This window comes from Serinus canaria, chromosome 4A (assembly GCF_022539315.1).
Source record: "Serinus canaria isolate serCan28SL12 chromosome 4A, serCan2020, whole genome shotgun sequence".
Lineage (NCBI taxonomy): Eukaryota > Metazoa > Chordata > Aves > Passeriformes > Fringillidae > Serinus > Serinus canaria.
The window spans coordinates 6,533,010-6,659,098 of record NC_066318.1 but is presented as its reverse complement, the minus strand read 5'-3'; the positions used below and the strand labels follow the sequence as shown (position 1 = coordinate 6,659,098).

Below are 126,089 nucleotides of genomic sequence, written 5' to 3'. Positions count from 1 at the left end.
TCAGCTGAGCAACTGCCCAAGGTCCTCCTGAGATCAGGGTAAGAACTCAATCCTAAATTCTTACTTCTCTCCTTTTTTCAGAAAACTTGCATGTAAATGATCACTGACCCATAGACACAAAACAAGTCTCCAAAGCCTGGTGAGACTGAGATATTTCCATTTATAAATGTGTGCTGTGGTTCCTGTATCAATGCTGTTTGTCAGTCCAGCTCTGCTATTGTGCAATGATTTGCTGGTGAAGTGACTGGAGGGACCTCCAGCACTCCCTGATCTTGAGAACAGCTTGTGCCTCCCTTAGCAGTCATCATTTCAGAAATGTTCACTTTATGCTGTTGTATTCTTGCATATGCTGGAGTTGTAACTCATTTACTTAAAATAGAGAGCTTCAGGAGTCATAATTAAACTGTGTGAGCTCTTCCTATCCTCTTTTAAGCAACCTTTCTCATCACCAACAGGCAGATGGAGTTTAAGTTGATCCCTCTTCTCCTGGAAGCAACAAGTTAAAATATTTGTACATGCAACTGAATGTTTACAGCTACAGCACTGTAATTAAAACCTTACTGACACAGAAAGGAGTGCTTGGCAAGAATCCTTTTCAATAACTGGGTGTAAAAATTGTCACCTCGGGTTCATTTCCTAGGAGTGACTGTTTTACCAGTACAAGTGGAGCCTCCCCATTTCTGCATATCTGGTGGGAGCATCCTTGTTTGATAAACTTGAGAGCAGTTGCCATCCAGCCCAGGCCTTGCTCAGGAGATTCTTTTCCTCTGGCATGGAGCACTCGAGGCAGACACCCTACATCCCAAAGACCCAGACCCCCCACACACCTTGAGACTGCTGAGACTGCTTCCACCACTGGGGCTTTGTGGTAGAAGCACAAGAAAGGAGGTGAAAAAAATAAGCTGAAGGAGAATAACCTTGTTTGACTTCCTGTAGCTGGCTCGGGAGCAGAAATTTCAGAAGGGGGGAGGAGTTGGGTGCATTGAAACCAAAACCGAAGACAGCCTCCACACCCCTTTGTGCTGGCTGCCCTGTGTCTCTCAAGGAACTGGTGAGACATCCCCAGTGCCACAAAGATTCCTCAGACAAATCTGGCATTTAACAAATTTAAAAGTCTTCTGTTAGTTTGGTTTCTCATCCTTTATTTGCTTCTTAAGAACCTTAGAAAATGCTTGCTATTTTAAGACTTCCTTCCATGACAAATAATTGTATGTAAAATGTTCAGAATTTTGCTGGATGTCAACCCAGGTTGGAAGAGCTCCTCAAGAGGAAGCAGGTTTTGCTGCAGGGACTAATCTTTGAAAATGTGGCTCTCCTGGTTACTTTCTGTCCTTGTGTGGAGAAAAATCAAAGCCTTGATGTCAAAAATCAAAGCACAGCACACGTCAGGGTTTGTGGCACAGAAATCAGGTACCGTGTTGTCTCTCAAGCCAGTTTAAATACAGCACGCACTGAAATCGCTGCAAGAAACTTCCTGCTAAAAATACATCAGCATCCTTTCATTTAAAGTGCATTCACTTCAGCAGTTGGTTTGGATTGTGGAGATTCCTGGCACATTCCTGAGGGAGAGGCGCTATTGGCTTTGGTGGTGTTGATGGAACACGGGTTCTCTCCCTGCTGCTGTTCTGTCTCTTGATGATGGTTTTCTGTTTGATAAAGCAAATGTTCCCCTAATGCCTTCATGTTCATACCTCAAGCCGCTGAGTGCGCCGTTTTCTGGAGAACACTCTCATTTGTTACTGTAAATCATAGTTTGCTATTGAAAATTTTATGGTTAATTTTTTTTTTCTTTTTTTTTTTTTAATCTGGAAACATGGATTTAAGTTCCATTACAGGGCGCCTGTTACTCAGCTATACCTTACCAGCCTTTTTCCTCCCACTGAGGAGACACCCATAGCTGTAATCGTGTTGTGCTCGTGCTTAAATTATTTCTTTGCAGTCTCTGCTGTTTTGAAGGCCAGTGTGGTCGCTTTGCCTGCATGTAAATCCACATTACATCCTCAGCGTGGTCATACGGCTTCGCAGATTTCCTAGAGCTGATGTGCGTTAGCTACAGCTCATTATCCAAAGCAAACAGCTCGTTAGCGTTCAGTGGAGAGCTTCTAAAGAAGACAAAGATACTCCCAAAAGTGAGTGAATAAACCCCTTACTCGCCTTTACTGAGATGCTGCGAGTCTCTCCTGCCTGTGTTCATTCCTGCAGCTCCCCTCTGGAGAGGATTTGTTCTCCATGCTCTTTCCGCTGGGGTCGTTGTCTGGAAATGGCTCCTGCTGACTGCGTGGGGTTCCCGATCCTCACCTGTGGGGCAGTAACAAGTGAGTGACGGCTGCTGGCAGCAGTGAACTTCACTTTCCTTCAGTGATTTCAGCCTTAATTGAATTTCCTCAGGCAGCACATTATGCCCGCAGGAAAGAGACTCCAGTCCTGTTAACTCTGGCTGTTTCTCCTCCAGCTCTGGTGAGGGACGGTGCCTTCCCTACCCTGCAGCCAGCAGTGAGTGCCCCATTTCCCAGGGACACAGAGGGAACCTGTTCTCCAGGGCCACTGGGCCCCTCTACGGGCACACAGCTGGCAGGAGGGGCAGTGGCAGCATTGCTCAGCCCTGCCTGCTGTGTAGGACAGTGAGTTCCCTTCTCTCTGCCTGGGGGGCTCATCCAAGGTCAGAGGCCAAAGCACCTGAGCTGCTCCAGCCCAACAACTCAAAACCCACCTGGCAGAGATGATTCAAGGTCTGGGGTTTTTTAAGGCCCGATCCTTAAATTTGATGTTGCCCTGAGTGTAAGTTTGAAGGGTGAGATTCACATTCCTGACAAAGGAAAGGGGCGTTGGAACTTGGCATTTATAAGGAAAGCCAGGTATATTAAGTGTGCATTGACAAGTAAGGACCAAACTACAATGATTTATTGCCAAACCTATTCAGCATCCTCTTTCCAGTTTAGCCTTGTTGGTCATCAGATACTTGTACATATTAGCATAAGATGAAATAACATATCATTAGCTTTGACAGTTCTTAATTACCTGATTGCAGGATTTCTGTGCCTTTTTCTTTTTTTGGTTGAAGGCACAGTTGTGTTCATGGGCTCCCCTTGGAGCTACTGCAAACATCCTTGTGGAGCTGTTTCAAGAGGAGCAGTGACAGCAACATCCCATTGTCTTCCTGGGGCATGTCTGAGACATGTCAGCAGCAGCAGCAGCAGCTCAGGTTTTCCCTTTGCAGGGGCTGATTTGTTTGCAGGTGGTGGCCCTGCTCCCCGGGGCTCCTCTATCAGCTGGTGCAATGAACTGATTCCCTGGCAGCCCCTCCTGTCCCTGGAGCTCTGCAACAGTGCACAGGGTCTGAAGTTTCAAGCACTCTGTGATTCACTCCTCCAGAGAAACACGATCACCTCAGGATTTTCTGATCCAGACAAGTGCAGGCACCTAGGGAAGATCATGTACCAAGCCATGGGAGTGACGCTCCCCAAAGCGTTCCCACTTCCTCTGAGGTGCCTGTGCCATGGCAGGCGTGGGTAAACACCAGGATTGTTTCTGCAGGATGATCTCAAAGCCCTCCCAACTGTCTGCTGCAAACACTTGCCCATTGCAAGGAAATGACTGTTTGTTTGTGTTAGGAGTCAGGAATGGGAAATGACGTGAACACTTAACTGTTTTTCCTGGTGTTTCTAAGAGGTATATTCAGTGTCTCAGGTCTTATTTCCAAAGGTGTTCAGTGTTTTCTGAAACTCTAGTATGTAAGTACTAGAGGTATGTGCATGCACATAAATAATAAAATCAGGAAATATCTTCAAAGTCTGGTGTATCCACCTGGAAACATTTTACTGGTGCCCTGCTGTGACTATGATGTATCATAATTTGAAATGTTCTCCCTCCGTGCTGAACTGAAACAGTCCCCATGTCTTGTTTTCATAACTGGGATAAATCTGTGATTCTGCAGTGTGCTGCAACCTCCCTGAAGGAGAAAGAAGTCAGAATTCACACTTGTCATCCTTATTTCACCCAAGCATCAGTTTTATCTACATCTGCTGAGTTACTCTGCATTTAATATTTTTTTTTTTTTAGTGTATTGCTCCTCCATTGCCTTGACAAAGAAATGGTCCAATGTTTTTAGTCTTTTTCGTTGACAATAACTTTTTGTTCTGAATTCTTTGGTCAAGGTGTTTTTCTAAACCAATCATTTCCCTTCAGATTTCTTGAAAATGACTGCTGGCATCTGTGTCCTGTGTTCTCCCCTCCCATGCAAGCACTGTCCTGCAGGACTGAGGCAGCTGCAGGTGTCAGAGCTGGTTACAGTCACTCAGTAACTCTGGGTTCCTACAGGTGAGATTGTCACTTCTGCACTTCTTCAGCTGCCTGGCAAAACATCATTCCAGCCCATGACCAGAATTCCAGGACATAGGGGAAAAAAGGGCTTGTGTTGGGCTTTTTTGATCAGCTTGGGCACAACAAAATGTTTAGCCTGGCTGTTGGGTGCTAAGATAAGGTAGCTCGTGGCACTTTCATCTCCCCAACTTCTGTTCCACTCCCTCACCTTTCCCAGGCAGCAGCAGGTTAAACCATCTGCTGAAAATCAGAATTCACAGTGTAGGTACTGGGGAACAGTGAAGCTACAAGAACAGATCCCTGCAGGGGCAGGAAAACACTGACCCAGCCACAAGCTCAGTGTTGGAGGAAGCACTGTGCCTGCAGCAGGCTCTGGCACACAGCCTTGTAAACCAGCTGGGAACCTTTCTGGGTTTTTTTCTTTGTGAATGTTAATGTTTGACTTTATCATCTGATGCTGATCGATGGATGACACAATCCCAGTTCTTCCAAGAATCAAACTGGAGTAGCATTGTATAAGAAAAATGTAGAGGTTCACAACTTTTTTCAACTTCTCTTTCTCCTTTTTTTTTTTTTTTTTTTTTTTTTAAGAAACACTTTTTTGCATGGTTTCTTTGTATTTCCATGCATAAGCAGAAAAGTGACCCAAAACATGCAGGGGGAAAGGTTTGATTTTCAAACTTTATTATTCATTTCAGAGCATACTCTATAGACTTCTTACAAACAAAGATTTGTCTGTATGAATCCAACGCAGTAATAGCTGCCCTTTTAGAATTAACATCTCGACAATGAAATGTCAAATAAAGGGAAATACTTGTTGTATGAAACAAGATTAATGTTCACCTCAAATATGAAACTGGCATTTAAGCAGGAATTTCTGATAGAAAAGAAGTTCCTGTGGTAGCTGTGGGGGGAGGGATGTAGAGAATGTCTTTGCTATTTCACTTAGTTTGGTCTCTAAAATAGAGAAAATGATTAATTTTGTATTAGTACAGCTTCCATTAATGCCACTTCCATGCATCCCTATGAAATGAAGGATCTGATTACAGAACTTGGTTTTATTGTCTAGTAATTGTGGTACAAAATGACTGTTGCAAGAAATTATTTCCCCAGGTAAGAAAATGAGCACTCAACGATATATTGGTAATGATGAAGTCAGAAATTTGAGAATTACTTCTTCACCTAAAATTCATGGTTTATTTCATAGTTCCACTGATGGAATTTTTCATTTTCTTCAGTGATCAGTCACGACTCTCACCCCTCTGGTATGTATATACAGAAGTGTTATGTGCCAGCCTCAGCAGGTACAACCACAAACCAAATGAGCGTTTTTACAGAAGACAGTTTGCTTTTATGGTGATCACACACTGATGTGAACATAGACTAAAAATAACAAATGTTGTTTTAATAAGGATTTTTTACAGTAGGCATAGATATAAAAGTTTTTTCAAATTATTTTCACAGGTATCACTGAACATTTCATAGCTGTCTGTTACAGAAGCACCGCCAAGTGCTTTGAGTCTTTCATTTATTATACACAGTTAAAATATATTACACTTCTGAAGGTATCTTAAATCACTGAACAGTTTTGCTAGCATCTTAATGAGCCAAATGGGAGTAAAAGGCAGTCCACATTCATGATGTGAATATACAGTAAGGTGTTTGACATCCTATGAACTCATTGCTCATGTTCTCAAAATAACCATGGTGATGAGACCTGAAAGACAAGAATTAAGAACTAAACACTTCTATTTCACTCGAAGTAAAACATTTAAAATAAAGAGTTTACCCTGTCACAGGCCAGAAAATATGGCAGAAGTACACAAATGCATGCAGAATGCATTTATATACACATTTAAATATTACAAGTATCACTCCAAATTTTGACATAGTCAAAAATCAACGCTGACATGTGGTGCACCTAAAAACTGAATGTCAAAGAAGGTAGAAATACTCCAAACAATTATTGACCTCTCTACTGAAAATCTTAACATTGAACTTTTGACTGGGGTAACTGCAACACCAAACCCCACTCCTCATGGGGGCCAGTTATGGGCAGTGTAGAATTCAAATGCTGAATCATCAGTAAGGCAGATCACTTGAAGGCTCCAAGGCTTTTTTTCTGCACTGAATAATAACTGATCAAAGACCAGTTTTAACAAAGATGTTAAGCTTCCTTGTCAGTTTGCAGAGGGAGCTTTCAACAGACTCATTGTTGTGACCTTTAGAGAGGGAGGAAAAAAAGGACTGCTCTGATAGAGGTTAAAAACTATTAAAACCAGATGAAAACAGTAAATAGGGGCTAATAAACCTACCCATGACACACTGAAAAGTTCATTTTAATTATATGCTGATACAGGAAAAAGTACAAATCTGCAGTTTTTAGCCATGGGTTATTGCACAAGGTGAGGCAGGTGGAAGAACATAGGGGACTCCCTGAAGTCCAGCCTTATGTAACATCAAAATAACAATTTATCAGTTCTTGAGCCTTCTCACTTTCTTGCAGGCTCAGATGATGTCACTGTAACAGCTTTTCACTGCAGAAAGCTCAGCTAAAACCTACAGATCTCACCATGGATAAAGACATTTCTGAGACTGTTTTATCTCCTGACACTCCATACTGATGGAATTTGGCTACTTTATGGAGATGGTGAAGGCAGAAGCACTGTCCTCCATTAGATCAGCAATTTATCCCTTACAGAGGAACTACAGCTCAGCTATTTATCAAGGTCTGTACTGATTCAGACAATCAGTGCTCCCACAGCTGCTGGATCCTTAGCCTGGATCAATTCCATCACCTCAGAGGAACAGCAGAGGCTTCTGGAGAACAGCCTGCACCACTTGTACAGGGGCTTGCAGACAATAAGGGGTTTAACTCATTTCTGTAAATCAGATACTTCTCAAATATCCTACAGTGCTGTTGGTGTGGTATAACAACCCTTTCCAATTAAATGCTCCACAATCCAGTTGTACTTCCTTGTGGAACAAAGTGGTTTCAACTTCTCAAGAGCAATTGACTTTCTACACGAGCAAGAGCTGCACACAAAAGAATCTGTCCATGAACACTAAAAGCACTGCCAGAAAAGAAGCCAAAACCTCTCAAAACTTCATAAGGAATCTAGAAACAGGTTCAGCTCTTGCAAATGTATAAAGTCAAAAGGCTTAAAACTACAGCTGACACCAGCAGAACCTGGAGTAATTTTCAAAAGCAGAGATAAAAACAAAGTGAGGATTACTGCATGGTCCTGATCTGAGAATCCATCAGCATCAGCTTGGGCAAAGAGCCACAAGTGAGATTTCAAACCACTTCAGCAGATGGACCTTTGTGAGTCAGCAGAGTGTGCACGAACCATCAAGAACTTGCACCTTTCCCCATCACTACCTCACCTCTAGCTATCAGTTTGGAGCTGCCTAGCTCTTTCCTTTAAATCCTCATTTCTGCCAGGTAGTGGGAGAGGAGAACTGAGTTTAGTGTGACTGTTCTTCAAATCTGAAACAGTTATAGAGAAATAGTCACAACAAATGAAATGTGCAACTCATCTATGCTAGCTAATGCAGGAGCAAGTTACAAATCAGGAAGAAGTGCGGATGGCAGTGGTCTCAGAGTTTACAACAACTTATTGCTACATATATCAACTCCTTATTAAACAGGTACTGAGAATAAGGCCTTAAAAAGCAGCTCACAGGGGGCTGGAGAAAAACACAACAACACATTCTACATTCTGCAAAAGAGTAACTATTGCAATGCAAGAGTAAGAAACAGCACATTCCATTCAGGTGTGTTGGCAGATGACTGTTACTGGCCCATCATCAAATAAAGCTGAAATTAGCATGTAGGGGCCTGTGTGCAATAGGTATCAACTCAAATCTGGTCTAAAACACTCACAATAACTAATCTACCCTGCTATCACCATAGCTACAAGTTAAGATGTAAGCTGAGTTGCAAAACAAAACCTAATGTGGTGCTTTGTTTCCTTGCAGTTTCCCGAGGCCGCTGGCAAAGACAGGTGAAGTTTTCCGTACTCATAGAATTTGCAGGAAAATGTTTCTAAAATCCAAAGTACTTACCTAAAACATAAGCAGCTACTAACTTTTGATTCACACTTAAGTGGAGGTAGAGAGGCACCAGGGATTCCATTTCCCCCAATGTAGGTAGCATTAGTGCTGCAACACACACCACTCCAAGGAAGACTGTGAGTAAACTAGGTCCCGACGAGGCAGTTCTGTTTTCTGAAAAAGCAAGACAGCACCAATTGCAAGGAAGATCTAAATAATAGAAACATTAAATATTCTGCAAAAACACCTGCAGTACATGGGAGCTGAAATATCCTCAGATTTTCCTTTTTGCTCTGGAGTTTGCAGGGGGTGGAAGCCAAGTCTTAAACCCACCCTTCTAAACCTTCTGCATTCTGCAGCGGAGGAGGCTGCTCCCTGTTCTGATGCTGGAACTTGTTTTCACATGACTTCCCAAACCACTCCCTTCTGGAGGAACAGAGCCTGCCAGGCCCAGTTGCTATATATACACACTCAGGACAGCTGGATGTCTCAGCAATGCTTAAGGTTTCCCTGTGCATCCTGACTCCATTCCTTGATATGTTCCATCAGTGATCAGTAAAAAAGCAGTTAGAGCACCCAAAAGACCTGCATAGGCAAGAAACTGCTCACACCTCCTGAAGAAAACCTGCCTGCAGCAGGAGCACAGGTTCTTGGGCCAGATGAGCTCCCCTTCATTCTTTACAGGATTCAAGGGCTATACCTGAGCCAGTCAGTTTAGATGCCACAAATAAGTCAAATTTGAATCTTTAAAAACTGTGAGAGTGAACCACTCTGACAGTCCAGTATTATCAGAATAAGAAAATAAAGAGTCCTTCATAGTGTTTACTGTCCTGCACTTTAACAGCTGGAACCCACTCAAAGGCCCACTGTGTCATCTTTGAAAAGAGCTGTTAACATGTTAGCTGAACACCTCTGACCAAATCCTTAAGACCCATTGGAAAATAGCCAATGTTTTTATCAACTTCTCCTATCCTCAGCAACTAGCATTATGTGCTCTATTTTAATTCCATTAATCTCTTATTTCCAGGTTGCAGGTTGCAAAACTGCAGTTTCTTTGTTTACTGCTTCTTCTTTTGTTGTGACCTTTAGAGAGGGAGGAAAAAAAGGACTGCTCTGATAGAAGTTAAAAACTATTAAAACCAGATGAAAACAGGAAATAGGGGCTAATAAACCTACCCATGACACACTGAAATATACCTCAGTCAATGAGTGCTCTAAGCAGAGAAAGGCATTTGGAATAAGACCAGTATCAGATTGTTCAGGGTGGCTCAGACCCTCTGTCCTGGATCAGCTATCACAGGAACATTTTGTTCTGTGAGCCCAGAGACCTTTGTAGGTTTGCTTTAACTGTGTATCCTACTAATATCTATTATGAGGGGTTTTTTTAATAAAATGTTTCACCAGCCAACAAACTCAGTATAAATAGTGAAACATCCATTTTAACAACATGAATAATCTCAAGGAGATCCATCTATTTTCTGCAATTGGTTTTTGTTGTCCTGAACAATATAACAGTGACAAGAACATTTCAGTATGAATCAGTAAAAGTAAGAAGAATGTAGACCATCAAGAATCAGTTTAGATTCGTTTCAGGTACAACTTGACACTTTATATCCTATCCCTTCAATTTAACTGTCTGGCCCAGGTTTTCAAGACTGTTGATTCACTTCCTCACTGTGTGTATGAAACACACAGAGTTTTCAGCCACCAACTGTGCTCTTGTGGGACAGACAAAGGACAGGGCACAGAACAAGGAGCACTTTAGAAGATGTTCTGGCTTTATTTCCTGCTCATCAGGAAATGGGGGATTAAAGGTTTGGAGCAAACTCACAAGGGGCATATGTTTTGAAAGAGCCCAAGGGAAAAACTAACTAGCATCCTTTCACAGATAAATTCCCATTGTCTGTATGAGAACTCCTGCTCCAGAGGAACAGTGGATGCACTCTCCAAAGTTATGACATACAAATACAGGGCGGCAAAGGGTCTTGATTCATCAAGACAGCATAAACAGAATAGCCACAGTTTGGGCTCTTGTATAATGTCATTCTCAAGTGATAAAGACAGCAGTCTTACAGGTAAGCAAAATGAATTATTTTTAAATGTATTTCTGTTTATATTTAAAAAAATGTTTTAAGTCTAGTTACTTGAGCTATTCAAAACTGATTCAGAACATCAGAGTGGAAAAAGATTTCAGCTACCTGGTTGACACAAAGTCTGCTCAAAAAAGACACTTTCAGCCAGGTGTTCTTTTATTCGTTTTTCCTCCTCTTCCTTTTGTTGTTGTTGTTCCTTTGCAGATGGAAGCAGAGTAGCAATAATTTCCTTTTTCCCTAATGCTTTCCTCTGGCTCTGCTCAGACACTTGGAGACGGAATTTATCTATGACACCATAGTAAGAAGCCCGAACGTCTCTGTGACGAATCACACTGTAGAAAAACAACATTTTCAAACAGATGAACTACTAAGAAGCATGCCTGTTGTGGAATTACATTCTATATCACAAAGTCTGCCCTCTGTCCCCCCTCCCCCAGATAAACTAAAATAATCCAGACCTCCATTACCTCCTCCACCACTCCATGTTCTTGAAGACTTACCTTACTTCCTCTCTCCCCTCCTTATGTTTGCTTTAATTCCCAAATACAAATGCTCCTGGCAAAACAGGACAGTTAAGTCTCTATCCCAAGCCCATCTGCCCCTGCTGCCAATTGATGAAACATCAATGACCTGAAAGATGCCTCCTCCTCCTGTATCAAAGTTGCTTGATGCTGGCCAGTGATTTTAAAAGGACTGAGGGGACTGAAGTGGCCCGGGAAGGAAAGGAGTTGGACAGGTGTTTGGCAAGCAACAGTCCAGCTTCTGCAGGAAACCAGGCTCAAAGGTTTACAATTCTACTTTCTCAGAAGCAAAACCTATTCCCTCTATAGACAAGAGTCAGCCAGGGATTTTCAAAATCAGAAACCCACCACTGAGAGCATGGAACCTATAAAAAGTACAGCTTTAAAATAGCTCTGATCAACAGCTAAACAGACCTCCAAGCAGTGCTGTGCTCAACTGCCTCCTCTCTGCATTTGTGATTCATCATGAGAATACATATCTAGCATTGAAAAGCTAAAACATTTAAGTTTTGAAGCTCTTAGGGTAAATCAGCTCTTAGGGTAAATAAGGATTTCAAGTATTTTTCCCGATGTTTTTCGTTAAAGGTTATTCTAAGTTTCTAAGATAACAGCAGCTGATCTGAAGAACATACATAAAAAGAAGGTTGTCATCTCATGAGGGGGAAAAAAACGACTGTACCCTTAGAAACACAGAATAGTAGTCTTAAAATTGCTTCAAGAAACCAATCTTTGTGATACTATATACATTAAAATGCTGCAAGAAATGGATTTTTGTTTTTCAGTCCTTATTTAAAGGAACTATATCACATCAAGATATCTACAAGCATTAGCACGTAGCCAGTGCTTGCAACTGGTATCTGGTTTGAATGGACTATTCAACACAGAAACAGAGACCAAGTCATCCCCTCAGCAAGAGGCTGCAGTAATGTTTTACATCATTTCATAGGCAAAGGACAGTGCCTATGACAAGCTTCCAGCAAGTGGAGTGTTGGCTGGGCAACTGCCTTCACTAAAAACAAAAGGCTTTTTCCCCCCACAACCCTAATTCATCCAGCTCTCAGCATATCAGCACAGCAGATCAACTCTGATTTCTTCCTTTAACACCTCCTTTTAAACTGGCGCTCCTATTCCCAGTGCCGTGGAACCAACTACCAACCTAAACAGAATCTTTACATAACACTGAGCTAGGAGAACATGTATCTGCTGCCAAGCAAGGAGATATTTTCTGCAGACCCTTATAAACAGATACATTCTCCTGTTTCTTTTTAGAGACCATTGCATAATTGGAAGCTCTGTAGAATATCTGTTTATCTGGCAAATGGCCACACTTGCTTAGTACTGCTCATATCCTAGCAGTAAACATTGTCCTTAGACAGCATCCACTGGAGTGGGATGGGGGGGTTTTGCTGCACAAAAAAATCCCCTTGGAACATGTGTCTGTCTTATTTTCCTTTATTTAATAAAACACATTTGTTTAACCAAATGTAATCAAGCTTGTGTAAATGTCTTCTGAAGAATGGAATAGCTCACTGGTACACTGGTATATTCTGACCAGTTTAGTTCCATTTTTAGCATTGTTGCCCCTGCTTACTGAAACCTTCCAGTTCCATGTTCTAAACTTCCTTTCTATTTCATGAGTCCCTGGAATTTTTCAAATTGAACCTAAGGAAAACAGTCTATAGGAACAAAGAGCCATTTCCCAAGAACAGTTTTTATTTTTCTGACAAAGAGTTTCTGTATATGGCCATTTGTTAGACAGAGAGTCCAGGTGGTGTTTTACAGTTTGGAAAATGTCTATTCAAAAAGTTCAGCCTGCGCTTTTAGGTACTTCAGATTTTCTTCAGCTGTATCTGTACATCAGCACAGAAATAATGTGGCAAATAGAAGTTAAAAAGAGTTGGTCTATTTTAGCTTATACACCTACTCTCTTTCAGCCTTCAGCAGCCTACAGACCCTGCACATTACTGTGGTCACTTAGGCAGCCTCCTTCTGTTCTGAGTTACTGGGCTGAGACCTGACAGGAGAGATAAAGGACAGGCACAGAGATCTGAGAATGAGATGGGTGGTCAGGATGAAAGGTAGGCAAAACTACCTTTATTTACATGGCCCAGGAAAATGTGCTCTGTAGAACTGCAGACATTTCCATTTTGCCAATCTGCAAACAAATATTTCTCACAAACAAATCTCAATCCTGGGGGTTTTGCTTTTCTTGTTATTTCTAACAAAAAGGTGCTCAGAGAAGGCTCATATTACTCTCACTCCTGGTTTACAAACTACATTACAAGATGAATTACTGGCATTTTATTTATGCCCAAAGGCAAAACTAAGGCTATATCTCCAGTACAGGAGATTAGGGAAACACATCTTTATGTATTATAACATGCATGCTGCCATTTACAACCTCTTAAATAATAAAAGAAATTAAGATAATAAAATGTTGTATATTAGGAAAAAACCCAACCAACTTCTACTTACATATCAACACAGCACTGAGGCTTCACTGCACCAGTAGCATCCACCACCGCATATTTATTTGGAGTTGTACAAAGAACTGCAAGGAAAAGGACAGGAGTGGTAACAAATCATGAACTAATACATCACCAGGTCATCAACAGATACATGTAGAGAGACGAGTTTGGTTTTGTCATAGATATGATTTTTACATGAATTATAATTGGACTGTTCAAGATCATCAACTAGCCCTTAAATAGAACTTAACCTAAGAAACCCACCTTTGAATTTTAAGGCAAACTCATAGGGGTTATATAGAGTCAACACCTGCTTGTGTGTTGACTGGTCATCTGCATAAAATATAAGTTCTGTAGGAAAAACAAAAACAGGAAGATTTCCTTCCACTAACTCTGGCTGTCTTTTTTGTTGCTGCATTGGCACTGAATCCTCCTTGCTGCTTCTTGTGTTCTTATGCTTTTGTATCCTCAGAGACTTCAGCTTTTGAATCGTTTAAGAATTCCAAAGCATTTTGGCAATTCTAAAGGAAAAAAAAGGGGAAAAAAAGAGAAAAGGCAAGAAGATTATTTCCATAAGTCTATACTAAACTGAGGCAGTCAACAAAGGTGCAAAAATATAAAACACGATGCTTGATTATGAATCTACCTCTACTTATGTTCCTTCAAAAATACTGAAATAGAAAAAAATATTTGCACTGGGCTTCCATCTATTTAGCAAACTGTTACAAAATAAATGGATAAGCACCTCTCCAGTATATCATGGCAGCATTTGGGGGCCCAGCCCATGACTAGGGCTGCTTATGCCGGGTCTTTACAACACAAACCAAACCATGACAGCAGAAAGAAATCCCATCCTTGCCTCAGGACAGCAACACATCAGAAACACGAGGGCAGAAATGAGGAAACGCAAGGACACTGAGGCAGCAGGAGTCACTGTTTGGGCAGGAACCTTTCCGTGGGGATGACCTCCCTGGATGAGGTATAACAAGTTAGGAATCTCCTCACCTAGGCACCCAGGTATGTCAAAGCCCAGGGATTCAGAACAAAGGAATGGGGAACACCTACATGCCTTGTTTAAACCAAACTCCCTGTTCCAACTGCGTAGTTACAGGTAATGAATGGAAAAATGACTGGGATGAGTAACAGCAAACAGATTTGGGATTCACTATTTTATTAAGAGATGACAGATTTTCTACCACCACTACCTCTAACCAAAGTACAATCATCACAATTCTCCCTCTGCCACCCACCCCCCGCACAGTTCTGTTTTATTTTGAGTGACATTCCAGAACGAAAACCAGAACCAATGACCCAACCAAGAAACAATCCCAAATGTAATTCATAAAATAAAATTAAGGCCAGACTCCTCAGCACATATACCACTGACTCAACACACGACAGAGAGAACAAAGTCTTTCTCCTCCCCCGAAGAAGGTCATATTTTACTGCAGCTTCTATAGATTAATTATCAAACTGAAGGTGTCCTTTGAGGTCTAACTTTATAGCAAAAAGTATTGAAACGACAAAAAGTTCCTACTGACTCATTAGATGTCATTTCCACTTCCCACAGAGCTTCTTAAAATAAGGTACATTCTACCTCTTCTCCAGCTCAATACACTGGATAGTTGCACCTTTAAAAATTTAGCTTCTGAAATTTCTAGCAGCAAATAGCCCAAACATTATGAACAATCAAAAACAAATGTTTGTTTCTGCATTCTAAACACCACAACGATCACATGTCCAAGCACCAGATACATATTCCACACTTGAAACACGACACACATTCATGGGTTTACAAAAGTATATCTGTCATACCATCAGGTTTACAGGTTCTGATTCTTATTCACAAACTAAGCCTTTAATTTTATTTATTTAGTTATTAAAAGAGCAAATTATTCCTGTAGAATTCAAGTTCATGGATCTCACTGGAATGTCTTTCCCCATGATCCAGTTCCTTTTCAGAGCGCAGGTTTGTTTCCACTTCACTGAAATGCTACTAATAATATTCTGAAAACAAATCTCCAGTGACAGTGTTCCAAGCTGATGTTCTGTTACCTTATTAAGAAGGGTCTAGAAAAAGAAATGGCTCTCTAAGTGGCAATTTGGGTTCTGAGTGCTTCTTGGAATTACGGTGAATCCCTTTCGTTTCAGTAGAATCAACAAACTCTGGAATGACTTTGTGCAGCAAGTGTAAGTATTATTTCTTGAACAACTTCATGCACTATTGCAAAGTGAGCTTCATTGTTCCAGTCAAACATATTAAGACTATATGAAAATCTAATGTGGAAAAACTGCCAGCACGCAGGAATACAAAATACCTTTCATGCTTGTCATAGGCAGAAGATGAAGAATTATTTATTTAAATTTCTTATACCAAAGTTAGCTCAATGCAGTATGCAATAAGAGTATGTTGGAATCTTTGGTTCTCATACCTATCCACACTTTGCACACCATGTGTAACAGAAAGACAGGCAAATTTTGACATTAACAAAAGGGATTTTTTTCAAATAAATGTTTTCAGCTACCATTAAACCAACAGCAAGCCACTGCTTCACAATATGACTGTGCTTAATAAAATGTTCAAGTAGTATTTATAATAATCAGTATGATTTTGATGCTTTCATTTTTTATTTAAACACTGAACATCTTTCATTCCAATTCCTGGCTTCATCCCACATCTTCAGTTTCTTCAGCTCAGTCCATGGCAAGTGTTCAGTGTCCAAAACCCCACAATTCTCAGTATGAGAGGAGGTATGGATCACTATGCCTACCAACAGGCTCATTTTTGTTACACATCTGAGGAAAACAGTGTGCAAACCTCCCAGGATTCCACAACCTGCATGTAGAAAGCCACCAATCTTAAAAAAGAACATCCCATTATTGCTTCCTTTTCCTATTTAACTTGGCTGGATGAGGAGCTACCACCCCAACCTGTAAAAGTAACGTCTGGCAGGCCTATAGCAGACATGTTTGCTGACACAGCAGTGTCATTCAGGTATAAATTTCTGTATTCCTGAGCAAACTAACCAGCACCCTTTTTGAGACAACAGTTTTAGCTTAGAAGTCACTTTGCTGGGACATCTCACCAAATGACAGCAGTAAAAGCACTTTTCCCAAAGACTGATGGATAAGCCACACATATGGTAGGGAGATGTGATGGTTTAGTACTGATACTCTTGATAACAGCACACATTTCCCATCAACGAGAAGCTGCCAACACTTTTACAGAGGAAGTGTGTATCACCACAACTTCTTTGCCCAGATTAACCCCACAGCAGCTCTAAAGGTGAGAATAAGGTCACGTACCCCAGACAGTTCATGAACAGAAACTCAGCTCCTGCTCTTCTGCATCTTCACTGCACCACAACCACTAAATCTTGTGGTCAACAGTCACCATGAATACTTGCAGCACATAATGGTAAGCACAAGCAAATCTGTCCCAATCCAGGATCTGTGGTGTCATGTCTGTGATCTGCACTGCACAGATGGGCTTCTCCCAGGATGGAATTCCCACAGGAGCAGGGATCTGTCACAGGTAACATTTGCCAGGGCCAGCATGCAACACCTGAACAATGCCAGCTCACTTCCCAGCTCCTTTTGAAGTCCTGACAAACAATTGTCACTGGTATTTTTTCAGCACAATAGGGATCTTTCCTCCATGAAGTTACTAAATATATACTGCTGGTGTCACAATAGCACAGATCTGCCAGTGTTTCCTTTGAATTCCCTTTCTTCATAAATTTAACTTGACAGAGAAAAACATGAAGCGAAACGTAACTTCTCTCCAGGGTCAGAAATAACATCCATTGTGATTTGTTTTTACTTAACAAGTATCTGTTGAATAAATAAATCAACTAAGGAACTTTTTTGTTCCCATTTTAACTTCCAACAGTCTCCTCACCATGGCTTCCCAGGGCATTTGTTGGTTGTTTTTCTTCAAAACAACTGCAAATAACTCTACAGAATGTCATCGGGTAAACACTTCATTCAGGAGAAAACCTCTTGACAGTCATGCCTCCACACTGCTGCTTTAAAAGTTGCCTAATTACAGTGTAATCTACTTTTGTTACATCTCATGATCTACCTCCTAAATCTACACAAGTCTTTCTACACTTTATGCTCAGTAAAACTGATGCTTTCTGGGCACATATTTACCAAATAAACCACAAAGTCTTCTTCAAAATTCCCTCCTATGCTAAGCTGAGCAATCACTTTAAGCTACATACAAATATAGCATGGGATCTGAAGCACACCATAAACATTTTGTTTCTTCAAAATGTTTTGAAGGCCTCACCGTGCACTTACGCAAACCAATGTTTAAACTACCTGCAATTATTTGGGAGCGTCACCCAATGATGAGAGCACAGAGCCAGCAGCCAGGATGGCTGGATTCCATTGTTGCTAACTCTGTCACTGACACTCCATGACCTTGAGCAAGTTGGTTAACCTCACCTCAATTTGCTGATCTATGAAGGTGCACACACTCTACAAAGTATTTCAGTAGGCGGAAGGTCCCCTTTGAACCCGCAGAACTGCTCTGATACTTTGCAAAACTGCTACTGTTTACCCCTTCACGGGATGATGAGAAATGTCACCAGTAACTGTGTCCAGGATGCTGTAAAATGAAATAGTCTCAGAGCATTAACTATTAGCATGGATGACCACACACATAAATCATGCTGACACTGACAGCAAAATTTATTAGGACCACATTATTGTTTTAAATGCTGAAAAGGTGACTAACAAAAGGAAATCTTCAAATACAACTAAGAGGCACGAAAAGCAGTGAAAAATTAAGTAACTGCTGTGCATCGCTTCTGATCCATTCTGCTACAGGCTCACAAGGATCCTAGAGAAGACATTCAAGGGCACATGTGCTTCAGTCTCTATTTCCCCACTTTAAATTTGTGTTTAATGCACTAAACTGGCTGGTTTTTAAACGTGTGTTGCGCTGATTAGCGCTGCGGGGTCCCAAACCGCCTCGGCTTAACAGAGGGGAGCACTCTTCCCCGGGAGAGCGACGGGAGCAAAGGCGTTCCGAGCCGTGCCTACTGCCGGCAGGGCACGGCGGTAATTGCACACTCTTAATTGATCCTCTTTGTTCTCCAGCGAGGAGCAGCAGCGATACGGGCAGAGGCAGCTGCGCGATAACGGCGCCTCCCGCAGCCGGCCCGGCCCCACCGCACCGCCCCCGGCCCGGCCCCGGCTCTGCACCGCCGCCCCTCGGAGCGACCCCCGGCCCCGCGGCCGGCCCCGCACCGCCCGCAGTGAGCCCCGGCCCCGCGGGGAAGCGGCGCCGTGCCGGGGCCTCGGAGCGCGGCCACCGCCCCGCTCCCCGTCCCGGCCCGGCCCCGCCGCGCTCCCGCAGGGCCTGCGGAGGGCAGGGGCGGCAGGCCCGGCCCGCGGGGCCGCGCGGCCCAGGACGGGCCAGGCCGGGCCGCGGGTGTCGCTCCGCTCTTCCGCCCCGTGCCCGCTGTCGCCCCCCGCCCCGACTCACCCGCCCGGGGCCGCTGGTGCGGGCTGGCGCGGCGCCCCTTTGTCCGCCCGTCACTGCGGGCAGCGCTGGGGCTGCTGGGACCGACCGGCCGCCGCCGCCGCGTCACCGCCCCGCCCGCCGCCCGCCCCCGCCGCCATGTCGGGGCTCCCCGGGCACGCCGGGCTCCGGCGGGCTCGGTACCGCGGCGTTCGGCGCTGCTTCCCTCGCCCGGCAGCCCCGCCGGCTCCCTGGGCAGCGGCCGGCCAGGCGCTTCGCACCTGCGGGGAGGTGTTTTTAATAATACTGCACCTCACGGCACGGTTCCCGAGGTCCGGCCCCGTCCCGGAGGGGTTCCTGCCCCGCTCCCGGCTCCCGCTGCGCTCGGAGCCGCCGTGTGCTCTGCCCTGCGGGTCGCAGAGCAGCTCGGGCTCACCTCGATGCCGTCCCCGCTGGAACGGTCGGCGAGTGTCACCCCCGGGCTGAGCCAGAACAGAAGGGTTAGCGAGCGAACATCCAGGCGTGACCGCCCGCTCACCCAGCAGCACGGCTTAAATGGGACACGCCGTCCCTGTAAACACTTCCATGCTCGTAGCTTTGTTCTTTTTCTTCTTATTTACTTAATGTGCTTTCATTCAGTTAGGCTGTTTGTGGACTTCTGCTTGTACTATGCATTATCCACTATATCATCCTCCCTTGTTTTTTCCCCCCAACTTCCCCTCTGTATAATACAAACAAATCCAAGTGTGATCACCACCCAGTATCATCCCAAACTTCAAGATCTTTAGTACAGCCAAATGTTTTTGTTGCAAGTCAAGTGGATAATTAAGGTTTACATTGAGCCACCCAGTACAGGATTGCAAAATCTTTTACCCATTACCAAGCTTTATCCTTCAGTGAAATGAACACACGTCCGTGGTGAAATAAACACAGCAGCCATGTGTGTTTCACAATAACAATGAAACAATCCAGAACAGGAAGTAATATATTTAAAATCATGGAAGACATTAAATAAAGAAATTCTAAAAAATATATTTTGCAACTTTGGCAAGGTGTGTGTATTAGCACTCGCCTTTTTCTGCAGATCTAATGGTTCATTAAGAAGTTCAGTCTTTCAGCCCCAAATTACATAATATTGTTAAGTGATTATATAGAGAAACATAATCTTGTCAGAATTTCTAAAAATGTATGTAGTGAAAACTGGCAAAATATTTTGTTTCTTGATGAGTGTAAATCAGTTCAGATTTTTACATGTTTAAAAATAAACTGGAATTCTTGTTTTTAAAAAGATTAACGACTTCAGCCTTTCAGGATTTCAGAAAATTATTATGATTTCACTGAGTATTAATCCAATAGAGGGTGTTTCTCATTTTGGCAACCTGTCTCAGAAGAAGCAGCAGACATAAACATGCTTCAGAGATATTCAAATTAATAACAAACAGAATGATCAAATAAAAACATAATCTCAAATGGCTAGACTTAAAAGCACATTAATTAGACAAATTGGTATTTTCCAGTTCATCCAGTTCATTTACAAAGAAAGTTCAGATTCTCTAAAAGCACGTGTTATGTCTGCCTCTGTAAGCTTCCCAGGATCCAACTTTTGTCTGTCACATTTGATAAGGTTTGCATCCACCTGTTGAAAATCAGGTCTCCTTCCTTTCCTGCCCATGGGTCACAGTGTCCAGGTTGTTTTGTGATTTCCAAAAGCCCTATTCTAAGTGCAATTAAAGGAGAAAGCTTGTAGGGGTGTGAGCAGGACCCGGCAGTGTTCTGTCCTGGCTGCTGGTGCCTCCGAGAGCCCAAAGCCGCGTCCCTGACCATTGTGCAGTGACGCTCCCTTGGGAGGGACTCCGCCACCCCAGACATTCCCAAAGGTACGGGCGTGCCATGGCTGCTGAACCAGCACAGAAACATCCCAGAGCTGTTTGGTTGCACTCACCGAGCCTGGCTCGGCCCCGTCCCGCTGCTCCTGCCGTGCCCCGCTGCCCCCGGGGTGCGAAACCACGGAGAGGGCGAGAGAGGGTGCTCAGCGCCGGCTACTCCGGGAAGGCTGCTCGGGGACATGGAGACTGCTGCCTGGTGCGGCAGTAACCCAGAGAGTCTCACATCTGCGCCAAGTTCTCTCCTTTATCGTTAGGTCATTGGTTCTTTTGCCTTCTCCTTTTTGGGTTGCTTTATTCTGCCCGAATAACCAATTATTTCTGCAATTAGAGGGAGGCTGAGGTTACATTCCTTGTTTTGATGCCGGTAGAGCAGAGAAAAGATGAGAGGAGAAAATGGACGAAGACAACACAAGTACAAATGCAAAGGAGCAGAGTCATCTGATGCAGTGAAGTATCTGCAACAAGTTTGTCAGGTCACCTTAAGTGTGAACCAAGGTGTAAAAAAATGCTGTTCCTGCAGCTTATAATTGGTCCTCTGATTTTTTACCTACCTTAGGAACTGCTGTGAGTTACTTAGAAGCATTGGCTGGTGTTCTGTTACATAAAATATTGCCTCCTTATAGCATGAAACCTGACAGTGGAGTGTGCAGAGATGAAATGCTCCTGAATGACTCTGTGGTGGTTTTGGTTGCTGTGGTGATTTTCCATCTGTTTAAATACTTCATATGGAAGATTCACAACTCATTTATCAGGGAAAAGATTTACCTAAGTTGTGAGAAACACAGCATTATGCCTGACTCCTGTCACTTTGCACACTTGATTAGCAAAATATTCCACTTTATCTGTCGTGGCACAAGGCCATGGTGTAGCATTTATAACAGAGGGTACCATGCTTGGGTGCTGTATTCAGCACTAGCCCGGTGGGCCTGGGACACTGGCACTGTGCAGTTGCAGAGGCTGACTACAAACATGAGGGGCCTCCTTTTAAGAATCCTCAGTTTGAAGAAGTCACATGGATTAAATTGTATGTTTACAAAATCTGATGTGAAAACAACAAGCAAGCAGATAGGAGAGAGCTAAACTCTTTATATATCTGAATCTTACCTATAGCTTGTAATGCATTTAATTCTTACTAATCAGTATTCTTAATGTCATGTTTTGGTTTTTTTGACAGTTCCCCTCTCCATGGCACAATGTGGCAGATCCTCTTTGGCTTTGAATTAACTGACAAAAGGGAGTGGCATGTCTGCCTTTCCATTTGCACTCATGCTGTCTTTCTGTAGAAAATGATTGGAGTTTTCTTTCTAATTGCTACCAATTTATTAAAAAGTCTCCATAACAAATATTTTTTCACTTTTAAAGACTAGCAGAAGAAACAATACTGCATTTAAACTACCACCCTAAAGAACCTAAATTGTCCAAGCTGTTTCTTGTAACTTTAATTCACTGGCAAAAGTGTTTGTTTTTTTTTTTTTTGACTTGCTTATGTGGCAGGTTTTCAAATTTTCCCCCTCCAGTGGCAGCAAGCTGTATTCCCATTCCCTGTCACTGGGGACTTAGACGAACTCATGTGTATTTTTTGTTTCAGAGGTTAGACTGTTTGTTTTTATGACTAATGACGTGGACCTTGGGAGCCACATATCACAGCACCGTTGAGGAAATATCTAGACTTCTGTTAAAGTGTAATCCTTTCCAGGGCATGCCTCTACAGGAGAGTTAAAGACAGCTCGAAGCTCTCTCTGCCCATGCTCTCCACTGGCTGGAGCCAAGCCAGTTCCATCTTAGGAATCTTTTAGCTCAGCTCTCTGCCTGTGCTGCTGGGTCCCTGAGGTGTGCCTATGGACACAGTGAGCACAGCATGCCAGAGAGCCACATTTGCTGCAGAACAGATAAAATTATTTGAGGAAAATACATCCTAAAATATTGCTGGCTTTAAAATACTCAGTATAAACAAGGGCAGGTTTCATGCACGCTCAGTGAAAAAGGCTAAGTGTAAGATCTAAGGAATCAAGTCCCTTTCAGGTCTCATACTGAGTGAATTTTGCCCAAAATGTGTTTGCATTATGCTTCAGACAGGCATGAGGGTTCACTTCCTTGTACTTGGTGTCTTATGGTTCTTCATGTGGGAGCTCCGGACGTGCTGTGCTCCTAAACTGTATGAAAGAAGCCATAATTGAGTCTTAGACACTGTGGTATTTATAATCATTTTGAAACCTCAGAGAGAACAAACATTTAGAGGTTTATAGACAGTCATCATCTTTATGAAGTGTAGGATCTATTTCTGCATTGTCTGCAGGACCCTGCTGAGAATCTCCATGTCCTGCTCATCAGAAAGCTGCAAACCCAGCATGGGCTCTACTTTTTTCCAAGGATGTGCACATACATCTCTTATAAATAAGCAGTTATGGTTGTTTCATTAGACCTCTAATAACAACTCCATTTTATTTTCCTTTCAAAGATGTTTATTCAGTGTTGACACATATTTATAATATCATCTCAACAGTAAGAGTCTATCCTGTCAGATTTACAGCTATTATAAAATATGATGCTATCTGCATACAAATGGATGGTGGGAGCCCTACAGATATTTCTCCTATTATTACTGCCTAAGGAAGCAATAAAAATTTAACATTTACCATCGGGAAACACCTGCAGAGATTAAATTAAAACTAGATTATATGCTTATCAGTTATATGTTACAAAAGCAAACTCTTTAGAGATTAACATAAAAATCATTGTTATCAAAATCTTATTAAAAGCTTCAGTTAATACGCTCCATTTTGCACCTCCACTGCTCAAGCATTCTCTGCGTGTGACTTACTGAGTCTTTGTGCAGCTGCAGGGAGGGGAGGCAGGGCAGCCTCACCAGCAGCTTTGCTATCGCCTCAGCAAACGCCTGCCCTGATATTTGGATTTGCTGCTAAAAGCTGCTGCAGGTACCGTTTGTCCTTCCCCCTCTGGTCCTGGCTGCTCTCTGAAGGGCTCTCCACACTGCACACTCTGTTTCTTGAGCATGGCGCCAAGGCAGGCTCCAGGCTTCCTCGTGGAGTTCTGCTGGGAATTACTCTGGAGAGCACTTGTCCTTCCTGCTGAACTCGTTCTTTAGTGTGGTCAGCAGGACCAAGACAAGGGATTTTCTAAGGCTAGTAGTCGAGGACAAGGAGCTGCTGTTGCTGCTAAGCAGATGGTCTTGTGTTTAGTTTGTGCAGCTTTTGACATGTTCCAAACATGCTGCAGAAAAGAGAGACCAGGAGGCAACTGGGCTGGAGTTGATCTCTGACCTGGAATTCAAAATGCTTCTGGATTTGGGCTTTGCTGCCACCAACGACTGAGAAGCTTAGAGTGCAGATAATCTACCTGCTCTGGCTCAAGGAGGACATGCAGATCCTACCTGTGCCTGATTTGCACACACACTGGTTAGGGTTTATTTCTCCATCTGGTATTACAGTGACCCCTTTGCCTCCAGGCATTAGAAGAAACCTGCCTTGGGCATATTCCAAACTGTGCATGGGAGGGTTTCCCTCGTGAACAGCCTGAACTGCTTGTGTGAAGGCCCAGGCCAAAACCCCCTTTGTGTAGATTCTGCCAGGTTTGGTGGATCTTGAGGAAGTCACACTAAGAAGAGGTTAAGATCATGGTTTCTGTGATTGTAAAATAACCAGGGTCATGTAAATTACCAAAGGCCAAACCCAAAAGAGGATTAGGGAGTGTTAGACCATGGTTTCCTCAAGACATTTATTCTGAAGACAAAGATGATGTAGGGAACCTTCTGGTGATTTTTTCCAACCCCTCTGATGTGTTGGCACAGACTGTAACATTTAATTAAGAGAATGAAGAGTGTTGGGGGAATCAAACTTAGGAAAAAACCCCAACAACAACTTAGGTTTATAGAAATAGACAAAATAGTGCATAGACCTGTGGGGTGGGAAATGCAGAGCCAAAACAGACCCAAAGAAAGGGAGTAGAAATGGATGGAGGTTGCTTTGTAGGGGGGAAAAAATGTCTGTGCAACCATGGCCTGACATTTTAAGTAAGAAGAGTTTGCTGGCCCAGCAGATTTTTTTTCTGAAATAGGTTAAGGAGTGTTCAAACAAGTATATCCAGATCAGAGGGGTGGTAACTTATTGCTGGGCAATGCTCACCAGCCTCTGGGCAGACTGGGGGAGGACTGTGCTGTCAACAGAGCTGCATTTGGGAGGAGACACGTGTCCACAGCCTGACTCTCAGCACTGTCACAGCCTCACCCAGGCCTGCTGTGTGTGTGCCTCCCTCTCAGAACAGCTGGAGTGTACACACTGCCTTCCCTCCTGCCTGCAGGGACAGGCTGCACATTTGCATTTTTATAACAAGCTCTCCTTTGAGGGGAGGTAGTGGCCAGAACCCATCGCTTCAGCCCAGCCACGGGTGCATCCCAACCCTGTGTGGAAGCCTCAGTTCTGTCATTTTACTTGGGCAAATCACCATATTTAACTTGGAAAGGCTTGCTCATCTTCTCTTGTTCCACTTTCAGGCTCTGAGCAATGTCAATTATTGACAGGGGGATTTAAGGTTTCATTTTTCAAAACCGACACACATTTTTGTATGTACGCACCTATAGCCAAGATGTAGAAACTCCTTAACTGTAGTCTGAATTTTCCATCGTCATTATGCTAAATAATTCACTTCTGCTGCCACTAGAGGTATAACATTCACTTGAACAAATACCAAAGGAAACATTTAGTTGGAAATCTTGCCCATATTAATATTTCATTTTTCAAATAATGTTTTTGATCTTGGTTCTTTTGGAGGCCTCAGCCTACTTTGCCTATTCCTGTTGGGCAGCCTTTCTTTTATTGAACTATAGCTGGCTACTCCTGAGATGAAATGCCACTTTGTGATTAAAGGGTACAGAATTGAGTGCTCATTTAAACTGCATAAAAAGCTAAATTATAGTATCAGTCATTGTATCAATCATCTGTGACTACCTCATGTGCAGCCTTGTACCAACACATTTGTAAGTCTCATTCCACATCAATTCTGGTGCAAATTTACATTTATTCTGAAATGAAAACATAACAAAATTTATTTTAAATGACTTTGCTTTTTTTCCCCACCATGTAATAACCAGTTCTCAGCTACAATCTCCCTCTTGGAAGTCACGAAAATGTCAGTGGGGACAAGGGTAGCAATGAAGTTCCCAGATTTCCTTTGGCACTGGTAGGAGAATTGCTGCATAACCTGGGTTTTCATGGCAGACCTGCAGCGCCCACATGGTCTGAGTGCAGCCCAAGGGATGGCTCAGCTCAGGGGTGATGGCTTCTTGTAAGGGGTCTAAACTACATCTGGCCCCAACCTGGTGAGAACCTAACCTTTGTCTGTTTGAAGTGTGTAACCTTTCTTTCAAAATGCTCTGCCACGCTCAGAGCAGAGTGGGTGGGTTGCTCAGTGGGTGCTGGGAGCCTCAGGGATATTTCTGTGGGCATTGCCCGCTGTGCCGCCACCAGCAGCTCTCCTGCTGCCTTCCACATGGCCCCCTTCGCCTTCCCACTGCAGTTCCACGTGCTGCTTCCCACCTCCCCCTCAGCTGTGCCCGAGCAGCCCAGCCAGACGCCAGCACCAGCTCGGGAAGGAGTGTGGGGACAGCGAGTGATGCCAGCTGGAGCTGCAAACCTGTGCAGAGAGCAAGCCCCAAAACAGCCTCCCTGCCATGTTCTCCCTGCTGGGCTGCACCCACCTCACCCCAGAGACAAGTGGGAGAAAGCTGAAACAGCATCAGCAATGCTGGAGGGAGAGATCTCTTGCGCCTGTTTGTGAAGTTTAATTTGTTATTTGGGTAAAATTGCAGCGTTCAGAAAATGAAGGTGTGATGGTTAGACTGAAACGTGGGCTTTAATTTAGAATCCCCTGCACTGCAGCATGGTGCACCCCCTGTCTATAGGCACTGTGCTACTTGCCACAGGAAAATTATTTTGGAGAGAAAATATAGAAACAAGACACCAGATGATCTCAGAAGTTTTCCTCTAAAATGAAATTTTGAGAAAATTATTGATTGTTTGTAGCATTTCATTCCAGTAAAAGTGGCTTTAGCTGGGAAAGGTGTTCCCAGCATAAAACTCCTGGCCTAGTGCAGTCTTTCCCCAATATAACACTAATAGCATAGTTCAGTATAGAGCACATACATATTGCAGTTGGTATCTTATTTTTAGTTTCTTTGTATTTTTTGTAGTAATACTGATAAATTCACCAAAGTCTTCCTACACTCACAAGAAATATTTACTAAGAGAAACAATGAACAGTTGGGATACTTTGGATTATATTAGGATAAAAGTCGATAAAGTAATACCACTGAAATTCTAGCAATGGGAGATAAAAATTAGATCCACTGAATTCAGTGAAAACAACAGCACTGCTGTCTGACCTTATTTCTGCCCTCTACACAGTCATTATGAAGACTGTGCCATTTATTTACAGTTTCCTCCCATTGCAGGCCCAATCTTAGGCAGTAAATTCAATTGCAGAAGTATTTTCACTGAAGCAGATGCATTTAGAATAAAGTTACCAATATACTTTCTCCCAAAATTCAAGAAAACGTGTGGAAACCTTGTACGCTTTGTCTGCAATTTTGATAACTCTTCCCAGTGATACAGTTTAGAGTCAAGTTGACCTTTATGGGTTTCACAGCTAAGGCAACAGTTACATAAAAAGGATGAACGAGCAACAACAAAACAGGAAGGCTGGGATCGTGTAATCTGAACACCAGAACTGCCTGCACTTCTACTTGACTATTTCAGTGAGGGAGGCAGCACTGGAGAGTGGTAAAGCTCATAATTTAAAGTAAGGAAACGGAGATTCTGCTTTAATTTCTACCTTTTATTCCCTACATTGCCCTAAGTAATTTAAACCGCAAATGTTACCTGATTTATATTAAAAAGGCAGAAAGTGTACAATTAAAAAGAACAGATACCCAAACCAAACCTGTTACCAATAGTCAAAGAAAAGGGGGCATGCAGCAGTCAAAGTGATTTTCAATGGCAAAAGTGCCTTTGGCTCCTACAAATTAGACACTGATTTCTTCCTCAGTGAATGGAAATAAAACACTGACACCACGTGAAACATGTTGGATGTGAATTAGTTTATACAACTGTTAACAGTTGGGACTAATATCTGTCACTAAACTAAAATATTGGCAACTACGCCAGTAACAGGAGTGTCTCTGTTGCTCAGTCTTACTCGTTGGTTATGCTCCCTGCTTTTTTGCTAGTTTTTTGCTGAGATGCAAAAATTTTCAAGCCGATGAATCATTTAATTATCACAAGAAATGTATGACATGCCCATAGCCATGGTTGGTAGAAGCGTTTCCATTTGTTGTGATCCTAGACCAGATCTGGGCTCATCTGGAGAGCTTCTTCCAGCATGGTGATTCTTGGTTTTTATGGGACTTGCTTTCATTTCTCTGCAAGATTCTGGGGCAGACAGCTGGGATGGCTTAAGGAAGTGGGTAAAGTTTGGGTCCCCTTGGAGAAGCAGCAGAGAGTCCCTCACCTTTGAGGCCAGAAATTCATACTTTCTTCACTGAGTTTACAAAAATTGACCTGTTTGTCCCTCTCTCCCAAGATTCAGAAAGGAAAGGACTCTTGGAGAGGCAGCAGATTGGCCTCAGGCCAACAGAGTTTTTGTTCAGCTGCTGTATTTGAGGCCTGCCTTCTTCTGATTTTAACTGTTCTTAAAATATTTCTGCACTAACAATGCAGAATATTAGCACACATAAGTCTGCTGGGCTTGTTGAAACAGTTTGCCTATAGTTTCATTGACCCTGACAGCAATAACAATAGTGTTTCCAGAGGGAGAACTGACTTTTTCTGTATGTTTGTTGTACTAGTTCTTGGTTCAGGATTTTTTTCCACTATTGTCCGTTAAAATTTGTTTAATGGCCTGTGTGACACAGTGACTGATGCTGAAATCCTCTGATGTCTTTTGGAAATGCAGTAGAAGCAATTTCCAGCCCATGTCACAGGAAATTTACATATTCCAATGAATAAAAATTAAGATGAAAGCAGGATGTGTGGGAAGACCTGGTAGTGACAGAATCATTCCCAGCTGCTTTCTTGGTTGCAGAGTAATCACAAAATGAGGTTTTTTACCAAGCTTGTTTAATCCTCATCACTGGATTTTGGAGGGATGTGGCCACTGCCAGATGCCTTGCTGAGTTATGTGTATGTTCTGTACCACTGGAAAACTAATGATTAGGCTCTGGCCAGAAAACAAACCTCAGTGAGAAAGAACTGTCACCAAACCCCTAAAGTCCGCTGTCTACAGAGTTCTATTTCTTAGATGAGCTTAGATTTCTTGTTTTAATGGTGTTAAGGAAAAGCTCTGTTTGGAGGCTGAAGGCAGAGTGTAGCCCTGGCCTCTGAAATCAGATCACACTCTTTTGCCTATCTACTGGGAAAGAAGCAGCTGAGGATAAAGCTTGCACACAGGCAGCTCTGTATAGTGTTTCAAGGAAAGCTTGGAGAAGATAAGATTCTCATTTTGTACTTTGACAAAGAGCTGCACTGACTGCAGGAGTCTCCATGTTACACTCACAGCAAGTACAGCAGTTTTCCAGGGTGCTGCTGCAGCACTGGCCCGCCTCATTTTATTGCCCTCCCTGTTTGCCACATCACCAGCTCCAGGGAGCTGGGGGTGCTGTGGATGTGCCAGTTCCAGAGCCTGGAAGCAAAGGGTTCATGAGAGAGTTCTGAGTCACTGCAAGCAAAGGGAAGTTAAGAGTCCAGACAGCCTTTACTACCTTTGCTTGAAAATAGTAAACAAGTAAGAAAAATATTATGGTTGTATCTGATATGCAGTAAGGCTTTAAATTTGAGTTTACTTACCTTTCAAGTGTTCCACATATCCCATATTTGACCAGAGGTTTGCAAACGTGGCCCTGGGAGGGTTGCAGGGGTAATTGGCTGGCAGCCTAGGACTGCATTTAATTAGCAAGGAATGCACCGGCCCTAACTGCATTCCCTGCAGGAGCCACAACCCACATGGCTACAGGTGCTGTCCTGCTTGCTCCTTAGGCCCAGGGACTATTCCTCAGGCAGGAGTGCTGCATGTTGCAGCTTGTGCTGCAATTGGAAAAAAATATGTTTGGATATCACTATCAGGACACAAGTCTTTCTATTCGCTGTTTTTAGCTCTGCTATGATGTCAGGCAGGATCATCAGATTTAGAGTCTTACTGCCCCTTTAGTACATGAACCCTTGGTTGCCATAGCCTTGCTGGATTGACATTTTTTAATGCTTCTTTGATTAACCATTTTGGGACAGCTGGGCCCGACTCTGACTATCATCAGCTGCTGATCTTCCTGAGTTCATCTGGAGTTTCAAGTGATTGATACCTCAGAGAATTAAGCTCAAAGTGCACCAGGCGAGACTGCCTAGAGCTAAAATACCCACAGTCAAAGCCCATTAACTGAAACGTCTGTGTTTCACTGAAAGTGTGTTTGGAAAGCTGAGGCTAATTTTTCCTTTGTTGCCACCATTCTGAAGCGTTCTGCCTTGATACACTAAGATATAATGTAATTCTGGTTTTTAAGCAGTCTGATGGCTACTTTCTTTACTGCTATTTTCTGAATAAATAAAAAAAGGTGAACTTCTATTTTTATGGTGATTTTAGCTTTATCAGGTGATTGTTTTCCTGAGACATGATTCAGATAAGCTCCTGTTATGTATCAAAGGGTAATTTATGGTTTTAATGCATTGTTATGTATTTTGCATCATGGTGGTTCCTCCTCAAAACAGCAGGAACTTAGTAGAACTATGCTTCTCTCTGCCTGTTTTCCTTCTGATCTATGCTTGTTTCTTCATAACTACTTTTCAAAGGTTTATTCCTTTATTTTGTCTCTATCCATCCATTGTCCTGCATTTTATTTTCTGTGTTCCTTAACGTGTGAGCACTGAGGAGACTTGAGCAAGTGGAGAAGGGAAAAGGCTTTGTGAGCACTTAGCTGGAAACCCCAAAGCATTGTGCTGAGGTATAAACCCCTGAGAGGCACAGTCCAGTCTCAGTGACTCCCTTCCCACAGACCCACACCAGCAGGGGTGCTGAGCAATTCAGGATCCCCTTGCCTTAGTGCAAGTGTAACCACTTGCCTCTATTTTTCATTTTAACCTGTTCCTAAGCTGAGAATACAAGTGCTGTGGAAACCTTGATTCACCAGTAGCTCATCACAACTTTCCACTCTGCCAGACTGTCACTAGGCTATTGTGGTCTTCCCCCTTGAATTTTTAATTTCCTTTCTTGTAAATATTCATATACAAGGCCTGTACACTGCATTGATTACCCACTATGTCCTTTCCCTTCCTCCTTGTCTGCTGCTTTCTTCTCTCCTCTGCCCTTCTGCTGGATGGTAAAATGAGGGAACAGGATGTGTGTGCTGGGAGGAAAGGGGAGATTGCACAGGGGGTGGCAGGAAGATGGGGCTGCTGGGGATAAGGGACAAGCTGCCTGTCCCTGGCTCAGTGGTGGTGCAGAGTGTGTGTTGTGACATGGGAAAGGGCTGGCACAAACTCCCAGTTCAGTTGGATTTTCCTTGCAAACACAGTGGGTTTAGCTGAATAGGGAATAATTGAAGTTTGAAAATGATTGGATGAGAATTGGCATTATTACAGTTGGTTTTTAATAAAAAGGTGAGCATATTCATAATTGGAAATTTTTGTCCTTTGTATGAATGTTGAATATAAAATCTTTTATAGCAGATACTATTTTTTAAAAATTAAACTGAGTGACTTCAGGGTGGAGTTTCTGGTTTTTCTGTTTGGTTGGTTGGTTTTTCTTGCCGTCTGAGGTAAATCATTACTTCCACTTGGCTATGGAGACCAGTTGTTTGGTTGTCTTTCTTTATTTTTTTTTTTAGAAAGCACTGAATTATTATTGGGAGCTGACAAGCACTTTGACAAATAATGAGGACAGCTACATTTTCTTCCCTTTAAATATGAGACAAATGCTACAATTAAATGCCCAAACATAGGATTGAAACTTTCCTTGGTTTAACCTGAGCTAACACAATATTCTCTCTCTGCTCAATTATAAGTGTGGTTGCTCTAGGGAAAATGGGGGGAGGGTTGGATTGCAAAGCTCTGTAAGCAGCATCTCCTGCCCTCTGAGGGAGTCTGCTGGAAGATCAGAGTCAGGCAGGAGAATGCAGAGAACGTTTGCTGCTCCCCAGTGATGTTCAACTCCCGGGCTCACAGAACAACAGGAACTGCCACGCTGTTTCCAGGAACAGCCAGCAGTGCTCAGGGAGGGAGGAAAAGGCCACACACCAATCATCATGACTTGGTGCCTCCTCCCAGCTCCGGGGAAGGGTTTGAAAGCACAAAAGTTTCACCAAAGTTACAGTGTTTATTTGCTGTTGATCACAGTGTCCCATATGAATTTCTTTAATGCCTTTTAAAATCCATTTTCAGTCTACACAACCTCCTGAGGCACTGACTGCCACAATGCAATTATGGATAGTAGGAAAGAGTATTTCCTTTTGGGTGTGTCTGTTTTAAACCTTCTGCTAAATGCCTTTGTTGGATGCCCCCTCAGCTTTTGCACTGCAAGAGAAAGTGAACAATTACTCTGCATTTACCTTCTCCATTCCGTTTTACAGACTGCAATCATTTCCCTCTGTGTTCATCATTTTTTTTCTCCAACCTGAAGAGCCTTTGTCTATTTCATTTCATCTTGCAGTGAAACTTCAGTACCTCAAAAAGGATAAATGTGAGCTTTTTATTACTCCTCTCTTTTTTTCTCCATTCAGACAAAAGTGTCAAGGAAACCCTATACAGGAATGCCATGGTTAAAGGTTTCTTTGATGCTTCTTTGTGCCAAAATAATTAGCTTTTGGCTCTTAGAAATTACCAAAAGCTTCTGAAAGGAAGAGAAAATGTTGTTCTTGTAATCCTCTCCAGTCTAAGATTGTGTTCATATACAAAACTAGGTAAGAGAATGCAGCAAATAAACAGAAGTGTCTGGGTTCAAAGTTCTCCTTTGTTGCTAACAAACCTTCCAACTTAATATACAAAAATTGAGTAAGTGTAAGGAAGTGACAAAACTGGGACCTGAGAGTTCAGGAAGTTCAGTAATTCAGTCTGTACTGAGCAAGGTCGGCAGCACTAACAGGACACAGCATCTCCAGAGAGAGTGGGGCTGTTTGATTCTACTTAGTCCAGAATAAGCACAGTGTCTTCTATTATGTCTAAATCTGAAGGGACAGAGGAGTAAAAGAGAACACATTTTTGTTTGAAGTTTCTGTGCTCCTATCTGGCACAAATACTCCATCTGAGAGAGACAAATGCAAATGTCTCCAGATCTGAGCACACCCATCTGCAGGGAGCACCTTGCTGTCCTTTCAGTCTGGCAAAGTCACAAAGCTCTTCCACCTTGTGCCCTTTTTTCCTACATTCTCGCATTCGAGCTGACTCTTCAAGACTCTGTACACCTACTTCTTGCTTCCTGCTGTGTCTCAGTTCTTTGGATTTCCCATCTGCTGTGTGCTGCTGGCAGTGCTGCTGCCCTGCACTGTCTCCTCCTGCCATCTCCCCTTTACATGTCCCTACACAGAGAGCTGCTCTCAAAAGATGAGGTTGTGTCCCTGCCTAAGATCTTCCTGGAAATTTGTTTCTTACAAACAAGATACCAGATATCTCAGGAGAAGAGCTTGCACTTCTTCATCATTGTCTATCATATATATATATATATATATATATAATGTCGAAGAATGAAAAGATCTTTGTTCCATTTTCCCATGCAATTGCTTTTTGCTGAGTTTCCTGCTAAACCTCCACTGCTGCTTGGGCCTTTCCCTCCTGTCTCACCTCGTTGTCTTGTTACCACCCACTCATTAGATCATGGCTGAAATTAGCTGGTGAGTACTACAGGGCAGGGCTTATAAGATTTTAAGGTTTTTTTTTTTATAAAAATAGTGAAACAAACAAAATTAGCACTTCTGCAACTGGGGCAACCAAGATAGGAATGCCGGGTACCTATGGAAAGTGCTGGTGAACGTCTATAGCAGAACCAGTGAGAGCTCACATGGCACCTTGTGTTCCAAGTAGATCATTCTGTCTGCTTTTGTAATTCTCTGTAATGATAAGTAGTCTTTAGGATTAAATATGGGATTCCTTTGGGAGAAAAAAATATTTTGTGAAAATTGCTTATAGTAAAATGCAAGATAATTAAACAACTAAATAATGATAAACATACTCCTGTCATGGAAGTGTTTGTTTTTAGTAAGATGATGATGATCTGTTAAGGATATGTTGGAAATGTTAATATTTATCCCTAAATGATAATATTTCCTATTTGGGACTAGTAAGTTACTTTAGGTGCCTTGAGCAGAGTTAACATCCCATAGAGTGATGTCCCATCAATATTTTGGAGACTGTGCCCAATTTTTTTTCTAAGACACAAGGTGCCATGCCAGTGAGGGACAGTGGCTGTTCCCAGTGCAGTGAAATGATGGTGAGGGGTGAAAGATGACTTGCTGAGCTGAAATCAGAGGGCTGAAGCTTCCAGCAGGGTCTGATCTGCTTTGGATCAGGCACAAGCAGCATGTGGAGTGCAGTCAGGTTAGCTAAACTTTCTCTGTGGGAGACACTTTGAACTCTGCAAGGGAGAATTTCTGTTGCAGGCAGGCCGTATATATAGTAAAAAATCATAACTGTGTCCAGAAATGAAACAGCCAAGTATGGCTTTTGCTTTATGATAAATCCTGTCAATTCAGAGCAGGTCCCCAGCCATGAGTATTCTTTGCCATAAAATAAATTCTGATAGGTAATAGATGAAACAGTGTGAACTTCTCACATGTTGGCACAAATCTGTGTAGCATAGCCTGGGAAAAACGACTCTCCTAACCAGTCCCTGTTGGCTCCAGTCTATTTAAACATATGTATTTCCAGGCTTCAGTTCTGGTAACGATATGCTACTTTTATGACTCTTCCTCACACGAACCCAGGCAGAAGCATGTAGTTTTCCTCAGAAGTGGCAATTTTTTAGTCTGTCTTTATATTTTACATTGTAGAATGTAATAAAATCCAAATCCTGCCCAACTGAACTTGTGCATTCACTTAATTCATATTGTTGCTTTCCACATTGATAATATTCTGGATTTTTTTTTCTGCTTTTTTTTTTTTTTTTTTTTATAATGCATTTCATCCAAAGATCCCAAGCTGATTTGGCCTGATTCCCAGGTACAGCTTAGCAACACTTAGCATAAGACCAGTAAAAGGAAGTAATGGGGAATTTCACGCAGTTCTTGGCTGGCTGTCAATTCAAATGCACCTACAGTTGGAGCATCCCCTGCCCGTGAGCCCCTGCTTCCCGTGGCCGTGACTGCCTGATGCAAGGCTCCTGTCTCAGCCACAATCCTCCCCCTTTCTCTTACCCCCCAGAACAAGCTCTGTTGTCTCCCAGTGTTTATCAGCAAGAGATGATAAATCTTTCCTAGGGGAGATCTTGGCAGGACATATGGGGGCTTGGGGCTGGGGCCATTAATCTGATATTATTTGCTCTCGGATCACAAACATGCACTAGGCTGAAGCACCCACTTTTGGTTTTGTATTTCCCTGCATAGGTCTGTGCACAATTTTAATTTATTTTTTCTTATCTTCTGAGGTTTGGAGTAACACAGTTCTCCAGTTTGCTAAACAGGAGAAGGTTTCAGTTTCTTTTTCAGCAGCCAGAATATTTTTCAAACTTTTATTCTGCATGTTGTTTCTTCTTTGGAGAGACTCTTGGACTTTGAAACCTGTTCTCATACGGAAAGCCTTGCCTATCTGGAAATCTGTTCTGGCTTGCTTTGCTGTTCAAAGTGCTGTTTCGTGGGTTCATTTTATGTCTCCTCAGAGACATTTTGTCAGAATTTTGCTTATCTACCAGTATTGCAAAACGATCCCCCATCTTAGGCAACCAATCACTTCCTCATCCCCTCCTCATTGGTCATTTAAGCAAAATGGAAATTAAACTGTCTGCTGTTACGCAGGCTGTGGATCTGGCTTTCACCTTTGGACTCTGGGCAGCATTAACTGTGCTTGCATAAAAACTTTGCAGGAAGAGGAAACCTTGCTGAACTGTGCACAGCAAAGGGTTAACACATTTGAGGGAGAAGGGGAGAAAATCAGAATGGCTGGACTCTGCTCCTTTGCTAAGTGGCTGCATTTTCTGAAGTACATGAAAGACAGATGAAAAACCTCAGAGCTGCCCTGAATTATCTTCCTGAGCATACAGCTCTCTCTTTTTGTAGTTAAATATGACAGTTATAGTGCAGTATTTATGCACAGTCAATAAATCAGCAGAAAACGTGCTGCAGTCAGGGCATGTATCCATAGTCTGTTCTTTGTATTTTAGGTGAAAATGGAATTCCTGAATTTGCAGAAGCCTGTGAAAAGAAATTCAGGTGCACATCTCCACTGGAGCCTTACACAAAGTCTGATGGCTCACAGTACCAGGGTTTGCTCCTCATCTTCCATTACTGTCCTCCCATCTGCAAACCCACATTCCTGAAAAACAGTGAAAAGGCAAATTTTGAATCAGGCTCCCAAACTCTTGAGTAGAATCGTTGTAGAAAGGAGACAGAGCTAGCGAAAGGGGGAGAAATATTTAAGGATAAGTTATAATTTTGTGGAAGTTTGCAGTGTAGTTACAGAAATGAAAGAAGAAAAAAGATCCTGCTGAGCAATATCCTGGAAAATACTGGTTTGGGGGTTTTGTTTGTGTTTGTTCGTTTGGGGTTTTTTTTCTGTTTTGTTTTTCCAGAAGGGGCTGTGTGACACACTGGCAGAAGCAGCCTGGCCTTTTCTAGTGTCTGGCTTAAGAGCAGCTAACTGCTGACAGGGGAGAATGTTTTGCCCTGATACAGCACACAATATCACAGGACTTGAATTTGCTCAGCTTCTGCCATCTTGAATATTATTAATGTTATTTAGAACAATTTCTTACCTTCCACACCCGAGTCCAGTTGCACACAAATTCTTTAAGTTAACAGGGGATTTCACCTTTCTGAAAGGGACAGCACAGATCTATGGTTGCCTAAGAGCTAAACTCTTCTAAATTCTCACTGTGGTACTGAAAAATGCCCCTTGTGTGGTGCCAAGTAAGTCCCTTAGATCTGATGACAGACTCTTATTTTGTGTGATAGGGATCATACCTCCCAGCTCACAGCATGGATTAATCTGTATTTTTGTAGTGATTTAGCAGTGACCATTTCTGTTCTGGCTGGAAGTGTTTTAAATTAAGCAAAAGTCATCAGGGCAGCTGTATTACATGAGCAAGATAGGGACCCACAGCAGCAGAGGGAGGTTTGAAGGGTTTAGCTGTTGATCCAGATTTTAAGTAGATAATTTCTGACTAATGTATCCAGTGTGCACAAATTCAGGTGGCTAATCAGTGCCAAAGCTGAGCACCTTCAGTGTCTAAAGCAGCACCTGTCTGTCTCACAGGTGTATTACTTGTTCAGGGCAGAAGGCAGCTAGGTGAGAAAAAAGTAAGATGAAGCAATATAAAAGTGTTAAGAAACGAACTGTTAGTGCTAAAATCCCATTAGAGGCAACAGCTTAGATGTTAAGCTGTGTTAGAACAAGAAACAGAAAAATAATACTTTATCAGCACAACAGGGAAAAATACTACTGATCTGTTTGGTTCAAAACTTGACTAGAATTAGCAATCTAGAATTCTGTTCCTTTTTACTATGGAATAGAACATCTACACCAATATAATTTCAAAATATTTAATTATAGGAGAGCTTAACCTGCTGTACCGGTTGTGATTAATTTCCTCATAAAGACAATTTCTTTAACTATTGCAGCTGAAGAAATGTAGTAGATGAGTGTATTTTCAATTAAAAACCAAGAAAAGTTTAAACTTTATAGAGATTATAAATGTCCACTACCACAGCTGCCAGAAAGTCAGCACTGCAAAAACAAACTGTATGGAGGAGTAAAAGCCACTCTAGCTGTATTCATGCATGTTAGCAACCATGGTGTCTGTAATTTCAGGAATAAAATGTGTCTCATTAAACTAAATAAATGTCTTGCATTGTGTCTAGAAGATTGCTAGACTTCAACTCTTGCGGGGTCTGGCTGGAGCAGGATCTGAAAAATAAGATCCTCAAGAGAGAAAGAGGGAGAGTATGTGAACCTTGTCTGCTGCTGCCCTTGGAAAGGTCAGCCTGTGAAATGGGAAACAAGAGTTTCATTCTGACCTTTAAATACTATGTTTGGATAGGAAAGAAGTAGCTTTTAGGTATCTGATGGTCTGGAATTAAAAAAAAAAAGGGTGAGGATATGAACTTGTAATTGTTTAGCATTTCATACAGCCAGTCAGGGAGGCTGCAGGACAGGGGGCGTTGGGTTGCCAGCTGGAATGGGCTGAGGTCAGCTGGAGGCAGAAGGAGTCTCTGACCTCATCTGGTTGACATGAGAGCAATGCATAGGTGGCCTCATCGAGTTCCCGGTGCCAGGACCTGGCGGTGTTAGGTGGCATCTTCTACCAATCCTTCAGTTTCCATCCAGGCCTTTGCAAATCCATTCCTGTCCAGGAGTTATCTTTCCAGGCTAACATGCAGCGGTACAAAAATACAGTATCTGCATTTCTATCTTATCTATAGAGATTCAAATCCCATTTGTTTCAGTCTGGCTCCATTCATATGCACTAATGACTTGTGTAAAAATATTTATCTGTTTATCCCTCCTGGCTTTTCTGCTATGATTGTTAAAATTCAGAAACCTTAATTGCAGATACACATGCACAACTTACGGAGGGCCTGGATAATGGAATGGAGTCTCCAAGTTTGACAGGATTCTTTTTCAACTATTTAACTTGCCTACTTTCAATAGAATTAATTAATGAGATAATGTTATTTGAAAAATATCTGTAGAGGTTTTTTTAAAAGACAAACGTCTTTCTAAAGCCAATATAAAGACGTGGCAGGTCCTGTGTGCAGGTGTTGGGCTTTTTCTGGTGACAAAAGGGATGAGTACATGCCTGAATCAAATTAGCTTACATCTCTTGATTATTCAGATCAAAATGGGCAATGGTGTTTTTACCAACATTTGTATTTTGTAATGCTTTGTAATGGGGCATTAGAATTCACCTGTGATGTTATGCAACAACAGTATTGTCCAAGTGCTTTGCAAAAATGGAGTGAGAACTGAATCTGATTCTGCCTGCTGTTGAAGCGAATGGCAAAAAAAAAAAAGTGGAAAAAGCCTTTGAATTTAAAAGCACTGGAAAATATTATCAGTTTCTATATTGTTTTAAAGTAAGATTCATGTTGGCAGTGCTTCTTTTGTGTGTTTTGGATTTACTCCTAGAAGAAAACAAGCATTCATGAGTGGACATAGTGCTAAATACTTCCTCAGCCTCCTTCCCCTTATCTGGTTGCGGTTGGTGGTGGCTGCCAGGCCTGTTGGAGCAGGACACCTTGAAGAGGAGGCTCAGTGAGGACCTTATTTCTCTCCAAAATTACCTGAAAGGAGGTTGTAACCAGGTGCAAGTTGGGCTCTTCCAGGCAACCAGCAGTAGGACAAGGGGACATGGCCTTGAGCTGTATGGGGAGGTTTAGGTTGGACATTAGGAAGAATTTCTTCACAGAAAGGGTGATTAGGCATTGGAACAGGCAGCCCAGGTAGATGGTGGAGTCACGGTCACTGGAGGTGTTTAAGGGAAAACTGAATGTGGCACTCGGTGCCATGGTCTGGATGACAAAGTGGTGTTGGGCCATCGGTTGGACTCGATGACCTCAGAGAGACTTTCCAGGCTACTTGAGTCTGTGAACCCTCCTTTCAGACAATACTTTTGTTTTTTAATTTTTCTGAGTGGTAGGAAATATTGTAGGGTTTGTGTATTTTCAGTTTTGCCACTATTAGTTGGTTGCCATCCTGCCTTCATCAAGGTACACTGAGGTGCCCTGTCAGCATGTGATGGCCAGATCCAGGCACTGCCTGTGGGAGATGGCTGTTACCTGACCCGGGAAAGGATCGCACGTGGGGGACTGGGATTCAGTGCTTAAGTGAAACCTCTGGAGACCAGGAACGGGGTCAATTATGTCACCGGGCGAATTCTGAGAGGCTTCGCTCGGCTCCCCGGGACCAGCACGCAGCTCCTGCATACTCCCCAGGAATGGAGGTCTTCGCGGGCCGAGGTGAGGCGGCGGCGGGGAGGTGCGAGGTGGCGGCGCGGTGACTCAGAAACGGGTACCGGGAGGTACCGGGGACACACAGGGGGATCGGAAGCAGCACCGACCGTGAACGGCCGGTCCGTGAGGGACCGGGCGGGGCGGCCCCTGGAGCGCGGGGCGGGGGACCCCGCAGAGGGGCGGAGCGAGCGCTGTGTGTGTGACAGGTGCGGCGCGCGCGCGCCCGCCGTCACCCCTCTCCTCCCCTTTCCTCCCCCCCGCCCCGCGCGCGCGCGCGCCGCCATGAATATGCAAATGTCGGTATAATTGCCAGCCAATGGCGTGCGCGCTGGTCACATGGTGCTGGTGGAGGCTCAGGGAAGAGAAGTTGAGTCCGGGCGAGCTCGGGCAGCGCCGCCAGAGCCGAGCGAGCCGCGGGCGAGCGCCGCGCCTCCTCCGCAGGGAGCCCGCCGGCCGGGGCTCTGCCTGGACCATGCCGATCCTCCTCTTCCTTATAGACACGTCCGCCTCCATGAACCAGCGGGCGTACCTGGGCACCAGCTACCTGGACATCGCCAAGGGCGCCGTGGAGATCTTCATGAAGGTGAGTGCGCGGCGCTGGGGGAGCCGCCGCCCCCCTCGCCCCCTTCGCCCCGCTCACGCCGCTTCTCTCCGCTCTCTCCGCAGCTGCGGGCCCGGGACCCCGCCAGCCGCGGCGACAGGTACATGCTGGTTACGTTCGACGAGCCGCCCTACTGCATTAAGGTAATGACCCCCCCGGCCGCCTCGGCCCCGCGGCGGGGCCGCCCTTGGCGCGGCGCGGCCCCGTCCGGCCCGGCGGCGGCAGCAGCAGCCTGTGAAGATGGCGGACATTTTGCTTTTGTATGGAGGAGAGAGGCTGAGGGCGCTGCTGAGATGGAGGAGGGGGGGGGGGGGGGGAGGAGACGGGCGGGCCGTGATTCACCGCCCCGGCGCAACGAGGGGCGGCCGCGCTCCGCCCCCCGCGGGGCGGTGGCTCCGGCGGGGCCATCTCTGCGCTCGGGCCCCGCGCAGCCCTGAGCCCCCCGGGACACGCGGGCAGGGTTGGGCGGGCCGTGCCCGAGCCCCGCGGGCAGGCCAGGGCGAGTTACCCCTCACAGCCGCGGGGCAGGGGTAGCGCGGAGGCCTGGCCCTGGCGCGGCTGTGGGTGTGGGACAGCACCCGCGGCTGTTTCCGCCTCTGCGATTGAAGAAGCCTCAGTGTTGGGGTTGTGTGTCCCCCCCCCCCGTCCCGCTCTTCCCGCCCCGTTCGTCCTGCTGAGCACGATAGCCTGCACCAGTTCCGTGGAAGGTGCTCGCAGGGTCGTGGTGAACTGGATGTGGAGCCATCGAATCATCAAGGTTGGAAGACACCTTTAAGATCACCAAGTCCTACCATCAACCCCGTACTGCTACTGTGATTCCTAAACCACTAAATCACATCATCCAGTGCCAGCCTCTTAAACACTGCCTGGGACAGGGACTCTGCCACCTCCCTAAACGGCCTGACCTCCTGAATCCTGAAAATTTTCTTTCTAATATTTGATCTGAATTTCCTCTGTCCCACCTTAGGGCCACTTTCTCTGGTCTTTGCTGCAGGCACAGCAGAAGAGACCGGCCCCTCTCTCACTGCGGCCTCCTGTAAAGGAGTTGTAGAGAATGATGAGGTTTGCCCTGAGCCTCCTTGAGAGTAAACAAGTCTGCCTGGCTGGCTCCTCTTGTCCCTGTTGTCTCATTCCTTGAGTTTGAGGCAAGTACAGCCATGCTGTTCTATCACATTGACTGCATCACAAGGTTTAGGCAGGAAAAAAAAAAAAATCACGGTGCTACACCCCTTATGCTGAAGGCTGCAGCTTGCTGATAGAAACGTCCTAACTGAAAACACTTAGGTAAAGTGTGTCACAGAAAGCATTGCTGTGGGAGTTTTAGAATCCTCCTGAATAGTCCTGGATTAGGACTGTATTTGCTCAGAGTAATACACTACTTATGATAACTGTTGACCCATGCTATGAGTGCCGAAGAAGCTAATGTATAAATCCATTGTTGGTCATCCTAGAGAAAAAAGGAAAATATTCTCTAGATCTCCCAACTAGAACTTCTTAAGATGTTTAAGAAGTAAGTGGGCTCACTGGTGCTGTGAGCTTATTCACTTATTCACATCTTTGATAATAAGAAAATGTAATTACCATGAGCTATGAATATTTGCTCCTTTCATCAGTAATAAATTCACACAGCTTTCTGAAGTGGCAAGTCACAGAGTGAGTAAGTATTTATTGTTTGGTATTGCACCTTTCATTTTGTCAGAAGAAGGTGTGGAAGTAATTTCTGTGAATTGAAACCATCCTTGACTTACAGAAAGTTACTGTCAAAAAACCTACATCTGCCTAGGAGAGGTGTTTTTTTAGATGCAATGCACACACCATTTTCCCCATCCGTGTTTGTGGCTGGATGCAAACCCTAAGTCTTTGTTATGCCAGTGTTAACTGGTTTTCTTTTGTCCTAGATTTTTTTTCTTCACATATTTCACAAGTGCATCTTATGTTTGAGAAATGAACTTGCTCCCTGCAGTGTCAGCAAGCATACTGGTGATTTAATAAAAAAAAGGGCTTTGCTGCTGGAGGTCTGTGTGGTAATGCTACAGGTTATTACCACGTCTGTACTCAGATTTGCTGAGGAAGATTCTTGTGTTTAATAAGCATCTGTGTGCATTCTGATGTGCTAATGAGCATCTGACTGTTGACAGTTTTAGTAAATAGTAATTGAAATAAATGGGGCTGTGATACCCATCATAGTATTCAGTCGTATTTAATATACATTAAATAGCCAAGGGAAAGGAAAAGTATTGTGGTTCTTGTAACTTGCTAATTTTTCTTCTTAGAAATTTATATTTCTGCCTTTAGCACATTGGTTTCTAAATTGGACCTTAAACAATCTTAAAATATTTTTTCAAAAATTAGTAACATTTCAAGGAACAGGCTGCAGATTCAATAAATATCTGATTATAGTAATTATGATCACAAGTGCAGCTCAACTATTGCGTAAAGACTTCATGGAATAATGAGTGTTATTGGGCTGTCATCATGTCTGTTCCTTGAGCAGCGAAAGCCTCACAGCAGTGATGACTCCCTGTTTGGAAACTTGTTCTCAAGACCTGCTCTGGTATTTATGATGTTCCCTCTGTTGTGTTTTTTAACAACCACAGTTGTGCCAGGAAAACTTCCTGGTCTAGGCCAGATTCTCTGTCTTACAGAACATGCTTGTAAAAGATACAAAATCTGGTTTCTTTGCTAATGCTGCTGCAGTTAAATACTTTATTTCTCTTGATTTAGAGAAGGTAAAAACAAACCTGGCAAGTGAATGCATTTTGCGGACTTGCTTTCTAAGTATGTGCAGCAGTGGCTGCTTTATCCTCTTGTTTTCTTGATGATTTATACTATTTAAATTATGCAGTCTCTCAGATAGTTTACCAGTGAAGCACTTGAGGGAAATATTATGGTGGTGGAGTTGAGACCACCTAGAAGGCAGAGGAATTACAGGAACTTGAGCTTTGGAGCAGGGGTAGCTGAGGTACTTGCCTTGGGTTGGTTTGTTTCACAATTTGTTTGTCTGTAGCATTAAAGTATTTAAAACCAACAGCATCAGTTCACTTTTGATGGACAAGAATATATCAAGAAAGTATTATGCATATGTATTGTATTGTGCCAATGGAAGAATCATGCTATTGCACAAATGATTTGCCAAAATCTGTGAAAGTAAGGTGGTGTTTTTGAAACTGTCTTTAGTATAGATGGTTTGAAATTATTTACAGGACCTGTTGATTCTGTTTTGCTGCTTATAGCTCTCTGTGCCATTTTTTAAACATGGAATTATTTAGTCTCTCAGTTTGCAGTGAGGTTCTGCAAAGAGCTGTGATGACAAGTGTCTAAAGAGGAGTCAGGGTGCTGTCCTGGGAGGGTGGGGACAAGAAGATGGGGATGGCAGGAATCTCAGCCCCACTCTGGCAGCAGATGCCTCTGGAACCTTGTCAGTTGTTTGGCTCCTATTTGTTATATAATGTATAGGTGGTGATTTGTGACAGTAATTATGGTGCAACCATTTATAGCTCTTGCTTTATTTCCAAAATACTCTACAGAAAGAGACAAACATTTAATATTTTAAAAGCATGTTATGAAATGTATTAACCTTGTAATTGTCGAGTGATGTGATCCTGTATAGGTCAGTGGAAAAATACCTGTATGTTCTCTTGGGTGTTGGGTCAAACTCTCATTTCGTGAACTAGAAGGTAAAATTAGTATGTTACTTCATGAAGTAAGAATGTTCAGCCTAATGTTTTTAGTGTGTTTTTTAGATTGAAATTGTGATAGGGTGCTATCAAGTGAGTCTGTCTTAGTGGCATGTTAACATGGAAGTGAGCCAGTCTGTTCTGGTATTTGGGTATCTGATTTTGGGTATTTGGCGTGCATGGGAAGGTAATAAGATATACAGTAAAGCACCTTTGTAAAAGGTGTCTATTATTATTAAAACACTAGTGCTTAAATTTAGTTATGGAAGGAATTTATTTCCGGTGTGTATCCATTTGGGCAAGAAAAATGAATTCAAGAACAGCCTTGCTGCCTGGCAGAGTATTTGATGTTTCTGGCCTTCTGGCTAAGAGAAGTGCATTGTCCTATTCAGGGAATACAGTTCCTGATGTGTCCTTGTTTTGAGGACTTTGTGTCCATGGATTGCTAGAGCCCGGATCTTGCTCCATTCCAGCTGTGTTGTGTCCTGGTGCTGCAGCACCTCCAAGCCTTGTGTGCCAGCCCCACCCTTCTCACCCTTCCTGCACAACGTGGCTGATCCGGAATGCCTGGGCAGGAGGGTGGCAGCATGCCAGGCGTGGCACTGACAGCTCTGCACAGCACTTCCCCAGCTCCCATGGCTTGTGGGGGCCTATCCTGAGTTCTTGGGCTGGCCCTCGTGATCTTCTGTGGTTTTTTTCACATATTTACCCAGTTGATTTTTTTTTTTTTTTATGAAATCACATAAATTTTAGCATCCTCTGTCAAATATAGATGTTTTTCTGTACATAAGCACATGCTGTGGTGTAAGTGGGCAGAATCTTAAACTTTTTTTTTTTTGTGAAGTAATGGTGCTAGAGTAAAAGTATGGAGAAAAGAGAACAGTCTTCTCACCTACCCTTTTCCCTGCAAGCTTTTCTTGCCATGATTTTTCAGCAACATCTATCTAGATTTGTCTGGAAATGGAGCTCATGCCAAAATCTTAGCCTAAAGAGTTTTTGAAAAGGAAAGCAAGGCTTAACTCTTTGTTTATTTTTTCCATTCTTGATTTTTGTGAAACCTCACATCCTGCAGTTTGTGGTTTGCTTGTGGATTTGGGCTGTAACTGGCGAGTTCAGGCCCAGACCAAAAACACAATGGTGGCCTTATGTGGAGTTATTGATTAACTGGACTGCCCTGTTCCCTTGTGACTGATATCTGGCTGCTGGCAGTGATATGGCCTTTCCTCAGGGCTCAAGGAATAGTATTTATTATCTGGTCACAGAAATATGACTTCTGTTTTATGTTCTTGTGAGACTCTATCGTCTGACCTTCATAAATGATCTGGTCGTAAGTCAGAGGACTGAGAGAACATAAGTTATATTCTGAAATACATATTTTCCTCCTTCTGTTGTGTTATACTGAATTCAAGAGTCAGCTGTGACTGCACTCTAGAAATAGTCTCCATGAATTTGAGTGCAGAAATATGTATGTTGCTGTCTAAGAAGTAGCTCAAATTACTTTATACAGTGTATGGGAAACACTGCACTGTTTGAGATGTGCAAACTGGGACTGATGGATAGGATGCCTTCCAGTTCCACTGCTGTTCTCTGCTAGCCTGAACATATGTTTCAGTGCTAAAGAGCTCCCTTGTGGAAACAGCTCTTTGTGATGGACTCTGAACAACCTCTTCTTTTTTCCCGTGAAATTCTGGAGTTGGATTGAGATATTTTAGAGGCTGGAACAGGAATTTGTAGGGGCTTTTTTAAACATCTGCCAGAGACTACTTGTTGTATGTAAATAACCTGCTCATTTATGATATTGAAATAGTGCTTAAAAACTGGGAGTTCATAAGGTCACACTTGAAGAGACTCACTTTGCTGTCTTCTATTTCAGTAGCCCAGAAGCTTCTGCAAGCATTTTTAAATTTTGCTTTCATGGAGAACCTGTGCTGGTGTAGAATGGAACTGATTACCACTAACTGCACAGGGCAGATGCAAATGAATAAGCTGTGCTGCTGAAAGAGAGATGTGAGATCTGTTTGTCTCTCTCTGGAAGAAATTAGATCAGAGCTCCTGACTCTGAGCTGCAGGGAGAAAGAGGAACCCAACCATGAAGCCTGTTGGGTTTGAGGCAAAGATCTTCAGGAATGCTGCCTGAGGTGGTAGGAAATGCATTGGTGTGTTTTTTCCCTTTTGTGAAGGAAGAAAACCTGATGGATACCTAGTAAGCTTAACTGTAGCAGATCCACAGAATAAGCCCAAGTTGATTAAGTTTTTACAGGGTTTTATATGTAAAAGATCTGACTTTTGGCAGGCATGAGTGCTTGGTGGCCTGTGCTGTGGAAGGGGTGGTGTGAGCAGCTGGGAATACACTTGGAGGTTTACAAGCTGGCAGTGGGGTGTGCTGGCAGAATTTTTGGTTCAAGGCAGATAGCAGCTGCAGGGGCAAGAGGGAGGCTGCTATCTGAGAGGTGAAAAAGGGAAGGAGAGCTGAGCTCAGTGGGAGAGGCCTATCTTTCTCTCCAGATATGCTGTTAATGAGGCACACACTTAGGGAACCCACTAGCCTCGCGTTGCTGGAAAGGGGGAAAAAAGCTGCTAATGTAGGACTGAGGGACTGGATGAAGTGGAAGCAGCACACACAGTGTCTGTTCTTGATAGCTAATTCAGGAGACTGTATTCTGTACTTGTTCAGTGCAGAGAGATAAGCATTCCTGTTCTACCACTATACATTTTTTGGTCAGTTACAGCAGTATTTTTATTTCTGAGCACTAACATCTTCCATTGCCTGGGAAAAACTGCACACACCTCTCCTCCACATCTTCCACTGTGCTTGTTTGAGGCTTTGTTGTGAAATTTGTGTGTTTTCAGAAGGCTGTCTTCTTGCAGAAATGACTGGCAGGTTAAAGCCAACAATTGCTTTTCCTCTGTTAAACACAATGACTTAAGGAAGAGAAACAGAAGTCAGTTGTTAAAGGAACACTCATGCAGCTAGGATTGTCTATTTTTTTTTGAGGGCAAAACAAAATCAACTTAATACTGTTTGGGAATAACCACCGAACAGCTTTTATACACTTCTTTCGTTTTAGCTGCTTTATTACTTAAATCTGACCAAAGAATGTGTAGAAAAAAGTTCCTTTTTTTTTTTTTTTAACTAGGCATCTATTCTGAAATTGGATAAATTTGGGCAGAAGGTTCTTTGTTGGTGCAGGTGGTAGGTTTGTATTTTACATACTGCAGTGTATATGTCTCAGAATCTGAAAATATCTAAAAAATGTATTTTACTAAAATCTTAGGAATCATCAGTTGGCATCCCTGCAGCAAGCAAGGAAATATTGTAGTCCCTTTTAGCTTGTAAAGGTATGAAACTGATTCTTATAGAGAGTGTCCTTTAAAAAGCACATTTCCATTCCTGAGAAACATCATACTAGGTAGTGTGAAACATGTTAAAATGCTTTTAAACATGCATAAGCATGCTGCTTTCCTTCTTTGTGTCCTGGTTGTGAGTTGTAGTAAGCAACCTCTTCCAGGAATTGGTGTAATGAGGACAGAACATTATAACGAGGAATTTTTTGAAAAGTAATGTACCTTTTGCTTTAAAAAAAAAAACAAAGCAGTAGTAATCAGGATGATTCATTCTTCTAAAAGATATAGTTTTGTGCCTTCTGAAATTGAGGTATTTTGTAAAAAATCAAATTCATGCAAGAAGTTCAAGATGATGGCTAAATTTTTGAAAGGAATCTATTTAAACGGAAGGACATTTCAGAAATTAACTTCTTGATAGATATGAGGGACTGAACTCTGCTTAGCTGTCCTTTTTATTATTATAATTTTGAAGTAGTTAAATACTGGAACTTGTGCTTTTACCTGCTGCCTGTCTTCACAGAAGGGCAGGTATGAGTTGCTGGGTTAATTCTTAATGAAAATATTTTAACTGGTTCTGCTCCTACAAGAATCTGCAGAGTAAAAGCTTGCTTTATCATGTGAGGTGGGTTACTGCTTTGTGCTGTGCAATAGATGGGATGCCAGAGGCCTTGAATGGAAACCATCATCTGTTGTTCCTAGCCACTATAGCAGTTTATATTTTCATCTTTTTATTTGGTTCTTTTTTTGGGCTTGGACATATTCAAAGATGTAAGCCCTTAAGACTACAGGATAAACTAGACAAAAGTAGATAGGTTTGCATTAAGAGGCTTTACTCATCCTCAGTGCAAAGGTCACTTTTATTTTAAAAATAGAAGCTTAAAATGCAGAATCAAACAGTTGAGTTGGATCTCCTGAGTTATATTTTTGTAGGGAGGTGTTCTTTAAGGAGGAAGGTGCTTTGTGAAGTTGGTGATTCCTGGCACGTGGAATCTTTGTGGTCTGCCTCTACCCCTTTTGTGCTGTTATTTCGGTTTCACTTAGAAGGTTTTTGAAATATGTCTTTTTTGTTAGTATATATATGCAAAAAGGCCTGGGCCTTGCACCCTGGCTGTGTGGTGTGGCTAAATATACGCAGAGCACATGTGTGATACCTTGAGAATGGGCATTCATTCTTTTTTAACTTGATGGGAGCTGATGTAGTATTTGATTGGCTCACATTTTAACAGTGGAAAAAGGTAATTAAGATTGCAGGCGCTTCTACGTTGTTCACCCTTGCATATTTTATAACAGCTTGCCAGCAGGAACTATGATTTGCAGCAGTGGTGCAACAATGATGTTTTGAGCTTGCTGTGCTCTAGAAAAGATGTATCTTAGTGATGTCTCCTACAGTGTGCTCATACCTCAGGCAGCTGGGATCACAGTGTATCGTGTGACCTGTGCTCTGGAGCTGAGTGGTTTTGGGGGGGGGGAGAAGTGCAACTCCAAGGGCCCTGTCAGAAGGTTCCAGATGGCTTCAAGCCTTAGTGATTCTCTTCGCTATCTGTATTTTGAATGCCTATATCCTTAATTTTATTTAATAACATAGGCTAACAAAAAACCCAAATCAAAAAGAAACAAAACCCAAACAAAAAAAAAAAAAACACCACCAAAAAACCCCATCAGAAAAAAACCCCAAACAACGTAAAGAGCAGCTGGTGCTGTTCTGAATTTTAAATGCAAATTGTTACTTAAATAATTCACTCTTGTAGATTGACTCTTGGGATTTCTTCTTCTTTCTTAAACTTTATTCTTACAGTGCACTTTGTAATAATGTAACTCTTATGCTTTTAAACCCCCAAAAATACAGCAGGCAATAATTGAAAGGAATTTTTTTGCTTTGTATTTTTTCTGGCTAATTTCAGAATACTTAAAAAACATGTAGCAATCAATTTCAGCTGTAAGCAGCATGTTTTAGGATTGAAGTTTTAAGAATGTACCAAGAGATTAATTCTTGTAAAGAGACTGTTATTGGGCAGATCAGAATCTGTAGTTGCCCATAGACTTGTATTGATCTGTATATTCACTCTGCAGAGCATTAAAGAAACAAACTTTATTTTGGTGTAAGAACTGAGATTGACAAGGATCTCTGAAACTTGAACTGCTTTTTGTCAGATAGGTAAACAAGTCATTTTAAAATAGCTATTATTATTAGTAGTATTAGTATTATTGTTATGATTTTCTGTCCCACCCAGATTCTTTCCTTGTGAATCTATGCAAATTTCAGCATAAGCAGCACTAGATTTATTGAATGTTATTCTAGACTAAAAAAACTAACAGTTTAGAATGCCTTAATTTTAAGGCAGTTGTTGGTTTGTCTGTGTTCTCACAGATGCTTTTAAAATCTTAAACGTGTGAAATAGTGTTTTAAAAAGTAAGGATCTTGATAAGATGGATGTTGTGGAGCAATTAATTGGACAGAAAACAAAGATCTACAGTGTGGTTAAGCTGGTGTTGCTATGCTCTGCTTCTAAGTGAGTATAATGCATTAGCACTGGTCTTCATAGCTTGTTAATGGTTCAGCCAGTGAGTTTTGATTAAAAAAAAAAAAAAGTTAAGCTCTGCTTTGTGGGAGAATGTGCATCTGTTGAGGCAGAACACTTGGTGCCTTTAGCTGCTGCCAGGGCTCCTGATGGTTCTCCGAGGCTGGGATGTGGTGGGGCTGGAGGGCTGGATCAGGACCATGTGCCCTGCCCTCAGAGGGCCTGGCCTGGGGGAGCTTTCTCTAATCAGAAGAGCTTAAGCTCAGGTGGTTACTTCTGGTCTAGATGACTCTTGTATTAAAAAGAAATCCAACCTTGCCATAATCTGAAATAAAAATCTGAGCAATAGTAATGCTCCCAAGGCTGTCGGTGTATTTTTGGCTGTATACGAGTGAAGTTATTTGCTAGGGTGGCTGATTGATATTTCCATGAGTATATGAATTTAATGGTCATCTAAAGTATTTATTTTCTTCAGCAGTGCCTTGAACAGCATTTCAGACATGAATTGAGGAAAGCTGGTGATTAGATGACTCCTAGATTCTTGAGTTTTGAAGTAAATTTGCAATATCTGTAGCACTTTGGTGTGCTGCTCTAGTTCTGTGATGTGCTTCTGGAAGGAAGGAGGAAGGAATGTGGCATTTTGTAAAATAAATATGAAACATACTGTGTTGTTTCAGCTCTGGGCTGTAAAGCTAGAGTATCATCAGTAATGCTTTTCCACTTGATTTCCAAAAATGTGCAGTGAGGGATCCCTTGTGTTGACAACAGCTACTCTGTAACCTCTTAGCTATTGCCTTTGTTCCTTGTGACTTCTCCAGCCATGCTGAGTGTAGGAAGGGACCAGAAGGATGGAACTGGGGCTGATTGGTATTGAAAGCACGTTTGATAGGCTGCAAGAGCAGCAGGCACTGTGAGTAGCTAAAAATCTTTGACTGAAACCTCCACATTTCTGCAGTTGCCCTCACTACAGTGTTTGGATAAGATGCACCCATAATGGTATTTCTGAAATGACTGCTATGCTGCTGAACAGGAGCATGGAGCCTCTTGTTATGCTTACTGTGCTAAGGCTGCAAACTGTGATTACTTCTGTGTTCCCTCTCCATTAAGCTGTTGTGTGAAATATAGCTTGTTCTGGTTCAGCTCTGAACTGAAATATCCTGGCTTCTCAAGTGTTCCTCAGAAATAGGTGCTTTTTTTAACTGAATAGTGTTTTTCTATTTAAATAAGAATGTTTTTTGGAACAGGGTGATCCCATGATATCTTTGGTATTTCTGCTTTCCTTTCTTCATGTGTCTCCTTTTTTCCTTGTACAAGAAAAAGTGCAGTGAGAGTAACTGTCAAAATTCATGAAATACTGATGACCAAAAACCTAAATCCAGAGATAGATTGAAGCAGGAGCAGCAGGTAATAAATAAAAAGGTAGTGTAGGCTTTTTTTTTTCTGCTTGGCATTGATTATTATCCCTTGGTTCCAAGCAGTTTCCATCTTTGAGTTGTTCATACAGCTTCTGCATTTGGCATTCCTATAGCAGAAGGTGCTGCTTCTCTAAACACTGATATTAACAAAGGGCCCCAGTACCTGTTTTGTAACTGGAGCTTAAGAACATCTCTGCTCATGTTTTGCAGGGGTGCTGTGCTTAAAGATTATTTGAGTTGTTTGTAACACAAACATCTTGAATTCTTCTTGAAGGAAAAGTGTTTCTATGTCTTATTTAATGGTGAAGTCATCTTGAAAGGACACGGAATTGTGTGGTGTAGTTTGAGCTTTCTTTGGGGTTTTTATTTTAAGGTTTCATGGAGAAATACTTTCTATACAAGATGAAATAGTTTTCTGTGTAGCTGACTGTCTGTAATAAGAACTGGCACTTACATACTGTGCTAGAATGCAGTTAACATTCACTAATGTGCTTTAGAAAACCAACTGGTTCTATCTGTCTCTAGAAATTATTTAGTCTGATGGGTGCAGGTATAGTAGAGTTCAGCTCAGAAATGTGCAATTGGAGGGGATCTCCTGGGCATCTCACTTCACACTGCAGCCCTTCCTTAGAGTGCAAAGCCTGGATTGCTTTGAGGGGAGTGAAACTGGAGGGTGCTCCCCAGGCATTGTGTGGTGAGTGTCCAGGAGGGGCTGTAGTGTGGCTCTTGTGTGCCAGGAGACAGCTGGAGGTGCATGACACCTTCCTTGCACTGTGTCCAGCTGTGTAGGGAAAAATAGTGTGGGTGAGAGCAGGAGAGATTCTGTGTTACCAAGGTCCATAGTGTGGCTCAGAGAAAAAGGAAGAATTGTGGTGCCTGGAGCTGGATGGAGCTAGAAGGGTCTGCAAACTAACACCTTTGTGGTAAAAATCTGGTGTCAGACTGTATCAGCTGTGGGGGATGAAAGGAATCATCTACTTCAGGGTCCTCTTTTTTTAGGATTTGTTTTTTCCTAAGTATGTTTTAAAGCAGTTTGTGCTTCTCTGGTCTCTGAGACATTTTATGTATATTAAACTTTTGTGATGTTTGACTGGAATTTAGATGCTTTTTAGAAAAATAAATTTTCAAAAAGTCCCCACTGGATTTAAAGAAGCACTTTTGATGGATGGTTTTCAGTCTGAGTGTCCTACAAAAGCAGCAGAAATAGAGGAAGAAACAATTAACTTACTATTCACAATACTTAGCCTTAAAACTCTGACCTGGTGCTCATTAGCTGTGATGTAAGGAGGACCAAGTGATGCTTTTGTGGACTCTTCACTGTACTTGACTGCTCTGTGGGATTATCGAGGGAGTAGTTTAAACTTGTGAATTGGTTACCTGCTCAGATACTCCTCAGATGAGAGCTGAGGAGGGTCTTTGTTAGGCAGGTCTCAGAGCAGACAGCAGTGTGCCCCTACTGCTCCCTGCGCTCAGCACTGCCCCAGCGATGAGCTCAGTTCACACTGTGTGCCAGTGTCCTGTGCTGGAGCTCTGCTGATCTCAGGTACCAGAGGTGGGTGCTGTGCTGCTCTCCTGTGCCAAGAACAGAAAATAATTGATCTTGGGAGTCTCTTTGCTACAGGCTGTTTAGTGCTGTGCAGTGACAGGACTGGTGTGTTGCACAGAACAAACTAGAGAGTAGAATTGCTGAAATGAGAAGAGTTCTGCAGCCAAAGGTATAGAAAACCTGAGAGCTCTGTTGCTCAGAAATGGCATTCATAAATATTTGGAGGGGAGTCAATGTCTCTCAGTGTCTCTTAGAGCTGTTTTTCTGCCCCATTTACACAGAAAAATGTTTGTGAGGATGAAATTAGTAGTGATTAATAGGTCATATGATTTTGAATTATTTTAGGAAAATGAAAAATGTTAAATAAAAATGTATTTTCTGTTCGTAGTGTAGTCAGTACCTTTCTTCTTCTGTGTGCTATTTTTAGCTAGCAAATCTTCGAATAATAAACCAAACACATGGCAGTAGCATGGGCATTGGCTGCTCTGTAGTGACAAGCAGCCTTACCCTGTCCTTCATGGCCAGGGGACACATGGTACCAGTACCTCTCCCTCTCCATGTTTGCTGAGTTTTATTGTGGCAGAACTGGTGTGACCAAGACAGTCTTGGTTTGCTAAAACTCCTATGCCAAAGTTGTCAATGCTCAGGCAGAGAAGCTGAAGGCTACATAGGAGGTTATTCCCTGCTGCAGAGCCCACTGAGCAGTGCTGGGACTGGGTTCAGGAGATTTTAAAGAGGTGAAGATACTTGGGCATTTGAGAAGCAGCCCCATGAATTGTAGGGTGTCCAAAAGCATATTTCACTTCTGTACAAAAGAAATACCTGCTTGACTTTGGCTCGGACATGAGCAGGTCTGAGTTGTGATCATGTGTACGGTCACCAGTGAACAGAAAGGTAATTTAAAAATGAATCATTCTGGTGATTTGGGAGCCAAAATGCTCTGCTAGTTTTACGGTCTTCCTATTGTACTTGGAAATTCCATAACAGGAGTGGTTTCAGATTTCAACAGCTTGATTTTTTTTCTTTCTTTATTTTTTCCAAATGATTGCACTGACAAGCTAGGATGCCACAGGCATATTGTCTTAAGGTATTCTGTTTTCCTAAGATGGGTGCATTTAATAATAGCTTGAATTATTGAGAAACTTAAATACTTTAAACAAGTTGTAATATCTGAAATGCAGTTTTCTTTCTAGGGAAACATTAGCTGAACTCTTAAAAATCTGTATGTTTGACTAACTATTGAGTACGTACTGTTACACAGGCTGTTATGATTGGCATTCAGGATTTCAAATTGTCTTTTTGTAAATTATTTTTAGTAATGTTGCAATTTTTGAATTAGATCTGAAAGCAATCCAATGACCAATAAACTGTGCAGTTCAGTCTTATAGCATTGCTTATTAGAAGCTCTGAAGATGAAGACTTGCAGCTTCCAAAGCACGATGTCCCCTGGACTTCCTGAAGCTGGTGAAACTGGGAAATGCTTTGGACCTGGAATTCTTGTGCTCTAATGTCCAGCCTTTGGCTCTGCCCCTTTTTTTTTACAAGCTGACAAAATTATGCCAAGAAATAGTTGGAAAGAATAAAAGAAAAAAAGCACAGCACCAATCAAAGCCAGAACAAACCAACAATGAACCAGTAAAAAACTACAGTAAGACCAGTAAACCTGACAGATAAGCCAGTGTAGCTGACGTTTCAAGATCTATTTTACACATATTCAAAGCTTGGTACTGTTTTACTTGTACATCCATATTGCCCCCTTTCATGTGATAAAGGTGGGGTGGTTTGTTTTTGTTTTTTAACTTGTTCTACAACATTTTATAAGATTTTCTTTCTAGTCTCTTGCAACTAAAATCTTCTGTTTCTCCTAAGTCTTTAAGGTCTTTTTCAGCTACCGACCCTGGCCGAGATTTTCTTTTGCTGCTGAACTCTGTTCTTTTGATGTTCAGTTAGTCCTGATTCTGCTTGGTCTAAATAAGGCCTCCTTTTCCTCGCTGGATTTTTCACCTTGGTGTTTGAATTCTTGTTAATCTGGGCCTTTCTGCTGCTGAAATAATCTGTTTTGACCTTACCTGCTTCTTGAAGCAGCTGAAATATTTCTGTAGATGTGTGGTGAAATATAGAGCAGGGCAGAGATTTGTCTGAAAACTAAGCTAGCAGAAAAAAAATGTTACTTTTTAAGTATGTTATTTCTTGTCAGCATGATTTGCTTGCCAAGGCCAAAGCCAGGAGCTGGAGGGTGGTGTGATGCTTCCAAATCTCTGGGTGGTTTGTAGGATGGTATCCAGAGCTTGCAGAAGGCCAGATGACAGTGCATTTTTGTCTGTTGTTGGCATAAGCAAAGAGGGTGAGATTTTTGATTTTAGTACTTGTTTTTTCCTAGCTATCTTTGAAAGTCTTCTAGTATGTGTTTGGAGTCTAGAATTATTTGTTCATATAAATTATCAAAGGAAAGTCTGGTAATACACTGGCAAGGTAAAGGCTGCTCAGATTGCTATTAATAAATTCCGGGCATAAAAGTGACTGAGTCGGAATGTAGTATTGAAGATTAGAAGCAAATACTCTCACTGCTCAAATTGGTTCATAAACAACTGAAATAACTAATATTCAGTTCTGACTTCTTGGTTACTGACCTGTAGAGGATTCGTAGTTTTGTGGAATATGTTTGTGTTTGCTCCTTTAAGGTTGTGGGGTTTTGCTTGGGGTTTTTTTGGTCATTATTGTTTATCCTGGCAAGTAAAGCCAGAGGGTTTTTTGTAAGCAATGCTAATGGCAGTATTTTAAATTTAGGAAGGATTATTATTTAGTCACTTCAACGTGAACTCATTGTGCATCTGCTCAGTGTGGGGTACTTGACTGTTTTGCCCTAAGAATGTTCCTACTGCATATATGGAAAGGAGAATATACAGACTTCTTTGGGGCTGGAGTTTCTGTCCCTGAAATACAGGTTTCAATATTATATACATTGGCTTGAGTTTTTCTGGAGAAAAACATTTTACAAAAGTAGACTTTCTTGTCATTGGCTCAAGTGTTTTTGATTCAAGAATCTTTTTTTTGGATGATAAGATAGACAATGGAGTACATTAACTAATCAGACATTTAGTTAGAGCTGGATATGGAAATCTTGCATTTGCTGCTCTTGTTCTCATTATGAGAAGTTCTTCCATTTTACTCTGTTTATTTCAAAGGTACAGTTCTCCTTGGCTTTATCTTTTAAGATCCTGTGAGAGCTGTAAGATGAAATACAGTTTCCTTGGACAGCCAAGCATTGGTGATCAGCTGCTCCTTGTACCTTCAGCTTCCCTGCTTCTGCCTGGGGAAATGGTACATGTTTTATTTTGCAGGCAGTTGACCACACTGCAGCAAGATCAAACAGAGAGCTGGAAGCTGAGCAAACATTTTCACAACGGGAAAATAGCAGAATCTCCAAATACCAGTGAAGAAGACTCTTACTGTTTATTTTATAAAGAATACTCTTAAATTCATTGGAGTTCAAATCAAGAAATGTAGACTGGGAATAATGTTTCTTTTGTAAATGTTTTGTTCCCCCCTGTACTTTAGTAACAACATAAGGCAAATGGTCTTTGCTGGAAAACACTTTCTGAACTCCAGCCTGGCTGTTCCCAAGAACACTGATGGACTCACTGATGGATGTTTTTGCCAGACAGAAGGGAACAGTCTCACCTACATTTATGGATCCATAGAATCCAGACAAAATAATTTTGGTACTGTTCACTTAAGGTTGTTTAAGAGAAGCTTTTTTACGATAAGACAAATCATCTTGTTGAGATTTGGTGCTATTTCACTCTGAAAAAGTACCATTAACTAAGTCACTTTTACTCTAAAACAGTGACTCTCTGCTTGCATTTCATTTTTGCCTTGAGCTGACCACAGATGTGGGAGGTTGCTGTGGCTGTGCTGATGAGATGCTATATTTTAAGCTGTGGCTGTGTGTGAGTGTTGGTGTTTTATTGAGAATTACCTGGTTCTTTTGAGCTTCCAGGGCAGTTTAATCATAAGGCTGAACCAGTCTTGGTGAAAGTCTGTTCTTTCTTTGTCCCATTGCAGGGTTTTCTCACTTGTATCCCTTGCATTAATCTCAAGCTTGAAGAACTGGTTAAAGGAGCTAAACTTGACCAAAATGCTTTTGTTGTATCATCTTATGATAATTCTCTATTCTGAAAAGAAATCCACCCAGCTTAGGCTTGTCAACTCAACAGAAGTGTTGATCATTGCATGTCCTTTCTGTTCAATTCTTACATCTTTTACAGTTTTGAACGTGTCTATCCTAAGACCATTCACAGAGCCCTCAGTGTTCTCTAAAGGTTGGCAATGGGATAGAGCAGCTTAACAAAGCACAGGAAGATCCTGTCCTCTTGTGTTCTTGCACAACTTGGCACAGCCAGCAGGTGGTTGCTGCTGAGCCAGTGCACAGGGAGGAGAACCTGCTTCGCCTGGAGCATGTGTTGCTCAGAGGTTGTCCCAGCAGAAGTCAGGCTGTCTGAAATGATCCTCCCCATGTCTGCAGAGCTGGGATTCCTGGTGGAGCAGAAGGGGGTGTCTCTGGTGCCAGATGATAGTGAGCCTGGCTGAAGAACTGCTGGCTTGCTGCAGGAGTGGCTTGGAGAGTATGGTGTAATAGCAAGGCTGAGTGCTACAGGAATATCCAGGACTTTCATGCTTTTAGCTGAGGCATCTTAAAATCCTGTACCAATTCCCTGTGAGCTGGTCTTCTCTAAAATAGCTTCCCAACTGTGCAGCAAACCACTTTTAAGGGAAGGCTGTGTGACTCACACCTGTTGGGCCTGCTCACCAGAGGGTCCATTCTGCTTGGTTGGACTGATCCACCCTCATTACTTGCTGTTCCTTTGATCCGTAGGCTTTGTCTGCAATAACTTTTTTAAAGACCTCCAAAATTTTAAGCTGTTACCCTGAGACACCAAACAGTGGTTTGATTCTTAATAGGGTGTTTGCAGCCTCTCCTTTCTTTTCTTCCAGACTTAATTTGTGTAAGAAGGGACAAAAAGGAAATGGGTATGTGCCAGAAGAGACAGTGACATTATGGTGCTTTTATCTTGGTTTTACCTTTGCTGTTACTTTGGCAGCTGCATTTCTGATTTCCAAACTTGGCAGTTTCTCCTAAAAAATATTTATATGCTAAATCCAAATACTTATATTAACAGAATCATCTCTACAGCAGTTTTCATGGTAGTGCAAAGTTTTTCCAGTGCTTGGCAGTGTGTGTGTTTCTTGAGTCTCCCATTGTAGGTGTAACCATGTTTCACATCAAGCTGTGCATACCTGGATTAGGTGTGTGCAGCATGTAAATGGTGCAGTGCATCCGTTAATCAGGAGTATAATTAATTTTTGTTGGGAAGAGAGATAAATGACAACTTGCAGTTGATTACAGTTTGCTGCTAGAATAACTAATAAGCTTTTTTGTTTTATGTAACAGGCTGGATGGAAGGAAAACCATGCAACCTTCATGAATGAACTGAAAAACCTTCAGGCTTCAGGACTAACAACCCTTGGTCAGGCACTCAGGTCATCGTTTGACTTGTTAAATCTCAATAGATTAGTGTCTGGAATAGACAACTATGGACAGGTAACAAATCTATCTAGTGTCTTCTGTCTATATTTCTGTGGGTTTTTTAATTATAGTTGGTGAGGGATTTTGGTGGTTCGAGCTCCTTTTTGCATTTAACTTTTTTTTAATGTTTGATAGCTCTGTGTAAGAGCTTGAACTGGGAAGCATTTTTTCTTCTTATGGCTACTGAAAAGACCCTGGAAAATGCTGGCATTTTTTTCCTTACTGAAGTATAAAGAAGCAGAGTATAAATCCCCCAACTGTAGACACATAGGAGTAGCCCATCTTGTGTAGTTCTCTGTGGTTCCACACCTATTTAAAAATTACAGGATTATTTTGAAAGATTGCTTATCTTACTGTTTATTTTATAATGACAAAAATACAAGCCTCTCAGCCTATGTGTTAAGGTTGCTCTTAGCATTCTTGTGCTTTTTGTCTGTAGGGAAGGAATCCGTTCTTTTTGGAGCCATCTATTTTGATTACCATCACAGATGGAAACAAACTGACAAATACAGCTGGAGTCCAAGAGGAGGTAAACTTTCATTAAGTTCTTTCAACTTATGATTGTGCAGGTTGGTGCTGTGCTGAGATGAATATTAATCAGTCTTTTCCTGCTAATTGTACTTCTTCATTGTTGACCTGTTTTTATAGAGAATAGAAACCAGCTATCCTGTCACTGCCCAGCCCCTAAATTCATAGTCTGTAAGGGTTTTGAGATGAGAACTTCAGATAAATTAGTGGGTTGGAGAAAACTGGGTCTTCTACAGATAAATGAATGAATTCGGGTATGATGTTTTTAGCTGGTTTGTCAAATACTGGAAAATGTTCTTAAATCTTTATCAGCTTCATCTTCCATTGAATTCTCCTTTGCCTGGAAGTGAACTTACCAAAGAACCATTCCGCTGGGATCAAAGGCTGTTTGCTCTGGTGCTGCGTCTGCCAGGAGCTGCATCTGCTGAGCCAGAGCAGCTTGGGAGTGTGCCTACTGATGAATCTGCTATCACACAGATGTGTGAGGTCACAGGAGGTAACTGGATGCTTTTCTGCTTTGCTTCACATTTGGCATTTGCCTTGAAATATTTCTTTTCCTTTAATTCACCTTCACCTCTGTTTTGTTTGTCTGAATGACTCTGTGTCCATGTGAATCCATGTGGTGCTTTCCTGGGTTTCAGTAGCGCAGGAAAACTTTAAAATAAAGCAATATTCCTGTTTCAGATCTAGATGTGAGAGCATTTTCTAAATGCAGTAGGAGGTTTTGGAAAAATTCTTTGGTTATTCTGGATGTTGGCTTTGCTCATCATGAGGTTTTTTTTTTTAATTTTTTGTTATTTAAGTGTTGAATTGAGCAGGACTGCTATTAGTGAGATGTTAATTCTGCTGCAGGGCTGATAAGCTAAATTTAATCTTTAAAAAATTAATTCTGGATCCTATTGCTTGATATGTTGATTAGATTTTTTTTTAATTGGTGCTTGGAGAAATTGTTGTGTGGGAGGAGGAGGTTTGGGTAGACAAAAGCAGATAGATTACATAGTCTTGGTGAAATGAAGCCTTCCTAAGGACCTCTATAAATTTGGCCTTGGTCCAGGCTGTTGAAGCCTTAATGGTCTCTTTTTAGTAACAAAATCTCAGCAGGTTGTGGGGGTTTGGTGCTTTTTCTTGGTTGTATTGCATCTGCAAAGTACTTTGCCTTTTGCATAAACTTGTACAGAGTTTGTTCCTGTTATTTTGGATAAAATTGCAAGCCTTGGCAGTGTGACTTAGGTAATAAAACATCTTCCTTAAGTAAGATTACTCAAAATTTGCTTTTCTGTTTCCCCATGTAATTTCTCTCTTGCACAGGTCGTTCGTACTGTGTCCGGACACAAAGAATGTTGAATCAGTGTTTAGAATCTTTAGTTCAAAAAGTCCAAAGTGGAGTTGTTATTAACTTTGAGAAGTCAGGACCAGACCCAGCTCCTATTGGAGAAGGTACAGTGATTGGTTTTTTTTTCCCTGTTCCTAATGTTTAAGACAAAACGTTTTGTTTGTGTGTAGATGTCCTTAAGTGTCTTCCATGTCCTTCCTGCCAGCTTCTCCCTGTAGTGTACAGGAGACACCTTTTACAAGTGTTAGTTTGATCCTTGCTAAGTTAAATGATGCCATATGTCTGCACATGCTTGTATGGATCATCTACTGCTGGCTGGCTCTGTGTCACTCTTTTTACCTTTTTGGATGGCTGAGGAAAGTGAGTGTTTGCAGAAAGCATTTAAGTTTGAATTACAGTGTTGTCAGGACTGTACTTAAAATAATTAAATCGAGCAGTAGTGTATTTAAACACTTAAACATCTCTAAAGCAGTCTCAATGCTTAATTTTCTGTAGATTTTCATTCTGCTAAATGATCACAGATCAGTAGGATGCAGGTGAATGTTCTTAGCTGTGAGTGAAAAACTGTGCAAAGAACAAAGAGTTACTTTGCTCCCTTGAGTCAAGTGCATGAGAGGAAAAGAGCAAAGTGCACTCCAAATGTGAAGCAGTTCTTCAGATTTACAGAAGTTCATGGCTTAAAGGAAGAGGAGAGGGCTGACCAGTTTAGGAAGTTAGGATCCTGGAATATCAGAAAACATAATAGCTTTTAGCATCACCTGAACATTCTAGCAAAGCCAGCTTTATTCCTGCTTTCATTCTGGAATCAGTTTTTTCTATGTTTGATTTCTTCTTTTGCTTATTTAAAGAAGGCTTTCCTATAATGCTGTGCTGGACAGCACAGCAACAAATTCCCAAATGTCTCTGGTGGCCCAAATGTTCTCTCCTGTGTGGCAGAATGACTTGTGAAATTTGGGGGTATTCTTACCTTCATTTCTGTCACATTTGAATGGTGATGGACTGTGGATATGAATGTATAAAAATGTCAAGACTTTTCTTTTCTATGGAAATTGAGAAAGTCCTAAACTAGAGAGAAATACAATAGGATTTACCCAAGCTGTAATAATCACTGTTTTTATAATGCAGAGAAACCAAACTGATGTGTCACTGAAACATGGTTTCCACAGTATTACTGGCTAATTCTTTAAAGCAAGGAAAACTAGTAATGTAAAATCTTTTTAAAACAAGGACGATTGGTTAAGTGGGTGATCTCTGCTGTGCTGTTTGCTTTGAAGAGCAGTCTTTGAAAACTGCTGGTTACATCCGTAGTGCTACAAAGGTCTTTATCCTCAGCATGCAGGAGTGTCTCTGCTGGTGGGCTGGTAGGGAAGGCTGGCCTTTGCAGCCCCTAAACTTGGGCTGTGGGGTTTAAGTGATCTGTGAATTATTGTAATTAAAAACGTGGCAAAAGCTGCCTCCTGCAAGATGGATCCAACTTCTCCAAGTAACTTTGCTCCTCTTTGAGTCTTCATGTGTGGCAGAATCAGTCAGTGAGCGCTGCTAACCTTGTAAAAATGAAAATGCCAATTCTCAGCCTTTCAGGTGAAGCAGAATCAGCAGCAGTAGCTTGGTGCTGCCTGTGGGAGCTGTGTCAGACACTGAGCTTAAGCAAATACATTTTCCATAATACGTGAGTATGCCTTGCTGCACTCACTGTGTAATGGCTGTGCCACAGGAGCAGAAGGGAGATCAGGGCGAATATTGTAATTGTTTCTCAGATGATTCTGTGATACACCTGGATGCATAGGTTATTTCAGCCTCTGATGTAAAGATCTGAATGTCTTTGGAAGAAGAGTAATGAAATGCCGTACTTGCTACAAAAATACAGATATTTTGCTAGCAGACAAATGCATGCATGTAGCTTTTCATTTTCTTTTTGTTATTTTGCTTTGTTTAAATTTTAGATGGACTTATTGATTCATCCAGGCCCATCAATTCATTTGCTTCTCAGCCGTGGCATAGTTGTCATAAGCTCATTTATGTACGGCCTAACCCTAAAACGGGTGTTCCTGTGGGGCATTGGCCAATCCCAGAGTCTTTTTGGCCTGACCAGAATTCACCAACACTGGTAAGTAAAATAAGAACTGAAAAAAGGATTCTATACTAATAGTTGAACAGACTGGAAATAAATAATGGATAGAGTAGTTCTTACTTTCTCTGTTTATAATATGATGTGACTTTGCTTTAAAAGGTTAACAGAATAGTACAATCTAATGTGGATACTGTAACCTCTGCCATTTCTTGTATCCAGAAAGTTCACTTCCATGTGTATGGTTAGTTAATTTGCTGACTGGTTTTAAAAGGTTGAAAAAAATTGAACTGTAAGTTCAATTGAAGCTATTTCATGTAGCACAAATTATAGTGAGTCTATTAAGTTCTGATCAAAGCTTTATAAAATTCATTAACGTGGAAAAAGGAGTATTTATTTTTGAAAGAAGATCAACCATGGTTTTTTTCCTTAGTATTACTTCATGTGTGGACTCTTTCACTAGCAGGAAGAATTAAAACTGAAAGAGAAGAGCTACTCCCTGCAGAAAATGAGGAGAAAACAGTATTAATTTCTCCTTTTCTTACTGAAATGATCATACATTTGGCATGCCTTACTAGCCTATCTAAACATCTCTCTTTTGTTAGGCATGTTCTGTTCCTGCACTTCGCAAGTGCACAAGGTACTGTCTGTCCATTCTCCTTGCTCCCACCTCCTGATTAAAGAGGGGAAAAAAAAAAAGGAGAGAGATTTGTAGAGAGTTCTTTGTGAATTGAGTGCCCTCTCCCATCTGTTTTCCTGTGGACTTCAAGACGGGAAGAAGAGTTGAAGTCTCCTTTAAGCCTGTCTGTATTGTAGCTCAAATGACTTGAAGGAGGCTTTTAAATATAAATAGTGGCATATTAACCATGTTTTTTCTCTTGGTGGGAAGAGTATATCAGTGTGTGATCACTTTTTTCAGTTAGAGAAATTTTTAGTTTTGTTATGCGAGCTTGTATTTTATTCTCTTCAAAGGAATACTGTGGAAACTGAGTGTTTTAAGACTTACAGGATGGTGAAATACCTGCTTATGGATATTTTTAAGAGAATTGGTTTGTTTGCTATAAATATGTGGAAACTGATACCCTTTTTATCCCCTTTCAGCCTCCACGCACAGCTCACCCCGTGGTGAGGTTCTCCTGTGTGGATTGTGAGCCCATGGTCATAGACAAGCTTCCTTTTGACAAGTATGAGCTTGAGCCTTCACCCCTCACCCAGTACATCTTGGAACGAAAGTCTCCCCATACCTGCTGGCAGGTACTTGCCCTTGATTTGATTCTAGAAATATCACGGGTAATCAGTACTGATTCTAGAAATATAATGCATACTTCAGTCTTTGCAAGCCTGGAGAATTGGGGTCTGGTTCAAACTCTGCAGCAGATGAGAAGAAACATGTCAAGGTTTCACTTACCTCCTTTCTAAGAGAATTATTAGGAGTCAGAATTGAGTTTTCCCTCCACAGGCTTTGTAATCTCATTTAATTCTCTTTCTAGGTCCATCTCATTTTGCTAAGAAATATGCCCCCCAGGTTCCATTTTTGGCGAAATTGAAATTCTCTGCGGGCTTCCATTTGCTTACAGGGGAAACCCAGCACTAGTTTCCATCATGTTACCTAATGAACAGCTGCAGATCATTTTTACTAGATGGTTGAGGCTGCTAATGGGAATTGAATGGAAGCTGTTGATCCTGTTGACTAGATTGGCCTTGAAGAGGTTGAAGTTCTGTTGCTGAAATCCTTTGTCACGTGATACTTTTGTAATTTTTTTTTTATAAGTTTCTGTGTAGTCTCTAAAATGAGGCTCCCTTCTTGGTGGAGTTCTTTTAAATATTAGCCTAATGTGTACACCAGCAGTATGCTTAGTATTATACTTTTTTTGGAAAGGTGAATTTGGGGGTGTCTGTATCCCTAATAAATGCTACAGCTTACTTGAAAATATGACAGGCATATTCAGAAGAAAAAATAATGTTTCTTTAAAAAAACTAATTTAAAAAATGTCCTTTGTATTCTATTAGGGACATTATTTGCCTGAGTTACTAAAATTACTCTGCTGTTTTTCAAAAACTGCTTTTCTTCTCCCAGCTACACATCAGACCCTTACAAATCAGAGAAATAGGCTCATTGTCATAGAAACCATGCAACAAACCCAGTTTCTTATGCCCTGAAAAAACAGAGGAAAGCCACTTGCTATTTTGCTGCAAGGTTTATTTTTTTCTAGGAAAACTATTTTTGACTTAGATGTGGGTTATTTTGCTTGCCTCAGTTAAGAACATCTACCATTTTTATCCTGTTGAAATATTGTTTACATGTAATGCTTTTCAGGGTTAAAACCCTCATATATGTGCACTTAAAAAAATAAAGTCAATTTTAAGAATGTTGGTAGTAGGCACAGTCAAGACATTTCTTGAGTGGTTGTTTGTTTTGTTTAATTTCTGTGCTTAAAAACGTTTTGCATTTCTTTTCATCAGTGTTGTAAACATTAGTTGTGCTATTTTTGAGTCAGAAGACTAATTTCAAATAGCTTGTTTATTTAACATTCCTTCAACAGATGTCCCTAACCTGTTTTAAATAATTTCAAAAATTCTTCAGGACATCACTTCACAGTAGTTTCAGTAAAGCAGTAAAGATTACTCTGTGAAGAGCATTTCCACACTTACTGGGTGTACACTCAATGTTGCATGTCTCAGTTTGGTGACTGGGGAGTGTAGGTCTGTTCTCACCCTGATGTGTTCAGATTTGTCTGTGCTTGATAATTTACTATCTTAATGCAGTTGGATTCAGATTGATTTGAATTTTTAAATGCCCCATGTTTACTATTATTCACATTCTTCATTCTAATACAGTGCTCTCTCTTATTCTTTGTCAGGTATTTGTGAGTAGCAGTGGAAAATACAGCGAGCTCGGCCACCCGTTTGGGTATTTAAAAGCAAGCACTACTTTAACCTGTGTAAACCTCTTTGTGATGCCTTACAACTACCCTGTTTTACTTCCATTGCTAGGTAGGTAACACATCTGCATTGGACTGCCAGTGCAGCTGCTCCAGAGCAAAACAATAATGGTTGGTGTTCTGCCTTAGTTTGAGACATTATAAAATAATGGAGATCAGAGAGTAGAGAATGTTGCAAACTCTTTTAACCTTCTTTGGGAGGAGAGGATTTTCATACCCCCTCTCCCTTTTTTTCTCTCCAGCAGAGGAGGAGAGCTACCTGCTTCCAGTGCATGTTTGATGCTGTTCACCTCCTAGACACGTAGCCTCTTCCTTAACCTGGAGTAAGCTTCAACCTCCATTCTTTTCCCTCATTTAGGGTGTGGTGTATCCAGGTTTTGCAGTTGCTCTTGTAGCAGCTTATTTTTTACTGGAAGATGAGATGCAGTGTTTGTCACGGGTGTTGGGAAGAGGGAATTCCCTAATGCAGTTCAGAGCAGTAAGAAGGAATTGAGCAGTGAAACAGTCTGCATTTCTTTCCTGCCCAAAGGACCAGGTTTTGTTTTTGTTTTTTTTGACTCCCACAATGAAATTATTTTCTAAGGAAAGATACTATGAAAAGGTGCTGTGTGAGTAACTGGCATAAGGGTAATGGCAGAGAGGAGTTTCCAGAGTGCCACTAACCCTTTCAGTTGCAGATGCTGTTAAAGCTTTTTTGTTCTAGTTTTTGTGGATGTTTTTAGTGATACAGAAGAACAGTGACCAAGAATTGAGACTTGCTGTTTTACACAGGATTTTTCTATTCATTTCTAGGAAAAAAAAAAAAAAGATCAGAACACAATTCAGGAATGCTTTTTTTATAATCCTGGTCATAACCAAAAAAAGAAGAAACTTGTGCTTGCTCATAATGTGTCTTTTATAGTTATCTATGTAGCCTGGTAATTGTCCCAAATTGTACAAGGAGGATGAGAGTTTCAGTGACTTTGTGGTTCCTGAAATACTGCAGCAGATCCACTAGCTGAAAAGCCATCACTGATCCTAAGTTAACTTCCCTGTTCATTTTGGTGTTGACATTTGCAGTTCTGCTGTGTCTTCCCTGGCAGCTCTTGTCTTCCCCCTGCCTCTTTTTTACAGGGGTGTAAAGCTCTTCCTTCTCTTCGAGGAAAGGCACTTTTCAGTGTGTGCAGTGCTATTCTGCAATTTACTCACCTGGTAATCTATTTCTTATGTTTCTGAAGGCTCTTCAAAGGAAAATGCAGAGTTTCCACATTGCCTGAGCTGTAAAGTGGATGTTTTCTTGAGGTCATGAATCTCATGCATTCCATATTGTTCATACAAACACACACAGTGTTACCTTCAGATCTCCTTCCAGGGCTTTGTTTATCCTTGGTCTCAAAGGCATGGTAGAATTAAGTTCTGTGGAGTATACCTTAAACACAAAAGTGGATCTGGGCCCTTTTCTACTTAGCAGTACAGAAGATGAATGAGATGATAAGCAGCATGGCTGGTAAATTATTTGTAAATGATTTTAGCAATACTGACTCTGTATTTGGCTCTGTAGGTAGATAGGAGCACTCATCCTGTGTCTGCCTTCATACACACTTCAGTGGATACTGATGGTTCAGCAGAGGACTCATAGGAGTGTGTAAAACAAATTTTTCATTAACCTCACCCAGATGTATAAGGAGAACTTGTGAGAACTCCCAAGATGAGGAGAAGTCTGCTCCTTTCAGCCCCTACCTCCCATATTGATCAGTGTGGTTCTAGTGGCTCCTGCCCTACTGGTGGAGTATTGTGTTGGGACAGTACCATGGATAATCTACCTCTGTTCCTTCTGGTGACTCTTTCAAAGACAAAACCACCTTACAGCTGTATATTTGTACTGTATTATCAAGTGTGTTCAGCCTTAGGAACAGATAGTAAGATGTTTAAAGATTTTTTTGCTTGCATTTTTGTTTTCCTCCTGCATTCCTGAGCAGGTGAAATTTTAATTCTATCTTTAAAAAATACTGTAAGACAGCCCTACGAACAGGTAAGATAGGTAGGCATGAGGCAGCTTGCAGGTGGTTCTTGAGAAAACTGAAAGAAGTTTTACTGGTCCGTGGCTGAAGGAGGTGAATTGTACCACATCCTATAGCTTTGGTGATTTTATGGCTTGGTTTCTGCAAGATTGGATTTGGGAATGCTGTAACTTCTGCTGGTGTTTAACTCCAAGGCCTGCATTCAGAAGCTTTGTAAGGGAAAGCAGCCAATTTATAGGACTTGATTAAACAGTGGAGGCACACAGTCTGTGTGTTAATGGACTCATGCACCGTGCTTGGTTGGCTGACAAAAACCCTGGTCTCTGGTCCATTTCCAGCCATGATGGATGGTGTGGGATGAGCAGCTCCAGTTTGCTTTCAGACAGCTAGAGAGAAGTCCTGACTAGCTTGGTGGTGGTTTGCTCCCAGAACTGAGGAGGTGGGCTGCAGTTCTTTCTGTTCAGTGGGAGGCTGCTGCAGGCAGAGCTTTTCATAGGCAGATGCTGACGTGCTTCAGTGCTGAATACTTGGCCCACAGATGATAGAATTTCCTCTTGAAGGAGTGTTGCAAAGCTGTTGTACTTCAGGTGCTGTTCTGTCTAAAAACATTGTACAGCCAAGTTCATGAAGAAGAAGTTGAAGGAGGGATTTTAGGGAGAGCTGAATAAAGATGAGGTATATTTCTAAATGCTTCTGCCTTGCCTAAGATGTTTCCTTGGTTCCTTTTAGCTGCATGGGTGGGAGGGCAAGCACTGCTGGGCAGTAGGAGTGACTGTTCATTGGGAGTGTCAGCAGAAGCAGCAGTGAAACAGCCATGCAGGAAATGCCTTGTGAAAGTGGTTAAATGCCCTTTTTCTGTGGGTCTAAATATGCAACAGGATGAGCATTTAGAAAATGTCTGCTCGTGAAGGACTGCAGCATGGACAGTTTCCTTGATGCTTTTACAGGCTCTGTGAGAGAACATGCAAGTAATGGTTTTATATTTTGGAAACTCAGGGCTGTGTTCTCACCAGTGTGAACACAGCATGCTGTGGCTCTGGGGGGAACAGCCAAATCCTTTTGATACATTTTGTATCATTGGGGAAACAGTGACACAACACCTTTCTTAGGTAATGATGGATGCTGTTTTCCGTTGCAGTGCCTTATTTTTCCTTAGATGGTTTGCCAGGAAAAGGATACTCTTTTCTGTGAATGTAAAATCATGAATCCACTACCTAGAATAGAGGATTAGTGCCTAATTAGGAGAATTACAGGAGTCAACAGGGAATGGTGGTGTACTTGCTCAGGTGGAATTTCATGTGAGTGGTGGTTTAAAAAATATAAAAACAAGTTTTAAGTTTTACTTTGAGTTACATGGTACATGATTGTTGTAATTTAGACTCCAGCTGACCTACTTAAATTACCTGCTGACTCTTCTCTCTCACACTTTTTTTTAACTGTTCACTGATCTTTAAAGATGCATCCAGCCCCCTTCTGTAGTACTGAGTGTTAAAAGTGTGTATTGTGTCCTGTCACAATTTGGTTGTTTTGTACATTAATCTGAAGTAGATAAAGACTTTGCCATGCAATTTTCAGTTAACTGGTCTGTGTGATTTTACCTGATCCCTTGAGTTGTTGCTTGCAGCCTGTTTCTAATGGTTTTTAATACCATGTTCCCAATTATACAGTGCTTTTAACTCCCTCTGAGTTCAGAAATAAAAAGAGTTCTACATTAAGCAGACTTTACAGAAATTAGTATCTGAAAATAATTAGGTAGAAGTAAAACTAAACTGTGTAAGGATTTTTTTCAATACTTTTTAATTTTTATCTGCAAAAATTTGTGGTTTAATCTGTGAAAGACATAGTTAACTGGATTATTTTTAGTTTGCTTATTTGTATAAATCATCATGTGCAGCCCAGGGCACAGGGGAAAAAGTGCCTTTCAAGTGCCTGTGTTGCAGTCTGCTGACAGTGTGTCTCAAACTCTCAAGGTAGAGGCAGGTAAGATGTTGATGGTGAAGTTCTCTCTGAAATTTGTGGCTGTGTTTACCTCCCTTTTGAGAAGGTGGCAGTTCCTGCAGTGAGTTTGTGCTGTGGAGAGGCTGATTTTAAAAAGCTGAAGCTCTGCTTTGAGAATTTTTTCCTGGGATAGCAGAGATCAGGGAGGTTCTTGTGCATTTGATGTCTGGGAGTAGAAGTGTGCTGTGGATTAGGACCCCAGGTGGCTGAGCTGAGGAGTGCCTGTGACATGTCACAGTGCCCATAGTGGTACAACCTCACAGTGCAGCTGGTGAGACACTAATCAAGTGCTGATAAGGGGTTTAAGGTTTAAGCTGTACTCAATAGACTGTAAAATATTAGGACATACTCCAGTACTGAACATCTTGCTTTTAAAGTTTTTTGTTTTGTGTTGAATTTAGAGAGGGGTGTAGTTTAACTTGCATTTTGCTGCAAAAAGGAAATAGATCTGTGAAATAAGAATGGATGGTTTGTTGTTTTGTTTTGGTTTTTTTTTGCCATATGTCATGATATCACCCCAGGTTCTTTTGGATAATAGTGCTAAGCTTGAAGTATATTGAGATTTTAAATGGAATTTTGATTTGTCCTCTCCCACTCTGGTCCACTTTCTTCAGGCCAGGGAAGAGAAGAAGTAGCATCTGTAGTATGTTTTTTTAATGTAATCCAGAATTCATTTAGATTGGAAAATACCTGTAGTGGAGTGTGGTTTGTCTATGAGAACTTGGGAAGTAGTATCATAACATCAGTTCAGTTTGTGCAGACTACTATGCAAGTCAAATTTTCTTCTCCAAATACATCTTCCTGAAAACTCAATGTGGAGAAAACTATTTCTTTGCTACATCTGTCTTTTGCACACCCTCTTCTGTGCATCTCTGTCTCCTGCAGCTCTCCCCAGTTAATTTTTGAACATCCCTTTCTCCAGACCTGCATATCTTTCCATTAGCCTCACTTTGCCAGCATGCTACAGTCCTACTAAGAACCTTCATTTCAGTGGATAACTCATAATTGCAAATGGTAAATTGCAGGATGCTGTGTTTGGTGTAGAGCCCACAGGCACAGTTCACAGTGTGTACAGCAAATAGGCCCACACTTCACTTCAGCCATTCCTGAAAGGCCAGGTGCACACCTGGAGTGAGCCACGCGCTTCTAAAACACTACCCAAAGCAAGAAATGTCTGGTTGCCCCTCTCTTAAAGGACAGCAGTTTTGTAGCTAATTTCTCTCTCTTGTCTATACCTGTGGGAGACTTTGCTGCCCTGGCACGAGGCAGGTGGTGTGGCTGGAGGTAACCCCTTGTCTGCTGGGTGTAGCTGCTGCTGTTGGCAGCAAGTCCAGCAGAGCTGTCCAGAAGGATTCCCTGATTTGACTTGTTTTATTCTTTCCCTTTGATGCCAAATAATATTTTTACTGGAGACCAGAATTCATCATACAGGTTGAACAGAAGAAAGCTGGTTTGAAAATGGAGATGGAACCAAATTAATGTTGTTTGATTTAATCAGATACAGGGACTCCCTGATGTGCAAGAGAGAGGCAAGGGAGGTGAAACTCTTAACAGGTGGATCTGTTGCACCTTCCATGCTGCTGGTAGTTGTGTGCAGTGTTTAAGTCTGGTGTACCTTGTAAGTGTGCTTGTAATGGGGACTTGCTCTGGATTACCTACTGCAGCTAGGAGTGGGGATTCCCAATCCTTCACACCTCAGGTTAAGAGCAGTTTTTGGGGGGAAGCCCCACTGGGAGATGGGTGGGGGGAGAAAATGGGGGGAAACCTGGCACGTTCGATTTTGGACAAAGCTAAAGGTCTGGGACTGTATAAATGACACCTTGTTTTGTTTTCCTTGTTGCAGATGACTTGTTTAAGGTTCACAAACTTAAGCCAAATCTGAAGTGGCGACAGGCTTTTGACAACTACTTAAAAACAATGCCTCCTTACTACTTACTGGTATGTTTATCTTTTCCTCTAATCCTCCGGGGTATAGTGGCTGGTGTGGCCAGAGTCCTTTGCATCATACCTCTTCCCAGTAAAGTTTTTTTACATAATTATAATGGCATTTTAGGTAGTTAACATTCTGCCTTTCAGAGGTATGTAGAGTAAACATTTTTAAGAATTAAAAAAATCTGTAGAACTACTGAGGAGGAGGAATAGCTATGTTAAGATATTAAGTGTTTAAAAAATGTGTTTTCTGATCATTAAAAAATGAATTAATTTTGATCAGAAGTACATCAGAACGTTCAGAGAAGCCAGATTTGGCATTATTTTTGTAACAGGATAAGGAAAATGCAGATTAGGTTGTTTGTTAATGTGGGTGAAGAGCTACAGTTTGGGAAGCTGATATTGACTGGGCCAAATAAAGGGTGGAGGGAGGCACTGTGTCACCTTTTATGTGTAGCTTGGACAATGCACCTCAATATGGACTTGCATCATCCCGGCTATTCTGGACCTGAGCCTTGAGTGGAAATTGCCAGTGGTACCACGCTGTGTGGTGTCTTGGTGATGTGGCATAATGTCCATTGTGAGATAGTTAGACACCAAACTCATGTCACATGTTATCTGAATAGACTTGAATTTTAGTGGCCAAAAGTGGAAAAGCTAGAGCACTAATCTATGTGCCTTAGCTTCCTATAATTGAGCTTATAAATTTCTTTTTTAAATACTTATTCTCTTACTATTGTGTATTTTGTTTTCCTTATAGCCATTAAAGAAAGCCCTAAGGATGATGGGAGCTCCAAATCTGATATCAGATAATTTAGATTGTGGACTTAGTTACAGTGTTATCTCTTACCTTAAAAAACTCAGCCAACAGGTAGTATTGATGAAACCTTTGCAATTAGAAGTGCGTTGATTATTTAGTTTGTGGTAATCTCATTATAAAGCAGTTAATCCCTGTGGGAGTTCATATGGGTGTGCAGCATATATTATTATTGAAGATTGGTGAGCATTTCCACTGAAATATGGATGAATCCAGTATGGTTCTGTAGCCAGTGATTGTGCCTTCTGTAAGTGGTGGAGAGGAATGCAAATGGAACCTCTTCAGCTATACTTCAAATATTTGCTAGATTTTAAACTCTGAAGATAATCATTAATTTGATTTATGCCTGCTCTTGCCATTGTTTTTCACAGCTGAAGTCAGAGGCTTGCTTTCAGTCTCATGTTTGTTTCCATGTGTCCCTTGGCAATGTGTATTTTCAAAAAAAAAAAAAAAGGATGTTCTTGTCTGTGGGGATTAAAATCACAGTTCAGGCTTTAAATCTGAGCTTCCTGTTTCCTTCAGGTCAAAGTCATTCTATGTGTTAAGTGTGACCTGGTGGGAAAGAATCCTGTGTATCTTTTTTCTCTTTGCCAAGACTGCCATCCCAGGTGTAAGGGCCTGGAAGTTCTTCCTCCTTAGCATGAGGAACTCTTTAAAACAGCAGTTCAATATCTAGAAAGCAGTGGGGAAGCAGCCTTAAAAATTACAAAACAAAAATCCTCCGCCTTAAAGAATGCACAAAATACATCCCAGAGCCTCTGAATTACTGAGCATCTACTAGACATAAAACTTCCTGTGGTATTTTGGTAATCCAGTGATATGCAAATTGATATGATTTATCTGCACTGTGGAGTTGGAATGACTCGAGATGGCTGCTGTGGCTCTCACAGACGTTCTCAGCACATGGAACAGTTTGAATGTGTGGAATGCATTATCAGCTCCTGTATAGGCACAGGCAATTCCAGAATTCTGCTGTGCTCCTGCTGTCCTTAAATTCAATTTCCCACAGATAATGAAGCAAACTGTGCAGAGGAGGAGATCTGGGGGAAGTGGCTTGCAATCACAGTGGGTTCTGGGGTTTTGGTTGGTTGGGTGTTTTTTTTCTTTGGAGGTATTGCTAGTGGGTAAAAAAAAACCTTAACTCTGAATACAGTCAGAAGTTAATACATTAAAATTCTCTATAGCTGTAATAATAAATCTGTGCTAATTGGAGAAGTGATACATTTTTAGAAATGTACTCATAAAACAGATTTCTATTGCAACTTTTCACCCTTATATTGTTAGGAACATACAAGGCAGACCTTAGTTCATAGGTTCAGACATAAACTGTAATTATATTACTGTATCTGAATAATACTATTGTTTTAAATGCAACTGTATTGTAACCTGAGGATCCTGCCTTCCATTTTGTTTTTTCTTTCCCTTTAAAGATGGTTCTTCAGGGACACAAGAGAGTCACAGACTTGCAGCAAAATCAGGGAATATTCACAGACCTCCTACTGGCATATAAATTTAGATACACTGGCAAAATATTTTTCCATATGCTAGCACATTAGAATTTCTTTATGCTTGAGATCTAATCTATGTAATCCAATGTATCCCTGGGTAGGTAGTAGGGAACTAAATTTGTAGTTTTATTCTGCTAATGTACTGTGTGTTTTGTACTGGAAATGTGCAGTGCCTGCTGATTCTTTAACTCACGATGTGATTCCATTTTAGACAAAAATAGAATCGGAACGGATAATAGGTTCAGTGGGTAAGAAAGTTCCACAAGAAATTGGAATAAAAGTGAAAAATCACTCCAGTGGCCTCTCCTTGGTACACAGTAGGGATTTTAAACAACTGCTGCAAGGGATCACTGGGGAATCTCCTCTGAGACTGTCAGAAATGAATGTTAAAGAATTTGCTGGATTCCACATAGGACTTTTAAACAAGGTAAACAGCACTGTGACTTGCTTGACTAAGCAGTTAATCTCATCTGTTTTATATGGGTAATTTTTATGGATTTAGTGTGGAAGGAAATACCTTCGCTGAACTGTGATGAGTACAGCGTAGACATAAAGAGGGAGAAGAGTAAATGCAGTTTTTTTGCACTTGATTTTGGGACACTGTTGTAAAACCTCATGGTAGTAAATGAAAATTACTGTGTTTTAAGTGCCAATCTCTGCAAAAGACAGCTATTGTTGTTCATCCACAAATTAATGTGCTACTCTTAATGGAGCTGAAAGCACTAATGCTGAATAAGGTCATGTTGAAAAGACAGCCACTGAGCTGCTTGTATCCAGTTATGAAGCTCTAAAGTTACTTAAGAATATTTTTAAAAAGTTAATGTTATTACAGTTCTTAGTGGAATTTCTCCATGCATGAGAGCTGATAGGTTAACTGAAAGTTACTTATTTTGTTACAAAACTAGGATTTGAAGCCACAGGCATTCAGAAATGCATATGATATTCCTCGTCGCAGTCTTCTAGACCAGCTAACTAGAATGAGAACCAATCTTCTGAAAACACACAGGCTTATCTTGGGGCAGGATGAAGGTAAGAAATCACAGTTCTTCATTAATAGTTTGAAGAGAATACAGCTATTTTTGTTATTTCCTTAAGGTAGTGGTTCTTGGTGTGGGGGCAGAGGTTGCCATTGCATCTCTTGCTGAGTCAGACAATGTCCTTTTCTTGACTCTGAAGGGGAAGGAAGGAAATCTTTGCCTTCTGTCATGCAAGATGTCATGCTGGCTTTGAAACTCAAAAATAAGTTCCATGGGAAAGCTTTCACATCCGCCTCAGTTCAGTAGACATGTGTTACAAAGTGATAGGGGCTTAAGGCAGAGAGGAGCTCTCTTTGTTTTTTGAGGTGCTGGTGGTCTAAAGATGCAGTTGTCAGCATAGAAATTAAACTTGCTTATTTTTTATTGTTCTGTCAATTAAGCTCAGCTCTTGCTAGGCTTATTTCCACAATTGTAGTCTTAGCTCATCCTCTGTAGTCAAAGGAAATAATCAGTTCAAGTTCTGAATGCTAACACTTGAGGTGTGAAGTTTGTATTGCCTTAATTTTCAGACTAAATTAAGATCTCGTTTCTGTTGCAGACTGCCTTCATAGTGTTCCTGTTGCTCAGATGGGAAATTACCAGGAATACCTGAAAATGATGCCTTCACCTCTTCGGGAAATTGACCCAGATCAACCAAAAAGACTCCATACATTTGGCAATCCATTTAAACAGGACAAGAAGGTAGGAGGGGCCTTGCTGCCTACTGTGCCTTTATATTTAATGCAGCTTGAAATAATTTGTGCACAGAATTTTTTCCCCACAACAACAATAAATTGGTAACCTGTGCAGCCTGTGGAAAGGAGGGATGTCTCCCAAGTGGTCCAAGAGGAATGTGTATGGAATCGTGCTGCTCTACAGAGTGGCACTGGGCTCTCTCTCTACTTATGTCGGGTGTCTTGAGAGCTGTCAAGTGTTCTGAAAGCCACTTGAGTCTGAACGCAGAGGGACTCAACTCACCAGTGGATTGGTCAAACAGTTGCTGCTTTGTACTGCTACTGAAATTATTACTTCCTTTTCAGGGTATGATGATAGATGAAGCTGACGAGTTTGTGGCTGGGCCCCAGAACAAGATCAAGCGTCCCGGGGAGCCGAACACGCCGGCGTCGCTGAAGCGGCGTCGCAGCATGTCCCCCCTGCTGCGGCGCCCGCAGGCACCGCCTGTCGTCACCAACCACGTGGGTGGCAAGGGGCCACCCGCTGCTCCTGGCTCCCCCTCCTACCTGAGCCTCAAGGGGGTCCCAGCAAGTAAAGGTATGCTGAGCTGTGGTGCAGCAGCTCGGGTGGTGGGGGGATCTGGTGAGGAAGGGAAAAGGTTCTGCCAGCACATCCGTGCTTCGCTGGTATGTAGGAGTGGGTTTCTTTTGTTGGCTTAGGTGAACAGGTTGCTGCTACAGCTATTGAAATCTGAAATTAAAAAAACTGTTTGGAGGTGGAAAGTATCCCAGATCAGCTTTTAGTTTTTCTTTGTGTATTCTGTGGCAAAGAAGGAATGTTAAAATACAGTTGTTTCCTTTCCCACAAATCGGAATTTTCATACCCACCTATTGCAGTAAACAGAGAAGAAAACTCCGTTAGCTGGGTTTGGGGAAGAGAAGGAAGACATGAGTTTACTTAGGAGTCATGACATTGCATTAGGAATACAGAACATGGTGACTTAACAGTAATGAAAGAAGATGCAGCAGTCCAAAGGGGAAGTATTCCCTTGGTCACATCCACAGCTGAATAAAAGTATTGGAGTGTTGTCCAGCACTGTCAGATTGCTACACAGCACTTCAGACAAAAAGAATACAGAACTACTTCTGTTTGGTTCTTTTGATGCTGCACTTATGCACCAGTAATATACGTATTTTTCATTTGTAGATACCAGTAACAGTGTTGTCCAAGATGGCAACGGAGAGAAGAAAGCAGAAAATTGTCAGTCAATGGAGAAGCAAATTGATGGCTTACCTGTGCAAATGGCTCCTGTGGTTCCAGCTGCTGTGGGAGAGGATGAGATGTTACCCAATGACTTAGACTCCTTACCTGTTGAATTCAATTGTTTAAGTGAAGATGGGCTGGATCATAAACCTGGTACCAACGCACTTGTTCGAGGGCCTGTGAATTACAGTGTGAGTGGAGATGACCAAAAGCGGGCCATGGAGTCTACTTCTGAATCTGTGCCAAATTCCTTTAAAATAACACCTACCATGTTGGAGGGAAGCAACGCTGACATCAAAATTAAAGTGATGAAAGAGGTTCGCAAACCTGGAAGAAGTAAGTGTCTTGGGTTTCTTTATTTTAGTAGTATATATTATATGTGGTGTGAGAGAGAAGACTTTACCTGGAAGGAAGGAGCTATTTTCAATATACACACAACTTCAGATTTTAAGTAATTTCTGGTTGCTCGTAAATGAGCAATGGAAGGGCAAAAAAGGAGGAAATGCTGGACAGGTGAGTTGAAGTTTGGACTTGTGCTTGGGAGGTTGAGTGCCAAGTCACCCTGGTTTGCCCTTGAAGACAGGTTAACTGTTGTAGGAGGTGCCCTGTAAAAGGAGCACCTTTCAGAGGATTTAGTTTTGTTACAAATGATCTAATGAGACTGAATACTCTTAGTGCCTTAGGCTGCACTGCTCCTGTGTACACAAAGTGCACTTGTTGCTCTGTGTCCATCAAAACTCCCTTTTGCAGGGCAAAGGCACATCTCTCTAAGGGTGTGCATCTAGGAATACGCTTGAAAGGGAATAGTAACAGTTTATAGCAGAGTTGATTTTTTTAAAAAAAAATTGTGAGACTAATTAGTGATGAAACTCTAAAAGTTGCAAACTCTTAAAAATTGAAGACTAAAAGTGACAGTCTGCATGCAAAGTGGGCTCATCCAATTTTATACCAAATTCATGCCTAGTAAATGGTGATGCAGAGTGAAACTGTGTTCAGTGTGAGTCACCTGTCTTGGTGCAGAATTCAAGCAGTCATCAGAGAAAGAAGCTAAATTGTAGTGACTTGAATATGTAATCTGTTCAGAGATCTGACCATTTATGCTCCCTCTGCTTGCTGCATCTCTGAGCAGACTCTTGGTCACAGCACCATAAATGTGTTCACACAAGGGTCAGTTATGGGAAATAGTAAAACAATGCTGGTTTTAAATTTGTTTCCAATTTAGTGTGTCCAGTTTATTCTTTTGCAGTGGACATATTTACCTTGTACCACTGGAACAGTTGTGTTGTGCTCACACTCTGTAGATGTAATGGCAACCTGTGCTTGCAGAAACAATGGCTCCAGGCCAGATCAGGGTTTTGGTGGCCCTGTGTGTTTTAACCGTGATCATGGAAATGGGAGGCTTCTTTCTACCAGCCTGCATTTTCTGAGGATAAATCATCCTACCTGCTGCATTTTAAAGAGAACCATAATCTTTGGTGCCACATTTGAATTCCCAGATCATCAGTATTACTTTAAATTATTCTGTCACCTGTGTTCTGCTCTTAAAGCTAGTGCAGGTGTTTTTCTTGCCTTATGTGTTTTATCATACAGAGATACATGAAACTGAGCTTTGTTTTTCCTTTTTGGCTCTTGAGCTTTTCTGAAATTTTATCTGCAACATTCATTCTTAATACTTGGTTGAATTTTTTATCTCTCTTTTAGATTATGAAAAAATATTTTCTCTTCTTGAGGAGGTGCAAGGACCTATGGAAATTCAGAAGTATTTCATTGAATTTGCTATCAAGGAAGCAGCAAGGTTTGTATAGATAGAAATGACTCAGAGTAATAAATTTAATATTAATTTAGATCATGGTAGTGAATAATAAACTTTATCCGTGCTAGTATTCTGATTTTCTGTTTTGACATATTTAAATTGTAATTGTTTTAGTGATCAAACTACTGTTACATTTTTATGTAGTAAATGATGTTAAAGTTTAAATATGAATTAGAGAGATAACAGGTTGTTCTTGAAGACCAACTCAAAATACAAGTGGGTTGGGGAGGGGCAGATGTAGTAAATTAAATTTTCTAGCCATTCTAATGCCAGAAATAAAGCAAGCTCTTCCCTACTGGAAACAGAGAGCCTCTGAGAATACGATATTTCATGGCCAAACATTCTTGAGTTGTTCAACTGTATTTTTGGAAGAAGAAATTTATATTGCTCTCCCTCTATTTTGTAGGTTTAAAAAACGGGTCTTGATACAACACTTAGAGAGAATACTAGAGGAACTAGATTTCACCAGCCCACCCAACAGAGTTAATCATGTCAACAGCAGATAATAATGAACCAGCCAGAGGAATGTGGACCAGGAAAGAGTTTGCTGTGCCACAGAAGAGTGGAAGAGGACGTAGCTGCTGCCCTCACCATCTTGGCAGTCAAGTGATTTTACTGTCACAGTCTGAGAAGAAGCAGTGGAGCTTTAACTTTAAGAGCCTGATTCGGCAGAAGCTGGGCTATAACCTTAAGGATTTGCTATGAAAGGTGTGGCTTTTTCCTGTGGAGGGTGCTCTTTGCTCAACAGGCAAGAAGATAACCATTGCTGCCCCTCCTGCAGGTGATGAGAATTTACTGATTTGAACGCTGTCATTAGACATTTACGTGCTATAGGCAGCAGGTTGCACTAAAACGGGGCACTGTCAAATGCACACACTGTCTGCATCGTGGAGAGAGCCCGTGTGTTCCCAAAAAAACCCTCCCAGAAACACCTGCACTGGTAAAATTGCATGTTGCCACCACAGAGACAAGGGTCTTGTTCCCAAGAACTGCTAGCCATGCCTTTAAACTTGAGATTCAGTGTAGATTGAGAGTAAAGAAACTGCTATTGTGTTAATGAAAGCTAAAGACAGCCCTGTGACTGTTACCACCTGATGGTCACTAAACAATCTACCTCAGACTCTCTTCTGTTTTGTCTGCAGACATTATGAAAGTGCACCTGAGGCTTCCCAGGTCCCCGACTTCAGTTCTCTTTCATCCTGTGAGGAGGACGGAGATTCTTCAGGTGGCCTTGGCACACGCTGTGCTTTGGAAGCACTAAAAGGAAACGCTTTTAAAAACGTGTATTTTAATGTTCATACAAAAGAGATTATTTTGAACAGTATTGTTACCAGATCACTAATTTGATATTTTAACTGTATAAATTTTTTGGAACATATGTATATATAAAATAAACCATTTTATTAATTTTTAAGAAGTGCTAATCTGAGGAGTCTGTAGCGGGCAGCACTGAGTTCCTCCAGTTGTCTGTTACCATCAGACTGAGGATATTTTTGTAAAACCAGCTGAACCTGGTCTTTCACATCCTCACACACAGCTTGTGGTGTTAGCTGCAGAATGTGTTTGTGCCCTGGAGCAGCTGCCCAGGTGTCACTCAGCTTGGCCTCTGGGGTGCACATTTTTACTCAGTTTTGAGGGCTGTAAGTTCCAGTTTTCCAAACCCTCGGTTACCTGAGCTGGTATCATCTCCTGTGTTCCTCTTAACTATTTTGTCCAAAGGCAATTCCATATATGACAGAACATACAAAGAAGACTGAAGCCACCTGCATATAATTTTTTTGTCTCTCTAAAGCAGTACAGTACCAGTAATGTGCCAGTATGAAGTGGCTCTTGGGACGAGTGTGTGTTTTCAGTTGTTTGCTCATAACCTTCTCTGATCCTCTAACAGCTTTCTTTAAAAGACAGGTTAAAGTTGTGCTCGTGCTGACTTGTGCTCTTGGCCTAGTATGGGAAATATCCTAGGGATTCCAGTGAACTGTCCAGGCAGGGAAACAGATTTTCGTGGTAAGACTGTGCTTCTCTGTTCCTGCTGGTATTTTTAGTACAAACCAGCCTGTGAGACATCTTTTCCATCCACTCTCAAGCGGTGGCCTTGGTTTCCTTGGAAGATGCAGTTTGACCATTGGAATGGCACCAGTGAAATCCAAGAAGGAAATGAAATTCAAGAAGGAAATGAAATACAGCAACAGCAAATCTCTGTCACGGTGTATATGAATGAAGTGACATAGGAGAAGGCATTACTAGAATGTGCCCTGATTCTTAGAAGTAACTTTTATTCATCTATGCAGATGAATAAAATTGAATATTTATTTTAAAACCCACAAAATATTTATTTTAAAACCCATAAATTGAATATTTATTTTAAAACCCTTGAAATGATATAAAAGAGGATTTACTCTGTCAAATTTCATATAGCAGCTGTTTGTCACTGTGATGGACATCCCATGCCAAGTGTTGGACTCTTCTAAGGGATTTTATTTACAGAGGGTCAGATATACTGTGCATACCTCGTTGTAAAATGGCCTGGTTAAATGCATCAAGTTGCATGTAATGTGCTATTCTTGAAATAGTAGGTGATAAGAGGAGACAGCTTTCTTCCTTATAGTGGCTGTTTTAGTTTTCATCACTGATTCTAGAGACATTCACTTGATCATTGTGTGTCTGAGCAGGGGCTGGATTTTTCACTAGTGACCTTGGCAGTGTGTAAATCTGCTCTTTTGGTGGGATTCAATTGGCTGCCAAATCAGCTGCAGGGAGCTGGTAACTTCCATGCACTCATTTGGAATCTTGCACCTCAGAAGCTACAAAATATTCAAGTGCAAGCAGTGGGAATTTTCCCTGATCTCACCATTATTTTATCTGAATAGATTGAATCTGAGTTAGAATATTAGAGCAGCAGAAACCATGTAGTGAGCTGGACTTGAGTCTCCATAAGAAGGAACGAAGATGTCCTCAGGGGTTGTCAGTGTAGAGATGAAGAAAAAGGAGCAACACCAGTTGATGAAGCACACAGACAGCCCTGAATTCCACATGGAAATGGTTCATTTAGGAAGAAGCACAACTGGTTTAAGAAGATTCTTAAAGGAGAGAATTCCTTGTGAGCCAGACCCCAGTGCTGGATGTGGGTGGGACATGCATTGGACAAACACAGTCCCAAGCTGTGCTGGCAGGGACAGCTAAGAGAGCTGTCAGGCCTTGCCTTTCCTGGTACAGACCACAGCCCAGCAGCAAGAGCTCTGCCACCAGGGCTGTGACCTGTGTGACAGCTGGGCCTCTCACAGCAGGAGTGTCCCTCAGCAAGGGCTTAGGAGAGAGAATGGGTCACTGATGCATCCTGGAATTTGAAGCCTTTTGTGCTTTGCTCAAAACTTATATAAACAAGGGCTTAAACATGTAAGGTTGAAATACTGTGGCATAGTAGAACGTTGGGAAGTAGAGAAGAAATATGGTTTTATGTTTCCTGTAAGGAGCACTGCTTAACAATCTGAATTAACAAATTTAGCACTTGCCTTCTGTGGGTTGGAAGGGTTATGAGGCGCTTTGAAGCCTGGATACCTGTGTGAGTTTTGCTGCGTCTGAGGGTTTTCTCACCCTCTCTTTAACTGGGCCTCCTTAGTGCACGTTACCTTTACTTTTTCCCGTGTAGACATCAAGGGTTTTTCCTCCTAAGCCATGCAGCTCCCAGGCTGGTCACACTGGCAGGTGTCTGTTGGGTGCTGCTTTGAGGGTGCAGTGCATTTATGGTGGGCACGTGTATTCTTGCCCAGGTTTAACCAGCATCAGACAGTGATTGTCATCTTCCAAAATAGCAGAGGCTGTTACTGTGCTGTGCTTGACTGTTCTGTGGTCAAGCAACTTTATGTCTCCCTTTGCAGGAAACTGTAAAAAAAACCCTCAAACCTATTTTTTGTTTTTTGTTTTTTTTTTTTTTTTTTCATCTGGTAATTTTCTCCTGGTTCTTCTTCTAAACTGCCTGGCTGAAATGGCAGCAGCGTGGGCTGTTGAGTTTCATCTCTTTTGGTCTGTTCTTTAGTATCTACTAAGAAACTTCTGATGGAAAAATACAAGAAATGCATTACCTAACAGAAACAAATGGTTAAAAGAACCTGTAAAGCTCAATTACAGTGTTTCATACCAGCAGCATGGCAACATCACACCTTTAGCAAATGGACTTGAGAGTGCTTGTCTTGAGAATGTGCAACCTAGTTAAGCAGAAAACAAGGCCAAAGACATTTCAGATCTGGCAGACAAGAGGTTTGGCAGAGATCTGAAGGAAGGATGTTAGTCACTGGAATTAAAAGGATCGACTGCTTGCAGGTCTGCAAAAACAAGTTGAAGTCTATCCTAAGTGGAAAAGGAAGAAACTGGAGAAGAAGAATACCTTGGGATTTAGCAAAAATCTTCTGGCCTGCAGGAATTGTTAAGCTGTATTCTAAATCTGAATCTTGAGATCATTTCAAGGAGGATGGACTAAACAAAAAGTGTTGAACTTTCCTGAAATTATCCATTCAGTTGAGCTGCAACCTGGCTTGTTTCATCACTGAAAGACTGTTGGCTTGGCTTTGGCATTGGTGTTTTTCTTGTCTCAGTCTGTGGTGTGGTGTTGTCTCTTGGTAGTGGCTAAAGCAGTGTGGCAGGAGAGCCTTGTGGTTGTCCATGGAGCTGGAAATGCAGGCAGGGGCTGTGGGAAGAGTTGGTGGAAAAGGCAGGTGCTCCTTGTGTGCTGTGGGATGTGATTCAACTTCGCTTCTTCCATGTCAGCACCTTCATTTTAAAAGTGCACAAGATGCTTTTCAGGGCTGGGAGCACAGATCTGATGCCTTGAGCAGCTGATTACTCAGAGTTCAGAGGATGGATGTGCCAAGGAAGGAGTTAAATTGTTGTACAGACTTGTACAGCCTCGTGGTAAATTCTGGAGGATGTTTCCATAGGCAGTGGAAGAACTGAGCTGCACATGCCTTCACCCACACGGCTTTGCCAGGAATGGGGACTGCTGGTACCATGTAAGGAAAATTGCCCTTCACCAGGAGCTGGGAAGTGCTCAAAGCAGCTGCATATTTCTTCAGATTTTGAGCTCGGGATGAAACTCTCAAGCAATTTATATTGAAGTCCAGAAGAATAGTTTGGCCTGGGAAAGGTGTTGGAATGCAAACCTCAGATGAGATTTTTGCTGGAGATCTGATGTTCTTGAGAGCTTGAGGAAGTTTACTCTTTACATTTGCAGTGAGAATTTGATAGCTGTTTCCTAGTCCTGGACCATCTCCAGCTGCAGTGGAAGTAGCTGGATCCTTGGCACTTGTATATGCTTGCTGTCATCTCCATCACTGTCACTCCTCTAATGTAAACAGTCTTGCATAATGTCCCTTCAAATTTTGGACACCTCTGGCAATTTGCTGAATCTCAGTGCTCCACTTGCCACTGCTGAGCAGCTGGTAGGAGGGACAGAGCTTTTTGGGAATGATCCCCATGGTGTGTGCTCATTTACAAAGTACTTAGAGCAAAGCCCTGCAGGATGCTCTGCAGGAAGGAGAGGATTATAAAGCATTTTGGTAGTTGTTAGGGCAAAGCTCTTTTTTGCATGGTCAGCCTGTTTCTTGTCATTTACTCCAGAGTAGGTGTATATTTTAATGTTAAATTGTATTTGTAACTGTTTAATATGTAGACTATATCAAAGAGGTTCAGTTTTTTGTAAAGGATGGAGTTGGGAGACCTCCCCCCTTGCTTCATCATGCAGCTGTGATCCACATCCTTGTGCAGAGGTGGCCCTTGCAGAGAAGGATGCTGGGCTGTGCTCAGGTTTTCCACAGGGAGGGACTGCTCTGGAACCATTCCAGGTCTTGGATCAGTGGCAGTAGGCAAGTGGGGCTGATGAGGTGGTGGTAGCAGTGTGAGCAGTTCCTGTCTGGGCACAACTTTGAGAGCTGAGGAGGCTGTTGGGGTATTTGGGGTTTGATCACCACAGGTCTGGTCTGCTGTAGTGGCTGCCTGATCCCTTGGCACTGGGTGTCTCAGGGATCAAGGGTGCTTTCCTAAGTAGGACAGAAATAAAAATGAGCCCCGTTCCCCAACACTAGAAGTGATTAAAAAAAAAGGCATTTTGCTGATTGCAGATGATTATAATGCAGCTGTTCGACAGTGACATCCCAGCCATGGAAAAATAACATTGATTCTTTGAGCTGTTTTCCAGTCTGCACAGCATATTAAAACCCTTCATGCACAGCTGGCACATTTAACTTTGATTACGTTGTTGAAGTGACTGATCTGAGAGCAGCCTGGATCCCAGCTGCTTTCAGAATTTGAGAATAAGATTGTTCCAATTCATCTGCAGTTGGTTATTTTGGAAGAGAGACAAGCTATCTTGAGCACTTTTAGGGCTGCTAATTAAAGTCTTGTGGCTCTCCTCTGAGAGTGTCTTTAAAGATGGATAGAGGGACTTACCCAAGGTCATATAGTGTATCACTAATGAAGATGATTATAAAATCTGTGCCCTAATTTGGTCTTGTACACTTGAATTATTTCCTTGGTGTGGACAGTCCCACCACAAACCAACACACTGGCTGCTGGGCTCTTGTATGTCAGTGGGCTCCTTTCTCCCTGTGGTCTCCCACCTGGGTCTGGCATGGGAGCAGTGTGAGGTGGAGGCAGGACAGGCTCCCAGCTGCTTCCACACAGAGGTGGCTGCAGTGGGTGCCTTTTGGCTTCAAGTGTGCTTTTGGGGCTGGAAAAAAGCAGGAGTTTGGAAAGGAAGGTAGGAGGACTGCAGAGAAGCTGTCCAAACCTTTTGGCACTTGTGGTGGTGCTGCCTCTTTGTTAGAGTTTGGCTTCTGACCTGAGCTGCTCCAGCACCTTTTCCAGCTCGGTGAAAGCACATTTTGAAATTCCCCTGGCATCCCTGGGTTCAGGGCTCCTCCCTCTGCACACACAGAACTTAGAAGCTGCTATCCAAAATGATCATTAGTGGAAAAGGAGACGGTGGGGGAGACTCGGGAGCTCTGGAAGAGGCTGTTTTAAGTGTATCACATCCATCAAACCCTCCCACAGGAGTTCTGTCAGAGAGCAGGAATGGCAGGAGCTGGATGTGGGCAGGGCATGCTGGGGCTCGGTGAGCTGGGAGGGCTCTCACAGAGCTAGCTGCTGCTGCGGCAGTGCCTGCGGCTTCCAGCAGGTGAAACGGGGTCAGAGCGACTCCTGGGAACTGTGAGTTCCCGGAGGAAAGGCAGCTCCTGGTGAGTCACGGCCCAGGCTGCGATGGGAAATGGTTGCTGGATAATAGGGTGAGCGATGGTGGTGGCTTTTCTTCACGCATCAGGACCCTGAGGAGGTTCTGACCTTGTGGGGCAGCTAAAAGCTGGTTTTTGTCTGGGTTCCAGGTGGCCAAAGGTGAATTCCTGCAAATGTAGATACAACAGGCCCTCCTTCCCAGGGTATGCCTTGCACCCCTGGCTCTGGTGTACCCACTGTTGTAGGGAGAAGGGGTTGTGAAGGTAAGGAGATGAAAGGGACAGCTCTTGCTATGATAGGAAAGCAGAAGGAGGTTGAAAACCTTTCCCTGTTATGTTCAGTCATGAGGTGGGAGCTCTGAGGGACTGAGCAGTGGTGAGTTTGGGAGGTTGGTGCTGTGCTCAGTGCGAGGCTGGCATGGGGCCCTGTGAAGGGGTTTTGTGCTGATGGAGTGCTCTGCTGTGTCTGGAGCTCATCTGTCCTGACTCACTTCTTATTTCACTGCTCATGTTTTGACTTGCGCTTCATCTCTGTGGAGCATCCCATTGCTCTGCTCTCGGAATGTGGTGGGGTTGAGCTTCAGGTCTGCCCCTTTCAAGCTCTGCAGCACAAGAAGCAAAGGCAGAGAAAAAAGTGCCTTGGGACTCCCCTGCCCACTGCTCCCATGCTGGGAGACAGCTCAGGCTGTTTCCATGGTTGTCCTCCCTGCCAGCCCAGGACACCCCAAGGCAGCAGCATGGCCATGGCCGTGCTTGGCCACCAGCAGAGCGGGGTTTTTAACCAGCCCTGGTTTATCCTACAGGTGCATCCTGTAGGATACGTGGGTCCCTCCCATGGATATTATCATGGGCCTCACTCTGCTGTGGATTTCCCTTTGTGATCTGAAGCTGCTGTATTTAAACAGGTATGGAAGGAGCAGCTGGCTCCAGCTTCAGACTGGTGGCAGTGACTTTGAAATTGTGCCACCATCTCCAAGGTCCCTCAGCAGGGATCTGTGTGTGACAGGAGGCTGTAGAGCAACATGGTGGCCTTGGGCAAGGAGGGGGCATTATCTGACCCCTTCTCTCCCCTCCATGTGCTTTGCATTGTGCTGGGGAGGTAGTGCCTTACTGGGGGCTCAGCCAGACCTGTGGGTGCCTTGGAGGCTTCAGTAATGGCCCAGGGAGTGACAGCCTGGTGTGGATGTGGAGAACAGGAGGTCCTCTTTGGCCTGCCTGCCAAACTGACCACACCAAAACTGATTTGGGCTGCGTCCTGTTTTGTGCACTTCTGCTTCAGCCTTTGCTGTGCACAGAGGATGCTCCTCCTGCATCCTGCACTGGAGCAGAAACCTCCTGGGGCAGGGACAGGGGATTCTTGAGCAGCCTGTGGCTCTGGGGACATCAGCACTGGCCTTTTGTGGCTGGCACTGAACTGCTCTAAAATACACAGCAGAAATACTGTGGGTGAGGAGGGGAATATTTTCTTTCCTTCTATTATTTTTTTTCTGAAATGCAAAGTGAAGTGCCCCTGCAGCACAGCCTGCCTCAGGCAGATCCCGGGGAAACTGGTTCAGCCAGCACCAGTCTGGGCAGGGAGGGCACTGACAGTGCTGGGTGCTCTGCCTGGCAGCACTGGGGTTTGAACTGGGAATAAACATCCACATCTCCCTGTGTGGGGCGCTGTGGGTTCCCCAGGACCACTGGAATAGGGTGAGCCATCGATAATCCAAATGTCACCTTTTATTTATTTTTTTTCCATCTCCCTTCCTATTAAAATGGCCTGGGAAGCTGTGACACCACACAGCCTGGGTCCCTGCCAAGGAGCCCTGGGGCTTGTGTTCCTGCTCACACTGCCAGACTCCTGGCTGCCTCGCTGCTCTGTGAACTCCCATTTGCCTTTCTTGGCTGGAAAAAGGATTAAGTTAGCAGGACAGGAAAATTAATTAGCTGCCATTTTAAGGATGTAGCTTTCGTCGCAGTCCGAAGTGTTTGGAAATGGCATTGTGTCACTGAGACCAAGCTGGGGTTGATTAAAAGGCTTTTACCTGCCGGAATATCAGATTTATTTCTGCCAGGGTTCTGCCCCTGGTGATTACGGCTTCAAGGTGAACCTCAAGGCCAAATCCAAGGAGTGTTTTGCCTTTGCTGTTAGTTCTGGCTGTGGAAAGCTGGTACCAAAGTCTTTTCTGCTTGTTTAACATTCAAAATAGTCTTGCTTTGCCCTTCCCCTCTGCAGGCAGCCTGCCAGTCTGGCACAGCCTGGCTGGGACAGCAGGGAACTGCAGAGCTGCAGCTTCCCTGCCCGGCTGGGGGGCTTCCCACTGGGAGCCCGGGGGCAGCACTGTGGTCCTGGATGCTGCAGGGTGAGCTACAGCCTTCCCAAATTGTCTGGTGGAAATCTGCTGCTGTTGATGCAGGTGGCAAAAGGGAGCAGAAATGGTGCCACCCTTGGTGGGGGGCTGTATCCAGCTGGAGGATGTCCCCACAGAAATGTCCTTGCTGAAGGTGTTAGAGATAGAGAAGGGCAGATCTGCTGCAGTGTGGTGAAGTGGGAGAGAACCCAAACCATGGGAAGCAAGTGATAAGGAAGCCAAAAATCATTTTAGGGTTAGAAAATAATAGTAATTCCCTGCTTTCTTCAGCAAGGGGGACTGTGGGTGCTCCAGAGCACCTGGAAGGGGCCATGAGCTGCCAGCTTTCCCAAGAAAGCTGTGCTCCAGCTTTGGGCAGCAGTGGGGCGTGGAGCACAGGGGAGCAGACTGCAGCGATGGCTCTGTCTGGGACACACAGAGGGGACACATCAGATGTGCAACCAGGAGGGATTTCCACACATGGTGCTGCATTTCAGCCCTCACTGACCTCTAGAATAAGTGCTTCTGCCAGCTGCTGCACTCCCATTCAAGCCTCACATGGAAGGGCTGCAGAGTGACCAATCTCTGACACAAACCTGTCCCCATGCCCCCACCTGCAAGAGTGCAAATGACTGCTGCCCTCCTTAGCAATTCCCCACTGAGCTCTCATGCAATAATTCAAAAACCCAGCAAAATTAATGCAGATTAAAGCTGCTACTTCAGCAATGAATGGAAATTACCAGCACATATTTTTATTTTACTATTTAATGTAGTAGAAATATCACGGCTTGTAGCCAAAGCAATTCAAGATGTGACGGCTGTAAATGTGCATTGGGCGAGGCTGGAAACTCTCCAGTCTAATTCAAGAAACTCTTGGCTCGATTCTTGCTTTGCTTTTGAAGAAGAGAAGCTCATCTCTGAAAAACCCCATGCTGCAAGGTAAGCACAAGGTGGCTTTGAGAGCTGGTTAAGGTGCCCCTTCCCAAAACAGTTTCACTGTTGTTCTCCCCTTGTGTGCTGTCCTGGATGCAGAACTGCAGCAGCACAGAAAGCAGATGAGAGGTGAGTCTGCTGCTCTCTCTGGTGCAATCCTGATGGATATTGTAGTTGAGCAAGCTCCTCCAGTGCTTTGCTAACTTTTCAACCTCCCCCAGTGGAAAAGCAGAGCAAGGAGTGAAAAGTGATCTTGCTCAAGTCCAGGATTTTAACTATCGCCAGCCCTGGGAGCAGCCCAAGTGTTTCCCCCAGTGACTGTTGCAACACCAGACCTTGCAGGAGCCTGTCCCGTGGGCTGGCAGGGTAGATTAGCACATGGTAGAAAAGCCTTTACTGTGGTTAAACTGAAGACAGAAAATATGTCAGCTCTGCCAGAGAGGATGACGAGGAGCCTCAAAGGCAAGCAGATCTCCAGGCTGGTAATATTTCCCTCCTCAGTGTTTTACTCAGCTACTTGCAGCTATTTTGATCCCCCCTCTTCTGATCTTATCTCCCACTAATGAACACCAGGCCAGACAGCACCCTCACACAGAGCTGCCATAATTAAGACAATCACTTCATGTCAGTGCTGGGCAGTCACTTTGAAATAGTCATTCACCAGGGATTTACTGCAGCAGGCTACAGGATGGTCAGAAACAAACAAACAAACAAACACTTTAAGGATATCAATTTTTATTTGACATTGTGAGATCAATAAGAAAAAATAATTTGTACAGCTTTGTGATAGAACCGCTGCTGCTGCAGAGTGAGGCTACTCCTCACAGAAGGGCCCTGGGGCAGCCCCGGGGTGCTCCCAGCAGGACCTGCTCTGAGCAGCAGGTGATGTTCTCCACCTCCCTGTCCCAGCAGCACCTCACACCTCAGGCAGGTCCTGCAGCCTTCCAGCAGCACAAATGGGGCTTCTCAGATGTTTTGTGTGAGCAGCTCTGCTCTAAGGCCCTCTGCAAAGGGCTCAATGCAACCACGGCTGCAGAACCTGTCTATGACAGCAGTTACTGAGCTCCTGCTGTGCTTCTCCCTCCCTCTGCTAATTCTGCCTCTCCTCTGCCCCACAAGGTCACCAGGCCCATGTTCAGCCTCCCCTCTGTGCCAGCCCTGCTCCCCAAGGGAACAGCTCTGTCCACAGTGGAGGAATGACCCAAAACTACTTCTGAGGCCTTTGGTGCTGGCAGGAGCTGATTTGTGACACCAGCAAGAGGGGAACCAGGACACTTTAGGAACTAATCTTGCAGCTCAGATGCTTTCAGCTGGCAGAGTAACCCTTTCTAATCAAACCCAGGTGCTTAAGAGTGATTGTAGAGCAGCAGCCACGGATATTGCTCGAGCACTGGGGCACCCACTCCATAGGATGGGCAGAGCTAGAAAAAGAGACTTCGGTTTACACAGTATTTTTGCCAAGCTTTTTGCCTTTGACAGTTTTTAACAGTTAAAAAAAAAATACCAAACACAACTCAACAGATGCCAGGACAAAAGGCTGAGTTTCCACCGTGTCAGTGAAACATCCTCCAACCAGGCCAAATTCTTGCTGGCCCCACCAGTATCTCGACCTACCCTCCCTCTGCTGCATCAGGGAGGTGAAAAGCCAGAGCAAGAGAGATTTTAGCATTGATTCAGCCCCTGAGGGGGGGATAAGAATTTAGACATAAGTAAGAGTTACAGACAGTATGATCAGTTCTAATACATGAAATCAAGACAGTAATATTAAATCAACAAGGGGCTCACTAGAAAAATCAAGGTGGAAGGCTCTGTTGGCAGAAAAGGGGTGGCTGTCCTGGATTAGTGCCAGCAAACAGAGCAAGCTGCTGGACCCTACCCCTGGATCACTCACAGAAGGGACAGTTCTTACTGATACTTAAATATGAAGATGACTTGGAGGTTGTACCTGGCTCCAATGCCATGTTCAGCATGCACACAACATTCAGCATTCCCCAGTTCACAGCTGGAGAACGTGGAGTGTGGCAGATGAGCTGAGCTGCTTCCCCACACCAGCACCAATGCACAGCCACAGCCCAGGCAGCCTGGGGCAACTCACACGAAACAAAGGAGGGCAACGAGGAAATAACGTGGTAGTGAAAAATCAGGAAAAAAAGAGTAACCCTTCACTCAACTGTTTTTCAGCATTGTAAAAAAAATAAAAATGAAAGCAATCTCTTTGAGTTCCCCTGCCACACCATGCTGGTGTCCCACAGGCATTCTAGGATCAGGTGCTGCTCCTTTTCCTGCTGTTCAGTGATGCAGTGCACACAGCATTTCAGAGGGGATCCACAGACTGTAGTGCAAGCAAACTGAGAAAATAAATACACTCAAACATTCCCTCCTGTCAAAGAACATTAATTGCAGGAAAAACTAGCTTGCTTTTTGTTTTAACTGAAGTTAAGTTAGCTGCAACTCGTTTTAATATCTGAAACTTTGAAGATGTGTTTCACAGCATAACTGTAGAATTTACACTGCATTGCCAATCCACAATTCAGTCTTTCTCATTAACAGTGTACAAAGAAGGTCATTAGTTTATATATATATATTTATATATATATATATTTTATAAAGTCTGGAAGATCAATATAAATACTGCTCCAGAAATTAAAAAAAGTGTTTACATCCCCGGCTTGAATATTACATCTCAGTGTCCTGGGTTATTGGTATCATCTGTAAAAGTCTTAGCGGCGCAGAGGTTCAAGTTTTCGAAATTTCAGTGCCGAGCTGGATGACAAAGCATCTTGGTTTGAAGAAGAATTCACTGTGTCTGGGGACTGGAACAACACTCTACCACGATGATTAAATACATAAAAAGATGGATGGTTCCTTAATGTGTCAAATGTCCTTCAAAATAAATGCAAAAAGCCAAGGTTAATACTCTCTCAGAGCAGGGAGTTTAGGACAGTCAGCCCGAGGCCTATTGACTTTAGACACAAGAATACAAGTTTTCAATCCAAACTCTTGCTCGCTTTTAAGTTTCCTAAACTAAACCAATGAGGAAATACACAGTTGTGAAAAAGACCACAAGATGTCCACGTGACAAACTTCCCCTTCCTCTCTGGAGCCAATGGGCAGCCTGTGGGTGATGCTGCAGACACACCAGGTGCCAGCCTTTGCTCAGCCATCACTTGTGTTAACACCTTGATGATGCTCAGCTTTCCATCCCCCTGGATGTCTCATGCCAAAAGCTTTAGGTGAACACTGAAATACAATTATGTCAACTTTTTCACTTCCCATACTTCCCTGTGGTTTTGGAAATGGCCTGAGAGGCAATGCCTGCCCATCCAATTTCCTGTCAGAACCACAGAATATTCTGAGTTGGAAGGGACCCTTAAGGATCATTGAGTCCAACTCCAAGGTGAATGGCTTATAAAGCAGCTGAACCTACGATCTTGGCATGCTATAATCAACTATCCTCTTCAAAACCTTGGTCCAAAATCCCTTATTTTCTGAAAGTCTTACAGATGTCCTGCCTGGAATATACTGTGTGAGACTCCAGTGACTCAGATTTGCAGTCAGAGACCTTATCATGACTGCAGGTGGTGATTCCTGAGCTCTACTTCCACCTGCACATTTCATTCCTCTACCAAGTCTGCACAGCAGGATTTCAGATGAGGAAATGCAAGAAGTTTATCTGATTTCTGCCTGTTATCTAACTCCCCCTAAAACTCAAGACACTGTTGGCTTTTGCAAGCGTGGCTGTTCCCCTGGGGTCACTGCCTACAGCATGCATTGAAGGACTGACCTAAAGATGAGCGATTTCAGTTTGTACAGAGAAGCAGATACTGGTGTGTACAAAAAGAAGAAATAAAACATACTTATTTTTGAGTTCTGAAGTGGCATCCATGTCTTTAAACTCCCCTGCAATATGTGCTATCCCATAGCAGGTGACTGCGAAGGCCAGCAGAGTCTGCAGGACTATCTGCAACAGAGGGAGCACAGTGCAACACACACATCACCAGCTGTTCTGCACATTTACCAAAAAACTCAGCTTTCACCCAGGATCTCTGGTGCTTTTCATCCAGTGACAGCAAACAGAGGCGGGCAATCCAGCACTGGGGAAAGTGAGGCACAGGACAATTAAAATTCCCTCCTATTTGCAAGCAGAGCTCCAGCTGCCCCTGCACAGGTCTGGGTTGCACCAAGTGAATTGACTCACACGGCTCCTCAGCAAGAGCCTGAGACCAAACCCTGTGTTCTGTGCTCTCCAGGACCCAAATTCCTGCCAGGAACACTGAGGAGCCCTGGGCCAGGCACCGTGCCTGGCTCTCCTGGGCACCTGATCTCCCTGCCCTTCTGATTAAGGAGAGAGGGAACAGATAAGTGAAGTGGAAATTTGAAAAGCAAGCAAATAAAGCAAATAAAATCCCCCTTCCTGAAGCAGGTCATGCTAGGATCAGCTACAGCGGATAAACACGTGTCAGCCACCCAGAGCCAGAGGGTGCAGGATGTTTATGCTGCAAAGGAGGTGATGGATGCAAAAGCTCTCTGAGCTACATCCAGGGAATCCTGGACAAGATACTCCATGCCTGTTAAAAGAGAGGGAGGTCTGGATCTGGGTTTTGGTTTCACTGACAGCTATAACACACTCAGGAAGTTGGGATGAAAAGTGTGGTTCTTTTTGACAGTGGGAGCTCCACTGAAAGTGCAGCTTAAAAACTACTTTATCCTTTATGCTTGCCTAGCACATTAAGAGGAAGTAATTGTGAGACTAAACCACGCCACAGTTACACCTTTCGCACACTGCAAAAACTTACATCTATGGGCAACGTTTCATCTTCCTTTTCTGTCAACCTCATGTAAGAGCGATCTACAAAACAGAAACACAGGCACGCATCAAACACTCTCTGCACGCAAACAAACAACCCGGCAACACGAACCCCTAGGGAAACGGCTGCAGAGCCACGCGGCAGCCTGACCCTCCCCGGCAGCCGGGCCGCCCCCGGTGCCGCCGCTCCGGAGCACGGCCGGTCCCCCCGCAGGTAGCCGGGAGGGAGCGGGCGGTGCGGACCGGGGGCAGCAGCACGGCAGAGGCCAGGCTGAAACTGCGACCCGGCGGGCGGCAGCTCCCCCTTCCCACCCTCCGTTTTTCCCTCCCTTCTCGGCTGCTGAGGGGCGAGCCCCGCGCTCCCCCGGGAGCTCCGCTCTCCCCGCAGCCCGGCCCCAAGGGCAGGGCCGCCCCCGCCGGCGGGCCCGCGCCTCAGGACGATGATGATGCTGGCCCGGCCCGGCCCCCGCCCCGGGAACTCTCCGTCGGCCGTGCGGGGATGCCGGTGCCCCGGAGCGCCCCCCCGACGGTGACTCACGCTGCGCCGCCGAGAAGGCCGCGTGTGCCAGGGCGAACAGGCCGAGCCCCACCAGCCCCTTCCACACCGACCCCGCCGCCATAGCCGCCCGCCGCCGCCAGGGCGCCCCGGCGCGCGATGATGGCGTCACCAGGGGGGCGGAGCCAGACCGCGCCCGAGGAGAGCGGGCGTGCGGAGGAGGCGTGGCCTCAGCGGCAGGGGGCGGGGCCAACCCGCCGCTTTCCCACGCTGGGCCATTGATAAATGCCAGGGATGGGCCTGGGGGGCGGCTGAGGGAGATGGGGTCGATCGACCCCCCGAACAGGCCTCTTCCCTCCACCGGGCCAGGCCGGATCCCTCCCAGCCGAAAACAGAGCGGTACGGCCAGCGGTACCCGAGTTAATGTCTACTTTCCACGTGTTTAACCTCAAAGCTTGAGAGACCGGTGCAAGCAAAAACTGGGCGAAGGGATGCCCCTGGCCGAGTCAGGCATGGGGCAAAGCAAGGAAACACTAGGGTCACGCACAGCCAAGCATCCCGGGTCTTCCACGCCTCCAAGGCACTAAGGCAATTCTTGCCTTAGTGGACGTCTCCTACAAGTCACCTTTAAGTTGATCACTGGCATTTATTGCAACTCTTGACCCACCAGCTCCACGCATCCCGCCTCTATTTCTAAGTAAAAAAGGTGGGAAGTTTACCCTGACCCCACTTCGGGGCTGACAGCGACTCTAGGCACCAAAAACACGCCTTGGTACGGTCTGAAGGCACGACCAGGATCCTCCTGGAACCCGTGTCCCCATGAGCCGGGGTGTGCCCTGCAGGACATCCCTCCCAAGCACCTCGCGCACAAACCTAACCCGCACTAAACCACCCTGCACCAATTCCGTCTGGGGATTTCTTCCCTCTTGCAAACCCCCCTGAACTCCGATCGCCTTCCCCCTTCTCCGTCCCTCGCATCCCGTTCCCTCGGACTCGTCCCAGCCTCCCCAGGGTTCACGGCAGCCCCCGGCGCCCCTTTCCCCTCAAACCCCGCCTCAGGAGCTCCTCGACACCGCCTCGCCCCTTCCCCCGCTCCCGCCGCCCCTCTCCCGCTCCGTCGCTGCCGGCCCGTCCCTATCCGGGCTCCCGGCGCTGTTCCCGCCCCCGGCGCCTGCGCCCAGAGCCGCTTCCTGGTGGCGGCGGGGCCGGGCCGGTGCCGGGGCGATGGCGGGGCCGGTGCTGGCGCTGGCGGCGGCCGCGGGGCTGTGGGCGCGGGGGGCGGCGGGCGCCGAGGTGGCGGCGGCGCGTCCCGGAGCGCTGGAGGAGGAGATCGTGTCCGAGAAGGCGGCGGAGGAGAGTCACCGCCAGGACAGCGCCAACCTGCTCGTTTTCATCCTGCTGCTCACCCTCACCATCCTCACCATCTGGCTCTTCAAGCACCGCCGCGCTCGCTTCCTTCACGAGACCGGGCTGGCCATGATCTACGGTGAGCGGCGCCCGCCCCACGCGTGCATCCCGCGCTCCCCTTGCCGGGGAACCCGTGCGGAGCTGCCCCGAGCGCTGGGAGCTCATCCCGGCCGGTGCCGGCTCTGCGCTGGGCTGGCTGCGGGGCTCCACGGCAGCACGGGTGGGACCAGTATCGTTCTCCCGGTCAGTGGGAGCCCTCCCGTTCTCCCCTGGCGGCCCCTGGCCGAGGGGCTCCGCCAGGGCTGCTTTGGTGGCCGAAGGGCTGAGGGGCTGCGCGGGGACATCCTCTCGTAGGTGCTGCAGTGTCACCGGGACAGCTCCGTGCTGAGTCTAATCTGGGTGGTGCTGGAGGGAGGGTTGGTTGTTTTCCAAACCCTAGATATGGAGGGCTCTCGAAGGCAGAGTTATTCCCAAATCTCTGGCAGTGAGGAACTGGTTGGGTTTTTCCAGACGGCCTCACAGGGTGAAGCTGGCAGGGTCATGGGCTACCACGTCACCAAGCACTGGCAGGTCACACTTACCTGCTCCAGGGCTGAGAGTGGGGCTTGGGGCAGCACGGAGCAGCTGTTGCACTGGTCAGGAGCCTTGCATCCCAGGCTGGATGGGGCTCTGAGCAACCTGGTCTAGAGGAGGGTGTCCCTGCCCACGGGGGTTTGGAGCTGGATGATCATCAAGGTTCCCTTCCAACCCAAACCATTCTGTGATTCTGTAATCCCACATGCTGGGGCCAGAGGCTGTGTTTCCAACATGAGTTTTAGAGCATGCAGATTTCCAGAAGCTGCCCAAGAAGAGTGGAGAGGCCATTTGGGGCATTCTCCCATGTTTGCCATGCTCAGGGGCCTGCAGAGCCAGCAGCCTTCTATCTCTGCTGCCTGGGAACCTGTGTGCACAACCTTTAGAGTTCCTCCTCCTGCTGTGACAGGACCTCTTGGAGTGGAGCCCTGTGTGTATTCCCACTGGAAGCAGAGCAAAGCTGGGGGTCAGTGCAGTGGGGCTGTAGACATGTGGGTTTTAATGGTGGCCTGTGGTTTCCTGAGGTGACATGGCCTCGTGGAGTGGCCTGAGCCAGGGTACGACAGGGCCATGTATGGCTCTCCCTGGGCTATCTGCATGACTTTGAATCAACCAAAGCAGGACTGGGAGGTGTGTTGGGGAATGATTAACCTGGCCATGGGTCTGTATCTAGGGATGATTTGTTGAATTTAGGGTTGAGAGGGCATCTCCTGCTGCATGCTGTAGTTAGTGTCTGTCCTCTGTGTGGCCCTCGCTGGCTGGGGGTGATGTGTGACCACACAGAGTCAGACCTGGCTGAATCTCCCACCCAGCAGAAAGCTTTGATCTGAAGGCTGTGACTTGACCTGTTTGGGCCACTGGCTTTTGTGATCCCAAGTTTCAGTTAATTGGAACTGTCCTTCCAAATGAAGGGGTGGAGGCACTTTTGTCGGTGCACGGGCATGAAATACTGCCCTGCTTTTCCAGGGGCACAAAATACTGCCCTGCTTTTCCACATTCCTTCCAGCCACCACTCAGGAGGGTTCAGGTGTTTCTGGCCTCCTGCCCAGGGTGGGGATGGTCACCTCCTGGGACAGGAATTGTGCTGTGGGAGGACATGCTTCCAGCAAGGAAGGTCTTCTCCCTCCTGCTGCCCCAGAGCTCCCAACTTTCTATTCCTTTCATGCTTTCACACTTGTCCTTAACCTTGTTCTTCTTCTCCTGGACATTTCTTCCTCTTGATTATCCTCTCTCCCTGAAGTATCTGAGTGTTCGCTTTATTCTCAGAGCACAACCTGGGTTGTTTCAGTCTCCTGCTGATCCATAAAATGCACCTTTTCTGTCTGTTCTTCTGCAGACTGTGCTTAGGGAATTGCTGGTGAAATCAGTAATGTCACCTGTCTGATCATGCAGAAAATCCCAAGTTTTCCTCGGTGTCAAGGCTTTTGGCATTTGCTTCTAAGGTAGTGGCAGGTGCCATAGGAAAAGGGATGTAATTCCCAAGGGGTGGTGAGATGCTGTTTTACTGTGACAAGTTGAAATCTGCAGGGAATAAAGGAGGTATCATTGTCCCTGGCTCCCTATGATGCTTTTAGCTCCAAGGAAGTTCACTGAAAATGTGGAAGAGGCTGCAAAACAGACCCTGAAATCTGAACAAGAGAAGCAATTTGCAAAAGCTTGTCTTTTTCTGTTTATAAAAACCCAACAACAACTAAGTCAAAACTTTCGCATATATCTCTTTTGGCAAAACACATCAGTTTCTTTGTTTTCTTTGTTTTTACTGGAAGTTATAAGCTCTTGCTCCAGGTGGATTTCTATGGTGCACATCACACTGTCAGCTCAGAGCTGATGTTCAAGAGCTGGACACCAGCTGGAGTAATTTCACTGATAGACTATAAGTGCTTAGTAGCCCTTAAGCTTCATTTCAGTGTTTAAAATGAGGTTCCCACATCTGAGGTGCTCAGCATTTAGGATGATTAATTGAACAATTTTGTTTCAGTTCTTCTCAGAGTCTGATGGGAGGTGTGCAGGAGCTTCTCTAAAAGTTTAGTTTCCTTGTGCTTGTTCCCACTTGACCTGTGAATTGTGTGTGTCTAAACTGCTTGTTGTCAGGATGTCTTCAGTTGTTACATTTTTCTTCCCTTTTGGTGTCCAGATTAATGCTCCCCTGGGGATCCTGTCTGCTTCCATTGTTGTTAAGTGCTGGGGTTGGTAATATATTAGTCTTCATTTAAAACATTACCTCGGAAATGTTCAGCAGCACCTTAAAAAAAAAAGCCCACGGGCTTTTGTTCTTTTTAATGAAGTCAGGAGAAATGCCATGAAAATAATCTCTGGCACTTTGCATAAAAGAACTCAATTAATTTGCTGGCTTTGCCTTCAGCTTCTCAGCTCCTTGCAGCTTTCAGCTGGCAGCTTCTTCAGTGTTGGGTTCCCTCAGCTCAGCTCCCTCCCAGGGCTCAGTTTTGTAAAACTTCTGGCAGCAGAAGCATGTCGATACTGGCTCACAGGTTGCTGCTGGGGCAGCCCTGTGAGTGCCAGGAGAGTCTGAACCATTTCCTGAGAGCCTGTCAGAACCGGGAGCACCTACAGGGTCCCCTGAGCTTGGTCCAGGTAGCCTGAGCTCAGGACTGGGGTGGTGCCTGGAAAACCAAGTCAGGTTTGTCCCAGGTGCCTCCAGTGAGTATTGTTGGATAGGGAGGGTTGATCAGACCCACCATGGAGCAGGAGGTGCTGCTGGTGGGGCCGTTTAATGTTGGTGGGATAATTGGTGTCCCCCAGAGCAGCAGGATGCTTTCCCTGCTGGTAACTCTGACAGTGTCTCTGTGTCAGGGCTGCTGGCAGGGTCACACCCAGTGCCCAGGAGCAATTTGTGCATTTGTGTATTTACCAGCTGGCAGCCTCCCAGGCAGCCTATTCCTGAGCAAAACAAAAAGCATGATTTGGGGACTCCCAAACAGGGGTCTTTGGCAGATATTGTAGGTTTATCTGTCCTTTTTCCCTTACTCCATTCCTGGCCAGGGTGGGAATTTGGCCCTGTCTGGAGCTTGGCTGGCACACAGGGCCAGGAACAGGTGCCTGGATAAGGAGATGGCAGAGGAGCAGAGGTGCTATCAGATGTAGCACTGCTTTGGGACAGGGATTAAGGGTGGACAGGCAGTGAGTCAGGATCCCTTCTGAATTCACAGCAGTGGCTCCTTCTCTCTGTCCCTCCTTCTTCCTGTGGACTCTCTCATCTCCCAGTTTTTAGCCTGGTTGTTAAAGGGGTTACTGGGTGGCTTTCCTTCCATCTGAGCAAGGGCAGGCAGCCGCTGGTTTCTGATTCCTGCACGAACCTCTGAAATAATTGTTTTTCTTTTAAGAAAAAACCTTTAAAAAGTCACCCCAGGTAGTTCTTGAGGGCTGCAAAGCATGGTGTACCTTAATAGCCATGAGCAGATGTAAATAACCCTTTGAAACTCCTTTTGTCCAGTGAAGGGTTTTGGTTGTTTCCCCTGGTATCCCTAGGATTGTCATCTGCTGGGTGAAAGAAAAATGGGGTGTTTTGTCCTACTGCTGTGGTGCCTTACAGCCACTGCCACTCCTGTGAATACATGCTGTGGCATCATGATGTGCTTGACATACTTGCTTTCATTCTATACTTTTATTTCTGGAGCATTGGAAGTTCACAGGAGCAGAGGCTGGCAGAAAAGTAAGCTAAAAAATTACTTTTGGTGTCCCCTGTAAGTGATGGTGGGGTAAAAACAGCCCTCAGCTGCTCTGCACAGTGTGATGTGCCCTGAATTCTCCTTGCTGGAGCTGGCAGTGCCTGGCTGTGCCCAGAGGGAGCTGTTCTGTGACTCTTGGGGTGGTTCAGGGCAGGATAAAGCCCAGAGTGGTGAGCACATGGTGCATGGCTTAAAAGCATCTGTAGCCTTTTAGCTCACCTGTGCTGCAAAGTGCTGTATTAGACCAGGGTTTTGGGTCTACCCAGTTCCTGAGCTGAGCTGTTCTAGGTCAGCAGTGGAGACTTTGTGTGCAGCCACCTCCTCTGACTGTGCTCATGGCCTGGGTGTGTGCTCTGGTGGCCCTTCTGTGTGTGGCACCCCTGAGATGGGAGGTGGGGTGGGAGCTTTTCTTCTCTCCATCAAGAAAAATGTCAAATCTTGTCCTGGCCAAGGGAGGAGAAGTCAAAAAGTGGGTGGCTGATCAGGAACTGGCTGCAGGAGGTGCTGAATGAGCCGTGGCCCCACAGTGTGCTGCCCGGGCTCTGCTCTGAGAGTGGTGGCACAGGAAGAGTTGGGTGTTCCCAGTCAGGGTTGTGCCCTGCCTGTAGGAAAGCAGAGCCAGGCTTTAATTAAGGCAGCAATCAGGAGCAGGAGTGTCCTGGGAGGCAAATGGAGAAGCCTTCAGAGCGTTGCGGTCTGGGTTTAGTTCCCAGGTGGCTGAAAGCTTTTCATAAATGTGTGGTTCAGGGATGGGGTTAAGATCCAGGATTTCTGTGGCAGCTTGGGGCCGCCTTAATCAAGGAGTTTCCAAACCCTTTTGTGCTGAAGGCTACGTGGAAAGATGTCTTGTGGGACACCCCTCTTCCCCAGCCTGCAGATGTCAAAACATTCTGCCAGGAGAGCACTCAACACACTTGAATCTGAATTCAAGACCTCAGACAACAGAAGAAAAATGCCTTATAAATTGCTGACTTGCAAATGAACCCCAAAATGCCCCTACATAGCAGCTGAGCTAGAAGCAGAGCTCCCTCACAGGGCTGCCCTGGGGCTGCTGTTTGTGGTGCAGAGCTGAAGTTTGCAGGGGCAAGGAGTAGACCTGGGTGGTCGGCCTGGATTGGTAAACAGTTTCATATGTTTATATGTTTCTATTTCAAAATGTGGTTTTATAAAAACAGGGAGGGCTGGGACGAGGCTACATGGTGCTGCAGCACCTTAGGAAGGATGCTTGCCAGCCTCAGAGTGATCAGGGTGGTTGCTGGGTGTAATCTTTAATCCCTGCCAAAATGAAGAGTTTAATGTATCAATGCCAGGTTTCGAGGTGCAAGGGGCACAGTTTGGGCACGTGTGAGCATCACCTGGCCCAGCAGTGCAAAGTGCTCACCTTAAAAAACCCAGTGTGCCCTCAATGTTGGCTGCCCTGGAGTGAGGGTCTGACTGATTTCTGGGTGGTTCAAATCCTTCAGGACTTGTCCATGGCTGTGTTAGAAACTCCCCAAGAGCACGGAGCATTCACCTGGCACTCAGGGATGAGGATGGCTCAGTTCAGTTATTGGGCTGTGGTTGTGCTCAGCAGCTGAGCAGGGGGTCAGGATCCTGGTGCTGCATCCATGCTCAGAGGGATCCTTCTGGGGTGTGCTGTGGTTTGTCTCACAGAGCTGTGTCCCTCCCCAGGTGTCCTGGTTGGCGTGGTCCTGCGCTACGGCATCCACGTCCCCAGCGACGTCAACAACGTCACCCTGAGCTGCCAGGTGCAGAGCAGCCCGGCCACGCTGCTGGTGAACGTCAGTGGCAAGTTCTATGAGTACACCCTGAAGGGGGAGATCAGTGCCCAGGAGCTCAACAATGTCCAGGATAATGAGATGCTGAGGAAGGTAAGAGAGGCAGTGACTGGAGAGGTGAGCGGTGCTTCCCATGCCCTCCATGGGGATGGGTTCTGCATCTGCTGGATTAAGTGGTTTTATTTTGGTTTTTTAACTTGTGATAAGCAGTAATTTATATGTTGAGCACAATGTAATGAAGCTTTAGTTTTAGCTCATCTTCATTTAAGCTGTTTAGACGCTGGGATTTGTCTTCAGAAGATCCCAGACCCAACAGGTTTCACATGATGGGGGTACAGGGCTGTATATTACTTTCTTACTTGTGTTTTGTCTTGCAAAATTTTAGCAAATCATTTTACTGTTAGGGCTTTTTTTCTTTCTTTCTTAACAGGTGACTTTTGATCCTGAAGTATTCTTCAACATTTTGCTTCCCCCCATTATATTTTATGCAGGCTACAGCTTGAAAAGGGTACGTGCCTTTACAGTGCTGATGTTTTTAGTTCCTCTGCCTCCAGAGAATTTTTAATACTTGTGAGTGTTTTAATGCTTGCTCAGCAGGCCGAGGCTGTGGGGGTGGGTATGGTTTTACCCAGCAAATGTGGGATTGTGGGAGGCAGAGCTGAGAGTGCCCCTGTCATTCTTGTGTGCCCCTCTGCCCCGGGAAGGGTCAGCAACTTCAGCTGTTTCCAGCAGGGGTTTTTGGGGTCAGCCAGGCCATTTCAGCCATCCCAGCTTTCCAAGCACATGGGAGTGTGGGAAGGTTTTAGAAAGCAGCAGCTCTCTGAAATGCTGACTTGGAAGGAGAGGAGAATGATGCAGTTTAGCTTGCGGGAGAAGGAAGGAGGAATGCTGTTGGGTTAGGAAATCAGTTCCCAGGACTTAAGGAATAACACCTTATTAAACACCCAGCTATGAGAACGTGGTACATTCATGGTTCTTAATGCTGCATTAACTCCTGGTCTGGCACTGGGCTGTGCTGGGCACCCTGTGCCTGTCCAGCTCATGGTGTCTGAGCTGGGTCCAAGTTCCTGTGGACACTGTGGGTGCCTGTGCAGGCTTGAAATAAATTGTTAGCAAAATATAATTCAGTTTTTGATTTTTTTCTCCTGCTAGAGGCACTTCTTCAGAAACTTGGGATCCATCCTGGCATATGCTTTCCTCGGCACTGCCATTTCCTGCCTTGTGATTGGGTGAGTAGATGGAGCTGGTCTGGTTCTTCCACAGGGGTTTGAGCTGTGCTTGGGAGAAGTGCTCTAAGCCTGGAGCTGAAGCTGCTAATTCCAGTCCTGAAAGGTCACACAGGCTTTGCTACTGCTGCTCAGCAGCAGCAAATAATACTATTTACTGTGCAAACTTCTGCTGCGTGGGCGGGGTGGTTGCTGTCTAATTGTGAAGTGCTCTCTCAGCATCTGAGCATCCCATGAGAATAGTTATTCATGGCAAGGAGAGTTTCACACTTCAGAGAAAATTGTCTTGATAAATCAGCAACTTCAAATTATTGGAAGCATAAGGCCTCCTAAACTTGAGGCACAAGAGTGAAGGGCAGGATCATAGAGGTGGGTGTCTAGTGAGCACAGATGTGTTTCAAATTGTTTATCCCTCAGTGCAGAGGCTGCTGGATGGTTCCTACTCTGGATAGTAGCACACAGGCTGACACGAGGTGTTTTCCACTGGAGTCCAGTGGATTCAAGCAAAGTCAGCATCTGCATTATCTGCTCCTTGCTGAAAGTTTTGGGCATTTCAGAGTCAGTCCAAGGTGACTTCACTGAACTGTGTTAATGTGCAGCACTGCAAAGTGATAAGCCTGGCTGCTGCTTTTCTTTGGGCATGTTGTGCTCCTGGAGAAGTTCTGGTCCCAGTTCCCTCCTGGCACCATGTTTGAGCTCCAGTTCAGAGGGTGCTTTGGTGTGTGTGGTCCAGCATTCACCTCCAAGATCGTGGCCCTGGGGTTTCACCAGGCTCAGTGCATCCCGTGCTGTTCTTTGGTGTTCTGGCATTTGGATAGCTTTAATCTGGTAAATGCAGGGAAAGTAAGCCCATATGAATGTTTTAATGAATTGCAGAGATGTGTAACTGCCTCTTCTGATCCCCAGCTCCGTGGTGTACGGCTGCGTGGCGCTGATGAAAGTCACCGGGCAGCTGGGGGGAGATTTCTACTTCACTGACTGCCTCCTGTTTGGGGCCATCGTGTCAGCCACTGACCCAGGTGGGTTACAGGCTTTCCCTACATTTTGGCCTGGTTTGAGTTGTGGGGCAGAGGGGAAGAAAGTCTGAAACCCCTGTGAATTGCCTCATTCTGAATTTTGGAGCTTAATTTATTTGTGACATTCTTAGAGGTTAGATTTATCTCTGTGCTTTTTAATTTTCTTCAGTTATGTGCAATACAGTTTCCAAACTTCTGCATTCCTGAATCCTTGTTTGCAGTGAAGTCCTAGGCAACCTCTCTTTGAATGTACTGGGGTTTGGCATTGTGTCTCTGCCACTCTGTGCCAGCAGCTGTTGCAGAGCAAGATGTGTAATGTGAGGAGGGTTCAGTTGATAGTTTTAGTTAGTTTAGCTATTTTCTCTTGCCTCCAGTTTGGTTGGATTTTGATAGGGGCTAATCTAATTGAAATTAGATTAATGAGACACCTTAATGAGCAGTACTGAGGAGTAGTGACACCTTGGTTTATTGATGTACTTTATAAATCAAAACTATGAAAAACATGCCTTGTTCAAATAATTGAAGTTAGTTCATGATAGCTTGTATGGGATAGCTGTTCACTTGCATGCTCTTATTTCATGTAAAAGCACAGGGCCACAAAAATGGCTCTGTTTGCTCCTGCCCTTTGCTGAGCAGGGCTGGAAATCTTCTATTGCTTAGAAATGCTGCAGATGAGCTGTCAGTGTCATGTCCCTTCTTTGGGCTTGAAATAGGAACAAGAAGATTTCACACGTAGAAATGGAGCATTTCCCTGTGCATAAATGGGTTAAACTCCTCTCAGTGTGTCCTGAGTGCTGTTGGAAAAAACTCACAGGAGTTGTTTGGAATTGGCTCAGCCCTCAGCCTGAACTGTGCCTGATGCACTGTGTGTTACATTTTGCTTGCTTTGGATGTTGTGATGTCTCTGTGAGGCTGATAGGCAAAACCTGCTGCTTTCCATTATCTTCTTGGAGCTGCTGGATCACAGAAGAATTTGGGGGAACTCTGATCTCTGCCACGTGGTCCTAAATCACAGCAACCCCCACATGGGGTTTGAGCTCATGCCTGGCTATTTTCAGTCAGATCTGAGACGTTGTGTGTCTGTGCTGGCACTTAAAATGTCTTGAATCCAAGGATTTCTCTCAGAAAAAGCAGTCATCATCCTGGACAAGCCTGATCTTCTGGCCTTCTGCAGGTGCAGGAAGGCTCTCCCTGATGCTCTGAGCTAACAGCATCCCTACAGCTGGGTGGCTCATGCCAGCCTGGTACTGTGGCCCAGCCCATGAGCTCAGACCCTGGGAAGCTCAGAGCAGAGTTTGGTTTTGTCTGCCTGCAAAAGATTCAATAGGCCAAGATGTGTTTTAGTGGAAGGAGGAGGGAAATGATGAATCAAATCCAAATCTGAAAGAGCAGAAGGAAGACTATCAAAGAGAGCACGGGGGGCAGCTGGCACCATCGCAGCAGTGGCACAGATGTGCAGGAAGGCAGCTTTCTAAAAAGGACATTTAGTCTTTGATTACATGGAAGTAACAGCACCTTTTTGAATGTCTCTCTATTTTTCTGTTTGCCAGTGACTGTCCTTGCCATATTCCATGAGCTCCAGGTGGATGTGGAGCTGTATGCCCTTCTCTTTGGCGAAAGCGTCCTCAATGATGCCGTTGCCATCGTGCTGTCTTCGTAAGTGTCTCCTGCTTTTATTTACAGCTGTTACCTCTGTTACATGTCAGCAGCTGGGGGGAGCCTCTTGGCCTTGCCCCTGTAAAACAGGAACATGGGTGTCTGCAAGAGCATCTTAAGTGTCCCAAAAAGCTGTAGTGACATCGTGGTGCATGTTCTCATTGCTTAGCGCTGCTTGGGATTATGGATTGCCCTTACAACTTCCCCCTGCGTGATGGATGGCTTTGTTTTGCTTTTGTGGTCAGTTGACCCATCCACAGGGAAGTTTTTATATCCCTCTGAAACAGGAAAAGCACCAAGTCTCCTTTTCAGCCACAAGATCCCACTGAAACCCCTTGCTGGTGGCTTTGCTCCTACCTGCATTGCTTCCCACCTGCAAGCCCCTCTTTTGTTTAGGTGGAAATGGCTGGTGAAGCAGCTGTTTCTTTTCTCTCCCCACTTTGAGGAGGTCATGTTCTTACAGCTGGAGTTAATGCCCTTGACTGAACACATTGGAAACTTGCTGCCTTTCTAAAGCATGTTTTATATTCTTTAATATTTTATGTCCTTTGCATGCAGGACATATTTTATCTGCGTTTTCACTATGTTGTCAGCACAGCAATTTGTTCAGTAATATATAATACTTGCAATGGTGACAGCTTAACATATAGCTGAGACTAATGGAGAAAATATTTCTGGAATACTTGTCACTCCAGCATGCTGGTTGTGTGGGTTTCACTGGAGGCAGCAAGTAACACACTGTGAGCTGTGTGTTGTATTTACTGACTCGAGTGTTTCTGTTGAGGTTTCTGGAACTCTTTGTATTGCTCACTCTGGCTTTTTTGCTGGATGTGTCACTGCTGATGTGAGAGGAAATGCTGCACAGCCAGACTGTGTTTCAGAAGTGGTCATGAGTGAGGAGGGGATGGGGTCTTCCAGCCTGTGCTGGCAGGTTCTGGGTGGGAGTGGGTGGATTCAGCTTCAGAGAAATGGAATTCCTGGTGGATTTTGGCACCACCCGGAGGGATTTGCCTCTTGCTCTGCTTCAGTGCCAGCTCTGGAGCTGTTGCTCTGATTTCCTGCTTTCCTCTCTCCACAAACTGAGCTCAGGCCACCCCCTCCCCAAAACAGGATAATTTGCACCAAGGCAGGAGCTCTGAGTTCACTCAGCAGTTGTTTTATTTTGCCTCAGCACTGCAGGCAGGACAGGATGAGGAGCTGGGCTTTTCAGGGGCCTTTGCCCAGTCTGGGTGCCCCAAGGCTGCCCTCCTGCTTTCAGCCCTAGGCAAATATTTGTTCCTGTGCTTAAGGAGCAGGATCTGTGCCTTTCTGTTCCTGTCTTGGCCTGGTGTGTCTTGGCAGCAGGAGCTTGTTGCAGGATGAAGAGGAATTGAACCCAGAACTGAAAGCTGGTGGGCAGTGAGGTGCCAGAGCTGCTGTTTGGGAGCAGAAGGGTAAAAGCAGCTGCAGGATCCCAACCTGCTTCTTCCAGAGGGAGGATTCACAGGGATTAAACACCACAGGAAGCCCCACAGGCAGCAAAAGGGGAAATAAAGGGCAGCTGGAAATAGTGTCTTATTGGCAATGCAAAAAACAAAACCAGAAGGAGAACTGTAAGAGGTTACAATGCAAAACCAACATTCAAAGAGTTGGTTATGGAGGGGAAGTGAAACCAGTCTGGATTTAAAAAAAAATAAAACCTGAAAACCCAGAATAAAAACATGTTGGTGAATGAGGAGTATAAGATGGAATTGATGAAAGGAATTTAAGCACGGAGAGATCTGCAGCTTGCAGTGTAAAAGGCAATGCAGAAAAATGAGCTGTGTTTAAAGCAGGGAAGTTTAGCAAGGGAAACTACCTGTGTTGGAAAGGGGAGGTTTGTAATTTTTTGCAGAAGAATGTTGATGTATAGTTAGGGGAGAAAGCTGCAAGATGTGTGTGCAGGGCAGTGAGTGTCTGTTCGCAGCAGTTTAAACAGCAAACGTTTAAAGTTCACATCCAGGAGTTTTAACAGAGTGAGCCAAGGGATTGCTAACTAGGAAGTTAATGTTTTCAAGAAGTTTACATCAAGGAAAGTGAGGTAAGGAGTTGATAAATGGGATTTAGGAGCTGGATAAGGGCCTCCCTGTATCTTAGCTGTTCCAGGTAGAACAATGACTAATGCAAGGCTCAGCTCATCAGGGGTTAGGAGGAGCAGATTGAGAGCACTGCAGACCTGTTTGCCATTTCACCACAAAGGTCTGTTGAGGTCTGGTGGATGCAAGGAGTGGTGTTGCTGCTGTGCATGGCACTGTCTGCCTTGGCTACCCTGTGGTATTGCACTTTGGAGCTCAGAGCATTGCAGACTAAATGTAGTGCATGTTAAATGTGGCAGAACAGGAGCAGTTACAGCTCTCCAGGGGATGTTCACAGCAGCTGCCTCGCTGGAGAAATGGAGGTTTCCTGCTTGAATGCTTCGTGGTCCCACAGCACCTGGCATTACAGAGAGCTGATGCCAAACCCCCCAGATACCACCATAAATACCACATGTCACACGGGGCACGGGCTTTGGTCCCCTGCTCTCTGATGTGCAGGAGTAACTGCACATCCAGGCCTGGGGGATGGCTGTTCCTAAATCCCCAGGACAGCGAGGTTGTGCAGCCACTGTGCACGGTGATCCCAGGGGGTTGCAGGGTGTTGTGTCTCCCTGGCTGCTCAGGCTCGGTGTTTGCAGCAACTGTAGCACTTTGCAAGGCTTGTGTAGCACCGTGAGGTGCCTCTTCCTCCAGACTAAGCAGTTTCGTTCTTGTGCTTTCCCTCCTCTTCCAGCTCAATAGTTGCGTATCAGCCAGCGGGTGACAACAGCCACACGTTTGATGTCACGGCAATGTTCAAGTCCATCGGGATCTTCCTGGGGATATTCAGTGGATCTTTTGCAATGGGAGCAGCTACTGGAGTTGTGACAGCTTTAATATCCTTCTCACTGTTTGTTTTTTTCCCCAAGTGTTTGCAAAACAGCTTATTTATTTTTTTCTGCACTGCATTTCAGCCAGATGTTTAATTTGCTTCCCCTAAATTAATGAAGGATAGTGCCACAGCCTTTTTAGGGGCAGACTGTGTAGCTGTGATACACAACTGGAATTTGATATGCTCTTAGCCTGCAGTATCTCTCCAAATTGTCCTTAACCATCTGCAACGTCACCAAGTTCACCAAACTTCGGGAGTTCCCCTTGCTGGAGACTGGCTTGTTCTTCTTGATGTCCTGGAGCACGTTCCTGCTGGCTGAAGCGTGTGGCTTTACAGGCAAGCTCCAGCACAGCCCTGCCTCTGGCATGGAGATTTGCAGGGATGATGGGGCCACTGAGTTTTGCTTCTCTCAGTATTGATTGTAGCCAGGGCTCTCCCTCTGCCTGCACAAGTTTCATGATTCTGGGTTCTGGGGTTACTGCATTAAGTTCCCTACAGGCCTGGGGGGCAGCTTGGCTCCCTTTTCCTGACCAGGAGTCTAATGTGATGCTCTGCTCCCCAGGTGTGGTGGCTGTGCTCTTCTGTGGGATCACACAGGCCCATTATACCTATAACAACTTATCTACAGAGTCCCAACACAGAACTAAGCAGGTGAGAACTCCTCAGACCCTTTCAGCCTCCCTGAATTTCAAATTCAATTTTTTTCCGTCCCTCTAGCCAGAATTAGGTGCATCTTTCTTCTTACAGCTGCATTTCACTAGGGTTGCTTCTGCAGAAGTATTTATTGCATGATGGATGGGCTAACATGCTTTTCTTGTTAAATCTATATTATGTCTAACTCACTTTTAATTTGTTTTTCTCTTTCAGTTGTTTGAGCTTCTGAATTTCTTGGCAGAAAACTTCATCTTCTCCTACATGGGACTTGCACTGTTCACCTTCCAGAACCATGTCTTCAATCCTACCTTCGTGGTGGGGGCCTTTGTATCCTTTGGAGCCCAGTTTATAATACAGAAAGAAAGGGAGAGGTGCCTCATTCCCAATTTCTGTTTTTCATTCAAATGAGTGGGTTTGGTTTTTTTCAGTCAGTCTAGCTTTATTTTTAAAAGGGGATTTCTGCCATGTAGTGGTGCCTTTGCTGGCTATTTTAAGAAGATGGAGATTCTTTTTCCAGCTTTTCTGTTGATTTTTTTCCCCCTGTCTTCTCTCCTCTTGTGGGCATCCAAATCAGCTGCTGCAGGGACTCATCATTCAGTGTGACTGTGGTGCCAATGCCAGGCTTTGTCATGTGGCACCAGGAGGGGCTTTGCAAAGGGGGGGCTGCCTGGTTTAGCCATTTATTTCCTCTTTTCTCTGCTAGTGCACTTGGTTAACCCTGAAAAAAAGCCTTTTTTTGGTCAAACAGCACAGTTACAGCTGCAGTAGATGCCTCTGAATGATGTCATGAGAAAGGATTTCCTGTTCTGCAGGCTGATGCTAATGGGAACAAGGGCCCTGGTATGTCTCAGAAAAACAAGAATTTTGAAGGAATTTTTTTTCACATCACAGGCAAGCCAATTAAATGTGCAGAATTATTTTCACCCTTTGTCAGCACTGATGCAAGTTTATACTGGTAAACAAAACATTTTTGCCAGTGCTGGTCTGCAGGTTTTCAGCAGGCTCAGCTGAATTTCCCTGATCAGCTTTTATGGGGTTGCAGTGGGGTAGAAGGGGTGGAGAGCAGAGAAATGCCATTTGGGCTGTTATATTGAAATTTTGTGCTGTGCCTCTTCAGTGGGAGCTGGCTAACTGGCTGATGAAATAGCTCATTCATGAGAGAGATCATGAAATACGTCCCTTATGCAAATTGTGATGTTCAGGAAAGAACATAAAAGCTAGAAGCATTTTCCATATTATTCAAGGCTGTGCTGAATACTGGCTCCAAGATTATTTTTGCCATCTGGGTGCTGGTATTAAAAGATACAGCTTCAAAGATAAAAAGCAATAGGAAGGGGCTAGTGAGTCTTGTATCTCATGGGCTATGAAAACAGAAAAAGTATTAGATTTTTTTTTTTCCTTCTCAACTGCTGCTGCTTTCATTTTGCTGAATAATCTTTGGGAATGAGACTTGGCTTAAAGCTTCAAACCCAGCTGTGAAGTGTGGCATGCTGGGGAATGTCAGAGGGGTTGTCATAGCTGTGAAAACTTGAGCTTCACAGAAGACAAATAATTCTTGGGGTGCAAAATGGACCTGGCAGCAGAGAGCATACTGTGAGGAATGGTGTTTTTTCTCTCCTCTCACTTGTCTAACATGTCCTTTCATCATTACCTGTGTTTGTTTGTGCTTGTCTCTGTGTGATACTCCTGAATTGCAGTCTGCGCTGTGTTTCAGTGAGGCAGTAGCCTGCTCTTCCCACAGTGCTGTAACACTCAGAGCTGGATTATTTTCCTTGCAGCCAGAGCACCGGCGTTTCTGCAGCTCCCAGTTTCCTTTGGGCAGTAGAAACTGTCTCTGTGTGCAGGTGGGATGTGATGGGAGACACAGGAAGAGCAATTTCCTTAACATGTGCAAAAACAGCTTGCTATCTTCCTAGGAAGAGCTGCCAATATTTACCCATTGTCATTTTTACTGAATTTGGGAAGAAGAAATAAGATTGGAACGAATTTGCAGCACATGATGATGTTTGCTGGTACGTTACTGCATCCTTCCTCTTGACCACGTCAAGGTGGGAGCATGAGGGAAATCAGGTATTGGGGCTGATGGATGAGCTAATTCCCATGAGCATTTTGCTTTTCCAGCCTGCTGTTAGGTCATGAAGGGGTTTGTGGTGTATTCATGGTAGTTCCTTATGGTGAGAAGCTGGAAACATTCCTTATTCAACTCTAAATCTCTAATGGGTAATGTCTGGAGGGGAGGCTGGGCAGGAAGAGACTCAGTGGTTTGAGATGTAGGAATGAGCTCCTCCTGCCCTGCTTCAAGTACCTGGCATGGGGCAGGAGGAGGGTTTGCCTTTCTGGGCTCGGAAAGAGGGGTGACAAAACCATCACTATGGTGATGTCCCTGCATGGGGGGGCAGCAGGATGCAAACCCCAGGTGGGGAGCTGGCCGCGGGGGTGGCCTGTGCTGGGCTGACCCAGCTGCGTGCTGTCCCTTCCCGCAGGGCTGCGCGGAGCCATGGCCTTCGCGCTGGCCATCCGCGACACGGCCACCTACGCGCGGCAGATGATGTTCAGCACCACCCTGCTCATCGTCTTCTTCACCGTCTGGGTGTTCGGTGGGGGCACCACGGCCATGCTCTCCTGCCTCAACATCCGGTCAGTGCGGGCTGCCCTGGCTCCCCCAGCCTGCTCCCAGCTCAGCCTGCTCCCAGCTCAGCCTGCTCCCAGCTCAGCCTGCTCACCTTGCAGAGAGCAAGGCAGATCCTGGCATTGTCCTTGCCCAGACCCCAGCCCTGGCGTGGTGTGGGACTGTGCCTGTTCACCGTGGTGTGGTGTGTGACTGTGCCTGTTCTCCCTGGTGGTGTGTGACTGTGCCTGTTCTCCCTGGTGCTGTGTGACTGTGCCTGTTCTCCCTGGTGCTGTGTGACTGTGCCTGTTCTCCCTGGTGCTGTGTGACTCTGTGCCTGTTCTCTCCTCACAGGGTCGGTGTGGACGCGGATCAGGAGAACGTGGTGAGTGTGCTCTGCTGGGGAAGCTGCACTGCACCCTCAGGGCAGGGGTCACATCCTGACCCTGTGAATGCCTGTCTGTGCTCTGCTTCCTTCCAGCTGCAGGAGGTTTTAGCTCCCCCTGTGAAAGAGTTTGCAGTCAGTGGAGTCACAGCTTTTCTGTGCTCTCTGGTTTTCATGAGCCTTGTTTTGACTCACTGGAAAGAAGGGCACAGAAGCAATGCTGGACTGTTTAGTCCATTCATGTTGCTGCTGCAACATGAATGGACTAAACAGAATAGATTCTGACTCTCCCTTGCTGGGTTTGAAATAAATCCCAAAGTGAGCATGACATGGAGGCTCTGCCTCATCCCAGTGTCCAGGGCAGTACAGGAACACCATTTACTGACTCATTTTATGTAGCGTCTGCCCCACTTTTACCCATGGGTGCCCTCAGCCCCTGCTTACCCCTTTTCCTGTGGGTAGTTCTGTGGCAGCCCCAGCACCACTGACCACACTGAGATCAATGCTGGAGCCCCACAGCCTTGGGAGTTTTTCTGCTTGGTAGTTCCAGCTGTCTCATTCATGTGTCTGCAGCTGATTGTGCTGAGGCTCTGGCTCTCCTTGGTTTCAGTGTGGATTCTGCACCTTGGAGATTCATTTTATTCAGAGCCATTTATTGGGCAGTTCACCTCCTGGAGAGAAAGCATCAAATGTGACAGGCAGCCCAGGGCCATAAATCTGTAAGCCAGATTTCTATGAAATATGTAATTGTAATTCACAGTCCCCTCCAAACAGTTTTATATTTTTTTTCTCTGACTAAAAAGCCTGGAGTTCCCATAACATACAATTATTTGCATGCAGCAGTGAGATCTGATGGAGGTTGGATGTGTCAGTCACTGTTAAATGTGATGTCTGGGTGCAGCTGCTGGCTCTGAGGCACTTTGAACCTTGGGGGCAGACACTGGAAGGCTGTAGCAGCAAAATGGTCACTCTGTGCTTTGTTACCACCTCCCTGAGGCAGCTGAATGCTGCTAAATGCAGCCTGTTGTGCTGTGAACGTCCTTACACGCCCAGCCAAAGGCTTCTTCTGAAGAGGCAGTGGGAAAGTCTGTGTCTCTTTGTGTCCCCTAGGGATAGCCAGTGTCCCATGGGGTCTCCTAGCCCTGATCCAGCTCGTGACATGTTGTCCTGCCCCTCTTTACTGTTTTGCTGTCCCACAGGGTGTCCCAGAGAGCGAGAGGAGGAGCACGAAGGCTGAAAGCGCTTGGCTTTTCCGCATGTGGTACAACTTCGACCACAAGTATCCTTGGCAGCAGTGGGGGTGTGCTGTCAGATCCCACTGCCAGACACCTCTCACTGGGACCATGAGTTCCTCCCTGCTTAGCAGAGGAGCCAGTGTTTGCTTTCCTTTGGCATTGCTGTGTTTGGGTTTGCACCTACTTGTGTCTGTGCAAAAAATGACAATTTCCACCCTCTGTCAGTGAGAATGCAGCAGCAGTTCTGTTCAAAGCTGGGCTCTCCAAGATTGGCATCCTGGGGGTCCTTAATCCCAGGGGCAGGTGGGCAGGAAGGGATGGGGGTTTTCTTACTTGCAGTTCCCCTTGGTAGATCTGTGCCTCTCCTCACTTCCAGATGCTGTGCTGTGAATTAGTGGAGGATGTGAGGATGAGGGACACAGGGTGGTGGGACAAACAGTGCTGCTGAGCATCTTACCAGGACTGTGTCCTGCTGAGTTTGGTTGAATTCTCATTGCACACAGTTACAACTTCTGTGCTTCCATGCATTTGTGTTCTTTTTCTTTTCGTGATTTCCTCGCAATGCCAACTCCTTCAGTGCTGCCCTCCAGCCCCTGACTCACCAACACAGCCCTGTTCCTCTTTTTTCCTTAACCCTCTCTGTAGCTACCTAAAGCCTCTCCTGACACACAGTGGTCCCCCTCTGACCACCACACTCCCCGGGTGCTGTGGGCCTGTTGCCCGGTGCCTGACGAGCCCCCAGGCGTACGAGGTGAGTCCTTCAGTGTCCTTTCTGTCACAGTGTTGTGGGTTTGATGTGTTTGTTTCTCTGCCACAGTGTTGTGGGTTTGATGTGTTTGTTTCTCTGCCCTGTTTGCACAGTATCAGCATCCTGACAAACCAGCAATGGCTGGTGGGTCACAGTGCAATTCCTGTGCTCATGAGTATGGATAAAGCCACTCAATGCTGCATTCCCCATGGACCTGGCTATGGCACCAGGAAGGAGGGAGAGCCCTTTTAGGCAGTCTGCAGAGAAATTCTGCGTGCTGTGAGTCACCTGGGCTCTGAGATGTGTGTGTGCCACATCTGGTTCTGGGCACAGTGCTGGAGAGCCTGTGGCTCTGTGCCTGTGTCTCTGCTCAGTCACCATCACCATGTGAATGTACATATCCATTCTGGAAGAGTTTGTTAGGAAAATTAATCCACAAACACCAAAGGTTTATGTCCAAAAAGGAGACAGAGGAGGCCTTTGACTTTGTTCTGATAAAGGGAGAGGCCATGGGGCATTCCCCTGTGATCTCTCAAATTTTTGGAGGACACAGCCTCCCTTTTTATCCCAATTTCCCAGCCACATTTCCCTTCTCTCTTTCCCCACTGGCTGAGGTACTTGAGAGGTGCAGACTTTCTAATACATCTGATACCAAAGATTTCCCTCTAATGTATAACTCTCCCTTTTAATTCTTAGGGAATTTGGGGATTTTTCTTCTCCATTGTTTCTTTCATCTTTCAATGTCTAATTTAATTTATCAGCAAACCTACAGTTTATTGGTAAAAGCAAATATCTTTTTCCATTCATCAACCAGTGGAATCCTTCCCGTTGTTTCTTTTATCTCCCAGTGCTGGTTTTATCTACGAGCAGACCCACAGCTTGTTTGTAAAGACAAATCCACTATTCCTCTCAAGTTTAACAGCACTTTCCTCCTGTGTGGTGGTGTTTGCAAGGGTCCCAGGACGAGGGAAGAGATGAGAATCTCGACTCCATGTTTCAGAAGGCTGATTTATTATTTCATGATATATATTATATTAAAAGAAAATGATATATTAAAACTATACTAAAAGAATAGAAGAAAGGATTTCATCAGAAGGCTAGCAAGGAAAGAAAAGGAATGGAATGATAATAAAATCTTGTGACTGACCAGAGAGTCTGAGACAGCTGGACCATGATTGGCCATTAATTAAAAACAACCACATGAGACCAATCACAGATGCACCTGTTGCATTCCACAGCAGCAGATAATTACTGTTTACATTTTGTTTCTGAGGCCTCTCAGCTTCTCAGGAGAAAAGATCCTAATGAAAGGATTTTTCATAAAACACATCTGTGACCCTCCTGTTTGCTCTGCAGAACCAAGAGCAGCTGAAGGACGACGACTCCGACCTCATCCTCAACGACGGCGACATCAGCCTGACGTACGGGGACTCGGCGGTCAACGCCGACTCGGTGGCGTCCAGCGGCGCCTCCCGGCGCTTCGTGGGCAACAGCTCGGAGGATGCCCTGGACCGGGAGCTGGCCTTTGGGGACCACGAGCTGGTGATCCGGGGGACGCGCCTGGTGCTGCCCATGGACGACTCGGAGCCGCCGTCGAACGTCCTGGACAGCGCCAGGCACGGTCCGGCCTAAGGTCGCTCGGTTTCATTGACAGTAATATTTGCATATATGATCAAGAAGTATGTACTACCTAAAGTCTAATGCATGTCTCAAAATGTCTAAGCTGTATAAATATTATTTATATGGTGTCAAAAGAATTTAAATATTCTCTGCCAAGCACTTGTAAAGAACAAGCTGCAAATTTAAGTTAAAAACTGTGTTGACTGCACTATGTAGGGTGGAACTGTTTTAGCGTCAGAGTCTTTTGCACACAGTGAGCTTCGTTAATGTGTGATTTGATGAAGGGTTTAGTTCCCAGCGGGTGAGTAAAGGAGCTGTGACTTCCTGTTCATCCTTTGAACCTGGCAGAGGAGGGTAGGGAGTTGCTGGTGAGCAGTGGAAATTGCTTTCTAGTCTGATGAGGATTGTTGAGTTTCTTTTGGTCTCTGATCTTTGGATAGTCACGTTTGAAATATCAGCAAAAAATCTGCTCACAGACCCTCTCGCCAGGCAGTGGATGGTGATAAACTTGTTTCACTGTGGGAACCTGGAGACTTTCTGCTTCTGAGGGACCCTCTGCCCAAGCCCTGCTTTAGTGGGCTCATGGCAGACCCCAGCCAAAGCTGGCAGCAAGGGCTGCGGGCGTCCGGCTGCTGGGATGGGAGCAGGAGAGAGGGATGGTTGGTGTCTGTAGTTGTGTTCAGGAGAAGGAGGCCATCCCACAGAAACTACACCAGGCGTGCACAGATTTTAGGTCTCAGTTCATCTTTCAGCTGTGGCTCAAGCAGCTTTCTTGAACCAGCCATCAAATCCTCTTTTGGCAACTAAATTTCACGTCTGGGAAGCGGCCGTGTGGTCGCGCGGGCGAGTCCCTGTCCTGCGGTCACAGATGTAGCCAAGGTGTGCAGAGCTGCTGCAGCTGCACATGGGGCTGTGCAGCACAGCCAGCCTCAAACTCCAGCTTTAAGGCTGCAGATCCAGACGGTACCTGCGGAGCTCTCCAGAGGCATCCAGCTGGTACTGAAGGGGAGCCGTCCATCCGTCCGTCTGTCCTCCCGCAGAGTCAGAAACCATTGCACTTTGTTTGGTAACTCCTTAGCATGCTGTGTGTCTGCAGTCCCCACCCGACCTTTCTTGTGTCTCTTATCATTTATTGAGAAATGTTTGTGAGTTGATTTTTGGTTTTAATTTACGTTTTTTATTTTTCAAGGAAGAGCACAGAACAATTTGCGATTTCACACTAGTGTTAAAGGATTTATTCTGTAGTTATGGGAATGGCTAAAGGTGCAGTGAAACTGCTAACCCTGACATCTTTTGTATCCTGGAAAGGGGGAATCATGAAAATTTACTGTATGTAATTTTATTGTCTATTTTATCTACAGTTTTTCTATACAAACCTTTCAGGGTTACTGGTGCACTACAGGCCCATTCTGGAGTTAACCCTCTCCAGAGGGCTTAAACAGAGGTATTTAAAATGAAAATACATGAAAGAGAGCCAGGTGAGTCCGAGCACTCACAGCTCCCATTAGCTGTCTTTGGAACAAACTCTGCATCTCTCAGGATCTGACCCTGAGACCTCAGAGCAGTGTCTCCACAGCTGCTTTCCCCAGCACCACCTGAGAGTTGGAGGAGACAGAAAATCCTGAAGTTTCAAGTGTATATGTATAGCTGAGAAAATAAATTACACTATTTGTTTATTTTGTTTTTTCATTTTCTCAGGTCTAATTAACATTGCCTTAAATTTATGGATGTGAAACGATAATTATTTTGGCAGTTTATCCCCAAGAAAATGCTTTCTTTTTCCTTCTGAACAAAATGTGTAAGTGTTGCCATAGGACTTCCCTAGAAGGGAGGTAATGCTCTGTTTATATTTGGATATATTTGGGGCATCTTCCTTGCACCTGTAAATGGCATCCCGCTGTTAACAAAGCTGTTGGATTAGCACTGGCCTTTGTTTCCTACTATGCAGGAATTCCATAAAGTGAGTGTGCATTTTATATGATGTCTGTAACTTAACTTCATGTGTTTAAAAAAAAAAACAAAAAAAAGGAGAAAAAAAGAAGAGTAGAAACCTGTTGATTTTAGGTTTACTGCATCACTTCTACATCCTGTTTTTTGTCCGTTCTGCCTTTTTGAAGAGGTATGATAAATAACTACCTCTTGTTTTTTCCTGTATAGCCTGACTATGAATTCAATTTACAGAATTGGTGCAGCTGGAGGTGTAGGACAGTTCTGCTACCCCAGGGCTCCCTCCCAGGCATTCCCAGTTGAGGTGCAAATTTGCTGCGAGGTGGCCACAACCTGATGTTTTCCCATGGCTGTGGTAGCATTCCTCTCTTCCTCTGACCCTTTGACTTCAGTAATTTATCCACTCACTGTAAACTTGTGAACACATTACCCATAAGCCTCAGCTTTTGACACCAGTAACAGTTCAGTTACATGAAAGGAAAAAAGTTAACCAATGGTGATTTTATGGGTTGCATTATGATCCATATATAATATAAGCAGGACTGTTTTGAATAGCCTTAGTCAATGAATGAATTTAGGCTTAAATTAATGAGTGATTTCATAAATGAATGGGATTCATTCTCAGCTGATTATTTCCTGTGCTGGGTTGCAGCAGAGCACACAGGAATGCCTGGTGTGCAGAGGCAGAGCCCTGATGCTTTGTGCTGCAGATGGAGCTAAGGGAAAATCAGGGCCTGAGACCTTTGCCAAATAGCTGAGACAGCCCTGAAGAGGCTCTTCACAGCCCCCACGAGGATTTAGAGAAGCTGCCCTTCTTCTGTAAATTGAATTTCCATGGTTTTTGCACATGAAAAAGCATTGTAGGTAAAGTTATGATTTGTACTGGTACTGTCAGTTTGTGTGGTAATGGCATTAACCCCGTAGCTGTGGTGTTTGTGCAGCTGATCTGTGATAGCTGATGATCACTATTGGACCTTCTGTTTACACTGACTAAATCCTTTACTGTTGCGTTGTACTGTGAAAGAAGGATTATGGGCCTATAAAAGATGATTTTTTTTTTTTTTGGAATTGTGTGTACTGTTTCATTAATTCACACGGAAATAAATCTGTAGCAAAGTGACCTCGTGCCACTTGACCTTCTGAGAGCAGTTTGTTCATGGCCTTTGGCAGCAGCCAGGGGTGCTGGACCCCGAGGTCTGGAGGGCAGCTGGGCTGGGTGCTCACTGTGCCTTCAGCCCAGCTCCTGGGACACTCCTTCCTGCAGGAGCAGTGCTGGGGAGCAGAGCCATGCTGGTTGCCAAAAGCTCTCCAGGAGCAGCAAATCCAGCTGGGATGGTGCTGCTCACTCTCAGCCCTGGGGCAGGGAGTGGACCTGCACAGAGGCATCACCGTGGGGTGTTTGCAAAATCAAAGTCCTTGAGCTCTCCCAAGCTTTTTTATATCCCTGGGACTGTTGAATTTGCTCTTGGGATCCTGCCTGGTGGTTCTGCTCTCTGACTCCCACCTGCACCATTTTTTTTGGTGCCACATGCTGAAAAGGCAAGTTGTTCACATGCTTTACAACCCTTCAGAATAGAGGGCACCTCAGAAATTTCAGGAATCTCTTTCTGAAGGCTTTGGTTTGCAAAGGACAGGTTTCATCCCTTGGATGGTGTAAAGCCACATTGTCACAGCTCTGCCTGGCTGCAGGAGACAGGTAGCTATATACCTATTTACCAGGCATACCCTGATAGGTATTTACCACACTTATCTCCCACCCAGAGGAGGTGAGAGGGTGTTTGCTGCTTTCCAGAGGGATTGTAGCCTTTGTGTGGGGTGGTGGATCCTGGGCTGTCCCAAAACAGCCTGCAGCTCCCAAAAGCTGTGAGTGAGAGAGGAATGTCTGGCGTAGCCTGTGCTGCTGGATGTCACAGCAATGGGACAGGAGACAAAGGTATTACATTATTTTCTTGCTATGAAGTGATGCTAATTCTGCTGTGCACTCCCACCTCAACATCCTGGCAGCTGGAATAAACACCACTAATCCCACTGGATACATGCTGTCCAGCCCAGCTGGGGTTGGGCTCGGGCACGTAACTGAAGCAGACAAGGCCATCATTTAGCAATTGAACAAAGGCCTTTTGGCAGCCCTTCACCTTCCCAAACCCTCAGAAGAAGTACAGCAGACCCCTTCAAATGTTTCCTTGAAACAAGGTGTGATTCAGGCCCCTCCCCATTGGTGAGTGGTATCCCCAGCACCCAAAATGTGTCTGGGATCCTCTGGGCTGTGTCCAGCCTCCCCAGCACAGGCAGCTGCAGCTGGGCACCCCCTGGATGGGCTCACTGTGCCAGGAGCTGACATTTCATCTCAGCCATGCAGACATGTTCTGGGTATGTGCTAGCAGGGACACAGCAAACAGGGACAAGGCAGTTCCCTGCTCAGTCTGGGATGGGGGCTTCCCCTGCAGGCAGCTGCACAGAGCTGTTATTTGCTGATTACTCCCAGTTTTATTCAGTTTGAGCTGATATGGGGCAGCTTTCAGTCAGTGCCATCTGTCCATCTTCATGTGGGGATCAGTAAAGTGCTGGGAAATGGGCCAGCACTGGGTATCTACAGCCTCAAAAAAAAAATCACAGGGCTGTGCTCAGAGCAATCCTGTATTGCCATGCCCAAAGCCACAGACAGTTCTGCACCCTTGGCTCTCCAGCTCTGTATCCTGCTGGGGTAGCATTTAAATGAGGTAAAATTTTAAAAAAGCAAAGCTTTGATTCCTCTTCCTTATCTCATCAAGGCTTGCAAGGAGCTCTGGTCCTTGCTGGGCCCTCTAGATGGCAATATTGGAAAGGACAGCAACTGTCCATCCCCACTGTGTCCCTGCAGATCCAGGCCATCAGAGCCCAGCCCACCCAGCTCCAGGGACCCTCCCATGCCCTGTGGGCTCACCACCCCTCGGCGCCATCCAGCTGAGTCCTTATCAGCACAAAGGAGAGGAGACCCTGTTGCAGCACAGTGCTCTGACACCCTGAGCCCCTCGCAGGAGCCACCACCTTCTCAAATCCCTGGAGCATGGAGGTGCTCACAGACATCTCCCCTTTAAGCCCAGCTGCTTCTTGGCCCTTTTTTCCCTACTAAGCTTTCAGAATGAGGAGTTTAAGGCCAGTGGCCACAAGCTGACTGCAGGATGAATTTTGGTCAGGGATTAGCTGCAGCCCTTGCTGGAGCTCCCTGTGTCTCACAGGTGTGTGTCTCACCTCACCTGAGCTCTCCATGTCTCACAGGTGTGTGTCACATCACCTGGGCCACTCCTAGCACTGGGCTTTGCTGACATCTGCAGCCAATCTGTGGCCATCATGGCTGCTTGCACTGTTGCAGGAGGACTTCTTGTCACAACTCCAAAAGAGTGTTTCTCACCAGAGTGGGGAGTTTTGTGGAGGGAGCTTCTTGGTGAGGTGAAGATGCCATCTGAAGTGGCCTCTCAGATGCCAGTGAGCCCAAATATAATCTCACAACAGTAAATTAAAAAACCCTCTTTTTTGGCCACATGTGTCTGTGATAGGAGAATAATTGGAAGAGGAGGCAATTAATATGGGAATGGAGAAATGGTGTCCTTGCTGACAACCCTAACAAGATCTGCCCAGCTGGTGAGGGACCCCAGTGTTTGTGTGCTCTCTGTGCCCAGTGCAGGCGTAGCCACACTGCCCAGCACCAGCCCTGTGTGTGCCCCCTGCTTCCACCTGCCCCACCCAGCTGGGAGCAATGTGTGTCTCATTTATCCCAAGGGCATGTACAGCACACCTGATGCCTGCAGCCACCTCAACCCCAGGGGCTGATTTGCAGCCCTGGGGACAGTCTGACTCCTGGTGCCCTGTCCCTGCCATGGCCAAGCAGGGAGTGCCACAGCAGCACAGTGGCTCTGATGTTCCTGAAAGCTCCTGGACCCCAGATAAGAAGAAAAGCAAAGTCTCAGGGTGCAGCAGAGGTGAGGTGTCAGGGTGAGGCTGTGACTGGAGAGCTCAGCCGGGGAAAGCAGAATTCCAGCCTGTCACCACTGAGTGCTGCTGGAGGTCTGCTCTCAGAACAGGGTTTGGGGACCAGGGGCTCTGGAGCATGTTCCTTTGGGACTTGCAGTCCTTAAACAGCCCCTCTTGGTGCTTTTCCTATCTCCAGCCCTCACAATCCTTGCTCTTGGAACCTGGGTCAGAGGCTACAAATCTGTTAATGAGTGCAGGAGTCCTGTAAGGTTCAGGGTTCTGGGGTAGCAAAGCCTTGAATCTGTTGTCCAATATTTAGACATGAGTATACACAAAAGGATTGGGTCTTTATTAATTGTCCTTTCGTAGGAAATTCCACCAGCTGTCCTTCCCCCAGGGGTGCCAGGGATGCTCCAGCCCCAAGGAGCCCATATATGGTTGCAGTCTCTAAGCCTGCATGTTCCACAATGGTGTGGTCATGGCTACTTTTAAGGATATGTGTGAACATTGCTCCCTTTCCTGTGTGCATAAGCTCCCAGGAATGTGGAAAAAGATTAAAAATGTGCATAAATTGAAGCTGTCAGTTCTGTGCAGCATGTCAGCCCTTCCACCTGCAGCAGGCAGGGCAGTTATGCCAGCCTACCCACGGGTGCTGTGCTGGGCAGGGCAGGCACTGCAGGGCAAGGATGCTCTGAGAACAGGAAAACACCAACTGGCTGAGCATGGAAACATTTGGCAATGTAAATGTGCCTGGGCTGAGACAGCAGCAAAGATTTTTCTCTTGCCCTTTCTCTTCTCAGCACTGGTCTGAACCAAAATGTGCCTTTTCTGGGTAGTAGCTCCAGGGGTATGACCTTAAAAACAGCTAAGGACAGCAGGTCTCCACATCCTCACAGCATCCTCATTCTCTGCAGTGCCTTGAAGTGTCTCCTCTGCACCCTTTGATGATGGATGGCTGAATCTGCTCTTCTGTGATACAGCTCAGTCTTAGAATTCCCACAGGTACAAGAGAAAAGAGAACAAGAGATGCAGCATTGGTTGCTTTTCCCTTTTTTCAGGTAGTTAATATTAATCACTGGTGCTTTGGATATGTTATGTGAATTCTCACAGGTTCTGAAGCTTTTGACATCTGCAATAAGAGAGAACTGGAAATGTCTGTGCATCTCAGTGACAGATGGGCCAGGTTTAATGCAAATTTCTTCCCTTCTCCATGTACTCTGCCATTAATTTTTAGCTTTGAAATAGCCCTGAACATCCTAAAGCTGTTCAGCTGAATGATGTCTGAGTGGTCTGAGGTCACTATTTGCATTGGTGTCCCTTTCTCAAAGTGCAAAATCAAGGATTCCTCTAATGGGCCAGCTCAGGTGACACAGTTCTGAACTGCACAGGGTATGTCTGAAATGTTTTCCACCCTGGGACCCCAGACCTGTGTCTGCTGCTCACACAAAAATGTCCAAATTCTTACAAAAGGCAAACAAATTTCCCTTGTGATTGCTTTCTGCTCTGCACAGGCTGGAGCCCTGTTGCTGAGATATTTGCTGTGCTGTACCTCAGCTCTGGTGAGATGCCTTGGAGGGCTCAGGGCTATTGTCCTGCTAGAGAGAAGCCAGGCCTGTGGAACTGTGGCATTCCTAAATTCAGCTCCATCAGAGCCTTGTTGCTTCAGCTGCAGTCTGTGCTCTGATGGCAGAGCTGATAATAGACAAGGGGCTCGTGACAAGGGTGTAGGGCTTGAGTGAAAAAACTCCCTGGAAAAAATGGATCATCCTGGCTTTACAGATACTCAGTTTGAGATTCCATAGCTGGCATTTGGCCTCAGCAGTGCTGGCAAGACTGAATTCCATGGCTCTGGGAGAAGAGCCCAGCTGGGGCCAGGCTGGTGCTGGAGCAGTTCTGAGTGCAGAGCTGGGGCAAAACTTCTGCTGTGGATAACCACTGGCAGAGAAGGATGCACTGGCTCTTCAGGTGGGAAAAGAAGCATCCAGTAGCCTCTCCAGGAGTGGATCTGGCTCAGGACACTGAGTGGAGATGATGGTGTTGCTGGAAGTCCTGGAGCAGCACAAGCAGCACAGTTAATACCTGCTCTCCGTGGCTGCCCAGCCTCTGATGCAGCAGAACGAGTAAAGCTGAGGCCAGTGTGTAAATATTTATAGCCAGTTACCAGGTTTCATATTTGGCCAAGCCCTCTGTCCCTCCTGGCTCCTGGCACTGGATGTTTGTGGCTCGGAGTTGCCAAGGACACTGGCAGGGACAGGATCCTCCCTCTGAGAGCCAGGGGCAGTGCCCAGGGCTCTGAGAGACCCTTCCTGCAGCCAGAGCTGCTTCTGCCTCTGCTGCCACATCAGCAGCACCCACTGCACCCACCTGCACCCAGCCAGCAGCTTTGGGGAAGGGCCAGCCCCTCCCAAACCAGCCCCCAGATGGGCCTGACCAGCCCCCAAAGGGCAGCACTTTTCACTGACCAGCTCAGGTTTGCTTCAGGGAGGTGCAAAGGGAATGTGCAGCACCCAGAGCCCTTTTTCTCTTGGGACATGCCTCTGCCACCCCTCCTGGCAGGGAGCTGCTCTCCTGAGGGGCTGGGATACCAAAATCTAAGTAGTCTGTGCACAATTTTCGTGTTCTTCCTCGGATCCAGAATACCTAATGCCAAATATTTTTCCCTGCTGTTGCTTCAGTTTCTTCTTCTGTTCTCAACTCTCACTTGAGCTGCTGAGGGGGAAAAAAAATCCCAATCTGCTTTTACTGAAGAGATTTATTTCAGTTTGGAAGTGGCAGGAAGACAGCCTCTCTGTAGCCATGCATATGTCTGAGATCTTTCTCTTGGGTCTCTCAGTTTGACTTCAAATCATTGTTAAATCAATTTCCTTCAGCAGAACTCAGCAAAGAAGTGAGTTCTGCCATTTTTAATTAAGAGATGATTCCCAGAAAATTTGGTTAAACCAAAGGCAACACACTCATGCTCTCTTTGTGCCAGCTAAACTAAGCCAGTTGAAAATCCCATCTGACTGGAAGGAGAATAAAAGTCCAGCACAGACAAATCTCCTTTGCAGCTGGGTATCAAATCTAAAATCTTTCATTGGAGAAAGCTGCCTGACAGCTATTTACTGCAGCTCCTTCAGCACACTGAGCTCAGGAAATTGCATTCATAATTTCCTTAGTGCCAAGTTGTTTGTAATTTTCCCATGACTATTTCTTTTTTTGTTTGTGAAACAAAGCCTCTGGAAATCTTGCACAAATTTACTTTTTGCCTAAGTATGAAGCTAACATGAAGTATACAGTTTAATGGGATACCACTCCCTTGATTTGTTTGGCATAGAGAATAAGAACCCCAACCTCATTTGTGACTAAGTTTTCCATCAATAGTCTTATAATTTTAATACAATCTGTTTTTTCAGCAAATGGAAAATTGATCTGATACAGAAATTCAAAATGCTCATCTGGCCAGTGCTGTTGGACACAAGGAGAAAGCAGAAAAAGTGGGAAGGTGTGACCTGGCTTTTCCACATCACCATCAGTGCAGGTCTGAGCACAACTCCCAGTGCCTTTATGTAAAAGAAAAAGGACTTTGATTTCTGCAGAGGCCCTTGGGTGTGGTGAGCTGGGCTGGTTTCAGTTCCAGTTCAGCTCACCCAGAGCCTTGGACAAGTGGCCTCATTGCTTTCTCCACTTTGCTCCTGGTGTAACCCTGGGCACTACAGGGGTGTTTAGGTTGGCACCTTGGAGCACACCACATTTACCCTCTGCACAGATTCAGAGGCCATTAACTATGACACTAAATTGGATTTTCTCTGGCATTAATTGTGAGTCACAGAAAACCACAATGTAGGAGCCAGCAGAGCATTTGTTAAGACTCCCCAGCTCCAGGCTTTGCACCCAGAGAGACAAGGACACGCTGGTGGCAGGTGCTGGAGGGGCTGGGGGGTGACCCTGCACCCCATCCCAGGGACTGCAGGGTGCTGTGGCAGCAGAGGATGTTTGGGTGAGTCTATTGCAGTGGTTCCACATCTCCAGCTCTGCTCTGGAACCAAAATCTTCTCCATGGGGTACTTTGGAGTCTGAAAACTTGTTCCCTTACTACCTGTCTGTTATTGCAAAGCCTGCATTTAAAACCTTCATGGATCTTTGCCTCCCTAGGAGGAGAGCAAAAAATGCTGTGATGTGTTTGTGTGCACACAGGACCCTGAGGGACACTGAGCACAGCCCTCCGTGGGGGTCATGCTGTCATCCCTGGTGCCAACAATCAGGGACTGCAGCACTGAGCACCTCTGCTCCTTTCTGGGATGTGCCCAAGCATTCCCAGCTGCCCTGGAGCCAGGCAGGTATTGCCTGATGGGCTGGTGT

At 44.5% G+C, this 126,089-nt stretch overlaps 4 protein-coding genes across 11 annotated transcripts; 2 read left to right on the top strand and 2 right to left on the bottom strand.

Annotated features, from left to right (window-relative positions):
* Positions 1 to 4,981: 4,981 nt before the first annotated feature.
* Positions 4,982 to 19,069, bottom strand: MOSPD1 (motile sperm domain containing 1). Of its 2 annotated transcripts, none has more exons than XM_030228853.2 (6): positions 18,956 to 19,069; positions 13,723 to 13,979; positions 13,466 to 13,541; positions 10,575 to 10,801; positions 8,389 to 8,550; positions 4,982 to 6,037 (listed from the first exon to the last, which is right to left on the bottom strand). In XM_030228853.2, the coding sequence occupies exons 2-6, from the start codon at positions 13,874 to 13,876 to the stop codon at positions 6,006 to 6,008; spliced, it is 651 nt and encodes a 216-aa protein (XP_030084713.1). In that variant the 5' UTR covers positions 13,877 to 13,979; positions 18,956 to 19,069; the 3' UTR covers positions 4,982 to 6,005. The 2 variants fall into 2 exon arrangements, with proteins under 2 accessions (XP_030084713.1, XP_050830242.1); XM_050974285.1 differs by lacking the exon at positions 4,982 to 6,037 and adding an exon at positions 6,126 to 6,542.
* A 21,234-nt stretch (positions 19,070 to 40,303) lies between these two features.
* On the top strand, positions 40,304 to 79,962 carry LOC103824496 (integrator complex subunit 6-like). Of its 6 annotated transcripts, none has more exons than XR_003944925.2 (19): positions 40,310 to 40,547; positions 40,631 to 40,708; positions 58,520 to 58,669; positions 59,094 to 59,183; positions 59,495 to 59,678; positions 60,491 to 60,619; positions 62,459 to 62,622; positions 63,685 to 63,837; positions 65,445 to 65,577; positions 71,367 to 71,461; positions 72,213 to 72,323; positions 73,989 to 74,204; positions 74,683 to 74,806; positions 75,353 to 75,495; positions 75,834 to 76,065; positions 76,675 to 77,067; positions 78,433 to 78,526; positions 78,951 to 79,252; positions 79,687 to 79,961. XR_003944925.2 is itself a non-coding variant. In XM_030228726.2 (18 exons), exons 1-18 carry the CDS (start codon positions 40,437 to 40,439, stop codon positions 79,048 to 79,050), a joined length of 2,700 nt encoding a protein of 899 aa, XP_030084586.1. In that variant the 5' UTR covers positions 40,310 to 40,436; the 3' UTR covers positions 79,051 to 79,962. The 6 variants fall into 6 exon arrangements, 4 of the variants coding, with proteins under 4 accessions (XP_030084590.1, XP_030084589.1, XP_030084586.1 ...); XR_003944924.2 differs by having other exon boundaries at positions 78,951 to 79,325; XM_030228726.2 differs by having other exon boundaries at positions 78,951 to 79,962.
* An 11,504-nt stretch (positions 79,963 to 91,466) lies between these two features.
* MMGT1 (membrane magnesium transporter 1) lies at positions 91,467 to 95,029 on the bottom strand. Of its 2 annotated transcripts, none has more exons than XM_018924940.3 (4): positions 94,881 to 95,029; positions 93,827 to 93,879; positions 92,888 to 92,991; positions 91,467 to 91,913 (listed from the first exon to the last, which is right to left on the bottom strand). In XM_018924940.3, the coding sequence occupies exons 1-4, from the start codon at positions 94,888 to 94,890 to the stop codon at positions 91,751 to 91,753; spliced, it is 330 nt and encodes a 109-aa protein (XP_018780485.1). In that variant the 5' UTR covers positions 94,891 to 95,029; the 3' UTR covers positions 91,467 to 91,750. The 2 variants fall into 2 exon arrangements, with proteins under 2 accessions (XP_018780485.1, XP_030084916.1); XM_030229056.2 differs by lacking the exon at positions 94,881 to 95,029 and adding an exon at positions 94,376 to 94,502.
* Positions 95,030 to 95,542: 513 nt separating this feature from the next.
* Positions 95,543 to 117,958, top strand: SLC9A6 (solute carrier family 9 member A6). The gene is made up of 16 exons (XM_018924936.3): positions 95,543 to 95,819; positions 101,671 to 101,870; positions 102,208 to 102,285; positions 102,930 to 103,006; positions 103,910 to 104,022; positions 105,570 to 105,675; positions 108,463 to 108,604; positions 108,831 to 108,936; positions 109,163 to 109,251; positions 109,468 to 109,581; positions 111,155 to 111,266; positions 111,738 to 111,891; positions 112,217 to 112,247; positions 113,447 to 113,526; positions 114,128 to 114,233; positions 115,587 to 117,958. Exons 1-16 carry the CDS (start codon positions 95,558 to 95,560, stop codon positions 115,860 to 115,862), a joined length of 2,046 nt encoding a protein of 681 aa, XP_018780481.3. The 5' UTR covers positions 95,543 to 95,557; the 3' UTR covers positions 115,863 to 117,958.
* The last annotated feature ends 8,131 nt before the right edge of the window (positions 117,959 to 126,089 follow it).

What these genes read in the sequence shown, in the direction of transcription:
- MOSPD1 (XM_050974285.1), bottom strand. Translation starts at nt 13,876, where the DNA reads ATGCAGCAACAAAAAAGACAGCCAGAGTTAGTGGAAGGAAATCTTCCT. An exon ending in GCAGACTTTGTGTCAACCAG is followed by an intron (nt 8,551 to 10,574) that starts GTAGCTGAAATC and finishes TTGCTTTTTCAG; the next exon opens with AAAACAGAACTGCCTCGTCG. An exon ending in AGTAGCTGCTTATGTTTTAG is followed by an intron (nt 6,543 to 8,388) that starts GTAAGTACTTTG and finishes CCCTCTCTAAAG; the next exon opens with GTCACAACAATGAGTCTGTT.
- LOC103824496 (XM_030228726.2), top strand. Translation starts at nt 40,437, where the DNA reads ATGCCGATCCTCCTCTTCCTTATAGACACGTCCGCCTCCATGAACCAG. An exon ending in TGCCTCCTTACTACTTACTG is followed by an intron (nt 71,462 to 72,212) that starts GTATGTTTATCT and finishes TTTTCCTTATAG; the next exon opens with CCATTAAAGAAAGCCCTAAG. An exon ending in ACATAGGACTTTTAAACAAG is followed by an intron (nt 74,205 to 74,682) that starts GTAAACAGCACT and finishes TTACAAAACTAG; the next exon opens with GATTTGAAGCCACAGGCATT.
- MMGT1 (XM_030229056.2), bottom strand. Translation starts at nt 94,457, where the DNA reads ATGGCGGCGGGGTCGGTGTGGAAGGGGCTGGTGGGGCTCGGCCTGTTC. An exon ending in ATGAAACGTTGCCCATAGAT is followed by an intron (nt 92,992 to 93,826) that starts GTAAGTTTTTGC and finishes CCTCTGTTGCAG; the next exon opens with ATAGTCCTGCAGACTCTGCT. An exon ending in ACTTCAGAACTCAAAAATAA is followed by an intron (nt 91,914 to 92,887) that starts GTATGTTTTATT and finishes TTTATTTTGAAG; the next exon opens with GACATTTGACACATTAAGGA.
- SLC9A6 (XM_018924936.3), top strand. Translation starts at nt 95,558, where the DNA reads ATGGCGGGGCCGGTGCTGGCGCTGGCGGCGGCCGCGGGGCTGTGGGCG. An exon ending in TGAAGCGTGTGGCTTTACAG is followed by an intron (nt 108,937 to 109,162) that starts GCAAGCTCCAGC and finishes TCTGCTCCCCAG; the next exon opens with GTGTGGTGGCTGTGCTCTTC. An exon ending in TGGTACAACTTCGACCACAA is followed by an intron (nt 113,527 to 114,127) that starts GTATCCTTGGCA and finishes CCCTCTCTGTAG; the next exon opens with CTACCTAAAGCCTCTCCTGA.